Source organism: Peromyscus eremicus, chromosome 3 (assembly GCF_949786415.1).
Source record: "Peromyscus eremicus chromosome 3, PerEre_H2_v1, whole genome shotgun sequence".
Taxonomy (NCBI): Eukaryota; Metazoa; Chordata; class Mammalia; order Rodentia; family Cricetidae; genus Peromyscus; species Peromyscus eremicus.
The window spans coordinates 78,702,010-78,846,188 of NC_081418.1; the positions used below are offsets into that span (position 1 = coordinate 78,702,010).

Here is a 144,179-nt window from a genome sequence, read left to right on the forward strand (position 1 = left end):
GACAGAGACAAACAGCTGATGAGCACCCATGGGTACCGAGATGGATGCCTAGCATAAAATGGAGCTTCTTTAGCTGTAACACATATTCATTTTTCTATTATTAGGCTAAGTGATTTTCCCATTACCATACATCTTGAGCTGGAATTAGAATATGGATCTCCTTCTATAGGTTGACAAATAGGCTGCATGGCTACTGAGTTGCCCAGTGCAATCTAGCCACAGACCAAGTTCCTCCTTTTTTTAAAAGGAGGAGGAAATGCTTTGAAAATGATTTGAAAGTTCAATGAGGATGTAGTGGCTCCACACCACAGGCAGAATGATTGCAGGAGTTCAAGGCCAGTGTGATTTACATAGCAAATTCGAGGCCAGCATAGCTGCGGGTCTACATAGGAAAACACAATTCAGAACTTGATGTTTCCTGGCCCTCTCACAGGAATACAGAAATGTGCCTCAAAAAGCCAGGTCTTTCATCTTAGAGTATTCATGCTCATGATTAGCTGTGTGATTAGGAACTAGAATTCAGGCACAATGGAGAGCTGTTGGTGACTCACCATGCATAGGTTTTAGGTGGCTCTTTGCCTGTGGCAGTCCAGGCCTGTAATGGCAAATCATCACAGGAATGATGATTTTCTCCCTCCCGGTTGAAATCCTCTATCAAATGGATAAGTACATTTAAGTAGTCCAATACTGTAAACGTAGAAGTTGGTTTATGATATTAATGTACCTTTTCCCAGAATTTTCACTGAAGGCTTATATTTAAGCAGTTTTATTTTGATCACTAGTTTGCCCCTATATAACAATTCCAAACTGTAACTCCAAATCGAAGGTGTTCATATACTAGATCACTTATATCTTTCCTAATTTTTTGTTTGTTTGTTTGTTTGTTTGTTTTGGTTTTGGTTTTTTCGAGACAGGGTTTCTCTGTGTAGCTTTGGAGCCTGTCCTGGATCTCACTGTGTAGACCAGGCTACACTGGAACTCACAAAGATTCGCCTGGCTCTGCCTCCTGAGTGCTGAGATTAAAGGGGTGTGCCACCACCGCCCGGCTCCTAATTGTTTCATATTTGTCTAGTTTATGATTGATGAGCTCCAGTCTGAACTCAAGTTACATGCTTAGGGTCTCTGAGGAGTAACATCTATAAGCATGGATCATATGTGATGAGAATGGTTTGTTTTTTTGTTTTTGTTTTTGGCTTTTCGAGACAGGGTTTCTCTGTGTGTAGCTTTGCGCCTTTCCTGGAACTCACTTGGTAGTCCAGGCTGGCCTTGAACTCACAGAGATCCGCCTGGCTCTGCCTCCCAGTGCTGGGATTAAAGGCCTGTGCCACCACCGCCGCGAGAATGGTTTGTTATCATTGCGTTTTCATTTGCAGTGCTGGAGATTAAACTCTCAACCTTGCACATGCTAAGTAACTGCTCTACCACTTAAGATGTACCCTAGCCCTTGGCAGTTCACATAACCCCAAAAACCTCCTTCCTGATCACCCTTTAGATTGCCATTATGGACCATCACTGTGGGATAACAACACTTCACCTAGAAATACCACATGCTCTAAGAACACTGAAAATGATTAAAATAAATCATCAAATTCTTCACTAGTGGACTGGGATCACGAGAAGGTAAGGAACATCTTGTTTGGCATGTCAATATCATATGCAGGGTTCACTGCTGGGTAAGACCACAGATGACTTTTCTCCCTGAGTGTGCTACACAGTACCATTTGTGGAATATACAAGGGTAACAGTTATACTTTTTTTAGTCTTTTCTTTCTTTCTTTTTTTATTTATATTATTCTTCCTTTGGTTTGATTGAGACAGAGTGCCACATTATAGTTCAGACTGTCCTAAAATTTACTATATAGCCAGGACTAGCTTTGAACTCATGGTGATCCCCAGCCTCATTTTTCCCAAGTGCTGGAATTACAGGTGTAAACTGCTGTAGTATAGTGATTTCCTCTAGCTGACATATTAAGCAAGAAGGCACTTGAAACTCAGAAAGTAAACAGCTTACAAGTTTCAAGAAGTTGCTGGAACTAACAGGATCCACAGGGCCCCTCCTCAAGGTTATGGAAGCAGTAAATTGCTGGAGTGATGGAGCAGCTCTGTTAGCCAAGCTGCCTGGAGGAGACTCTGACCTCTGGGGCTGCTGGCTAGTCTCGCAGAGAGCTCCAGGGATGCAGCTTTCACAAGACATTGTCCATGCTGGGATGGGCTTTTCGGGGATGTGGCTGCCTTTGAGTCACCCCTGCAAATGCAGAACCACTCACCCACACTCCTGTAAGCAATCTGGACTTTGCTGTAATCAGTGCTTTGGTTCATCGCCAGTCCCCTATCTTCGGTGAATAGATGTTTATTTATTTCTCCCAAGGAGAAAGTCTCACACAACAGCAAGCCTCCACACCAAGTTCATCTGCGTATTTGCTGGTGCTTAGCTTAGATCCTTCTGCCTAGTCCATGCCAGCAAGCACTCTAACCCTGCGCTGCATCCCAGCCCTATTTACTCCCCCTACACACACACACTGGAGCTGAGGACCTAACCCAGGGCCTTGCGCTTGCTAGGCAAGCAGTCTACCACTGAGCTAAATCCCCAACCCCAGTCCTATTTACTTATTTAATTATTTGTGGTTTTTGTAGGGGCTTTGTTGAGAAACTTGAGAAGTATTAAATATTCTTGTTTGCTATTTTATATAAACCACACTAAAACGTGTTTCCATAAATAAAAGTCAGGCGCATCAGTCACTGGGGATTGTGACTAAATTGGCATGGTCAAGAACAGTACAGGTTGTTGCTTCTTTATGTTTTTTAATAATATATTTGTATTGATTATTTGGAAATTTCACATAATGTACCCTGATCACATTTTCTTCCCAGTTCTCCCAGGTCCATTCCCCACCCTTGTGACCTCCCCCAAAACAAAAGGAGAAAAAGAAAAAAAATATACCAAATCCAATTTGTGTTGCCCATATACTCACTGGAGCATGGTCAAACTCCCAGTGGGCAGCTCCTTAAAGAAAACTGAGTCTTTCCCCACCCACCCCCACCAGAATCCATCAACTGTGAAAAGCTTCAGCATCCCTATCACAAATTTTAAGAATTCTTTTCAATGGCTTCCTGGCTAGACTCTTTGTTTTGGGGGGTGGGGGAGGGGGTGGGGGAGAGAGGTTGTCACGGAGGCCTCTGTGTCTTCCTTCTCAACTGTGAGTCATGGATACCACTGCAAAAGAAGCTTCCTTGACCTTCAGAGTCAATGGCAGCACAGACCACGGACTTCCACATGCTTCCTTATTTTTTTAAAAATAACTTATTTATTTTATGTACATTGGTGTTTCAGCACCCTAGAACTGGTGTTACAGACAGTTGTGAGCTGCCGTGTGAGTGCTGAGAATTGAACCTGGGTCCTCTGGAAGAACAGTCAGTGCACTTAACCAATGAGCCATCTCTCCATCCCCATGCTTCCTTATTTTTAACTACTCCCTGTAACAGGATAGTGAACACAAGTTGAAACACAAGCTTGACTTGCTTAGTTCTGAGACAAGAGACCTAAGCATAGTCTTTAAACATATTCATGTTACTGTAATGTAAATATAAGTATAAACCCAATGTTCAACAGGTCTGGAGGCAGCATTCCCCACTGCTGTACAAAGCTGTAAAGTCATTTCTTTAGAAAGAAACAGTAATCGTGTGAAGGCAATACAGACTCCATCTTAGGGGAGGGCCGCCATCTTAGACCACCTGCTGTACTCAGTTCCAGGAAGGACCTCAGGAATGTGCCATGACAACTTGAACAGATACAGGGCAGTATGCCTGTGGACATTCTGTCTGCAGTTTATGGCCCTTGAAGCTATCTAGATAATCCTGCTGAGCAGTCCAGAAAATCCTGTTCAGTGGGTTGTGGTTTCCCGCCAAAAGTACAATCCAATAGTTTCAAATGTGGCTTTACATTTAAAGTGTAACTAAACAAAAGTCTAGACTATTGTTTCAAAAAAGAATAGTTTCAAAAAATAGTTTCTGTGTGTAGCTTTGGAGCCTGTCCTGGAACTCACTCTGTAGACCAGGCTGGTCTCGAACTCACAGAGATCTGCCTGCCACTGCCTCCCGAGTACTGGGATTAAAGGCGTGTGACAGCACCACCTGGCTGGAGTTGTGGTTTTTAAAAAGGATCATACTACCTATGGGAGGCCTGTCCCTTTCTGAACAGAAACAGAGGAGGAGTGTATGGGGGAGGGGAAATGGAGGGAGGAGGGAGGAGAGGAGGGAAAGGAAACTGCAGTCAGGATGTAAAATAAATAATAAATTTTAAAAAGGATCCTATTTACTTCACTATAAGCCAGTTTTACTGCTAAACCAAAAGCATTCTGTTGGCCATTCACGATCTGAACTCTGGTGTGTGGACTAAACTTTAGTGTGCATTGAAAGCCATCTGACATTTCTGAGTTACACTAAACAGTAACTGTCCTATTTACTCATTAAGATATCTGTCGTTTCCTCTTCCTCCCTTCTTCCCAATGCTATTGAAGATGACTTTTCTCACAAGGATGCCCTTTTGAGGATTCTCCAGGTCCTCCATCAGAGAGCCCCCTCCCTAGTGGTACTGTATTCTTGTTAGCACGGGTATGAGGGAACCCAGCAGCAGCCTGACCTATCTTCACTCAGACCACAGAGATGTCATCAAGGCTCTTCTTGTACCTCCTGTAATCCCAGTACTGGGAAGGCTAGACAGGAGAATCAGAAAGATTTTGTTTGGCTTTCTCTGTAGTCTAGCTACTGGCCACTGTATCAAACAACACTCACTATGTAGCCCAGGCTGACCTAACAATTTGCATTTACAGGAGGATAATTTTTAAGTAAGATAATTTTTTGCGCAATATGTTTACTGTGAGTCTGACTCTTAGGTAAGATAAATAAAATTTCACTCCAAAATATGTAATTATTTACTTTTTCAATTTTTATTACCTTTTTAAAAATTTTATTTGATTTTATTTTTTAAATTGCACTCATGATATTGATTAATTACACTCATGATATTAATTACATTTGTGGTATTCATTGATTACATTCACAGTATTTATTCAATAATTGTATTTATGATATTCATTAAAAAAAAAAAAAAAGCTTCTGTTTGTTCCACAACCAAGATACTGACAGTGTGCATGTGAAAACACGAGTGGGGGCGGGGTGGAGGGGGAGTGGCGTGGGCTTTTGAAACCTCAAAGTCCACTCCCAGTGACACACCTTCTCCAACAATGCCACACCTCCTAATTCTTCTGCAAACTGTTGCACCAATGGAGGACCAAGTATTTAAATATATGGGCCAATGGGGATCATTCTCATTTAAACAACCACACTATGCCACTCATTTTAGTTCTCTACTTTGATGACTTGGCTAATATATCTAGCCATCATTACAATCAGTCTACTTTTGCAGTGTAGAGTGTGTTAAGTAGAAGCTCAAAGACTGAACTTTGAGTGATCAGCTTCAGGGTCAAGATTTAGAGACATAACTATCAGCCTCAAATTCTCTATCATTCTAGAAGGTTTTTTTTTTTTTTTTTTTTTTTTTTTTTTTTCTCCTGGTTTTTCGAGACAGGGTTTCACTGTGTAGCTTTGAGCCTTTCCTAGAACTTGCTTTTGAGACCAGGCTGGCCTCGAACTCACAGAGATCCGCCTGCCTCTGCCTCCCGAATGCTGGGATTAAAGGCGTGCGCCACCACCGCCGGCTCATTCCAGAAGATTTTATGGAGAGAATTTCACAGAATTCTCCTTTCTTCCTGCTCATTATTAGTTGCTCTCATAATATCTGTATGTTGAGTCCAGAGTCCCAGTTAATTCAGAATGTGACCACATTTGGAGATAGGGTCTTTAGAGAGGTAATTAAGTTAAAACGAAGTAACTAGCATGGGCCCTTGTCTAGTACAAGTCATATTCTCATTAGAAGAAGAAATATGGTCTAGGGTAGAGGTAAGGCGTAGCCACATGGAGATGGCATCTGCAAGCCCAGAAAAGAGGCTTGGAATAGATCTGCTCCATGAATATTTTCACAGTGTACTAAAGATCTGTGAGAAAATGTTTCCTCTTGTTTAGGCCACCTGGAATGTGCTATTATTTTACCGCAACTGCCCTTGTTTGGGTATGGTTTGTGTGTGTCACCCAAAGGGTGATATACACAGTAGACGGAAGTTCCTAGTATAGTAGGATAGTAGGGTAGAGGTGAGGAAACCTTACAGGGTGGGTTCCGGTGATGGGGCTACGATCATGTGGAAGCCAGAGGACACCTTTTGCAACTGGTTCTCTCCTTTCACAATACGGGTCTAGGGGATCGAACTCAGGTTCATCAAGCTTAGTAGCAAGTGCATTTCCGGGTTTAGCCATCTCGCTAGCCGGGCCTCGGCTTTTATTTTGTAAAACTATCTTGTAATGGAGGGTACACAGCTAAAACACTGTCAGGTCCAAAACGGAAAACACAATTGTAGTGAAAAATTACATTGCATATCTGACATTGTGGAACGTAGCATACAAACTACATGTTAATTATACATCACGACGCCATTTGTTATCATTGTGTTGCCATTGTTCTGCTGGCGCTGTAGCTAGCGTGGGGAAATGGAACCAAGGAACAATCACACGCCTAGAACCTCGCCGAGGTAGATACGAGTCACCATGACAACAGCGCGCTCAGACATTTTTCTGACCACGCCGCGCTCGGAAGCCCAAGGCCTGGGCTGCGTGTTGCGTCATCACTGCGCGCTCGGTGGCTTGCTCCGCGCTGGCTTGGAAGGTCCCGGCCGGGCTACCGTCGCCTCCCGCCAGGAATTATTTTGTTCTTTTCCACCTTTGTTACAACGCGGAGCTTGTGAGGCTGTAAGTGCGGGCGGGCGGGCGGCCGGGCAGGCGGGCGGCCGGGCTCCCCTCGGCGGCGGCGGCGGCGGCGGCGCGCCGGCCTGTGGGCTTCCTCCTAGCCGGGGCCTCGCCGCGTCTACTTCCGGGCGCAGCGCCGCTCCCCGCTCGGCCCTTTGTGTCCCCGCGGCGGAGGCGCGGGCCTGGCGGGCTGTGAGGAGGCGGCGAGCGCTGGGTTCGGGCGACGCGGCGGGAAGGCGGGCGCGCGCCTCTGCGGCCCGGGTGAGGACCGCGAGGGTCGGGGCGACGACGCGGGGGCGCGACGGGCATTCGGCGGGGACGCCGGTCCGCCGCCTCCGTATGGCCTAACAAAGCGCAGCCGGAACCGGGCCCCGGCATCTGTGCGGTCCCCCTTTCTCTCGGAGCCAAGTGTGGTGGCTTTGTGTGGTTTCTTGTTTTCACCGCCTCATTCCTCCCCCCCCCCCCCTTTTTTTTGTTCCCTCCCTGCAGCTAGTTCATTGAAAGCTGCCAGCCCCCTCAGGGAGGTGGTTTCTATCAATATGAATCTTTTCAACTTGGACCGTTTTCGCTTTGAGAAAAGGAATAAGATTGAGGAAGCTCCCGAAGCATCCCCTCAGCCCTCCCAGCCTGGTCCTTCATCACCAATTTCTCTTAGTGCTGAAGAGGAGAATGCTGAAGGGGAAGTTAGCAGGGCAAACACGCCAGACTCAGATGTAACTGAAAAAACAGGTGAGTTACCATGTTGCAAACTGATACAGCATCCAGAGGTGACAGGCAAGAGGAATTCGTAATATGACACAGGTTGATACGTTGTCTCTGATTTTTTGCCCTTTGAAGTACAGCCAGCCTTGGTACTGCCATAGACACCGACACCTGCCAACCGAGCATATACCTCCATTGTTGTATCATCACTTGTAGGAGTTCTTGGAATACAGCGTAGTGATGGACGCGGAAAGCCTAGGGTTAGGTCAGGATGGCTACTCAGAGAGCAATGGAGTCAGTCCTGTCGTGTGGTCGACCTTGAGGCTGTTAATTTGATTACAGGTTTTCATTCATTCTAATATTCTTTTAGATTGTTTTTTTTTCCCCTGCCTTTTTTTGTTTGAGACAGGATCTGATTGTGTAGCTTTGAGCTGCTGTGAAACTCACGATGTAGACTGGGTGGCTTTGAACTTGTGATCCTCCCGCCTCTGCCTCCCGAGTGCTGGGATCACAGCCACGTGTCACCACATCTGGCATCTTTTCCTGGCTTTTTGAAACTGGGTTCTTGCTGTGCATTCCAGTGCTGCTTGCTACTCATTCTGTAGACCTATATGGCAGTGAACTTAAAGCAGTACCCATGCCTCACCCCCTCCAGTGCTGGGATTGCAGCCATGGTTACAAGGTTGACCCACCTCTGATGACCTCTCTGAACTAGAGCATCAGATGCTTAAAGATAATGTCTATGTCCAACTAAAGATTAAGTACTGCTTCCAACTGACTTCTTGGAACTATCTAGAATTCACTTGAGTAGTATTTGTTACTACTCTTGGTGAATAACCATTTTAAGCCAATTGTCGCAGATGGTTGTGGACAAGCAACTGAGGAGAGTAAGTCCAAAATGAAGATTTTTGGAACAAAGATATAACTCACATAGCATGTTGTGGAGGTCAGAGGACAATTTGAGAAGTTGGTTTTCTCTGCATCGTGGTTCTCTGGGTGGAACTCAGGTTGCCAGGTTTATAGGGCAAGCACTTTTATTTGCCGACCCAGCTCACTTGGCATCAAAATATTCTGGACAGGGTTTCTCTGTGTAGCAGCTTTGCGCCTTTCCTGGAACTCACTCTGTAGCCCAGGCTGGCCCCAACTCACAGAGATCTGCCTGCCTCTACCTCCCGAGTGCTGGGATTAAAGGCGTGCGTCACCACCGCCCAGCGGCATCTGAACACTAGTTTTTTAGGTATAGTGGTGAATGCTTCTCATTATGTCACTTAATCCTATAAGGTAAATAGTCACATTTTTGGAAAGGAGACTCATGGAGGTTAAGAGACTTAGTAGAATCTATTACAAATTCAGACATTCTTGTTTCTGAGAATAAACCACTAATCATACTAGACAGTTCCTTCCTTGCTTCCCTCCTTCCCTTCTTTTTTGTGTTTTTGGTTTTTCGAGACAGGGTTTCTCTGTGTAGCTTTGCGCCTTCCTGGAACTCACTTGGTAGCCCAGGCTGGCCTCGAACTCACAGAGATCCACCTGGCTCTGCCTCCCGAGTGCTGGGATTAAAGGCGTGCGCCACCACCCGCCCGGCTCTTTTTTGTGTTTTTTGAGATAGACCTCTCTGTGTAGCCCTGGCTGTTCTTGGAACATGCTCTGTAGACCATGCTGTCCTGGAACTCAGAGATCTGCCTGCTTCTGCCTCCCAAGGCAAGTGCCACCATCACCTGGTTATATTAGTTTCTTATGAATGTGATGGTAATGTTAGGAGCTTTAGTTTCTGTTTCAAAAACTTACTTCTAATGGCAAACAGTATTTCAAAAGGTTTTAAATTAGTGTGGCCACAAAGATTGAGAGCATTTATTTTCGCCCATTGTACTGGATAGTTTTATGTCAACTAGACACAAGCTAAAGTCATGTGAGAGGAAAGAACCTCAGTTAAGAAAATGCTGTAGACCAGGCTGTAGGCAAGATTTTTTTTTTTAATTTAGTGATTAATGGAGGAAAGCCCAGCCATTGTGTGAACTGATAGGGCTGATAGTCCTAAATTCTATAAGAAAGCAGGTTGACCTGGGCAGTGGTGGCACACGCCCTTAATCCCAGCACTTGGGAGGCAGAGGCAGGCGGATCTCTGAGTTCCCAGACAGCTTGTCTACAGAGCTAGTTCCAGGACAGCTAGGGCTGTTACACAGAGAAACCCTGTCCTGAAAAACTAAAAAAAAAAAAGAAAGCAGGTGAGCAAGCCATGAGGAGCAACCCAGTAAGCAGCACCCTTCCATGGCTCCTGCAGCAACTCCTACCTCCAGTTCCCTGCCCTGTTGGAGTTCTTGTCCTGGCTTCCTTTATAAAGGAACAGCTATGTGGAGATATAAGCCAAATAAACCCTGTCCTCCCCAACTTGCTTTTTGGTCATGGTCTTTCATCACAGCAATCAAACCCTAAGTAAGACATCCCTGTATCTTTTTATCTTTTTATTTGCTACTCTTACCAGAATGTAACATTGGCTGGTTATTTACAGTTATCCTTAAAATAACCTTTTATTTTATTTTATTTTATTTTATTTTATTTTTTTTAGACAGGGTCTTACGAAGCCCAGGTTGGCCTTGAATTGATAGGTAGTGGAACCTGGCCTTTCACTGCTTCAGCCTCCCATGTGCTGGGATTACAAATGTGCTGGGCAACACTCCTAGTAAGCAGGATAACGTTTTTAAAAGACTTTGATGTAATTGAAACTTGATAGATTAAGAGTCAGATTTCCAAAGGCTTTGATTAACTGGAAAGATTTTAAGCATAGAACTGACATTTTTGTTCACTATTTTATATTTTGAATTGCATGAAAATGTTGTATGTACATATGTAGTTAATGTCTGGTATCCTGGTAGTTTTCCAGTAGTTATTACCCCCCCCCCCTTTTTTTTCTTTTTTTTTTTAAAGATTTATTTACTTATTATGTATACAGTGTTCTGTCTGCATGTATGCCTGCCCACCAGAAGAGGGCGCCAGATCTCATTACGGATGGTTGTTGAGCCACCATGTGGTTGCTGGGAATTGAACTCCGGTCCTCTGGAAGAACAGCCAGTGCTCTTAACCTCTGAGTCATCTCTCCAGCCCCTTTTTTTGGTTTTTCTAGACAGAGTTTCTCTGTGTAGCCCTGACTGTCCTGGAGCCCAGAGATCCCACTGACTCTGCCTCCCCAGTGCTGGGATTAAAGGCCTGCACAACCACACCCCGCTGATAATACTCAATTTTTTAAGATAGCCCAGGCTGGCTTTGCACTTGTTATTGAGACAGGTTTAAGACAGGCCTTGGGCTGGCCTGAAACTCACTGTGTAGACCAAGCTGGCCTCACAGGTCATACATAGATCTGCCTGCCTCTACTGGGATTAAAGGTGTGTGCTATCCCATCCTGCTGTTTATTATTTATTTTTGGGACAGCATCTTTTGTGTAGCTGAGGCTGAGCTTGTACATGTAGTGTTCCTGCCTCTGACATACATGCTTCCTGGTTTCTCAGAGCAGAGCTATGGGCTCCCACACCAAGCTTCAGGTTTCAGGCTTCATTGGGTTGAGAAAGAATTGGATGTATAGGTAGATCATTTTGTGTGCATAGAAGCCTCCTCTTCATTTTAATTCAGTAGGCATTGGGTGAGACTTTTTAAGTCTCATCTCTGAAAGTAAAAACACTTTGTAAACCAGATTTCAGTGCGATGTTTTATTTATCAGTGCTGCTAATATGTATGTATCTTGTTCTTTTTTTTTTTTCAAACTTAAAAAAAACTATTGTTGGGGGCTGTATGAGCATGTGTTTGGATGTCAGAGTACAGTTTGCTGGGGTTGGCTCTCTTCTTCCATGTGGGTCCTGAGATTTAAATTTGCTTCTTCATCTGCTAAGCTATCTCACCACCCTCTTTAAAAGGGTTTGTTTTTATTTTTTATGTTTTGCCTGCATATATGTATGTGCATCATGGGTATGCCTAATGTCTACAGAAGCCAGAAGAGGGCATTGGATCATCTGGAGCTGGAGTTTATGTGCATATTAGCCTCATGTGGGGGGTGGGAACTGAAAAAACAGTAAGTCCTTTTAACCTCTCAGCTATTTCCCCATTTCCCTCCTTTTTTAATATATGAAAAATTTAATTGCTTCTTCCAGGGCTGAGGATGAAGCTCACTGTTAGCATACTTGCCTAGCATGCATGGGCTTTGGTCCCCAGCACTGTCAAAAATGAAGCAAAACAAAAGGATTGGGTTGAATTGCCTTTTTTAATCAGAATGTGGTTTTGCTTAACTTTTTTTAAAGAATCATTATCATCATCATCATCTGTGTCTGTGTGTGTGTGTGTGTGTGTGTGTGTGTGTGTGTGTGAGAGAGAGAGAGAGAGAGAGAGAGAGAGAGAGAGATGTGCGTGTGAGAGAGAGAGCGAGTTAGCAGGTACGTGCAGAGGCCAGAGGTATCAGATCCCCCAAGAACTAGAATGGTAGGTGCTTGTGAGCTGCCTGATATACTTGCTGAGACTTGAACTTGGATCTTCTTGGAGAACAGTGTGTGCTTTTAACCATTGATCTATCTCTGTAGCTCCAATCTTATTGATTTTTTTTTTTTCTTATCCTTTGTTTTTGTTTGAGACAGGATCTATATATAGTCCTGGCTGCCCTGGAATTGTAGACCAGGCTGGCCTTGAGTTCAAGTTAAGAATGACCTTGAATTTCTCAATCATCCTGCCTACACCTCCCAAGTGCTGGGATTATAGACCTTTTAACATTCCTTATCTTTTTTCTAAACATTTATATATTTATTTACTTATTTGTGTGTATAGGCATGTTTTCTTCCTCTCTCCCTTCCCCCCTCCACCTCTTTCTTCTGTCCCTTCCTCCCCATGGCCTTATGTTTGATACACAAGCACTTAACACTGAGCTACATAGATGGCCTCATAAGCATTCTTTAGCATTCTTAGCTTTTGGATTTGAAGGTGTTCAGTTAATTAGTAGGTCTTGATTGATTTATTTAATTTATTATGCAGAATGAACCCAGAACTTTAGAAATGCTAGGCAAATGCTCTGCCAAAGGCATGTGCCACTACACCCGAACGTCTTTACTGTTTTTTAGAAGTATAATTTAATTTAAGTACTGCCAGGTGGTGGTGGTATGTGCCTTTGATTTCAGTACTCAGAAGGCAGGGGCAGGTGGATCTCTGTGAGTTTGAGGCCAGCCTGGTGTACAGATCAAGTTCCAGGATAGCCAAGGCTACACAGAGAAACCTTGTCTCAAAAAACTACAGTAACAAAAAGTATAGTTTAGTGTTCACGACACATTTGGTCTAGTGCATTTGCATAATTTTGCAAACAATCTGTAGAAGTTTTCTCATCTTGAAACACTGGTAACTGCTCCCTGAAAACTACCCTCTACTCTCTTCTCTCTTAATTTTATTACACTGTGTACCTCATTAGAGTCATACATTGCTGGTCTTTTTGACTAGTTCATTTGATTAGCATAATGTCCTTATGGTTCATCCAAGTTATAGTATGTATCAGAATTTCATTTTTTAAATGATTTATTTTATGTGTATGGGTGCTTTGCTGGGATGTATGTCTGCACCATGTGCATGCTGTGACTGAGTAAGCCAGAAGAGGGCGTCATATAACATGGAACTGGAGTTAACAGACCGTTGTGAGCTGCAGGGTGGGTACTGGGACTCTAACTCTGATCCTTTGGAAGAGCATCCAGTGGTCTCAATTGCTGAGCCATCTCTCCAGCCCCAGAATTTCCTAGTTTTTATTGGCAAAATCATATTTCATTCTTTTTACATCTGTCAGTGGATAACTGGGTTGGTTTTCAAATTGTGACTCATGATGCTCTGAACATGGATATGTGCATATCTATTTCTTTGGTGTCTCTGCTTTCATTGCTTTTTGAAGAACTGCTCTACTATACCACAATGGCTATACCACTTAACATTCCTACAACCAGTACATGGATTCCAGTTTTTTCACTTCTATTTTTTTTTTAATTATAAAATTTTACTCAGTGTGTGTGTGTGTGTGTGTGTGTGTGTGTGTGTGTGTATATGTGTATGTGTATGTATGTGCATGCACACTAGGAATTGAATCCAGAGTTTATGTGGGTTGATTGTATACAGTACTACTGAGCTGCAACCTGAGTTATTTTCAATTCTGTTGCAGTTTGTTTGGGGGAAGAAAAATGATTTTAAGTTTTGTTTTTGGGAGCTTTGTAGTTTAGGCCGGGCTCATTACAATCTTCTTACCTCTGCCTTCTGCGTGTTGGAATTACAGGTGTGAGTCACAATATCTTGCTGATTTTGTATTTTTGATAATAGCCAACCTTCAGAGTATGAATTGGTATACATTGATTTTTAACTTTAAATCTCATCTCATCCTCAGCTCAGTATTTACCAGTTAGCAGCCACTTAATGTATTATTCTCATTTCTAAGGTCTTAGATGTTTGATTCTGAGGTCAATAGTCTGTTTTTCTAATCTATCAGTTCACTAGTTTATTTCAGTTCTTCTAATGTTTACACATACATATGTGTTTCTTTCTCTCTCTTTGACTTGAAAGTTGTTAAAAAGTGATTTCTATGGATTTTTTCTAGTTAAAATTTCCAAGTGTCTGAAATTGTGTTTGCATTTTAAAAATACTTGCTACAATTTAATTGTAGTTGATAAAACTGTATAAGTGGGGTTTGCTATAATATTTTCATATATGAATATATCATGTATTAATTGTGTCAGTCCACCAACCTTATTGAAATTCTCTTTAAGCCTTAAGATGTAATTAATTTGTACCAAGGCTGTAGGAGCTTGAGGAGAAGAAAATATTTAATTTTATGTCAACTAATTTGTACTACTTATTTTTTTACTTTTAACTTTAGAAAACCAAAACCTGAATATAATTTACAGCTGGTAAAATATTCACCAGCTATTTTCTTTCACAACACAGCAGTTAACATTAACATTGCTGTGTGGTTTATGGACAGAGGATGAAGATTAGATGTAGGTTACTCACTGCTTTGGAGTGAGGAGATCTAACACAAGGACGGACCTAGCAGTCTTTTTTTGTTTTTGGTTTTTGGTTTTTTTTGAGACAGGGTTTCTCCCTGTTGTTTTGATGCCTGTCCTGGATCTCGCTTTGGAGACCAGGCTAGCCTTGAACTCACAGATCTGCCTGGCTCTGCCTCCCGAGTGCTGGGATTAAAGGCATGCGCCACCACTGCCTGGCCATTAAGAAATAATTTTGTTTTTATATTTTATGTGCATTGGTGTTTTGCCATGGGTGTTGGGTCCCCTGGAACTGGAATTACAGACAGTTGAGAGCTGTCATTGTGGGTTCTGGGAATTGAACCTGGGTCCTCCGGAAGGACAGTCAGTGCTGTTAACTGCTGAGCCATCTCTCTAGCCCTATTTATTTATTTTGGTTTTTCGAGACAGGATTTCTCTGTGTAGATTTGTACCTTTCCTGGAACTCACTCTGTAGCCCAGGCTGTCCTCGAACTCACAGAGATCCGAATGCCTCTGCCTCCCACGTGCTGGGATTAAAGGCGTGCGCCACCACCATCCGGCCGACCCAGCATTCCTAACAGTGGAATTTTATGTACTCTGCTAAATAAAACAATGTACTCAAAACTGTTTGTCATTCTTTTTGTTTGCACTCACAGTGTGCACAACAGCACAGCAAGATGGCATATTTGATTTCAAGTCACAGTTTCATCCTCTTCTGACTTTTTCCCCCCTATTTTATGTACTAGGGATACAAAAGTTCAAGGGCTGAAGTGATGGCTCAGTGGTTTAGAGCATGTTACTCTCGGAGAGAACCTGGGTTCCGAGTACCTGAATGATAACCAGTTCCAAGGGATATTGTATACCCTCTTCTGGCCTCTTCGAGCACCAGATATACGCTATACATATGTACATACAGGCAAACACTCATACACATTAAAAATAAGAATGTCCAGGCCCATATGCATCCACTAAGCATTTTCTTTTCCATCCACAACACACACAAAAAAGAAAAAGAAAACCATTTTTTTAAATAATTAAAAATGATTGTATGTATATGGGTGTTTTGCCTATATGTGTGCCTTTGCACCACATGTGTGCCTGTGCTGTGGAGCCCAGAAGCAGAAATTGGATCCCCTTCAGTTGGAGTTGCAGTAGTGAGATGCTGGGAATTGAACCTTGGGCTGTAGTAGTATTTGCTCCTCCCATGACTTTGGGCTATACAGGCCGAAGTAGGCGGTACTTGCCGTTTGTATGTGACCTCTTAAAAGGAAAGGGAGAGAGGGTGGGTCCTGAGGCCCCTTCCCTTTTTCCTGCGGACTGCCAGGTGAATTCGATCCCGGCCAGATCAGAGGACAAATTCAGCTGTCTACTTAGTTCTGTATTCCTGAGTGTATTTCCTCAATTTATGTCCTAATAAATTCCCTAATACTCTATAAGCAGACTCCTGTGGATTTCTTGAATTACTTGGCCCTCTGTCAAGAGTAGCCAGTGCTTGTAACTGCTGAGCTGTCTTTACTTCCCCATAAGCCTTTATTTGACTATGTTTTTATTTTTCTTTGTAGATAGGGTCTTGCTATGTAGTTCTGGAACTCACTATGTAGACCAGGTAGGCCTCAAACTCAGAGATCCCCCCTGTTGCTACCTTGAGTGCTGGTATGAAAGGCCTTCACCATTACACCCAGCTTCAGAAGCCTTTTTTTTTTTTTTTTTTTTTTTGGTTTTTCGAGGCAGGGTTTCTCTGTAGCTTTGCGCCTTTCCTGGAACTCACTTGGTAGTCCAGGCTGGCCTCGAACTCACAGAGATCCGCCTGGCTCTGCCTCCCGAGTGCTGGGATTAAAGGCGTGCGCCACCACCGCCCGGCTTAGAAGCCATTTTTTAATGAGAAAAACAAGAGAAACTGGAACAGATTCAAGTTTCTCCATTAAAAACTTTAAAAAGCTGGGGTTATGGCTCAGGTTAGAAGTAGGAGGATCAGAGTTCAGGTCATTCTCAGTCACCTTGGGTTACATGAGGCATATTGTACATCTTGTACATTTGTATGCCAAGGGGTCCAAGACAACAGAGCTCTCCAGGGACAGCGCTTCAAAGCATATAGCTCCTTTGTCCCCTCATGTAGATTTGCTACCTCAAAGGAGCTCCGTTCTCCATTTTATTAATTCATAAGGGGTTTTCAAACTATGGATTACAAATATTTTTGTCATAAAATTAATATCTTGGTGTAACTTTTTGTTTGTTTGTTTCTCTGTATAGCCTTGGCTGTCCTGGAACTCTCTGACTCAAAATATCCATCTGCCTCTGCTTCCCAAGTGCTGGGATTAAAGGCATGTGCCACCACGGCCAATGTAACATTTCTGTTTTAAGATAGTGTTTGTAGGTCTTGAGCTTACAGTCAGTGTGTTAGCTTGACAATCTAAACTGCCTTACAGTGGGGTCCAGTCATAGACATTTTTAAGCCTGTTCTGTGTCTTAACTTATTTTGTGTTCTTTGCTTTCCTGAGACTTGAGGTGTTAACCTTTGTGCTTTTGACTGTCTTACATATACTGCAGTATTGGTGAATTTTGTTATTAGTATTGACTGAGATTTCCCAGTTACGTTTTTATTATTGATGACATTCTGTGATCAAGTTCCTCTCATAGGCTTAATGCTTTTCTTTTCCATGATGAGGATAGAACACAGGCTTCACACATGCTAGACAAGCACTTTACCATTTAGCTGTTTACCAGCCTTTTACTCATTTTTTTTTTCCTCCTTTGGCTTAAACCTAAAGTGATTCTTTATTCACATTTCATCTTGGAACATGGTATTAGAAATGGCTTTTCAATCCTGTATTTAGTGTATTCATCGATTTTTTTTTTCTAGAGCTTTCCCCAGAGAGAGAGCATGTAAGTTATCTACTAGAAATTATTGTAATAAAATGATTTTCCTATTTTTTTTTAAATATTCTTTTTGTTTGTTTTTCGAGGTAGGGTTTCTCTGTGTAGCTTTGGTGCCTTTTCTGGATCTCACTCTGTAGACTAGGCTGGCCTTGAACTCAAAAAGACCCGCCTGGCTCTGCCTCCCAAGTGCTGGGATTAAAGGCCACCACCTGGCATAAATGTTCTGTTTTTAATGATTTATTTTTTAATTTTTTGTGTGCACTAGTGTTTTGCCTGCATATATGTCTGAGGGTTTAGGATTCCTTAAAACTGGAATTACAGACAGTTGTGAGCTGTCAATTGGGTGCTGGGAATTGAACCCAGGTCCTCTGGAAGAGCAGCTAGTGTTCTTAACCACTGAGCCATCTCTCCAGCCCTGATTTTCCTATTATATCATTCAAATTAAGATGGTCTAGTTTTACAGTGGATCGTTTTTTACATTCTAGTTGTCCTTTTGTCTATTTTGGTATTTTGACAAGGCTTTACTTTATATACCAGCCTGGCCTTAAACTTAAGATCTTCCTGCGTCAACCTCTAATTGTGAGTGCTGGGGTTATTACTGCTGCGTGTTGAACTTTGTTCATTTTAGAAAAGTTATTAGAAAATTGTGTGTGTGTGTGTGTGTGTGTGTGTGTGTGTGTGTGTGTGTGTACACTGAAGTGTATGTACATGCACCATTTGCATGCAGGTGCCAGAAGAGGGCTTTGACAGTCTAGAGCTGTAGTTGGTTGTAAGCTGCCTGTGTGGGTGCTGTGAACTAAACCTAGGTCCTCTGCAGTGGCAACTACTTTTAACTGCTGAGCCATCTCTCTAGCTCTTTTGTTTGTTTGGTTTTTGACTTTTTGGTGCATGATTTTATGTTACTAAGGTTAGTTTCAAACACACGAAACAAGACTGTCCTTACATCTCTTGTATCTTTTCCCAAAGTTCTGATATTAAAAGCTTGTGTCGCCGTACTGGTGCATGTCTAACTTCTGTTTGTCTCCCCCCACATATGTATTATTTTATCTGTGTGTCTGTCTGTCTGTCTGTATCTATCTATCATCTGTATGGTGAGGAAATGTTGCACATGTGCACGTGTGCATATGTCAGTCAGAAGACAATTTTGTGGACTTATTTTTCTTTTACACTTTGATGTGGGTTCCACCTCATGTCACCAGGCTGGGACAGCAAATACTGTCCATCTAATGGGCCATCTCACCAGTCCTGTTTGTTCGTTTAGAAGGACAAATACATGGTTTAACTGATATTCCAGGAATTGTCTTGTAAATAAATTGTCATGTTAGAGCAATATCTATGATTATACATTGAGAATTTGCCAGCTTTCAGAAATCTACCTCATGGATGTAAAGATTCTTTTCCGTTCTATGTTGAGAGAAGCTTTGTTTTGGATTACCAGGGTAATTTAAATTAGCTCTGAATGTTTAATATTCCAGTAGTGATTTATTTGTTTTTGCCTGAGCCTTGGTGTTGGGCCACTTAAAAATACAAAAATCAAACTCAGCCTTTGGGAGGCTGTGGCAAGAGAATGTCAAGTTCTCAGACAGTTTGTGCTATACAGCCACATAACAAGACCCTGTCTCAACCTCCCTACTCTTCAACAAAAGAAAAGACCAACCTAATGCAGACATGAACCTTTTTTGAGACAGGGTCTCTTGTTTCTCTGGCTTGAGACAAACCCATTACATAGCTGATGATGACCTTGAACTCTCTAACCTCTTGTTTCCACCCCCCAAATGTTCTGATCCCCACCTTACCCTGTTTCACCTGAACTCTTAGAACTCTGGTTCATTATTCAGATATGAGAATCGGCATAATAGAGTTTAAAAGTTGGGTTTGCTTGTGCATACCGTTTGTGGAAAACTTATAAGCTAATGTTATTGCCTCCTATTACTTTTGGTAATGATATAGTCTGCTTTTAAAAAGCCATTTTACTTTTTTCTTTGGTAAAATAGCTTGTTTTCCCTCATTCATTTAGCATTTTGTTTAGTCCTCTTTTATTACATCTCTTGTAATTTGTGTATATGATTCCTGTGTCATTATTTTTCTTTAAGGGCAAGTTGAACAATAACTTGCCTTCTGCCCGGAACCTTTTGTATCCTCTATCTAATGATATGGTGCCTTGAACACAGAAGACACAAAAGGCATTCAGCTGTGAGTTAGTGCAAGGCTTCAAACTGTTTGTAAATACACAATTCACTTAAAATGTCTTTAAAGAAATAGCCGGGCGGTGGTGGCGCACGCCTTTAATCCCAGCACTCGGGAGGCAGAGCCAGGCGGATCTCTGTGAGTCGGAGGCCAGCCTGGTCTACAGAGCGAGATCCAGGAAAGGTGCAAAGCTACACAGAGAAACCTTGTCTGGGAAAACCAAAAAAGAAAAAAAAAAAGTTTCAGGTGTCTTTAAGGACAAACTGCACATTGATCTGCATTTTACATAAAAAAAAAATCCCCTTAAATCACAAGGAAAATAAAAAAAAAAAACAAAAAAGAGAGAGAGAGAAAGAGAAGAGCAGTGGGATATTTGTTTTCAGTTAATTGGTCACTTATTTGGCTTTTGGAGGCATGGTCTCACTTTGTAACCTTGGCTGGCCTGCTACTCATTGGCAGTCTGACTGACTGCCTACCGAATGTTGGAGAAACACATCTACCACAATGTCCAGCCACATTTTATTTGAAAGAATGATGGCTGACTAACTTATATAAACTTAGGTATTTGGCAGAGTTTCTCAGCATCATCAAAGTGATATCTAGCAAAACTACACAAGGCTTGTCAATATAGAGTATCTTACTTTCCAAAGGAAAGCTACACCTTTGGGTTGCTAATCTACTAGTATACACAGCTCTGAGTTTGATAGCATCCAAATACTTAGATTGAAATTACTGGAGATATTGATAATATTTTCTATATATATTTATTTATGTCTGTTATATCAGGTGTTGGGCTCATGTGGATCCCTGGAAAGAAGAAACAGAGACATTCTAGGATGAATTTTAGCCTTCTGTGGCCTAAGGGGAGTCAAGCCTATGGTGAATTGATTCCTATAGCTTAGCCAAGGGCTCCTTTATTCAATTTATACCTTTTAGCAAGTCAATTTCTTTTTTTTTTTCTTTTGTTTGTTTGTTTTTCAAGACAGGGTTTCTCTGTGTAGCTTTGTGCCTTTCCTGGGACTCACTTGGCAGCCCAGGCTGGCCTCGGACTCACAGAGATCCACCTGGCTCTGCCTCCCAAGTGCTGGGATTAAAGGCGTGCGCCACCACCGCCCGGCACAAGTCAATTTCTATACACTAAGATCTCTTATCTGAAGCTCCTAAAGAGACAAATGCCAAAGCAATTTCCAGGCACAGAACATCTCAATTTACTGAGTCCTCCTGTAACCAAATTTTGCATAGACTTTGAACCTTTAGGAAACTCTTAGATAAGATTTACATACTTCAAACAGAAGGTACTGGATACAAAAGGTAGGAGTCACAAAAGGCAAATCAAAGCCAGGTCCTAACATTCTGGAGTCAAACCTGTAGTTGCATATTTTTCTCCTGCCCGCCAGTTCAAATAACCATTCAGAGGCTTAATATTACTTATAAATGCTCAGCCAATAGCTCAGGCATCTTTCTAGCTAACTCTTTTACTTACATTAATCCATATTTCTGATCTGTGCTTCGCCATATGAATCGTGGCTTATTATCTCAATTTCTATACATCTTCCTTCCTCGGCAGCTGGCTAGCTTCTCCCTCTGACTCTGCCTTCTTCATCCCAGTATCCTCAGTTTGATTGTTCTGCGTAACTTTGTTCTGCCTTTCTATAGGTCAGTCAGCTTCTTTATTAAGCAATGAGAGTAATACATATTCACAGTGTACAGAAGGATTATTCCATAACATTTCTCACTTTTTGTCTAATTAAAATGGAAGGTTTTTACCTTAACATAGTAAAACTGTATATAGCAAAATAGTTAAGTAAAAATTACAGTTACAATTTCTAGTTTATTTGTATTTGGCAAAATTAAATACTCATATCATCTAACTTTGTGAGTCCAAAGTTTTGTATCTAATTTACCTTTTATCATAACTAAGGAAAACTATTACTATTTAGTCTTCAACTCCATCAGAGACCCTAGAAAAGTGAAATGTTACCTAATGACAGGGACATCTTGCTGCCTGGACAGTCAACCAAAGTTCCTCTGTAACTTTGGGGTATCCAACTCTGGCCCACAGGCCTAGCTTACCTGACAGACTTTGTTGTGAAGCAGGAAATTCTGAAGAACTAACTGTCCTACCTTGTCTTGGCAAAGTTTGGCAGTTGCCTTCCTTGCATCCTGGTGGTGCAATTTGGACAAAATATTGTCAGCAATTGAGGCAAGGGCAGTTTCTTGTCCTAATGGCTCATTCCACAAAGAAAGCAAAGTCCATATGGAGTTTCTTCGATGCCCATCATCTCCTCTGGAGTAGATTGGTGCTGCCAGGAGCAGACATGTCTCACTGTCATGAAAAGCCTTAGGTTATTAAACATATTAAATGCCACTATAAGTCTTTGAAGTGTTTGAAGATCTTCTATCTAAATATATTTGTGTATGACCTTGAAAACATACCTAACACGACTATAAGTTTGACTATATAGATGACTATTAATCTGTATTTCTTATACACACACACACACACACACACACACACACACACATATATATATTTGGTTTTTCAAGACAGGGTTTCTCTGTGTAGTTTTTGGTGCCTGTCCTGGATCTCGAGCTGTAGACCAGGCTGGCCTCGAACTCGCAGAGATCTGCCTGGCTCTGCCTCCTGAGTGCTGGTATTAAAGGCGTGTGTCACTGCTGCCCAGCTTAATTATACATTTTTAAATGAGCTACATAAGCACAATACCCTGAACAAGAGTCGAAATATATATATATATATATATATATATATATATATATATATATATATATACATACACACACACACACATATATATACACACACAGTATAACAAAATTAACTTTAAATTTGTATTAATAAACCAAAATCCATGCCAATGTAAAAATTTTAAGTTTAATAATTGTTTTTTGGGTTAGAATAGATTTAGTAATCTACCCTTTTATCCTGTCATTTCTGAATTTCCCTCTTTTCTTTTCTTTTTTTTTTTTTTTAAAGATTTATTTATTTATTCTGTCTATAGTGTTCTGCCTGCATGTGTGCCTGCAGGCCAGAAGAGGGCACCAGATCTCATTATAGATGGTTGTGAGCCATCATGTGGTTGCTGGGAATTGAACTCAGGACCTCTGGAAGAGCAGCCAGTGCTCTTAACCTCTGAGCCATCTCTCCAATCCCCCCTCTTTTCGTTTTAGAATGAAATCCCTGAATCTAATCTCTCTTGTTCAGTTTTTTTTTTCTGACCATGTCCATTAACAACTTGTAAACAATCCCCTTAAATGATAATAAATATTCATAACCCATTTTTTAGGAATATGGATGTAGTTTTCAAGACTACTACCTGTTGATTGGGGCCTCTGGTAATTTTTGGAGGAACCTTGAGAAAATCAGGATAGGTGTTAGGTCTTAGATGTAGTATTCTGTGAGGCTGAATCATCTCAGTCAGCATCCTAGAAGCTGTTTTGGATGCTGGATCACTGGGCCATCCATTTTCATTGATGTCTGGTCTCCTTACTCTGAAACTTTTAAAGGTAACGTACATATCTGCACTAGTACAAGTATAGATTGGGCATTATACACAAGTCAAAGGTGATTTTTTTGGTTTTATGTGTTTGAGCAGGTTATCACATGTCTTGTAATTCTTTTAGGTTTATTTCTATTTTTGTAGACAGGATTTTCAGTGTGTCTTCTTTGATCAAACCTGATCATCTTTAACTGTGAATGAATCTACAGCCTTTCATTTCCTATGGAAATAAAAGTAAAACCTCTGCCCCAAAGTAGCACACATTTTGACCTAAATTTTGAAGTCAAGATATTTTTAAAATATATAGGTTGGTTGAATCTAGCAGTTTTCATAATGCATTGTCTCTTAGCAACCAAAAAAAAAAAAAAAAAAAAAAAAAACAGAGACAACACAGTAACATACAGGATCCAAACTCTCTGTGTATTTCCCATCTTTACATGATATTTTTCTTGGACCTTATTATTTTAAAACTATATTTTTTAATCTATGACTGTATATGTTTTTTCTCTTCTCTCTCCGAAGCCCATGATTATTTTTAAACACACTGTGAATCATTCAGAGGTTTTTTTTTTTTTTCCTCGTCTGAATCTGTCTTTACTGCATATCTTTATCTTTTTCTGACTATATGAGCTTTTAAACTGCTAAGTAGTCTGGCTAGAAGCAAAGCAGCTGCTTTGGCAGCTGGCTGTGCCTGGCTCGGCTTCTTGAGAGCCTAGCTTCATGGTCGAAGTACCAGGGAGAGTCATGTTTACTGCCCCAATTCTGGGAAGCTGTTGGGTAAATGCTGCCACCAAGTAGCATGCTGTCCACTGCTGATAAACACCATATAAGTGTTTGGTAGTAGGACCTCTTAAAAGAGCTCTCCATTTTTGCCACTAGTATCATGCCAGAAAGCCGTTTCTTAGAGGAGTCGTGCCTCTGCTCGCTGCCAGCAAAAAGAGCCCAACCGAGAAAATGCTGCTACCAAGAAGCTGTGCTTGACTCCATTTTTGTGTGTCTAGAATCCCTTTTTAAGCTTTGGTCAGGTTTTACATGGAAATTCTGGCCCCACTGGGTGGGAACACCCTATGTAGTCAGAAGTTTGCTACTGCCCTCCAAATCCCAAATAACTACTCAGAGGCTTAATATGACCTATAAATGCTTGGCCAATAATAGCTTAGGTTTGTTACTTGCTATCTCTTAACTTAAATTAACCCGTATTTCTTATTTGTGTTTCGCCTCGTGACTCTTGGCTTGTTACCTCATTTTCTACACATTCTGTTTTCTCAGTGGCTGGCTGGTGTCTCTGTCTGACTCCACCCTTCTTCATCCTGGTATCCTAAGTTTGATTGTCCTGCCTAACTTTTATCCTGCCTTGCTATACGTCAGTCAGTTTCTTTATTAACCAATGAGAGTAATACATATTCACAGTGTACTGAAGGATTATTCCACAGCAAAAACTAGCTGCAGAACTTTGCAGGAACTCCTGTAACATGTTCACATTTGGAAGATGTACATTAATCAGCTGGTATTTTCTAAATGACCAAGCCATATGTTACAGAATAATACATGGATTAAATGAGGCATTAAAATGCAGAATGGGCCAGTGGTTTTAATGTAACATAATGCATTGTTTTTGTCAGATAGTTTCAGATTCCATAAAGCATCTGACCTTTTAGATGAGACCACCTGTTGAGCCATTGACGATAGCTCATAAGGTTAAGGTCAAGACTGACCTGGGTTCACCAGGACCCGCATGATAGGAGGAGAAAAAGACTCCCATGTTTTCCACTGACCTCCAAATGTATGCTATAATAAATCTGAGAAACAATTAAGTTTGGATTTAATATCAAGTACTACTCAAAGAAATCAAAGGTTGGAAAAATACTCTTATCTCTTCCTGTACAACCGAAGCATGACTTTTTCCACAGAAGTATTTGGCTAACTTGATTTACATATATTATTCATGTGCCTTATGATTGCTGGGGCTAAGATAGGGCTCTGAGGCAGTTTTCCTGTGTGAGGCACTGTGTTCACCCCTACCATTGCATGGAGAATAAAGGAATGAGTATAACGATGGTTACTATGGTTCTGGAGTTTCAGACTATGCTCATTTAGACTTCCTGATGGGGGTTAGAGCTGTTCCTTTCTTAGCATGTACCAGGAGATGCTCTTTTATTCTTCACTTTAGTTTCATTTACAAAATAGTGAATTGCTGTGTGTCCTACAGGGTTATTGTTTATTATGGTTGAAGGCTTGATAATGACTTAGGAAGTAGTTAATCCAATTGCTATTACTTAAATTTTTAAAAAATTCATTTTTTTATTTGACAGTTTTATTCATGTATATAATATATTCTAATTATTCTCTCCCATCTTCTCATCTACCTCTCAACCTTATCAACCACTACCCACTCATCCCTACCAACCTTTTCTCAGACTCTTGACTGTTGGTTGTGTTCTGTCACCCATTTAGTTCAGCCAGGACCATCTGTGTGACCATTTGTTTAGAACTCTCCATTGGAGGCGAGTGGGGTCATATGGTGGTTATCTCTCTTCCTGAGTCTATCAGTAGTGAGGGGTACCAGTTATTACTTTTTATTTATTTATTTTTTGTTTTATTTGAGATTTAAACATTTTTTTTCTTTTTTTTTTTTTCTTTTTTTTTCCAGAGCTGAGGACTGAACCCAGGGCCTTGTGCTTGCTAGACAAGCACTCTACCACTGAGCTAAATCCCCAACCCCTAAAAATTATTTTTAATTATGTGTATGTATATGTATGTGTGTCTCTGGGAGTATGTGCACATGAGTGCAAAGGTCAGCGGTACCTGATCCCATGGAACTGGAGTTACAGGAAGGAGGGTGTAAGCCACCTGATTTGGATGTTGAAATCAAACTGTTTCTCTGCAATAATAGTATATGCTCTTAATTGCTGAGCCTTCTTTCTACCTCTAAGATTTTCTTTCAAATGTTTAGATCAGCTTTATTAATAACACTCAAAGCCAGAATCACCACGATGTTTAACTGGAGAAACAATGAATATGAAACAAAACTGTTTTGGGAATTCTTTGGAGTTCTTGCTAACCTCTGAGGCACAGTCATTTCATACTAGCCCTAATTGACTAGTAATTCTTTTTTTTCTTTGAATGGTGACAAGAGAGCCTCACTACTCTGAGAGCATATTATGCAGTTAATGGTTGCTGGGAGAGGGGTGACAGTTTCTTCTGTGGAGTAGCCTCTAATAAGGTACCTGTGCTTGGTGTAAACAGATCCTCCTGCCACTCTCCTATAGGTATTGAAAATCAGTCTTCAAAAACATACATGACAATAGAAATATGTCTGGCAAGAAAGAGGAAAGGCATCGATCAGTGGGAGTGGAATGGTAAGGGAGGGATAGTACTGGTGGATATAGTTGAAAATGTGCATGCGTGAAAACATAATGAAGCTATATTACGTCTGATTAACACATGATATTAATAAAGTTATAGGAAAGACAGGCATATTGGCTTATGCCTTGTAATCCCAGTACTTAGGTAGCTAAAGCATGTGGTTGCAGGGAGATTTTGAGTTTAGGAAGGCCTTTTCTCAAAGAAAAATAGTGTCAGCAGTGGTGGAGGCAGAGGCACAGGTCCAGGCTGTCACTCCTAGCAGCCTGAGGAGTTCCTGTAATGTTTTTTTGTTTGTTTTTTGGTTTTTCGAGACAGGGTTTCTCTGTGTAGCTTTGCGCCTTTCCTGGGACTCACTTGGTAGTCCAGGCTGGCCTCGAACTCACAGAGATCCGCCTGGCTCTGCCTCCCGAGTGCTGGGATTAAAGGCATGCGCCACCACCGCCCGGCATGTTTTGATACCTTGACTCAGGTAAAGCTGCATTCTTTTCTTCCTGCAGAGAATAATCCCAGGATGAACCTGGGTACAGCAGATTGAGGTTTATTAAAAGACACTTTTAAATATATATATATATATTAAATATGTATATATATTAAATATATAAATAAAGAGAATTGTTTGGATAGAAACTAAATACCCCAGAACATGATGGTGGGTTAGAAGTAAGATTTTGGAAGTTTTGGGAGTTCCCTTGGTCTCTGGGTTTCTGAGGTACCATTCCCTCCTCTCTTTATTCCTCTTTGATAATTGAGATTATCACATGGCTGTATTTGTGGTGGGATTATAGTCAGATAAGATAAAACTAAGCCACTAAATTTGCACAAAGGAATTGAAGCTTTTACTGTAAATCTCTTGTGAGATTTGTAGAAAACTTCAGGTTTACAATTGGGAAGAGAGAAAGACCTCAAGCAAATGTTGGTTGTATTGTAAAAAAACTTCGGGGTGGGGGCTCTTTTCATATTGCCATAGTTTTTCTTGTCCTGTTCTTCATCAATGGAAAACTTTTTTTTTGGTTTTAAAACAGAAGCAATGTATAGAATTGGTGATTTTTATAATAGCACATGAATATAATTAATAAAAATTTCCCTTGGAATTGCTCAGAATGTCATCTTTTTTCTTTTGCAGAAGATTCTAGTGTTCCAGAACCTCCAGACAATGAAAGAAAAGGAAGTTTATCATGTTTCCAAAGTCAAAGAGGAATACAGTATATTGATTTGTCTTCTGATAGTGAAGATGCTTCCCCAAATTGTTCCAGTACAGTTCAAGAGAAAAAATTCAACAAAGACACAGTCATTATAGTGTAAGCCACTTAACAGTCAACTATGTTTGCACCTGTTAAGAGTTTTCAGAAATGATAAGTAATTTGAAATATTTGTGTGATTATTTTTGTCTTTATTTGTGTGCATCTTTATTGGTTTTTTTTTTTTTTTTCTATCTTCTGTTTTCTAGAAAATGATTTTTTTCTTTTTTCTTTTTTTGGTTTTTCGATACAGGATTTCTCTGTGTAGCTTTGGAGCCTGTCCTGGAACTCACTCTGTAGCCCAGGCTGGCCTCGAACTCACAGAGATCCACCTGCCTCTGCTTCCTGAGTGCTGGGATTAAAGGCGTGCGCCACCATCCCCTGGCCTATTTCTTTCTTTCTTTCTTTTCTTTTCTTTTTTTTTTTTTTCTTTCTCTTTTTTGGATTTTGGAGACAGGGTTTCTCTGTGTAATTTTGGTGCCTGTCCTGGATCTCACTCTGTAGGCCAGGCTGGCCTCGAACTCACAGAGATCCACCTGCCTCTGCCTCGCGAGTGCTGGGATTAAAGGCGTGCGCTGCCACCACCAACCGGCTAATATGCGTTTTTAAAGAACAGATGGAAAAGGTTCATTGAGAACATGGTGCTGAGCAAACACCCGAGGGAATGACATATTTAGTGGCCCTGAGGTGGTAATTGCATAGTGTTTGTAAGGAAAGCTGGAGGCAAGTTATGAGGTGAAGATTTCAATGTAAAGAATATGGTAGAGGTGGCTTTTTTTATGTTAGGATCATAGTCTTTTGGCTTCTATTGCTTTTGTTTGTGTTTTGTTTTGACATGGTCTCATACTGTGTCTAGGTTGGTTTGTGTAGTAGAGGCTAGTTTCTAACTTGCAGAGCTCTTCCTGCTTCATTCTGGAGTATAGCCATATACCACCAATCCTGGCTTGATTTTTCATTGTAGATGAGATGAAAAATCTACAGAGAATATTGAGCAGAGGTACAGTGATCTTGGATGTTTAAAAGATTTTGGTAATTCTGGGGACATGGTTGAACCATAGATGTTATTGTTATTGTTATTGGGATTAAATTATTCAGTAAAAAATACTAGAGATTCAAATGCATTCAGTAATTGTGCAAGTGAAAAGTAGTTAAATTCTAGACATTCTTTGAAAGTAGAACAAAAAGAATTTGATCATTGATTTCTCGTGGGTTGGAGAGAAAGGAGTCACCCCATCACTTTTGGCTGAGCAAGTGACAGGATGAAATTACCCTTTACCGAGAAAAAAAGACTTTGTTATGATCAGGGAATGACTTTAGAGTGAAAGTCAGCAATTAAGTCTTACCTGAATAGTGTCAAGAAAACTCTTGAACATCTGTAGAGATGATAGTGAGGATATTGAAGATCTGAGAAGTCTAGGTTGGTATCCAAATTCTAGGGTCTAGAGTATTATTACTCTGCCTACCTACTTACCTACCTATCGCATCTTTATCTCTCTTTATTTGGTGTTGGGGATCAAACTCAGGACCATGCTCATGTTAGGCAAGTTTTCTGTCAAATTCCAAGCTCTTTTTTTGTCCATGTAGCTCCAGTTGCCTTCGACTCATGACTTCCTATCCCTGACTTCTGAGTGACTGGACTGTTAAAGCCACGTTATCATATGAGGTCATTAAAGGATACAAGTATAACTGAAGAAGACAGAGCCTCTAGATTAAAATACTTAAGCCAGAGGGGCTCTGGTTATTAGGGAGGTGAAATGATATCTAGAGAAGGCTCTTCAGAAGGATCAATCAGAGTGGCACACACCTTTAATCCCAGCACTCAGGAGGCGGAGGCAAGTGGATCTCTATGAGTTCAAGGCCAGCCTGGTCTACAGAGTGAATTCCAGGACAGCCAGGGCCATTATGCTGTTTTTTTTATATATATATATATACACACACACCCTGGCCTGAAAAACAAGAAAACCAAACAAACAGTTGAGCTTACAGCCAACCAGTTATGTGATCTCAGGGTTGGAGAGATGCTTCAGTGGTTAAGAGCACTGACTGCTCTTGCAGAGAGGACCCAGGTTCTATTCTCAGCACCTATATGGCGGCACTCAAATTCCAAGAGATCTGAGGTCCTCTTCTGCTCTCCATGGGCACTGGTCAAGCATGTAGTGCATGTTCATACGTGTAGGCAAAATACTCAGTACACATAAAAATAAATCTTAGGGGGAAAAAAGGTTATATGATCCTTTAGAATCCTAGCAAAGAAAGTGTTTCAAGAGGGAACAAAAGGTCAGATTGATTTCCTGCTGACAGTTAGATGAGGACTTACCTTAAACTGAACAAAGCCATAGTAACATCTTTTACTGTAACATCTGAATAGAAAACCTCGAAGCAGCTTAATGTGTAGTCCTGACAAAAATGAATGCTTTGGTTTTCCTAGTCCCCACTTTTTATTTTAGAAAAGCTTTAAGTTTATGGAAAAGTTGCAAAAACAATATATCCAACTTCCCTGTAAGAAGAGTCACTGATGATTTCATATTTCCTTTATCCTTTAATAAGCAATTTAATAAGCAATAATACTAGTAAACACAGTATGGTATAGCTATTCAAAATGCTGACTTGTAAATAAGAAAGATTTTCAGCAAGAAAATCTTTGGGAAAAAAAAATCAGCCCAACTAAGCATTGTCCTTAATAACATAGTTTTTTTTTTTTTTTTTTTTTTTTGGTTTTTCGAGACAGGGTTTCTCTGTGTAGCTTTGCGCCTTTCCTGGAACTCGCTTTCAAGACCAGGCTGGTCTCGAACTCACAGAGATCCGCCTGGCTCTGCCTCCCGAGTGCTGGGATTAAAGGTGTGCGCCACCACCGCCCGGCTAGTTTTGTTTTTTTTTTTAATCAAACGTAAGTTGCTTATGTTGTATTGACATGTTAAGCAGTTGGGAGTGCTAGCAGTCAGCTCTTGGACCATGAATTGAGTAGGATTTTATAGTCATTTTTTCCCCCCAGAATCATACAGTGGATTGATTTATTATTATTGTTAATATTTTGAGACAGGGTCTCACTCTGTTGTAGCTCATGCTAGCCTGGAACTAACTTTGTATCCCAGGCTGGCTCCCAACACCTAGCAATTCTGCCTTATCCTTATGTTTGTTTGTCATATCTCTTTAATTTCATTTGCTATGAACTGTTTCTCAGCATGTTTTTTCATTATAACTACTTTTAAAGGTGACAGGTCATCTTTTCTTAGAATATCTCTAAATTTGAATTTTCCTGCTCTTTCTTTATCATTAAATGTAAATCTAGTGGGAAGAACACTACAGAAATGATCTTGTGCCCTCATCATATTGTAGGAAGTGAATGGTATCCATTTGTCCCAGTCTTTGCTATTGTTTTTTTCTGGCCTGAGCTGAATTTCCCTAAGGAGTTACCATTTTTTTCCTTTTATTTTTTGAGACAGGGTTTTTCTGTATAACAGTCCTAGTTGTCCTGGAACTCACTTTGTAGACCAGGCTGGCCTCGAACTCACAGAGATCTGCCTGCCTCTGCCTCCCAAGTACTGGGATTAAAGGCGTGTGCCACCACCGCTCCCTTTTTTTCCTTTGTAATGATTAAACAGTCTTTGGAGAGAGTCTTCAAGATAGGGTAACACTCATTTCCATTTTTTTTTGTTGTTCAATTTTTTTTTTAAACTTTTTTATTTTATGTGCATTGGTGTTTTGCCATGGGTGTCAGGTCCCCTGGAACTGGAGTTACAGACAGTTGTGAGCTGTCATGTGGGTGTTGAGAATTGAACCCAGGTCCTCTGGAAGAGCAGGTGGTGCTCTTAACCACTGAGCCATCTCTCCAGCCCCCATTTCCATTTTTATCCTATAATTCTTGCCTCCATTGGCAATGCTAATTATAAAATGGGGTATTTTGACTTTTATTCTAGAACTTAAACTTTTCATTAGTTTTCTACTATGTAGAAATTTCACCCCTCTAATTTATTCATTTATATAGAGTATACCAAATGTCAATATAGAATCTTAGATGTTTATTTATTCAATGGCTTATAATCATTACTCATCTTGATGAGCGTAATTGTTTAGTTAGATGATGACCCTTTCAAATTAGTGCTGTATCTGGTAAGAATATTATTTTAGGTGTCATTTTCTTCTGGCATAAGAGAAAAATAAAAAGTAAAGGTGAAGGAGAGACACAGAGTGCATGTGTGTGTTCTAGTCTTAGAAAACCAATAGTTGACAATGAGTTTCGCTTGGGGGTAAGTGAGGTAAGTTTGCTCTAGATGTCGAGTATAACAGAGTGGAACAGGATTAAAACTGGTTGTCATAGAATAAACCCCCTTGTGTAATAAATCCTTTGTTTGCTGAGATGTTTTGTTCCTGATAGCCAGTGGTATCTCTTTGATTTTATCACTACAATCCTGCTAACCTAGCTACTTACAGAATTTTTTTTTTTTTTTTTTTTGGTTTTTTGAGACAGGGTTTCTTTGTGTAGCTTTGCGCCTCTCCTGGAACTCACTTGGTAGCCCAGGCTGGCCTTAAACTCACAGAGATCCGCCTGGCTCTGCCTCCCGAGTGCTGGGATTAAAGGCGTGCGCCACCACCGCCCAGCATACAGAAATATTTTATCTTTGTGTGAATGTAGGTTTCATACTGCCCCACGAGCAGATACTTAGCATCATCCAGCATGCTGAACATTGACAGAAGTTTAGGAAGGAGAAGGTGGGAAATTGGTAAATGTGTATAGATATATCAGTGAGAGACAGGGAGTTTTCTTTCTGAGAACTTTTTCAATGTGTTCTTGTACTTATAATATAGATTGTATACCTGACAATGTTAAGATGATAAAAGTTATTTTCTTTTGGCAAATACTGATTACATTTAATATTCTTATAAATGTTCTTTTATGTCATGTGTTTGCATATAGACAGCATGATAGCATTAGTGGGATACATTAAGAGTCTTTTCCTGTGTGATAATATTTGTAGTTCAGAGCCATCTGAAGACGAAGAGTCCCATGACCTTCCTTCTGTTACACAAAGAAATGACATTTCAGAACTGGAAGACCTTTCAGAATTGGAAGATCTTAAAGATGCTAAGCTTCAGACGTTGAAGGAACTTTTTCCACAAAGAAGTGACAATGATCTCCTAAAGGTTATTTATACTTTTTTAAAAAATCGTACATCGTTTTAGTTATATTTTAAAGACTTTTTTTTCAATTTATGTGTATGCATGCTTGCTTGCATGTGTGCATGTACACTGCTTATGTGCCTGGTACTAGTGGAGACCAGAAGAGGGTGCCAGATCCCACTGAACTGGATTCACAGACCATTGTGAGCTGTCATGTGAGTGTTGGGAATTGAACCTGAGTACTCTGCAAAAGTAGCAGCTGTGCTCTCAACCACTGCTCTTAACCGCTGTGTATGGTGCATGTGACACACACACGCATACGCATAACACACACGCCACTGCATACCTGTACAGGTCAGAGCACAAGTTGTCTGAGTCATTTCTCCCCTTGGGATCTGTGGAGCCAACTCAGGTCATACAGTTTGTGTGGCAAATGGTGTGCCTGTGCCCACTGATCTATTTAGTTTACTCAGGTTTATATCTTTTATAGCAGTTATTTGCTGCTGTAATGATTTAAAAAAAATAAATAAATAAAACCTCTCCTGAATTCGATACTGTATTTATAATACATAGACATTTATCTTGGCACCTGTTGAGGCCTACTGGGAACAGGACCTCTAAAAGGCAAATAGTCTGGAAGGCGGTGCTGCAAGGCCATTTTGCTGGCTATCAGTGAGGTCCTCAGAACCAAAGAGAACAAACAGCTCTTCTCAAAATGGAAGGTGGTTGTGCTGGAGATGAAACTGAATTCTACTTAGGCAAGAGATGTGCTTAATGTGTGTAAAGCAAAGAGAACATGGTGACTCCTGGAGGTAAACCAGTGGCACAGTTCATGCCGTATTCCTAAGCAGCCTTCCCCTAGAGGCTGGTGGGTACAGAGTCTGTGACGTTATACCCCTCATGGGTTACATGATAATGAAAAGTAAATAGATAGGAATGGATTTGTGCTTTTTTTTTTTTTTTTTTAAGATATCTTATGTTTGAATTTTCAGTAATAAGTGTAAGCCCTCAAAATGAAAATTTACCATAGGGCTTAAGACACTGATCAATGTCCCTACCTAGATGATGTTTCCTATATTTGTTCTATTTGTTTGATACTGAGATCTTTGTGAAATAGTTCTTTTAGGGGTTCATTTTTAAACATTTGTCTTTTCTCCTTGTTAGTTGATTGAATCAACAAGCACTATGGATGGAGCCATTGCTGCTGCCTTGCTGATGTTTGGTGATGCAGGTATGCTTTCTTTAGCCTTAAGTTATCACAGATACCATCTCTTAATGCTTGCTTAACATTTACCACCAACTTTGAGTTATCAGTAGCTTCAGTTTCTGGTAGAAGAAACCAGCTTAGGAAGGTTAGATAAAGTGATGGATATCACACAGCTATTTGGTGATTTTGCTTGTTTTCTGCAGATTCAATTCTATTAATTCAAACTTTTGAAAATAATGTTTACTCAACTCTCTTTTCTGATTGCATGGTGATTTTGTTTATAGGTCTATAAACTTGAGTCAGTAAGATCAGTAATGTCTTTTGAAAAACTCTAACTGGTAATCAGCATTCTTTCATTGTGTAAATATTTTTGCTGTTTCAGGCTTCTGATAGAAAACCAAATGGATTTGAAGGAGCTTACCACAGAAAACATCTTCAGTTGTTTAACAGTTTTGATTTTCCTTTAATTTATACATATCTATCATCTATCTATCTGTGTATATAGCTATGTATCTATCTACAGAGTACCTGTAAACTTACAAAAAAGCATATAAATTGATAAAAGTAAACTCTTATACTCTTTAACCACTGTTAAATTTTACTTCTGTGAGTAATTGTGTTTTGAGATAAGACTTTACTTTGTTCCCTAGGTTAGCTTTGAACTTTCAGTCTTCTGCCTCAGCTTCCAAAGTACTAAAATTACAGGTGTATCTTCCCCACCCCACACAAAACACATTAGATTACAAAACGTAAATCTATTAGCTTACATTTATATAACATGATTTTCTTTATCACATATAGCATATCGGTTCATCTGGGTTTTTCTAATTTTACAAAGGACTTTGTGGTACTACTTTGTGATTCCTTATAGGATTTCCTGTAGGCATTATATCCATTACTTATTATACTAATAAAGTAAATCTCTTACATAAATCTTAGGTTATTCCTCTAGGCTAAATTTCTCACTTTGTTGCTTAATCAAAATGTATGCACAGTTATGTGCACTTCTATATTACTTTTACTAAAATTTATACAAGTTTATGATTTCAACAATGAATGCTCATTTTCCTGAGTGGATTTTTCTATTAAAAAATTTAAAAATTTTTAAACTCAAAGTACATACCAAAAAAGGCCCCGAAAAGAACATAGTATGTTCCCATGGACCCTGTCATCACTTTCAGCAGGTTGTCTACCTCATTTTCTGTCCCCTCACTGGATTGGCTGGAGAGGATTCCAAGTATGATGCCGTTTCCTCCCCATTAAAAACTTATTTCCTCCAGTTTTGACAGGGTAACAATATTACGTGTGTGCCATGTGCATAGAATATTGAGGATATTTTTGTAACCCCTTCTTAGGTGGCCTGGGGCAGTCCTGCCCAACTCTTCTGAGTCTTGTACTCCTTTGCAGTGAAGGGTATAAATACTAGTGTCAAACTCATTGGTTGTGAAGAAGTGATGAAGCAGATGCTATGTCACTGTGATGACTGGTCCATGTTACAGCTCTTAGTGCCATCTAGATAGAGAAACGCTGCAGGAGCGTTAATGTTAGTTAATGAAGATTGACTGTCTTCATTATTATTTCAGAAGTTCCCAAAATGCATGAGTTGCATGATGACTTTGGAAATTTTAGACATTTTCTTTTTTGCTTTTAGATTGTTCTTTAATCTTTCTACTGAACAGTAGAATAACCATTCAGTTGTAAACACATCTTTTTCTTTTTGTCTTAAATAACATCTCAATTGATGTATTAATTTAACAAGTATTATTATCATTACTATTCAACTAATAGGTAGCACCTGCTATTTTAGGTACTGCAGATTTATAAAAAAAAACGAGATACCCACCCCTGCTTGGTGAAGTGAACCTTAACCATCTGGGTTTATTCCTTCTATCTTTGCCTGCTGCTGCTGCTGCTGCTGCTGCTGCTGCTGCTGCTGCTGCTTTTTAAGATTTATTTATTCATTATGTAATACAGTGTTCTGCCTGCATGTATGCCTGCAGGCCAGAAGAGGGCACCAGATCTCATTACAGATGGTTGTGAGCCACCATGTGGGTGCTGGGAATTGAACTCAGGACCTTTGGAAGAGTAGCCAGTGCTCTTAACCTCTGAGCCATCTCTCCAGCCCTGCCTGCTTCTTATATGTCACTTAAGTACTAAGTGGCAAATTATAAGGAAACAGAAATTAGGACTTTCTTGTTCTTTAACTAACGTTCTTTTCTAATTCTTGGGATTAACAAGGCAGTCATATTAGACATCTTCATTTTTAGTAGAATGCACTTTGAGGTACTGTGTAGAATGACAGCTTTTCTAAGCTAAAGATGAGCTGATCTTCACTATACCACCTGTCGTTAAGACACAACATTATTTTGGATATTTTGAGATATTTTTCTAACAAAAGGCTTTTCAAATACCTGTGAGTAATCTTAGATAATTATACCAATCATGACTTTGAACAGCCTACCCATAGTATCACCCTTGGGTAATAAACAAGGAGGTGGTTTTTAAGTTTGATTTAGGTTTTTGTTTTTTTTTTTTTCCGAGACAGGGTTTCTCTGCGTAACTTTGCGCCTTTCCTGGAACTCACTTGGTAGCCCAGGTTGGCCTCGAACTCACAGAGATCCGCCTGGCTCTGCCTCCCGAGTGCTGGGATTAAAGGCGAGCGCCACCACCGCCCGGCTGATTTAGTTTTTATGTATGAGTATTTTGCTTGCATGTATGTCTGTGTACCACTTGTGTACCTGGTGCCCAGGAGCCAGAAGAGGGCACTGGGTACCCTGGAACTGGAGTTACAGGTGCTGTGAGCCATCTTGTGGGTGATGGGAGTTAAAGACAGGCCCTCTAAAGAGTAGCAGTGATCTTAACCACTGAAAGATATCTCTAGCCTCGACATACTGAATTTAAAAGAATGTTTATACCTCTACTTTCAACTTTATGAGACTAAAAAATAAAATTTTATTGATGTTATCAGAGAGAAGACTTGAGTTATGTCTCTATTTAGGTAAAAAGTAAGCATATGTATGTTACATAACAGAAACTGTCTATATTGAAGCTTTTTTTTTTATTCTTTTGGTTTTTTTCGAGACAGGGTTTCTCTGTGTAGTTTTGGTACCTGTCCTGGAACTTACTCTGTAGACCAGGCTGGCCTCAAACCCACAGAGATCCACCTGGCTCTGCCTCTCAGTGCACCTCCCAGCTTGAAGCTTTTTTATGAGTAAAATATTACTGGCAGTGCTTACATAAATCCACCAACTATGTGTGATGATGAGGGGGATTTACTTTTTCCTTTTAAAGGAGATGCTAAAGTCAGTTGTGTGTACAGAAGGGATATATTATGAAATGAACCAGGAGGACACATTAAGTATTCATACTAACCTGATTGTTAGTCTATAGAAAACCATGATTCAGTTTTCTGTTGGAGCCATCATATTGGGAAGTTTTCAACTTAGAACTCCAAAGCTGCTGTGTATGTACTCTATTTGAGTAAGTGTATTTGACTGTAGGTTAAAAACATGTGTCTTTATTCCTTTTGGTTTATGAAATAAAAATATGACCCTTTTGTATGTTTGTTATGGAAAGTTAGTGAAAGATCGTTTATCCAAGGCCTTGCCATACCCTAATATGCAGTAGGTACGTATTTGCTGGTATCACTGATGCTGTTCTGATAGCTTAAGTTTGATGAGCAACCCTTTTCACTTCTAGAACCCATAGTCTCAATATTATTTTGTAGAATTACTTGTTGGACAAAAGAAAGAAACTTTTTAGCACCAGTAATGTAATATTTTATAAATGAAGTGTAGCAATGACTTCCCTTTGAAAAGATTGCAGAGAGTCTTTACTTTTCCTTTAATCTACTCATGTAACTGTAGAAGAATCATAGTCCCTCTGTCAAGACAGCTATATTGATATAATACTTTTTGGTTTGAATTGATTCTTGTTATTTCTGTTTAAAATCTGAGTGTGTTTCTCTTTTAAAAGGTGGTGGACCCAGAAAAAGAAAATTATCTTCTTCTTCTGAGGCATATGAGGAGGATGATGATGATCAGTCTTTAAAAAAGCCACGAGTGGATCGTGTAAGTTGCATTTGAATTGTTGTATGAGAATTAGAGTATGTTGAGTGTAGGGCTAGTGAGGTGGCTCAGTAGTTAGGAACACAGGCTGCTTTGCCAGAGGACCTGGATTCAGTTCTAAACATGGGGTTCACAGCCCTCTGTAACTCCAGTCTCAGGGAGCCCAACGCCCTCTTCTGGCCTTCGTAGGCACTGTAACTGCATGCACGTGATGCTTACATGCAGGTGAAAAAACTCACCATTCACATCAAATAAAAATAAATAAATAAATAAAAGGACTATGCTGAGTGTGTGGGTATCAGACCTGAAAGTCTACCTAAGTAAATCAGTCTTTTTTGGGGTTTGTGGTTTTTTTTGTTTTTGTTTTTGTTTTTTTGTTTTTTAAGACAGGGTTTTTCTGTGTGTAGTCCTGGCTGACCTGGAACTCGCTCTGTAACCCAGGCTAGCCTTAAACTCATAGAGATCCACCTGCTTCTGCCTCCTGTGTGCTGGGATTAAAGGCATGCGCCACCACTGCTCGGCTGTCAGTCTTCTCTTTTGCAGAATCTGTGTCATAGTACTTTTTGCCATGCTACTAGATGGTTCTAGTAATCAAGCCAATGTTCTTAAACCATGTTTAAAGTTTTTTGTTTCCTTTATGTGGTCATAAACTACTACACATAGTGCTGTAAATACTGGTTGAAGAACTGCTATGTGTGTTGTTAGCGTTAGAGCATGGATCTGGGCAACCCTAAGAGTCTAAACTCAGTCCTATCCTCAGTAGGCCAACTGACTAAATAAAGACAGTAGAAACCTAAAAACATGGCTTGTAAAGCATTTGCCTAATTATTAGAACCATCCAGTGGTAAACACCTGCTATACAATAGCCCCGAAGAAGACTGTTGCAGTTGGGGTTGTAGAATTGTTAGAGTGCTTGCCCACCAGCATGAAACACTTGAGTTTGATCCCTACGACTACATAAAACTAGATGTGGAGACATAGGCCAGTAATTCCAGTACTCAGAAGGTAGAGGCAGGATGACAGAAGTTCAAGGTCATCGTCATCTACATATTGAGTTCAGTACTGACTTGGACTGTGTGAGACTCCGTCTGCAAATAAAAGGCATTGCTACATATTTAGTTCAATACTAACTTGGACTATGTGAGACTCCATCTAAAAATAAATAAAAGGCATTGCCAGAGAAAAATGTCAGGACAAGGCATAATAAATGAAACTGAGACCATAGCTCAGTTGTACAATGTTTACTACCCTGCTCATGGCCCTGAGTTCAGGTCCTCATACCACCAAATTACATAGCTAGAGCACACACTTACCAGCAGCAGAAAGCATACATAAGTCCTGTGAGTCATGAAGTATAGGACCACTGTGTAGTTTTAAAAAAAGTGCTGTGTATAGAAGAAAGTGTCTGTAATCCCAGTACTTCGGAGGCTAAGACAAGTTTCAGTTAAAACCTCAAATTTGGAATAGTAGCTGCAATTGGAATCATCATCTGATTTATTTATGTTGCTCTGAGCAAATTCTCCAAAACCCATCCAGTTTTGCGGTGAGCCAAGGAAGTGTATTACATTGGGCTGAGATGATCATTTTGTTTTCTGCAGTTCCCTCAGGAACGTGATTGTGATTATTGTTTGAGTGAGAAGGGCAATTCTTGGCACTTTAATTTGGTATTTCCTTATAGTGGTCCATATTTTGGTCTACATGGCCTAATGTGTAATTTCTGCCATTGGTAAGTATGTGTTCTAGCTATGTATTCTGGTGCTGGAACCCTAGGATTAAATCATAACCTCTAGTCCCACTGAGACAGATTTGGGTTCAGACTCCACGTACGGCTTCTGTGTACCAGTGTAACCACTGAACCTTGGGTACTTTTCAACAAACAGTGACTACTATAGCTGAGAGAAGAATGGGATCCTAAAGGAATAAAAAATGATAGGCACAGCAGCCCCTGAATGCTGAGTGTTTCATTTGTGCTATCATATATTTCATTCGAAAAACTATTTTCCAGATACCTGGTTTTGGAGGTGCTTTCATGGCTCTTACTTGGTCTTGGAGTTATGATCGAAGCCTTGCACGTGTTAAGCTTGCATTCACTCCAGCTCCATATTTTGTTGAAGAGAAATTGACATAACATAAAATTACCATTTTAGCATGAGCAGTTTAGTACATTTAGGACATTCCCAGTGGTGGGCATTGTGACCATGCTTGTCTAGTTCCAAGTGTTTCATCATTCCATGATGGCAGGCTGCACACAAAATGAGAATCTCCTTGTTTTCTTCATTTTCCTGGTCCATGGCAATCATCAGTCTGCCTTTTTCCCCTCTAGATTTACATATTCTTTGTATGTCTTTTATAAATATAATAATACAACCATTATATCCTCTTTGAAGGTTTATCCAAGCTGTAGCATATATTTTTTGTTTGTTTATTTCTTGAAAGTCTTGAAAGACACTGTAGTCAGTCTAGGCTCACCTTGAACTCATGATAATCCTTCTGCCTCAGCCTTCTTATTGCTGGAATTAAATTTTCTATTTGATGGGTATGTCACCCCACCCCCCCATAGTTTGCTTTTCCATTCTTCGTTGATAGGCATTTGAAATATTTTTAAGACAAAACAGGAATAAACAGAATTGTGGCAGCTAGAGCCTCTATTCCCATAGCATTTGGGAGGTAGAGACAGGATAGTCAGGAGTTCAAGATCATCCTGGCTGTATAGCAAGTCCAAGGCCAACCTATGCTACACAAAACCCTGTCTCAAGAGGTGGTTTAGTGGTTTATAGCACATGCTGCTATAAACTTCTGTAATCTTTTAGAGAACCCAAGTTTGGTTCCTAGCATCCATGTTGGGTGACTCTCAACTGCCTTTATTTCCAGTTCCTAAGGATCTGCCACCTTTTTCCTGACTTCTACAGGCAATCACACACATGTAGCAGACACACTACACACAAATAAATAAAAGTAATACAATTTATTTGTTTTTGGTTTTCATAGATAGGGTTTTTCTATGTAGCCCTGACTGTCCAGGACTCCCTCCAGGACTCCCTCCAGGCTGGCCTTGGACTCACAGATCTGACTGTGTCTTCCTTCCAAGTGCTAGGATTAAAGGCATTGTGCCACCATGCCTGATATAATGGCAAGTCTTTTTAAACAGATGTACAAAGAGGGTCTGAGAAAATGACTAAGTTGGTACAGCACTAATGCTTACCCCGAAAGCATGGAACCTGACTTTTGATCCCTAGCAGCCACATACAAAGCTGTGTGCAGTGGTGTGTCTGTATAAGCCCAGTAGCAGGGATCAGAAAGGGGCTAATCTTTGGAGTTTGGTGTCCAGCCAGTCAAGCCAATTGGTGAGTTCCAGGTTCACTGGGAGTACCTGTGTGAGCAAAAGCGTAGGGTGCCTAAGAACACTGTTGTCAACCCATGGCCTCCACATGCACAAGAACATTGCACCTACACACACTTGTACCCACCTGAACACATACCCTCTGGGATGACTGAGGTTTCAGAATGTGTTGTGGAAAACACCTGTTTATTTTGCCCTGTCTGTTGGCTGTTTATGTCTCATCTGTAATTTTTAAAGTGCTTAGAGATTTCAGCGTCTTCACTGAATGCAGTCTTTCCGTTCTTTAATGTTTCATCAACTTTGTTTTGTTTCTCAGGTAATATGAGTATGTTCAGGGTCACTAATGCCAAGTGAAGCTGTTTAATTTCTGAGGATCTTGGAATATTTCCTCCAAATACTATTGTTCCCCTGCTCAAAATCCTATTCTTCTGATGCTTCTGAGTAGAGACTTGTAGCCTGTGAAGCTCACTATATTCCGCCCCACTGCACCACTTCGTTATGAAATGCATGCAGTTTTATTCTTTCTATTGCCGGTTTGCTTACAGTTTGTTTTTACATTGTTGGCGACCCAACCCTGGCCTTGTGCGGGTGAGGTATGAACATTCCCACAGATTTTATGCCCCCACATAGGACTTGACTTACACCTGTCTTTATAGAGTGTCATCTTGTCCCTCTGTGCCAGGGAGTAACAATCACAATTAGTTATTTTTTCCTTTGGCTATTGAAAGAGAACTGTAACAGCACAACTGCTAAATAATACAGATAAAGGGGAGAGGGGAAGACTTGATCTTGTCTGTTTTCCTTTCCCCCCACCACTTACCCCATAGGGAGAAGAATCAAATGAGTCTGCAGAAGCTAGCAGCAGCTGGGAGAAGCAGGAAAGTATTGTATTGAAATTGCAAAAGGAATTTCCAAACTTTGATAAACAGGTAAGAAGGGTAGAAGTGTTCAAAAATTTAATGTGTGCTACATGTTTGTATTATAAAATAGTGTTTGAGTTAAACTATGTCTAAATTCTGATTAGTATTATATAAATATTTTAAACTACCTGCTAAGTACCTTAATTATTTATTGTGTTTACTAACTGTGGTGTCAACATTATAAATGAAATCATAATAAACATACCTGTAGTAAAATTGTGAATCCTTAAGTTTAAGGGCTGTCCTAACTGCTCCCATGATGTTCTCACTCTTGAACTTTTTCATAAGATTTTTTTAAATTGTTGTACTGATTTCAGTGTCTTCATGTTCCATAAAGGTCCTTCTCCTCCCTAGTTAATATGAAAATGTTCAGTGTCACTCATGTCTCATGTCAAGCATGCTAGTGCTTTAAAGAGGCCTCTGCACTATCTCATTACTACATATTGAAGCACATACTCGTTTAACATTTGGAAAATCTATAGTGGTGTGGATGAGTTCCATTTTGTGCTCAGGCAATTCATCTGAATTCTGGTGAACTGAATATAGTCTTGATACGCTTGTTCTTTACGTGTATTTTCCAACTGGGGATATAACACAGATGGTAGAGCACACTTGCCATACATACACAGAGACTAGGCTCCATCCCCAGAAACATACTGTGTATACTGATGCATGCTTGTTATCCAAGCACTAGGGAGGTGAGGTAGAAGAATCTGAAGTTCAAGGACATCTTTGGCTACATAGCATGTTGGAGGCCAGCCTAGACTACATGAGATCCTGTCTTACAGAAAAAAAAAAAAAAGAATTACTTATTTTTTACCAGTGTAGTAGTGAAATAATTTATAATCTAGTAGGCAGGAAGATCAGGAGTTCAAGGGCATTTCTGGCTACATAATCCCCGTCCCAAAGAAACAACAAAACCTAGCAAAAACAAAGGTTGAAGTTGGCAGTTTATAAATGCCTAGCTGTAGAATGAAATACCTGTTGTAGTTACTTAAATGGATTTTGGTTCTCTAGTGTTTAAAATACTTTAAAGAGAGCTAGAAATTAGAAAAAAATCAAATTACACTTCCATCCCTGTTAAAGTGTATTTCTGAAAGTGAAATTAGACAGAAAGAATTTATAGAGTAGCACTAAAACAATGACAGTGCTGGGCGAGGTGTTGCACACCTTTAATCCCAACACTCGGGAGGCAGAAGCTGATAATGGATCTCAGTGAGTTCAAGGCCAGCCTGATCTACATAGAGAGTTCCAGGACAGCCATTGCTACATAGTGAGGCCCTGTCTCAAAAAGACAAAAAATAATAAACAAAAAAGATAGTGATAGTGATATGAATTCTTTATTTTTTTCAGTGATTGCATTTTAAAAGAGCATAAACATTTTTCTATATTGCTAATTTCACATTTTTAACAGAAAAATACATAACTTAATTTCAGGAACTAAGAGAAGTGCTCAAGGAGCATGAGTGGATGTACACAGAAGCCTTGGAGTCTCTCAAAGTGTTTGCAGAAGATCAAGGTAATCATAATGGGCAGTGTGCATACCTCCCTCAGCCCTGTGTCTTACTGTGGAAGAGCCTGTCAGCTACTGACTTGCAAGTGATGCTGGGAGTAATGATGTTCACCATAATAAAAGTCAAAACAATACATGACTCCTTATATAATCTTTCCTGATTCTTAAGGCAGCCTTTAAGTTGTGTTGAGTTGTTTACATTTTGACATCTGTCAGGATGGATTTTGCATGAATTTGAAAAGCACTGGCCTTAAGAACTCAAGAGTATTATCACTCTGGAGGAACAGTCTCTTAATCCATGTGGAGCTGTGAACTGCAGAACGTGGTGGAGGAGACAGGTGGTGACACAAAGTTAGGTTGTACGTATTTAGTGATGTTTCTACCCAAGAATCAAACCAAGTCACCATTTCATAATTGTAAAGATGACTTCTAAAGTCTAGCACAGGGACCTTGATTTTTGTTTTAATTCATTTAATTATTTATTTATTTATTTTTTAAATATTTATTTATTATGTATATGGAAGAGGGCACCAGATCTCATTACAGATGGTTGTGAGCCACCATGTGGGTGCTGGGAATTGAACTCAGGACCTCTGGAAGAGCAGTCGGTGCTCTTAACCTCTGAGCCATCTCTCCAGCCCCCTATTTTTTTTTTTTTTTAAGATTTATTTATTATGTATACAGTGTTCAGCCTACATGTATGCTTGCAGGCCAGAAGAAGGCACCAGATCTCATTACAGATGGTTGTGAGCCACCATGTGGTTGCTGGGAATTGAACTCAGGACCTCAGGAAGAACAGCCAGTGATCTTAACCGCTGAGCCATCTCTCCAGCTCTGTTAATTTTGTTTTTACATGAACAAAAGCATGAACATATAATAACAAACGCCGGAAGCTCTTTGAATAAATAGACAATAAAAATTCTAAATAACCACCTCTTATTATCTGTGGGGTTTGTTCAGGACCTATACTGATACCAGAAATCAACCGGCACTCAGACATTCAATTCTCTTATGTGAAGTAGCATAATGTTTACATCTGACCTATGCATTTTTCCATATGCTTCAAATCATCTTAAGATTATTTACAACACCTGATATGATATAAATGCTGTGCAAGTTATTTTTATCTTATGTACAGAATAATGATGAAAAATTTATGCGTGTTCAAAGTAGTTTCAATTTTTTTTTCTAATGTATTTTTATATGACTTGTTGGATCCATAAATTTGGAACCCAGAGATACAGAAGGCCAGGGCAAATGGTGTGTGTTTACAGATTCATTAGTGCCTATTTTCTTATGAAACTATTGTAAGAAAAACTGTACTTAAATCATTACCATCAAGCTTAGAATTCAGGGAAATACAGAGTTGTGGCACTTTGAAGTAATATATTTAAATAGTGTTTAAATGATGGTAAACTTGAATTAATAGGCATAGAGACACTGTTCTGCTTCCTCAGGGTGCAGTGAGGCCTGGCCTCCTGGGTGCTATTGGGGCAGTTGTGCACATGCAGCAGCTGTCATCTGTATCCTAAGACCTTAGATAGAAAGCAGATTGATGTTTAAAAGGGAGTTATCACCTACTTTTGAAATAAGTCATTCTAGCTTATTGGTGACTCCACATTCTGTTTTATATTGCTTCCAATATATATGTCAAGATTTGAGAGTAAGTTGTGGTTGAATTCTTCAGTGTTCACAAGGAAAATGTAATGTAACCTTATTTGAAGTCTTATGCTTTATATTTTATTTATATATTTATAAGTTAGTTACAATTTTTATGTTTTGTACAGATATGCAGTCTGCTTCACAAAGTGAGGTTACAAATGGAAAAGAAGTTGCAAAGAATCAAAATTATTCTAAAAATACAGCTAAAACAAAAATGAAACAGAAAATTTCTATGAAACCACAAAATGGCTTTAACAAGAAACGTAAGAAAAATGCATTTAATCCTAAGAAAGCCGCAGAAGACTCTGAGTACGATTCAGGTTCTGATGTCGGGAGCTCACTAGATGAGGACTACAGCAGTGGTGAAGAAGTGATGGAGGATGGCTATAAAGGCAAAATTCTCCACTTCCTTCAAGATGCTTCAATTGCTGAACTGACTTTAATTCCTCAGTGTTCTCAGAAAAAGGCTCAGAGGATAACAGAACTCCGGCCCTTTAATAGTTGGGAAGCTCTGGTAAGGCGTGTGTGTGTGTGTGTGTGTGTGTGTGTGTGTGTGTGTGTGTGTGTAATTTACAGTACCGTTTATAGTCAGATTGTCTTCAGCTCAGGGAAGCATAGATGGGTGGCCTTATCCTGTGGAGAGTCAAACATTACTTTCATTGTAAGCCAATAGTATTTCAAATAGTGTCATATGACCTAATTTTGAATGAATTAAGGGGTGATTTTCCTGAAAAAACCCAAGCTGATTGGCTGGGAATGCTGTCACTCATCCTTTTGCATAGAAACTTGGTTCATTTCACTGCAGAAGAAAAAATTAGAGCTTACATTCAGGAAGGAGTTGTTTGCTAGCCAGTTCTGATCTCTTACTGCTGAGACACCAACCATGCAGAAGGCAAGAATGTGGCAGACTTTGACTACAACGCGTGAAGAGCAGTAGCAGCGGCCAGAGGCGTTCCATGGCCCACATGCCGGCCTAAGTGCTTTGTGCTTCCCACAGAGAAGCAGTTGTTTATTTTCCTTTTTTTCTGAATGTGACAGCTCAGTTTCTAACGTGTTTCTTCTGGTTAAACAACGTGGCCTTTTGATGGAGTATAACAGGCTACAGCATTTTTAATTGGAAAAATAGCAAAGTTGTGGAAGCATAGAATTCAAGTGTAGGTGAAAGAAGGGCATGAGTTCTGGTGAGTACACTTTGCGTGATCATTTTGTCGCGTTTGACTTCCTGTGAACGAGTTTTATCTAAAATACCTGTTATTTGAGTTTTATGAATCTCAACAGTTCTCAAATCTTATTCCTATACTCTTTTGTGTTTTAGATTTTACTTCAACTTTTATGAAAATGTGGGGCTTTATTCGTGAGTTTATATAGGCCCTCCAAGCAAAGCAATATGGACGGTTGTTTATGACTGTGAGAGATGAGGCTGCTTTGTGGAGGTTTCAGAGTTGTAGTCCTTGTGCTGTGGAGTGGAGATGCATGCGTTTGTGACTAATGTGTACCTGTAACAATTCTAAATGAGCATGAGTGAACTCGGCCTTGAAAGAAATGCTGATCAGGGAGGTTTCTGCACAGCAGTTTTAAAAAAAGCCTTTTGTTTTTTAAATTAAAGTATTTCAGCATATAGAAAAATATTAGTCCAGTACAACTTTAAACACACACACACACACACACACACACACACACACACAACCAGACAACCCTTTCTTTTTGCCCCAAGTGTTTGCTTTTACAGAGAACATCTGTCAAAGCAGATCCCTTTCAAAACTTGTTTGGCTTTGCCTGAGTGATTATTGAAGTATTTGCTGAAGGGCTTTCTCGTTCTTCTTTTCTCCCTTTTTATTTTTCTTTTAATCTTTAATGGTCTCCTGTGTTGTTATGGGGTTGAATTGCTCAGGCTTGTTAGGATTCTAATTTATTTAATAAGGGATGCAGTTATCTGTAATAGTTTGTGTAGTCACTGTAACTACTTGCCCAGATAGCTTATAATAAAAGCAGATTATACAGTTTTACCAAAGTATATGTGCCAGATGCTTAAAAAAAAATTAGCAATTTAACATGGAAAAGACATATTTCCTTAATTAATTGGCAGAGTTTATATCAGTCTTGACATGAATTTGGAGATTATGCACTACTTACTTAAGTCTCTTGACTTCTTTTACCTTCAAGAAATGGAACATAAAGACTATATTGTTTGTTCTAGCCAACCCATCTTAATGTTGAACCTTTTATGAAATAGTGAAAAAGTAACTGAAAAGTAGACAGTGTACTTCAGTTCACTCAGTACAGTGTTTTGTTATCCTGAACAAAGTATACACTTAAGCTTTTGCAAATTAGTAATTAGATAAGTAAATGTCTAAGCCTAAATTCTTAATTGCCTTAGAGCTTTTAGCTTCTACTTTCCAGGACCAGCATTTTGAATGTGACTATAAAGTAATTTATTATATTAGTAATATTATCAATGAAAAAGTTAATATTATGCACATTTCTATAGAAGCTATGTAATTTACTCTATCCCTTTTTTTGGTAATATGTGATAATATATCCAGTGTTAAACAATAGCAAAAATGCTTATCCCCCCCCCCAACCTTTTTTTTTGATATTTGCTGTACTCAGAAATTACTATGGCAGTTAAAGTTTTAATTGTGTTACACAGAACTTACTGAATTTACAAGATATTACAAATTTAGAATAATCTTAAACCCTTCAATCCATAAAATGATTGTTGAAGTTTAGTCTTAAAGATTATACGGCTGTTTAACAGTGTTTGGGTAAACTGTAAGTTAATAAATCTTTCAATGATGCAAACTTGTCAAAAATGCAACTTGAATGTGAAAACTTTAAACCAAACTTTGAAAAGTCCTAGAGCATGGGTTTTCCTTAAAGCCTTATGTATTTAATGTAATGTAAATCTAATTCACATAATACATAATGTATTTTCTTTAGCATTTAATAATATATCAGAATAATTCCAAGTCCTGTAGTTTTCTGTATTACTCTAGTTTTCTTTCCAGAGGATTTTTATCCCTCCTTTCTTTCCCTCCTTAAGTTAAAATGTTTTCGATTTTTCTAATCGCCTTCATTTTATTTGAGAAAAAAAAAAGGTTACTTAAAAGATGTGAATTGAGAGTATTTATATTTGTAACTTTGTTCATTCCTTTCTTTTTTCTTGTATTGTGATTTCAATAATGTTAGATTTCCTTTATGGTTTCCCTCTTTTACTCAGTCTTGTTTTAGAATAGCAATACTTTACATGCTCATATATGGAAACTAAAGCATTAAGTCTAGCAGCCTTTGAAATGTAGCAAGTAAAAAATGGCATTAGTTAAATAAAAGTCAGTATTGTTAAAGTGATAAAAATGGAGTTTTTTATTGGCAGAGTTCACATTTGATGCCATCAGTTCACCAATTACTTGCTTAATTTTAGTTTTTCTAGCCTAGTATAAAATAGATTAAGGATACTATTATGTCCATATTGTATTTTTAATTGCACTCTTTTTTTTTCCTTTTCGGAGCTGAGGACCAAACCCAGGGCCTTAGGCAAGGGCTCTACCACTGAGCTAAAATTCCCAACTCCTTTATTTGCACTCTTATATGCAAATTAGAATATGTATTTATGGGGGCTGGAGATATAACTCAATTGTCATAGGCTTGCCTGGCACACATAAAGCCCAGGGTTCGATCCACAGCACCAAATAAATCAGACATGGTTGCATACACCTATAAACATAGCACCTGGGGTCTAGAAACAGGAGAATCAGAAGTTCAAGGTTCTCCTTGGCCATGGAACAAATTTTAGGCCATATTGGGATCTAGGAGACCCTGTCTCTCAAAATGAATATACTTTGTTCAGAATGCATGTGTGTTTATGAATAGCTTGCTTCATGAATGTTGACCTACTATCTTCAGATCTGTATCTCCGTTATGAATGCTGTGTTCAGTGTAGATGTGATTGAACATTGCCTGAGCAGGCTCAGCTCCTGGCCAGTGCTTTGTTCTGCCAGTGCTGCTTTGTCTCCTAGTGAGTCACAGACCCCGTGCCTGGCTTTCTTTCCCTGGTGTGACTCTATAAAATGCCTGTCTGCATGTCACTTCAAGCCCTGACATGGTTATTTCTTCTTTGAGAGAGAGTGGCTTCATTATTCTAAGATTACTCTCCTGGGGCTTTGTTTTAATATGTACAGGTTTGATAAACTTCTACTCAAATTACAAATGCATTTTGAGTAGTCTGTAGGCTGCTGCCAGATATATGTAATAATGAGTAAGACTGTGCTCAAGCTGCTTCTTAAGTAGGAATTAAGTAACTTTAGAAATTTGCCTTTAAACAATTTTCCTACTCTTAGAAAAATTCAAAAGTATTTGTTTTGCAAGAGTGACACACTGTGGCAGGAGAGAGGTACTTCAGGTCCAGGGTCTACCATTCTCTTCTCTTCTCAGTCCTAGGCCTCAAACTCAGTGCAGAGGTCCGCACCCCCAGACTCTGCCTTTCAAAGACAGAAGTTCTTGGGATGCTCTTTGAGGTTTTAATGAGATGCTGATCAGTGTCATGCTGATGGGGTTTTTTTTTTTTTTTTTTTGCATGTAACTATCCAGTAAGTAGGAATTATTTTCTTTATTCTCCCTGAATGAATGTTGCTTTTGAAGATGATTTTATTTGTGTAAAGTTATAACACTGTAGGAATGAAAAATGTACTTTATTCAGAATTCTACCAAAGAGACCCACCACTTAAGATAGTTTCAGTGTCATTTTTTCATTGATATCTTTCATGCCATGTAAACAAGATTCTATTTTCTATGCTTAATTGTGACCTAGGTTTACTAAAAATTCTGTTTATAGGGTGACTTTGTCCTGCTTAAGTTTGTATTTAAAATCTCCAGTAGTGTTTTAACTGTTGGCTTTTGCTCTTTTGTTCAACTTTTCTGCATTATAAATACCATGTTATTATGTTTTTTATTTCTTTATACTCAGGACTAGAGTTAAACACTTTACACCAAGAATTACAATCACCTTTCTAGTACATAGAATTTGTAATAACATAGTAATATTCCTTTTTTAAAAAAAAAAAAAATAACGGATATTTATTTGAATTAAACTTTTTTTTTTTTTTTTGCTTAATTCTGTTATGTGTATGGGTGTTTTGCCTGCATGTATGTTTGTGCACCATATGTGTGCCTGGTGCCCATGGAGGCCAGAAGAGAGGGTGTTGGATTCCAATTGTGACCTGCCAACTCTCTCCCGTGGGTGCTGGGAATTAAACCTAGGTCCTTTGGAAGAATAGCCAGGGAATGCTCGTAACTGGTGAGCCGTCTCATGAGTTCCTTTTATTTTAATTTTTTATTTTTTTTAAACAAGGCTGTGTGGCCTAGCTTGACATCAAATTCTTGATCCTTTTGCTTTGGCCTTCTGACTGCTGGATTGAAAGTATGTATAGGGTCTCATGTAGTCCATGCTGACTTCAGCTCAATGTGTAGTTGAAACTGGCCTTACACACTTGATCTTTCTGTCTCTATCTCCCAAGTGCTGGATTTACATGCATGTGCCACAAGACTTTGAATTCAGTAACTTTTGTTAAAACTAAGAAACTTATCAGGCTTAATGCTTCTTGTGGTCAAGCTTTCACAGTGTTCTTTTAAAATAAGAAATCTTAACCTTTTTTTTTTTTTTTAAGATTTATTTATTTATATATACAGTGTAATGTCTGCATGTATCCATGCACTCCAGAAGAGGGCACCAGATCTCATTACAGATGGTTGTGAGCCACCATGTGGTTGCTGGGAATTGAACTCAGGACCTCTGGAAAAACAGCCAGTGTTCTTAACCGCTGAGCCATCTCTCCAGCCCGAAATCTTAACCTTTTGACTTAAAAATTTTCAATTGCTTTACAGTGTTCATCAGAGTGGTCCTTCTGTCCTTTCCCACTTGCTTGTTGAAAATAATCTTGTGCTCTTCTAGGTTCTGACATGTTGATCTTGTGGTTAAAACAGTTCTTTATTGCATCTGGGCTTACTGTACCGAAAGGACTTTCTAGATTTTAGTAGTCTGCTTTGTGATACAGGCCTGTGAAATTTATCCTTTATTTTTAACATTTAGATTGTCTTTCCTAATAAACCATATGAGGGAGGAACTGTTTCTGTATAGCAGGTACTTTTCACAGTTAGTCATATTCACTAAAGAACAAAACAAACAAACCTCCATATATTTATATAATAAATAGTAGTTGGCTATAGAAAAGAATATCGATTTACAGAAGTAATATCACTTTACTAAAAAGAATATTACTTATTTTGAGCTTTAAAAAAATTTACCTTTTCTCTATGTGCATGCATTTATGTCTGTGTTTGTATGTACATGTGTATGGTTGTCTGCAGAGGTCAGAAGAGGGTGTTGGATACTCTGGAGCTGGAGTTATAAACCTGATACGGGTGCTGAGAACGAAACTTGGGTCCTCTACAAAGTAACAAGTACTCTTAACTCTGAGCTGTCTCTCCAGCTCTTGGCTTCAGGTCTTAAAGTTATTTGAGGGAAGATTTGTTTATGTTGAAAAAAAGCACAGAGTTTGGATTTTTATGCAGCTTTATGACATTATAAATTTTATGGATCAGAATCGTTGGTTGAATGAGTTATTGAATAAAATGCACCTTCTATTTTTTGCACACAGTCGATGTTCCTTCTTGATTTCTAGTTCGTTTTGGAGGTTTTCTCTCCTAAGCAACTTACAACAAGCTGCACAGTAGACATGAGGATTTTTGCTAACCTTTTTACTCATTTTACACACCAACCACAGATCCCCTCTCATCACTCTATTTTTTTAATGATTTTATTATTTTTTTTCTTTCTACATCCCACTGCAATTTCCCCTCCCTCCTGTCCTCCCAGTCTTCCTCTCCTACCTCCCATCATCATTCCACTCCTCTGTTTCTATTCAGAAAAGCGCAGGCCCCTATGGATATCAACTAAATATGGCATATCAAGTTGCTATAAGACTAGGCACCTCCCCTTGTATTAAGGCTGGGCAAGGCAACCCAGTATTAGGAATAGGGTCCCAAAAGCTAGCAAAAGAGTCAGAGACAAGCCCCTGCTCCCACTGTTAGGAGTCCCACAAGAAGACCAAGCCACACAACTATAACATATATGCAGAGGGCCTAGGTCAGTCTCATGCAGTGTTTTTCTCTATAACTTTTTATTCCATTTAAAATTTCACATTTTAATGAAGAATTCTTATAGAAACTCTTCTACTGATTATGGATAATTTCTCATTGAATAAACCAAGAGGGGAAAGGGTCACCTAGTGATTCTGAATATTGTCCCTGTAGAAGTGTGATATACAAACATCAGTATTTGGGGCATTGGAGAGACATCTCAATGTTTAAGAACACTCACTGCTCTTCTAGAAGATCCATTTTGATTCCCAGCATTCATATGGAAGCTCACAACTGTCTGTAACTCCAGTCCCAAGTTATATGATGCCATCTTGTGCTCTCTGTGGGCACTGTATACATGCAGGGCACATACATGAAGGCCAAACACTCATACACATAAAATAACATATTTTGAAAAATAAAGGACATGGGAGCCAGAGATAGACTGATCTCTATTAAAGGTCACAAGGTCTATATAGTGAGTTCTAGGCTGGCCAGCTATACATCGTGAGACTTGTCTTAACAACAAAAATCCTGTAGAATAGATTAGAGAACTTGTCGCCTACCAACTTACTCTAATATAGAAATGAAAATGTATTTTGTAGCCGGGTAGTGGTGGCGCACGCCTTTAATCCCAGCACTCAGAAGGCAGAGGCAGGAGGATCTTTGTGAGTTCAAGGCCAGCCTGGTCTCCAAAGCGAGTTTCAGGAAAGGTGCAAAGCTATACAGAGAAACCCTGTCTCGAAAAACCAAAAAAAAAAAAAAAAAAAAAAAAAAAAAAGTATTTTGTTACAAATTGCGTTTTTCTTTAACAAAAATAGTAGCATATTTCAGAACTGAATATCTGTTGTGTGGGTTTCTCATTACATTTATAAACACTAACCACAAGGATGACTTATTGTAACTTGGAAGTTTATGGTAAGGTGATAGGAATCAAAATGATCTGTTTTTAATCTAGCAGATGGTGTATGTGAGCTTTCTCTTTTCAGCTCTGGACTGGGGTTTTTTCTTGCTTCTCAGCAGGCTGTCAAGTGGCTTCTGAGCTTTTTCATCCTCTCGTAAGATAATTCAGCTTTGTTCTTCTGGGTGTAGATTTTTAGCAATCTGTATGAAAAATTCAACTCAGGGTTTCCTTGTGAAGACATTCTTTAAAATTTCACACAAAATCATTTACACAGGTGCTATATTATAATTGGTTTTAAAGAGTTTTATGTAATTACTAAATTGGTCATAATTAGCTTGTGTATGTGCTGCTTGTGATCAAGCCCAGGGTCTTTCACATGTTGACAAATGCTCTACCACTGAGGAGGCATACACTTAGACCCTAAAATTATCTTTTGCTTTGTGATACTTTTCTAATTAGTCATCTCAATTTAAATGTAAGATAATAGCCTGTGTCATGATATATGCCTTTAATGCTATTCACTAAGGAGACAGAGGCAGGCAGATCTCTATGAGTTCCAAGCCAAGGCAATATGAGAGCCTGCCTCAAAAATTAATTAATGAATTAAACAAATAAATAGTTTGATATGTTGAATGATAAATAATTGTTTTTGAAACTTGTGGGTTGTACTTTGCTAGAAATGTCTTAAGGCTAATCATAATATTCACAGAAAGTGATGGACATGGAAGTGAGTTTAGACCCATAGTACATTTTGCTGTTATCTTTACCCATAGGGATGAAGCTGTGCTTTGGGGGAAAAATTAGCTGATAGGAAACAGTTGCTGTCAGTATCAGAGTGATAAATTGGAGACTGTATATTTTGTGTGGAAAGAGACCTACTGTGTTAGAAGTGGCAGGATATCAGAGTGAAGCACATAGGAATTGTGATGTGGATATGAAAAGCCAGTTCACTCAGCACTTCAGTAATAAGGCTTTACAAGCTTTTCTCCCCTCCAAGAAAGAACTTGGCTGCCCGACGTGGTTGTGCACTTCTGTCACCCAGTGTTTGGGAGGTAGAGCGAGCAGGTTGCAGTCTTGAGGCTAGTCTGAGTCATAGCGTGAAACCTTCAATAAATTAATTAGGTAAGTAGAGAAGAAATGGAATTCCGCTACTGGATTTGAACTGTTAAACTCTTTTTCTTTTTATGTCATAGTTTACAAAGATGTCCAAAATCAATGGCCTATCTGAAGATTTGATATGGAATTGTAAAACGCTAATTCAAGAAAGGGATGTAGTTATAAGACTTATGAACAAATGTGAAGACATTTCAAATAAATTGACCAAACAAGTTACCATGCTCACCGGAAATGGAGGCGGATGGAACATAGAGCAGCCCTCCATTCTAAACCAAAGGTATCATTAATTGAACACAGTTATTTTGATCTTGTATAAAGTATCTGAACATTTATTTGCCTTGTGGCTAGGGAAGTTAAATGTGATTCAGCAACTAAGGTTAGAAGAAAACTCCCTAAGTTTTCTCAGTGGCATATAGTGGTATATAAGTATATTTTCATTGGTTGTCCCTTCCCCAGCAGGATATTTTATTCTGTTGCATCATAATGTAGTCTTATGTATCCTTTGTCTTCCTTAAATGCTAATAGATAGTTTTATGTGTATTCACAGAAGTTATAAGGATGATTTTAGCCATGCTTCTGTAAACTGAGTGTTTTCCTCTTTGTGTTTCTTTTCTTTTTTTTTTTTTTTTTTTTTGGTTTTTCGAGACAGGGATTTTCTGTGTAACAGCCCTAACTGTCCTGGAACCAGCTCTGTAGACCAGGCTGGCCTCAGACTCACAGACATCCACCTACCTCTGCCTCCCAAGTGTTTGGATTAAAGGCATGTACTACCACTGCCTGTTTTCTCTTTGTGTTTCTTAAGTAGTTTGAAAAGCTCTGATTTTTAGTCTCCTTGGGGATAGAAACACCTTAGAGAGGACATGGCAGATAGTAACTGTCTTCCAGATGCTACTCAATAAAATTATAATACCTTGCCAGAGCACTGGCAAAAGCTAAACCTGCAGAACCATCCAACCATCAGTAAATACTCAAGTGGCATTTTGTCATTGTGAACTGCTTATGTGGTGGTATTGGAGGATTTCTTCTAATAATTTGCTTAATTTTAAGTAGTTTGGAAATGTAGAGCTGTTCAGAATAATTCCTTTTAGGAAATATCTGCAGTTGCTTATTTTGATGTTTTCTTGTTTTTTTTTTTTTTATTTTGTTTTTGAGATAGGCTTACTATACATAGCCTTAGCTGGCTTAGTGCTCACTCTGAAGTCTAGTCTGGTCTCACATTCATGGCAATCCTCACTCACCTACTCAGTGCCGAGTTTATAGTTGTACTCCACCCACACCACTGTACTTGGCTTATTATACTTTTTGTGGTGGCAAAACTATGAAAATAGCCCAAGTTCCTAAAACCAGGGAATAGTTAAAATAGATTATGGTTGATCTACACTATGCAGTGTTGCACAGCTTTAAAAGCATCCCTGGAATACCAGCAGGGAGACCGAGATAGGAGGATCATCATGAGTTTGAGGACAGTGTTTGTTGGCTCCATTGTGAGTTCTAGGCCAGCTTGGGCCATGGGGGGAAACAACCAGAGAGAGAGAGAGAGAGAGGTTATTTACGGTGTTTGTACTTTTATGGTTGTGGAAAATGTTTCTACATTTGTTTTTGTTTTTAGCACTAGGGTTTTGGCAAAATGATGACCTTAGTTGTTTTTAGTTACACCTGTATTTTTCTAATTCAGTGATCAAAGCATGTTTGCTAATGATCATTGGTTAATAGTTCAAAATCATAGTATGAAGCAAACAGAAAGAGATGTGGTTATTGGCCTTTAATAGTAAGCTCGAATCTTTTCTGTGCCCTTCTAGGGTGCTATGTGGTGGTGTAGGGAAACGTGATGCAGCTCCCACAAAAGAAGCCCTTTGTGTGTTTCGTAGACAGAACTATGTCAGCAAAGTCATCTCCTAAGTGTAGTTGGAGCTGCTGCTGCTGCTTGTTCTTCAGCGTGGACGTGGGGAGTTCTTCACTCTGCCAGACTTTCCCAGTTGAGTCCACTTTATCATAACTTGGAGTTGAACATTGAGTACTTTACTGCATCACGTAAAAACTCTCAACCCACATTCACCAATTCCTCTTCTAAATAGTGTGGTCAGGTAATACTCTCCTTGCCCTTAGACTAAGGTTTTTAAGCCATAGTTTAATTATAAATAGTGATGGGTTTCTTTATGACATTTTTGTTTTTAATGAAATGCTTCATAGATGAGAAATTAATTTTTAAGTTCTCCTTGGATCAAAGTCTGAGTTGTACCCCCAGTTTTTACTTGGACTGGCCAGCCTTTGCAGCTGCAGTGGAGAAACATTTGCAGTTGGTCCTTGCCTTACAAAGGTAAACAATGTCCAGTCACCAACTACCACACCTACATCTTTATTTAGTTTTGATGGTGCCAGAGATAGAACCCCAGGCGTTCCCTCATTTTTTTACAGTGCTGCATTACATCCCCAGCCCTAGGATCTTTCTCTTAACAAAGTAGACGCTTTATGGCGAAGTATACATGGAAGCAATGCTAGTGCTAAGAATTGAGTTTTCCATTGGAAATTGGTGTGAATTGTAAGAGGAGAAAATTTGCCTTTGGAGGTACAGACATTTCAGAATTCATGTTCTAAGTGGTATCAGGGCTGTAGAGATGGCTGAAGTGTTAAGAGTGCTTGCTGCTCCTTCTGAGGACTTGAGTTCAGTTCCCAGCACCCACATCAGGCAGCTCACAAATGCCTGTAAATCCATCTCACTCCAGAGGTTTGACGCCTTCTTCTGGCCTCTGTGGGCACTCACATACCCCTCTCCTCCCATACACATAAATAATAAAAACAAATCATTAAAAAAATAAAATCCTGTAGAGAAAAGTAAAATTTGTCATGTGTACTTTAAAACCATTATTCATACTCATTATTTCACAATGTTAAATTTGTTTAAAGTTAAAAGGTAATGATGTAAGGAACAGTGGCATCAATTTTCAGCTTAATTAGTTCACATGTTTAGAATAAGCATGTTGGATATTGTTTGGTGGTTTTTTTTCTTACTAAAGCTTCAGTAGTTGATACAGAATTGATCAGTTTTAAATTCTCACTGAAAAGATTTCTAACTTTTTTGGCATATAGTATTTTGCCTGTCTTTTCCAAGCTAAATCTATCAAAGCCCTTATCTTGTTTGAAAGGATAGGCTTTCTGTCCTATTTTTAAACAGGAGCTGGGACCTTTGACAATAATATTTTTTTAAAAAAGGCCATGATATGGTGTCAATGCAAATAGTTTAACTTGAATAGTTCTATTGGAATAACTAATATAGTAATGTTTTTAGGAGCCGTGACATGCTTAGAAGACACGAGCTTTGGTTGGATGGCAGATCTCATCTTTGTGTGGAGCATTGTTCAGACAAGCTTCTCCAGCTCCACATTTTTGAATTTCACACTAATTATATGCAGTCCTGGCATCTCTGCTCTGTCCTTTCACTCCTTGGAAAGTCATGTTGAAACTAGCTTTTCTCACAGCAAATGTAGACCTTATTTCATTTCACACTGAAGAAATCAGAATGATCGGGAGGATTCTTTTTTCCCTATAGCAGAAAAGCCACTTCAAAATAATCCATTTCTTCATTTTCTTTTGTAATCACAGGAGACCTTAAAGTAGTAGCATTTCCCTCCATGGCAGGCAAGAGAATCTCCAGCCTAGAGATATTTGTCAGATTATACATGTAGAGTTTTGAATACTTCCTACATTCTTACCAGTAAATAAGTGGTTGGTGTTCACATGTAGTCATTCAGTTCTTAGGAAATTGTCAAAATAAGCGAGAGGGAGGTTTGATTACATAATCTAGATAATAGGGCCTGCTGGAGAAAGAATATAGCCTACCTATTTCAATAATTTGCCATGTTAATTAGAGTGCCCCCCCCCTTTTTTTTTTAAAGTGGTACTGGGGATCTGACCCAGAGGCTCATCCATGCTAGGTAAGCACTCTTTAACAATTGAGCCGTATCTCCATCCAGTAAATGTAGTTTAAATTTTCTTTTTTAAAATCTACCTATGTCTTCATTGATCCTTTCATGTTGGTCCATTGGTGTTCTGGAGAAAGGATCTGTATCAGGCAGCAATTATGTCATACTAAGCAACACAGTCATGTGATTTAGACAAAAGTAGCCAAAGAGCATATGCATGATTATTTTATATATATATGCACACTTATGTGTGAGTATGTATTTTTGAAACAAATACTCCAATTTAATAAAGCTATTTAGTCAAATGCTAATCCAGGTACCTTAGACTTCCTTGTGATTGTAAATAAGTCAATATTCCTTGAATGGGCATTTCTGTGTAGTTGATGCTTTTCACTTACCACATTTAAAAATTGGTATATAAGCATTTTGACGGACCTTTTAAACCTATATTAGTGACGAAAACTTGTAATTTTGGTTGAAGACTATTCTTTGTTTTTTTCTGATAGGTTGTGTGTTGGAGTGTTATGGTAGCCCTCAGTTATATTTCTAAATGTTATAATTCTCCTCCCTTACGAAAATTTTTTTCCATGAAATGTCAACTTTGTATGTATATGATGACTGAGGAAAGCATCAGTAAGGACTCAGACATAATAGAGAATTAGGTATTGACTTGACCATAGGATCGGTCAGCAAAAGCTTTTGGGTTTTGTTATTTCGTAGTTAAAGGGTGGGCTTTGGGGCTAGAGAAGTGCCTCAGCACTTAAGAGCACATGCTGCTTTTGCAGAAGACCTGTGTTCAGTTTCCAGCACATTGAACAACTTACAAACCACCTACAACTTGAGTTCTGGTCTCCAGGCACCAGAAGTTCATGTGGTGCAAAGGCATACACAAACACCTGTACACATAAAAAAGTAAGTTATTAAGAAAGGTGAGCTTTAGATTAGGTCTGATTGAATCCTAGGGCCTCGGGAAAGTCTTGTCACACTTCTCAAGGCAATGGTGCTGCATGGGTAGGCTCATTGCCTCTGTAGGAGCACAGAGTAACATTGGTATGTTTTTTTTATAAGGCGGGCAAATAACTATGATGACTTTAGAAATGCTGATAATGTTTTTATGTATTGCAAGCCCCAAGGCTGAGACATAGATTCACGTTTAAGGTGGAGGACTTTGAACCTTACTTCACTTGAATAAAAGATGTTTGGTTTCCGACTTTAACCCCATAGCCGCTTACATGCCACAGCTTATGTCTAGACCTCTTTTCTATATGTAGACAGAATGTATGTAGGAGAAACTAAGGAGGCAGAGTAAAAGCTGGGGATTTTTTTTTTTTTACAGGCTTTCACATTGATGTGTGGTGAGTGCTGTCCTCCTGTGTATGAGAGTAGGCTTGGGATTGAGTATGACTTCCCAAATTAAAATCTGAGACTTTACATTTGTAGCTACTTTATAGCATTCTTAAAAAGTTAATAAAGTGACATCTGAAAAATGACATGTGTTCATTACATAGTAGATTTTCAGTAAAATGACTATTAACAATTTTAGTTTAATATTTTAAACGTTTAGGAAAGTGTTGTTTTCATCCATTATTGCTCTCTAAACAAAATTATTCTTAGGGATTAATTTGTTGATGCATTTCCAAGTTAAAAACACTTGCATATTACTTCAGTATTCATCAATGCTTAACAAATTTATATATGTAAATATATGTATATGTGCATAATGTTACTCTGGAACTACACAAAGCCATTATTAAGCAACCTGGCAAAAGAACAAATTTTGTTTCTGCCTTTAGTTCCAAAACTTTTAAGTTCTTTAGTTTTCTAAAAGTCCAGTCATTATAATGTAATCTACTTTTCTAGAACATGTATGACTTTTATAATGTGTTATCATAGTTAATATTCTGATCATTTATGGAATTCAGTAACTTGGTGGTATTATGATTTGACCAAATATAAAAATGTTTTATGTAATTTGTACTGCCAAAAGAAATAAATGTCAAACTTTAGTACATTTTTATGAGATTTTAAAATTATTGTAGATTATGTTTTAGATTTGCTTTCTTAAAATGTACATAGCTTGTAAGAATAAGGCTAAAAGGTAAGGCTCATTTAGATCTGGGTATTTTTTGTGTGTATATTCATTATAACTCAAATGTCAGAAAATTTTACAGTATAGAAAATTTCTACATTAATCTAGAAAATTAATAAAAGTATAAATCTGTAATATTTGTTTTTTCTTATCAGTTTGTCCCTCAAGCCCTATCAGAAGGTTGGTTTGAATTGGCTGGCACTGGTACATAAACAAGGTCTCAATGGCATTTTGGCAGATGAAATGGTAAGTATATATCATTAGTAGAATTTGTGATTCAACATGTCATTAAAAATATGTTGGCATTTAAAACATGGCATCTTCTCTTGCTGTTGTTTTGCTTTCTTATGGTTTTTATTGTTCTTTGGTTGTCCGGTTGTTTTTGTGGAGCTATGAGACCCAGGGCATGTTAGGCAAGCATCCTACCACTGAGCCAGATCCTAGCCCTCCATTGGCATTATAGTTTTCACTGCTCTCATTTCGGGATCTTACACTCTCTTACCTTTCTTTGTTTTTATTGCTGTAGTTTTAGCCTCACTCCTCCACAATCGAGAGAAGCTTGTCTTTCTGGTTATGATTATATATCAAAGTAAACATTACATGACAATATCAGCAAAATCATTTCAGGGTCCTTGTAATTTTATTAAATGTCTTTCCAAGTTATTTTCCCCCAAATTACAATTGCTTTGAGCTAAACTCATAAAATTTGTTACAACCACTAGTTCAGTTATTGTCATATATGACCTTAACTGTTAGTTTGATATGACCGCCACCTTCCTTCAGCTGTACTTGTAAAAAGTATTTATTGTACATGAGTTATATGCTGGCTGTGTTGCCTGCAGCACTTGGGAGACAAAGGCTGGAGGATTTCAAGTTTGAGGCCAGCATGGGCTACGTGCAAACCCTATCACAAAAAAGGCAAGCAAACAAAGAAAAGGTTGTGTCCGGTGAATAAACACTGAGTACATTAAATCATGTCGTGCATTGGAGTCTCAAAAATGAATAAATGTAGTAATGCATATTCTCACTATCACTTTTTTTGAGGGGGGGTTGGGGGTGAGACAGGGTTTCTCTGTGTAACTTTGGAGCCTGTCCTGGAACTCGCTCTGTAGACCAGACTGGCCTCGAACTCACAGAGATTCACCTGCCCCTGCCTCTCGAGTGTTGGGATTAAAGACATGTACCACCACCGCCCAGCCTCACACTGTCACTTTATACTTACTAAAGTAATGTTTGAGGCATTTCAAAATGCTTACAAACATCAATTGTAAAGAGCCCGACAGTTGTATAAATGAACTTTGGAATCAGACCTGGGCATTGAATGTCAGCCTTGCCTTCCACGGGCTATCGAGTTCTTACCAGATGACATAATCTTTCAGAACTAATAGTAATAAAAATATTTCATTTCTATATTCAGATTATATTTGGTATCAAAAAATATATGATGTGAAGTTTTATCTATAAAGCACAAATGTGTAAGTTGTCTGATATTTAAGTTTGTCAAAACAAAAATACCATGATCATACCATACAAGTTTGTTTTCCACAGCTCTGGAGTCTAGAAACTAACATGAAGGTGCTAGCATCTTTTAAGGGCTCTCTTCTTTTTTTCTTTTTTCTTTTTTTTTTTTTTTGGTTTTTTGAGACAGGGTTTCTCTGTGTAGCTTTGTGCCTTTCCTGGGACTCACTTGGTAGCCCAGGCTGGTCTTGAACTCACAGAGATCCGCCTGGCTCTGCCTCCCAGTGCTGGGATTAAAGGCGTGCGCCACCACCGCCCGGCAAGGCCTCTCTTCTTATCTTGCAAGCATTGACATTGTTTCTGTGTCTTCAGATGTCCTTGCCCCTTTGTGCCATCCTTGGTTTCTTTCTTCTTAAAAGAACATCATTTTGAGTGGATTAGGACACCACCTTCAAGACTGCATTTACCTTAAACCTCTTCCTACGGCCAGTCCTCTGAATATTGTATCCTTGAGTGTTAGGACTCCAACAGTTGGTTGGTGCTACTTAGCTCTCTTGAAGTGCTAGTTCAGTGACCTTTTATGTTGTGCCTTATTTTTGTTTTGAAGTAGGGTTTAACACTATTTCCCAAGCCAGCCTGGAACTTTTTGTATTATAGCCCAAGCTGTTTGTTCTTAAATTGACGTAGATCATCTTGCCTCAGCCTCCCAGTTGGCTGGGATTACAGATGTGATCCACCAAGCCCAGCTCTATGCCTCAGTTCTGAAACCTGTCACTAGAGGCTGACCTCAGGCTACACTGTACAGTCATTCTGTCTGGCTCATTCAGTACAACATGATGCTGCTGGGGTTCATCTGCTACCATTATGTCAGAGTTTGTTTTCTTTTTAACTGCCATGTAACATGGTCTTCTTATCTATCCTTAAGAGTGCAGTTGCAGAGCAATAGAGTTAAGTATATGTTTTGCTTTATTTAGGAAATAGCTCAGTCTATCTAGGCCACAGTCCTGGGCCCATAATAATCAGAAATTAATCTCCTAATACAATGCAAAATTCTTTCCTATTAAATGTGTGTCATGTATAAACCAACTGTTAAGATCCATCATTTGTAGTATATGTATAGTATCATTTGTAGGTTCTACTCAACTCATTTGAGGACTAAGAACTTTGTAGAAATTCTCAGATGTGGATTATGGTAAATGGAAAAATCAACCCTGCCCAGAAATACTACTTTTGCTTTTGTTCTTTCAATTATTTATTTTCATTCACTCTAAATTTTTATATATTGTCTTTTAAACTTTTAATTTTAGGGCCTAGGAAAAACTATTCAAGCCATTGCATTCCTGGCATACCTCTTTCAGGAGGGTAATAAAGGGCCTCATTTGATTGTTGTTCCAGCCTCCACCATAGGTTTGTAAATACGGGGACAACTCTTTGTTTCATGATGGTTTATATTAGTGTGTATATGTGGTGATTATGGTGATGAATATACTTCCTCCTTTTTATACATGTATATGTGTGTGTGTGTGTGTGTGTGTGTGTGTGTGAGAGAGAGAGAGAGAGAGAGAGAGAGAGAGAGAGAGAGAGAGAGAGAGAGAGAGAGAGAGAGGTGGGGGAGAAGGAGGGAGGAAAGATTGGGTTCATTAACAATATTTTCAAAGAACTTGACATGATCATTTATTTTGGTTTCATAATACTTATAAATTACTTTTTAGTGTCAGAGGAGTGGGGTATGGTGGCACACACCTGTAATCTTAAGTACTTGGAAATAGAGTTAGAAATATTGGGGTTCAAGGTCATCTTCATATGTGTAGTGAGTTTGAGGTCAGCCTTGGCTACACAAGGTCTGTGTGGGGAACAAAAAATAGCCAAATGCAAAAAATAAAAGAGCATGATACAATTTTAGGGGATGGGGGTTGAAAGGAACTCTTATTATGTTGTCTATCCATGCTTCCATGAACTCTTGGACTAGGGTGATCCTTCTGGCTTAGCTCCTGAGTAGCTGGCATTACTACCCTGCCCAACTTTTAAAAAAATATTTGAATCTAGAAGTATGTAATTTAATTCCTGCTTAAGTAATTAATCTATTCTTTCACAATTAATTGAATGTACAAGTTGAGGTGAGAGTGTTTTGTGCATATAAGTATAAAGTAAAGACCATCTCTCCCTGAGTTGGAATTATCACTTCACTGAAGTTGTTTTCTGCTCCTTCCCCTGACCTTGGTGCCGCTTCAGAATCTCTCATTTTAGTCCTGAGGGGTAATATTCATAGTGCTGTTGTCAAAGCAAAATTGACTTCATAAATAGAAATCCTATAATAGCAGATTCAAATCATCTCTTGTGTTTTATAGATAACTGGCTAAGAGAAGTTAACTTATGGTGTCCTACTTTAAATGTGCTCTGTTACTATGGTAAGTCATTTGGTTTTCATCTTAAAATTCTTCAAAATTAAAATATATAATTAAACACAAATACAATCAAAGTATGCTTCCTTTTAAAATTCTAGGTTCTCAAGAAGAACGTAAACAAATTAGATTCAACATCCATAATAAATATGAAGATTACAATGTAATTGTTACAACGTGAGTAATTGTTACGAAGAAAATTTGGGGAGGTGGAGAGAATTTGTATAGTCCTCTTTTTTTTTTTTTTTTTTTTTTTTTTTTTTTTTTTTTTTAAAGGCAGGGTCTCCTTATGCAGTCCTGGCTAGCCTGGAATTTTATGTAGATTAAGCTGAATTCCAACTTGCCTGCCTCTGCCTCCCAAGTACTGGGATTAAAGGCATGTACCACCATGCTCAGCTAGAAAAATACCTTGTAGTAGTAATGTGTAAGTTAGTTTATGCTGGGACTGTGCAACAGAAGTGATAGAGTGATTTATGCTAACAATGAAGGCACTTCCTTTTAAATTTATTGTGTAAGGCTTTTTGTTTGAGTTTGTTTGGTTTTGCTAGCTCACTAAAAAAAAAATGGGGGTAAAATTTTTGTTCATTTAATTGAGAGCATAACAAAACTCTGTTAAGCTTAAGATAAAATTCGAGATCCCATACCAGTAATTTATATTTGTAACTTGCAAATAAGTGTAGATAATAAATATAATGAAATCTCCTACTCTAAATGAAAAATCTGAATTTGGGCAGAATAAGGAATACAAAGAAACTAATTCCTTTTGTTTGTGTCTTTCACCTTTTTGAGTTGGGTAGTCTCATTTAGGTGGGCTGGTCTTCAGTTCATGTAGCTGAGCACATCCTTGAACTCTTGATCCTTTTGCCTCCTGCCTTCCCCCAGGTGCTGAGATGTCAGGCTGGCACCACAGCCAGTTTTAGCATATCTAAATAGTCACTATGTGCTTAGAACTATGAGTGTAAATATGTGGTGGAAAGCTTAATATTTTTATAGGGCATTTAAATTTTTATTACTGCCATCTTCTACAGGAGTCCATTGTTGAATTTGTCCAAAATGTCCTTTTTCCTTTTTAAGGATTTAAGGTATTTCATGTATGAGCATATGTGCCTAAGTGTGTGTATATGCACCACTTGCCTCCAGTTGTCAGCAGAGACCAAAAGAGGGGTTCCAATCCCCTGGATCTGTATTTACATGCAGCTATGAGCTGCCAGTGCAAGTGTTAGGAACTGAACCCAGGTCCTCTGTTCAAGAGCAAGAAGTGCTCTTAACTGCTGAGCTGTCTATGCAACCCACCCCCTTGGAAGAGATTTATCCTTTTTTTCTTAAGTCAAAAGACCCTATATCTAGTCTTGAACTCTTGGGTGTTGACTGGTAGTTCTTTGACCCTCTTCTATTTCACCTTTGTGTTCTACTCTGCTTCTTGGAAAAGTTTTTGGGGCAAAGTATACAGCAGTGCTAGATTATTTCTAAATTATTCACAAATTTGCTGCTTCCCAAGTGTGTCAGAGTTGTCTAATATTGTGACATTTCAATTTCCTTTTTGGTTAATACTGCATAATTTGGGTTACACATATGTAAATATTCAGTAAAAATACATTGGTATTTGAGAGCTGACTGTTTATTGCTATCTTGTTAGAACTATTCAAAATGTCAAAAGAAAATAATTTAGAGGCCAGTGAGATGGTTTAGTAGGTAAGACAATTGTCCGTGGACCTTACAATGTGAGGAAGGAAAGAACATGATGTCTACACCTATGCCTTTGGTGTCAAAAATGTAATTACATAACCAACAATAAATAAATGTAATTAAAATACATTTTTAAGAAAAATGTTTTTAAAACTGACATTACATTGTATCCTAATAAACTCTAAGCGTCTAAATGGTATAATCTGAAACAACTCATTTTCTTTGCCCCAGGTATAATTGTGCAATCAGCAGTTCTGATGATCGCAGTCTCTTTCGACGGCTGAAACTGAATTACGCAATTTTTGATGAAGGCCATATGCTGAAGAATATGGGCTCTATCCGATACCAGCACCTAATGACAATTAATGTGAGAATGTGCTTTATAAATGGTTGTGATAAAATTTACCTTTCCTAACGTCGTGCGCACGCACATGCTAGCGCGCGCCCACACACAATTTTATATCAAGGAACCAGCATGCTTTGTCTTTAAGGGTCTTCTTGTTTGGTGGGCCTTGTGGCCACTGTCATGCACTTGTTTTCTGTTTCTTTTTCTTCAGTAATTCTTTAAAAATGTAAAGAAAACCAAAACCAAAAACCAAAAACTGACAAAACCTCTTAGTACTGTGTTGCACATGAGCTTCAGTTTGTACAACAGGCTCTACATATCAAGTATGGTTTATCTTTCACCACCTCATAGACATTGCTCCATTCCAAACGTGACCAGCAGTTTCACATTCTGCCTGAAGTACAGTTAGTAACTGACATCAGTATCTCAGCTCTCGTCTACATGGAACGTAAAACTGCTAGTGATTATAATTTTCTTGTGTTCTCTGCTGGACAAGGTAGACAAGAAGGGAGGGAGAGATGCTTAAAGAACACTAATCGGAGTTTTGTCTTCACTCTCAGGCCAGTAACCGTTTACTGCTCACGGGTACACCTGTGCAGAATAATCTGCTAGAGCTCATGTCATTGCTGAATTTTGTTATGCCACACATGTTTAGTAGCAGCACCAGTGAAATCCGAAGAATGTTTTCTTCAAAAACGGTGAGCATGCATGTTTGTTTTCCCCAACTGTGGAGGTGGTGTTCTAGACTCTTGACTCTCGTCTTTTACTCTTGTTTCCATGGCACACGTGCTATCACGTGAGCTGAAGTACTTGGTATACCTCTGTATAAATATATCCACCACAGTGTGGAGGAAAATAATGATCAATTCTATGACCAGTATTCAGGAGTTTTGAGTTTTCAGTATCTCCTAACAAACTGAGTAAATACGTCTTTTTTTTTTTCCTTGTATATCCTTTATTCGGCTTCTACTAATTCCCCCCCGCCTCCCGGCAGGGTTTCTCTGTGTAGCTTTCTGCCTTTCCCGCAACTCACTCTGTAGCCCAGGCTGGCCTTGAACTCACAGAGATCCTCCTGGCTCTGCCTCCCAAGTGCTGGGATTAAAAGCGTGTGCCACCACCGCCCGGCTCGGCTTCTACGAATTTTAATATCTTATACAGTTATCATTATCAAAATACCATTTTTTTTTTCAGTGTGCCACCACTGCCCGGCTCGGCTTCTACGAATTTTAATATCTTATACAGTTATTATTATCAAAATACCATTATTTTTTTTTCAAAATACCATTATTAAGACAAAAAAAACTTGTATAATACTATCAACTAAAAGACAAAGATTGAAATCTAGTACTTAATACCTAAACCAGAGAGGTCCTCCATCTTGGAGAGGGTGACTGGCCTTTCCAAAGCTAGAGCTAGGGTCTTAGAGTTTAGGATTTTCAGATACCCAGATATCTTGTCTGCCTAGGTACTGTTTTGGGAAGCCAGAGGCTTCTGGGGGGTAGAGCCTAGAGGTCTTACCCAGAAGCCTGATACTAACCAAGTGACTTCCTAACATCCCTTTAGATCTATAAGTCTACCATGTATAGTCTGATGAGAGGGAAAATAGTGTGTTCTCAGACTTAGATGCATTTCATAAGAATCTCTTGTGGTCCATGACTACAGAAACTATCATTATTAAATTGTTAGATTTTAATAGAGAGTACGAGCATGTGAAGATGCCCAGTGCTTTGTGCAGCAAGCTCCATTTTACTGCTTCATTCCGTGGCTCTTCTTCTCCACCTGCTGCAGAGCTAAGAGAGTTAACTGGAGTCAGGGGGTTCCAGTTCTTTGCTTTGAGCTGAGTGAGTGACCTTATCTAAGCAGCTTCATTCTTGAGCATCTTGCTTGAAGCTTGAGAGAACACCCCACCCCTAAGATCCTTAAGATGGCCTTCTTTGACTTTTCTGTTTGTGCATGTGCATGTTCAAGCCATAGGTTGACATGAGTTATCTTCCTCTGTTGTTCTCCACCTTATTGTTTTACTATTATTAATTTATTCTTTAATAATTTCATAAATTATTATTCAAAATAATGTTTATAATGCATTCTCGTCATATTCATCCCCCAGCTCTCTCTTAACCCCTTACCTCCATCTGCTACCCTCTTGTCACCAAGTGCTAATCCCACTTTCATATCTACTGTTTTTACTTGGCAACCCACTGGGCTTAACCAAATCTCTATCTACTGGAGCATAGATAACTCACCAGTGTCTATAGCATGAATGCAGTGACTTTGATTTCCCCAGCAGCTCTGACTACTATTAGCTCCTCTGGACCAGGCCTAATGACCCCTGCTCCCATCTGTGACTAAATATTTAGGGGCTCTGTCTCATGCAGGCCCCTAGGCAGTGTGTCTCCATTGCTGTGAGTTCATGAGTGCCATGGCCATGCTCTGCCCATAGGACAGCATTTCATGGCCCTCATTCCCATCATCTGACTCTTACACTCTTTTTATTCCTCCTTCCAGGATGGCCTGTCAGCTTTGCAGGGGGTGATGTGAGTGTCTTGTTCAAAGCTGTGCACTTGTTAGGCTGAGGGCCACACTAATCTTTCCACTGCAATGTGCACTAACCATTGCTACGTGTCCAGGGCTCTATGAGCTAGTTAGTCTGTTCCTATAAACCTGGCTTATCTCTGGACCACTGGTCCTAGTGCCCACCAGCACTTGGTACCTCTCCACGGAGCTGGAGCACCATTTCTGCTAGACTCCAGATCTGTATTTTTTTTTTTATAAGATCGTTTCTATGGAATGTTCTACTGCATATCATCTATCTGTTTGATGTTTACTGATTAATTGCTCCCATTTGATGTGCAACTGTAGAAATAGACTGGAAGATTTTATGAACTACTCTTCCAGCTCTAAGTTATGAGTCTAGAGGACCCTCCACATAAAGCTTTACTGCGTAATTTTTTTTCCCCCGAGACAGGGTTTCTCTGTGTAGTTTTGTTTCCTGTCCTGGATCTTGCTCTGTAGACCAGGCTGACCTCGAACTCACAGAGATCCGCCTGGCTCTGCCTACCGAGTGCTGGGATTAAAGGCGTGCGCCACCACCGCCTGGCTACTGTGTAATTCTTTAAAAGCACCAGCTTTAACTGGGTACTGTCCCTGTTTTTAATTCCTGTGATTTGCATCACATTATATTGACTTTGGGAAAGACTTTTTTTTTCCTTTTTTGCAAAGACATGGGTTTGTTGTCTCCTCCCCCTCCCCCTTCTTCTCCCTCTTTAAACGTGTACACTCATCTGATTTATTCAGTCAGTGACTGAATTGAATGATTGGGTCTAAATATCAACTAGTCTGGTTCAGATTTATTACTTCAGTAAAATACATGATAATATACCATGAAACCTCCAAATATATATGGAGCTTTAAATAGATTACAACTCAGAATTTAAAAGTGACTTTCTGGGCCCAGACAATAGCTCAGTGTAAAGCACCTGCCTGTCTTATCCAAGGCCATGAGTTTGACCCATACCACTACATGGGGGAGAAGCCCAGACAGTCAAATGTGCATTCCCATCTGTGATTCGAGGGTCTGCAGATTATGCATATTGTAATATGGGATTGTTGTGATGATTTAAAGGATGTTTTTGTTTTGCTTAGAAACCAGTAGATGAGCAGAGCATCTACGAGAAGGAGAGAATAGCACACGCAAAGCAAATCATAAAGCCCTTTATTCTCAGAAGAGTGAAGGAGGAGGTAATTCTTCATCTTGGTGTTTTGGGGATGTAATTATTTTCTTAAGAATTCTGTTTTCTTAGAAAAGTCATGAAGTGATTTTCCTTTCCCAGGTTCTCAAGCAGCTGCCTCCTAAGAAGGATCAGATTGAGCTGTGTGCAATGTCAGAAAAGCAGGAGCAGCTCTACTGGGGCCTTTTCAATAGACTGAAGAAGTCCATCAACAACCTAGGTACATCTGACTTCCACAACGTATGGGAAAGTGACCTTAGACTAGGGCCTGTGGTAATTAGGGTTATCTTCTTAAAAAGTCAACTGGGATTTGAAGACGTTTTCTTTTCGTTTTCAAGACAGGGTAGCCCTGGCTGTCCTAGAACTAGCTCTGTACACCAGGCTGGCCACAGACACAGAGATCTGCCTGCCTCTGCCTCCTGAGTGCTGGGTGTCTACTACCATTGCCTAGCTTAAAGAAATACTGAGGTAGACTTTAGTAATAGTTCTTTATCACTTTGATTTCTTTTTTTTAATGTGTATTCTTTGGATCACAGAAAAAAACACAGAAATGTGCAACGTCATGATGCAATTGAGGAAAATGGCCAATCACCCTTTATTACATCGTCAGTATTATACACCTGAGAAGCTGAAGGAGATGTCTCAGCTAATGCTGAAGGTAAGGAAGGGCTTATGCTATACTCTCACTGAGCTTTGCTGACAACACTGGGAAATGTTTAGGATGGTCTTGTGCTGAGAGTCAGGCTACTGAAACATTGGGCATATTCACCTTTGAACCATTGCAGGACTCGCACATGCTACCCAAGCTCTTCATCATCCATACTATAGCCCTATCCTTTAATACATTTTATAGGCAAAGATAATTTGAGGGACAAAAGAGAAAGGGCATACATTAGGCCTAGAGTCAGCAAACTGGGCCAATAACTCTTCTTGTTAAAACACAAGCATGCCCATTTATCTGTGTTGTTCTCTTAGGGTTTCTCACTGTAGGGGCAGAATAGTATTCCTACCAAGCCCAGAATACTTAGTATTTACCAGTTGACCCCTGGCCCTTTATGAGAAAAGTTTGCTAATTTCTCAGCTAGGCTTTCATAAAACACATTTTTAAGTTTTATAAAAGAGAACTAAACCAAACTAAAAGATCCCTCAGATATGTGTCCTGGTTAATGGGACAGTTTCCCCATTTACTTTCTCCACTGTTATTCCTTTGTTGTGTTTTTCTTCTTGTCAGTTTAGTCTTTATTTTAGACTCATTCTTTCTTAACCCCTTATTCTTTTTGGAGACAAATCTGTGTTGAATGCAACGAGTTGTCTTTTAATTATTTTGATATTTTAAACTTACGGAACATTTTAAACACAAAAAATACGAAAAATTCCTATAATGGACTCTCTGCCTGTGTTACTTTGACTCATTTTTAGTTAGCATTCATCATGATACTATTCTTGTTTCCTGTAAACCTCTAGATAACTTTACCAGGGTTATTTTGAATTTTTTTATTCAATTTTAAATTCCAAATTGTGGAATAATTATTTATATAGTAAGAGCAAAGGGTGTTTTTATATGTTAGTAATGTTTTGGTTTTTTGAGACAGGATTTCTCCATGTAGTTTGCTGGATCTCACTCTGTCGACCAGGCTGGCCTCGAACTCTCAGAGATCTGCCTAGCTCTGTCTCCCAAGTGCTGAGATTAAAGGCATGCACCACTACTGTGTGGCAGTAATGGTTAGCTTAATAAGAAATATTCAGACAAATACAAGGAAAAATTTTTTTCCTCTGTGTTTGAACATACTATCTCTAGAAAAGTTATGAATGATACCCCAAATTAATACTCATTTCTTATTCTTAATCTGTTGTACTAAAACGTTGTCTGGTTTGGGTATTTTTTCAAATGTGGAATGTTCCTACTAAATTATTCTCATCATATTATAAATTATGTATTATGTTTTGTTGTGTTTCATTTTAAAAAGGAACCTACACATTGTGAGGCTAACCCTGACCTGATCTTTGAAGACATGGAAGTTATGACAGACTTTGAACTACATGTACTTTGTAAACAGTATCGACACATTAATAATTACCAGTTAGACATGGATTTGATCTTAGATTCTGGGAAATTCCGAGCCTTAGGATGCATCTTGTCTGAGTTGAAACAGAAGGTATTTAAAAGGATGACTGTCTGTGTATCTGCCCAGCTGAAGTTTTGAAGCAGAGAGCATTAGAAAGAATGACTCTCCTTTGTTGTTGTCCCAGGCAGTTTAGTGTTTAGAATATTTGCTTTACATATCTTTCTTTCTGTAGAACTTCAAAGAGAATATAAAAGTCAGATTAAATCACATATGTGTTAATTTTTTAAATATTAATTATCATTTCAAAGGTAACTGATTTCTTCAAATGATACTGCAATTTGTATGAAATAGCTTAAATTTTCAGTGTTAATGTCCAAATAGTGATTATGTAGCTGGGCTCGTTGAATGATGCTGTTTCATTATAAAAAGGAGATAATAATCAAGCCTTCAACTTAAAACCTGACAGTTAAATTTCAGTTACTGAAGTTCAGAAGTAATGTGAATTTATCCATATACAAGGAAAAAATACAATTATCCTTGGTATCATTATTTGATTTTTATTTTAAAAAAATTAATGAACACTAAATAATTTTATCATGAAGAATTTTCTGCAAAGTTGCCAAAAGGCTCTTTAAAGAACTCCTTATTTTGTAGACCTCAAGGCTTTGGGTAGTGTAATGGTTTTACTTTCCTGTTTCTAATCCATAAATGTATTTCCACAGGGTGATAGAGTTGTATTATTCAGCCAGTTCACCATGATGCTGGATATATTAGAGGTTCTCTTAAAGCATCATCAACATCGGTACCTCCGATTAGATGGAAAGACTCAGATTTCAGAAAGGTTGGTATTACTGTCTGACACCACATTTGTGCACCTGCTAGCATTTTTAATGGAGAGAGCATCATAGAAATTTCTCATTATAAGTTAGTTTCAGGCTGTGTTATTTCATATTGTTACGGGGTATGTGTGTGTGTGTCTTGTTTTCCTTTAATTTTTTTTTTTTTTCCAGAATTGTATACAAGTATATTCTGGAAAACTGTGAGAATTGTGTGCTTTTCATAATTTCCCCTTTTATGTATTTTTATTTTTCCAGTGTTAGGGATTAAACCCAGGGCATTTCACATGCTAGGCAAACACTCTGTAACCAAGCCATGGCCTCAGCCCTGAATTTTTCCCCTGTAAAAACTATTCATGTTTAAGGCATCTTACTGTTTAATCAACATTATTTTAAGCTCAGATTTTTCATATTTTGAAGGTTTATTAAACTTTTAAAAATAAAAGTTCTTGTTTGGCAGGAGGATCTAACATTTGAGGCCAGCCTAGCTCCTGTGCCCACTCTCAACCCCTCCTAATCCCCCAAAAAACAAACAAACCCCAAACCAATTTTTACAGGTTTTTTAAAAAATGAGGAAAGTAGAATAATTTTTCTAGTCTGTTTAAGTGGCATTTGTATCTTGGTTTATTTTTATCAGCTAGGGTGAATTTTTCCCCCCGTATTAGTGTTAACAGTCAAAGTCATGGCAAACAAATCCTGGGATGCCATTAGATCATGCAGTTCTTGGTTCATCTGGTGTATTGCTGTCTACTGGTAGCTGTCAGACTGCTGAGAAAGTTAGACTGGATGAGTATTCTTTAGCCAAATCCAAAGTACCCAAAAAATAAAATAGGATTTCAATCAATCAAATGGAATGGTTGAACTGAAATGAGAGGGTCCTTCAGACATAGGACAGAAGAAAGTAGATGTAATGGGAAGAAAATGTATGTATGGCCCCTAGGTTTGCTTTCCATGTGAAGTGATTGTTTTCAGTTCTACATATTTACCATTTAGTGAAATTGAACCTAATCCATTTGTCTTATAGGATTCATCTAATTGATGAGTTTAATACAGATATGGATATCTTTGTATTTCTCTTGTCAACCAAAGCTGGTGGATTAGGAATAAATCTGACTTCAGCAAATGTTGTCATACTTCATGACATTGATTGTAATCCATACAATGACAAACAAGCAGAAGACAGGTGCCATAGAGTTGGGCAGACTAAGTAAGTATTGTCAGTTAAAATTTGGTCTTCATCAAATGCTGGCTTGATTAGTACAGAATAATTAGTACAGAATGTGTGCTGGATACTTTAGGTTTTGTTTTTTAATCAACATACATTGATGCTATCCATTATGTAAAGTACTGTGTACTCACTCATTTTCTAGTAATTAAATCAGCCTCCTACCTCCATCCCAATTAGTTCTACAGTTTACGAGACATATATTATCAGTAGTGGTAGCCTATAAGTGCATCACTTGAGAGGCTAAATCAGATTGCTACAAGGTTCAGGCCAGCCACCCTGACCCTACAGAGCAAGTTCATGGTGAGCTTGGGCTCCATAGAGACCTGAGCTAAAAATAAACCAGAAAAATATAATAAGGCAATCATGCTTGTCTAGCAAATGCTCCATCACCAGACTATCTCCAGTTCCATTGTAATGAGGTTTTATCAATAATTCTCAAAGCACACATATTTTTCTGTTCTCTTGGATCAGTAGGAAAGGATGGATGTCTGGATGTTTTAATACTTCTAAATGCCAGTCTCAAGTAGTTTGAATAAAAGAAGTTAATTATGGGTCTTTCTTATTCACTGTCCTATTGCTGTGAGGAAACACCATGACCAAGGGAACTCTTATAAAAGAAAGCATTTAATTAGGGTCTTGCTTACAGTTTTAGAGGCTTGATCAATTGTTGTGATGGTGGGGAGCATGGCGGCAGGCATGGTAGATGTGGGTGCTGGAGTGGTACTGGAAAGTTCTACATCCTGGTCCACAGGCAGAGAGACACTGGGCCTGGTATGGGCTTTTGAAACTTCAAACCTACCCCTGTAACACACTTCCTCCAAAGCTACACCTCTTAGGCCTACTAGTCCTTTTAAATAGTACCGCTCCCTGGTTGTGACTCAGCATTCAAATGTATGAACGTATGGGGGGGTGTTCTTATTCTAACCATCAGAGTCGTTTACTTACTGTTCTTATTATTTCTTGTTGAACTGTTAGAAATATTTATCTAAATAACTTTAGTGACCTATGGACATGTCATGTGTTTATTTATTTTTAGAGAAGTATTAGTTATTAAATTAATAAGCCAAGGAACCATTGAAGAGTCCATGCTAAAAATTAACCAACAGAAGTTGAAACTAGAACAAGATATGACCACAATAGATGAAGGTAAGCTCTTTGTAAGCAGAAATGCTGATATTTATTAAGGTATAGATTACCAGAGATCTTAACTAGTTTGTATGATTTGGAGGACAAAATAGGAAAAGATGTGCATACTTATGTCAAATACAACAGTAACTAAGATTTCTTTTGCCAGAATTGATAAAAAACACCTTGATTTTGAAAACGTCTGTCTCTTCCATCCGTATGATGGACACCATAATATCCTCAAAATAAAATCAAGTTTGATCTATAGCTTCATTCACAATTTTATGATTTGTCCACTAAATGAGTAACAGTATCAACTCAAAAGGTTAAAAACATATTTTATAGTGTAAGTAACTTTAAGAGCCCTAATACTTAGATCATTTTATTTTTACTAGTAAATATTTATCAAAATAGAGTACAATAAAATACACTTAAAATTTTTAATGTCATTTTTCAGATTGAATTACTTGGGCCTTAGAAACCTCAAGTAAATGACTCCTTTCTATGCCACTGTTAAAAAAGATAATTTTAAGTTTTTTAAGTTTAAATGTTTTATTCTTGTGTATAATTTTTAGTGAGTAGTATAGTCACATAACTTAAAACTGAAGAGATAGAAATGTGCAAATGGGGCTGGAAAGGTGGCTCAGTTGTTGAGAGTCCTTCTTAAGCTCATGAGTTCATCCAAGCCCATTGGGGAGCTCACAGTCCTCCTCCCCTGTGTGTTTCCTTTGTTCTGTGAAAGGTGTTTACCTGTTTGTTGTTGTTTGCAGGAGATGCTTTATTTCTTGCCCATAAAGCTAAGGATACAATGTTATCCTTTTTACTTTCAACTGTAATAATTGTGTTTTTAGCTGTGGCCTGCTTTCATTTTTATAAAAACGTGCTGACGCTGGGCCTAGAGTATGTGTATTCCTTCCTTCCTCTCACACCGAGTTCTTTTGCCCTGTGAATGAAGTCATAATTGTAGATGAGTGTGTGTATTGACAGCATGGTTAAAGCATGATTCCTCTTAGTCTGTTTCTCTACAGCTGGTCTTGGGCTCAGATTCTGCAGTTACATGTATTACCTGAGCACCTGCCAGTTTGAAATGGAGATTTCCAAATTCTCTATTGCACTTACCTGCTTAGGAACTGTGGTGATGGTACTCTGTCGTCTAATTCAACAAGCCTTCTAGTTGTATTAAGTGGAGAACCTTTGCTTTATGATAAAAATTGTGGGATTCTTTCTTAAAGCAACTGGTTAATTACACTTTTGAACTTTTAATACAGAAATTTTGATATAAAAATGCTGGAAAGATGGTATGAAGAAAAGCTCACTGACTGACAGCTTTGATGGGTGCAGTCTGTGCTTACTCCCTCTCCTCCAGCACTCAGGATTTTAGACAAACACTTTCTGAGTTGTTGCAAACAAGTGATTTTCAGATATAATCACATTTCCTACTGAGATTTCTCTCAGTTGCCTTTTTAATATATTTTTTAATGAGATTTATTTACTTTGTTATGAGTGTGTGTGTGTGTGTTGCCTGCATGTATGTTGTACACTGCTTTTGTGCAGTTTACACTGAGGCCAGAAGAGGGTGTCAGATCCTCTGGAACTGGAGTTGTAAGCCAGCATATGGGTGCTTGGAATTGAACCCAGGTCCTTTGGAAGAGCAGCCAGTGCTCTTAAATGCTGAACCATCTCTTGCCAGCACCCTTATAATATTTTTATAGTTACTTTCTTTTGAAACCAGGGTCCTACTAAAGTTTACCCTTTAGATGTTACTTTGGTTCTGTCTGTAGTATCTTTACCCTGAAAAGACACGCTTTGCTCTCCTTGCATTTCTTTAGGGTGGTACCAGTTAGTTTAGGACAAGTATTAAAACTTGGTGCCATGGACTGTCTTCAGGTCTGTTGAATAAGCTTGGGGGGAAGGGGATCCAGGAACTCCTGAAGGGTGTGTCTAGTGTTCTGTTCCCCACACTTTTGTGTCTTTTACCAGAGAATACTGCAGGTGAAAGTACTCTTGTAGTTTTGTGAGAGAAGTGATTCATTGTGCTTCATTTCAGCTGTGTAACTCAAAGTCATTTGTAGTTTATGGCTGCTGCACACATCAGAAATATTTGTGACTTCATTCACAGCTATGCCGTTACCAGTAATTAGGAAATGAATAACTCAGTTGCATGGTTAGGGCAAGTTGGTTTTTTTTTTGTTTTTTGTTTTTTTTTTGTTTTTTTTTTTTTTTTGAGCTGGACCGAACCCAGAGCCTTGTGCTTGCTAGGCAAGCGCTCTACCACTGAGCTAAATCCCCAACCCCTAAGGGCAGGTTTTTAATGAGATGGCACTGAAACAAATTGGGAATGAGTTTTTTTGTTTTCACAAAAAAAAAAAAGAAAGAAAGTATGTCTTAGAAGCCTGGATATTTCTGTGTAACGTTTCACATCATTTTCTGACCTGCAGCTGATGAAGGGAATATGCCAGCAGATATAGCCACATTACTAAAAACGTCGATGGGCCTGTGAAGGGAGAACTCAGAAGTCCCGATTGATGAGGAAATATCAACTTGGTGCACTCAAGGACATTCACATCACAGTGACCATGGGGTTTATGAGCATTTGTAACTTTTTATAATTTCATGTTGCATTTCTCATAGTATGGACAGCTTTTTGCCACTAACTGGATTCTCCAGATATTCACATCCTGAAGATGTTGAATCATCATTTTACAAAGCAGTTTTCTGAATGGGGATTAGTTGGTGATTGTTTGTAACAAATATGCTAATGCTTTAGAAATGTCAGTATTTTTGTAATTATTTCTACCTCCAAATATATATATATATATTGTCTTTCACTGGATAATGTGTGTAGATTTACATGTGCCTTATTTGACAATGCTTACGTCTTGTTTTTGCCTGTCTCATTTGAAGTTTTTATTATGTTAAAGAATGAAGCAGTATAGGTTGTTTAGCCTTCATTTTATTGCTATTTGAAGCAGATGTTCACCAATGTCAGTAAGAACTTAGCCTGAATTGAAAGGTGGCATTCCATCTATTAACATCCCCAGGTCCTCTTCCTACTTGTGTTAAGACACATTTGTTTGCCTAGGCACTAAGTTGTTTTCCAGTGGGTAGTAACTGAAGCCTTTCTCCTTCCTGCGCTGTGGCTCATTCCTCCTCTCGCTTTCTTTCTGCACGTGTGTGCTCACTAACCGCCTGCTCTGGTGTGTGCTGCCATCTCTTTCCTTTCCCGCTTTTGCTTCTCTTGCTGTTGCTCAGTCACTTCTGCTGCAGTTGTCCACATACTTCCTGCTCCCACACACAGACCGGCAAGTGCTGGGGACGCTCTTCTAGGCCAGCAGAACAGGTTAATTTCAAGTTCCTCACTTCAAAGGAGACTGCACGTGACTTCACACGAAGGCAGCACTAGGTACTGTGTAGAAATAGGTCATTATAAATTCTTACCAAAATATAATTTCCCAGTTCCCAGGATTTCCAATACAAGACCACTGAAGAGAAGCCATTGTTCAATTCTGGATCAGTGTGGGTGACAAGATGAAATTTAGGAGTAAAACTGTCTGTATGATATTTCAGGCTTTATTAACTGTTCCTTTACATTTTGCCTGTCAGTCTATATTGCTGTTTTTATTATACACCAGATTCTTTGTACAACTTGTGAGTTTTATGTGTTTTGTTTTTATTATGTAAATATCATTATAAATAAACTTATTTATAAATGAGAGATTTCTTAATTATTGGAGCTCATACTTTTCAAGACGTCCTGACTGCTAAGGTGCTAGGTAAGCTGTTAGAAGGTTGATAGGCTTCTACAGTGCTTTTTTTTAGGTACCCAAGACTCGGAACTCCTGACTTAGTAGATATAGTTTTGATGCTGTATGAATATATCAGATATATCAGCACTACAGGGCTACCAGGAATCCGCAGGTGTCCGTGCTACCTCCTGATCACAGTACCCAGATCACTTAGCAAGTTGTTGGGAAACATACCTCTTAAAGCCACGGTGAATTTCTTAACTTTTCTGTATGAATGTATCTCCCACAGTAGACTCTTTTGTTGTGTTATAGTCATATTTCTTCTAATGAAATGTAGTTGGAGTCTCCCTGTAATATTCTGTTATTATGTCTCGGGCTTAATAAAAATATTTGTGATCATTGTTGTATTTCACAACCTTTGTAAAGTTTCTAACCTTCTTTCAATCCTTCCCCATAGAAGTATATAATATTGAGCAGAAATGGGATCGTCTTGTGTTGAAGATATTGCTTGGCAATAAATTGGGATTTGTTACTTAGAATGAATCCTTAGATGTTGCTTCATTGGGCTGGTGCCATTAAATATCACAGCCCATTATTTACAGAGAGCATACGAAAGCCACAAGGTCTTAATATCATCACCAACTGAGGTAGGCATTTTATTGGCTTGTTTTTGGTTTTTCTAGACAGGATTTCTCTGTGTAGCCCTGGCTGTCCCTGAAACTCACTCTGTAGATCAGGCTGGCTTTGACCTCAGGGATCCATCAGCCTCTGCCTCTAGAGTGCTGGGATTAAAGGCATGTGCCACCAATGCCCAGCATGAAGTAGATTTTATTTTATTTTATTAGTACAAGTCACACATGGATAGTAAGTGTGTCTTATGTGTCTTGGACAGGTAACTTTGGCCAACAGGAGTTATAGAGTGAAGGTGTGGATGGATCAGAAGATTGAATTTGCATTTGCACAACACTTAAGCAGTCCATAAAGGAGAAATCTACCCTCAGTGGCTTCCTGACATTTAAAATTATGTTAAATATTGCCCTATAAAACATGCTGTGGTTACATTTTTACACTTGAACTATGAATCATAGAAATATGTAAGACTATCTTATTTTGAGTTTCTATTTTTGCTAAGTATTATATTCATTACTTTCCCTAAATTATATTTCCATTAAAGACTATCTTTAATGGAATGGTATGTGGAGGGAAATGCTTATATATAATAGGCATTATCATCTCCCTTCAAAGCATTGTTTGAATATTTCTTTAAAGATTTTTTTCTGTAGATACTTTAAATCACATGCTGTCTACCTATGCAATGAGATTCTTTTTTATTAGCAGCACCAATAACAAAATTTTATCCAAAAGATCAAGGTCCTTAGAAAATGCATTTTGTGTTTGTGTATAGTGTATAGTAACATGCAAATCCTCTGTGGGACTGGACTAGGCTGTCTGCATAAGTGAGACAGTTGTGCAGCTTTGGTCTATTTAAGGGGCCTCTGGCAGTGGGATCAGGATCTATCCCTGGTGTAAGAGCTGACTTTTTGGAGTCTATTACCTATGGTCAGACACTTTGCCCAGCCTTGATGCTGAAGGGAGGGGCTTGACCTGTCTCAGCTGAATGTAGCAGGCTTTCTCATGGGGAGACCTTACTTTTTCAGAGGAAGGGATGGGGGGATAAGGTGGGGTGGAAGGCTAGGAGGGCAGTAGGAGGAGAGATGAGAGGAGGATCTGTGGTTGGTATGTAAAAATGAATAAAAATTTCTTAATAATTGGATTTTACTTAATAATAAATGTATTTTGTATGTGAGCGCACATGCCACAGTGCTTAAGGGGAGGTCAGAGGACACATAGGTAGACGTTAGTCTTTTGCTTCCATTACGTAGGTGCCATGGATTGTTTTCAGGTCTTCAGGCTGGCCTCAAGTACCTTTATCCGTGGAGCCATCTCACTGGCCCACAGAGGATTGTGTGTGTCTCTCTGATTCCCAGCCACCATAATGTAAGTAAACAGTCATTTTGCCACACACTGCCCACCGTGACATTTTGCTTCTCCACAGATCCAACCCAATGGAGCCAGCTAGTCATTGGGCTGAAGTCTATGAGATGGAGCCACATAGATCTTTTCCTGTAAGCCATTTGTGTCACAGTTTGTCAGTGATTAAAAAGCTAACTAACACAGATTTTGTTTTTTTTTTTTTCTCAAAGAAGTCTCGTGTTCATGGTAACACTAAGGAGCAGTCTGATATTTTGATATACTCCTGTCCCTGCACCTACAGCCTCCCAGTTAGCAACATCTGGTCTCCCGTAAGCTACAGTTTGCTTTACAGAGGACTTTTGGTGTTCTGCATTCTGAGTCAGTTTACAAATGTGAGGACACATGCCTGTCACTACAGACAGCATCCCCCAGAATAGTTTGACTACCCCAGATCTGCCACCAATCCTGCCCATGTCACCGCTGACCTGGGCAACTTCTCATTCTCTTCATTGTCCTTTTTCCATCGTTATATGTAGTTGGATCCTTTTTGTACAGGCTCCTTTCATTTGGCCCTGAGTAACCATACCTGATCTGTATGTACCAAAGTTTATTTCTCTTATTTCCTGCTGAAAAGTTTTGAGGTTTTGACAGCTGTATGTAAAGCAGTACCCAACACACACGTTCAAGCTTAATGTGGACTTGCTTTCAGCTCATTTGGGTGAATCCCACGGTGTGACACTACTGGTCCTGGTGGTCAGAGGACATTTTGTTTTATGAAACTAGGTCTTATAGTGCCACCTTTTATATTTGGCCATCAGTCCTAGTTCCCATTACATCACTGCCTCGCCAGTGTTTGTCTGATGCCAGAGATTTTTACCATTCCAAATGCACAGCTATTTTTTTTGGGGGGGGGGGGGTTTCGAGACAGGGTTTCTCTGTGTAGCTTTGCGCCTTTCCTGGGACTCACTTGGTAGCCCAGGCTGGCCTCGAACTCACAGAAATCCGCCTGCCTCTGCCTCCCGAGTGCTGGGATTAAAGGTGTGCACCACCACTGCCCGGCTCCAAATGCACAGCTATTGTAATTCCTGAAGCCATTGTGTTGACACCCCTTCATGCTCGTGGACACCTGTATATCTTCTTAAATGTCAGCTACTCTGCTGACATTTTAATCAGGATGTTTATTTCCTTACTATTAACTTTTCGCAATTCTTTATATATTTTCCATAACAGTTCTTTACCAGGTGAATGTTGTGCACACACTTTCTCCTAGTTTATGGATTGCCTTCTCATTCCACTGATTTCTGGTTTTTGCTGCGAAGGTTTGTTTTTTTTTTTTTTTTTTTTTTTTGGTTTTTCGAGACAGTTTCTCTGTGTAGTTTTGTGCCTTTCCTGGAACTCGCTTTATAGACCAGGCTGGCCTCGAACTCACAGAGATCCACCTGGCTCTGCCTCCCGAGTGCTGGGATTAAAGGCATGCGCCACCACCGCCCGGCTGCAAAGGTCTGTTGTAACCCACTGTCCTTTGTCTCTGGGCACCTAACTTTCTTTGTCACACCCCCTTTCTTTGTCAGTGAGCTGATGAAGCCCCTTTGTCTACAGCCTCCTAAATTGTGGCAGTGCTGAATTCACAGTCAGCTTTTTCTGTAACTCCGCTTCTGTTGGGTTTGAATTAAGCTCCAACACCACTTTCCTTGGCTGTACTTTGATCTTTATGAGTTCCCTCTTTTTAGTACTCAGTTTATGATATGCCAGACAAATGCGTATTTTTGGGAAACAAACACTTTGGTGTATACCTGAATAACATGTACAATAGTGGTCAGTGACATGGTTAGCCACTGAGCATCATAGGCATTGTTTTTTAGTGTAGCAATTTGTTGATTGAAGATCTACTTGCAAAATCTGTATTTCACATGATTTCTTAGCTAAAATGCTGTGGTAATTGACACATTAGCCAGGAAACTAGTATTTTAACTAAAGCATCCATGCATGTTGATAGTCAACGCAAAGCAATATGTATTGTGAACTGTTACAATTATAAAAACTGTAAAGTCCCGGAAAAAGAAAATGCTGTAAACTAAATGCCTACAGAAACGACAAAAAGAATCATAGCAAGCAGAATACAACAGAGTTTAGTGGTAGTAAGAAGTGTGTGGATCATCTGGCAGGCTGATGTTGCTCTCATCTGGTGCTGTGCCTGCATCAGAATTTGGTCTGTGGCCTCTTCTGTACCCAGGCAGCAATGGCAGGGAGAGCTTGGACTTTCTTCCGCAATGACACCAGCCTGGGGTGGATGTCCAACAAGTCAGGCTTTAAGACCAAAAGTGTGGTGCTGCAGATATCCCAGTAGAAGTCTGCCCAGGTGACCTGCTTAAAAGAAAACAAAGACTTGCTATTAAATATAAAAAAAAGCTATCAGCATTCCAAAAGTGAACTTCATAGTATCAAGAAACATTTCCTTTCAGTTTCAAAACAACTCTTTGTTAGTACGAAAGCTGACTGTGTGTGATAAAATTAGAAAGTGACAAGCAATGCAGTGCCCGGGGGACACTGAGGGGTACTGTCTGTGACGTGGTATAGGTGCCTGAGACAGGCACTCACGGCATGCAGTCCAGTGCTACACTGTTCGGAAGCCATGTCCCATCTCCACCAGTCTGACAATACATTTTCACCTGATCTAACTCATAGATTTCCACCTGTTCCCAGAGTCCTGTGTAGGACAAAGCAGGCTCAGTCCAGGTGTGCACGTGCCCAGTGTACATACCTTAACTCTTGTAATAGAGAAGAGTGTGCTTTTTTTTGTATGTCACCACTGACAATTCCACACCTGCAAATAATCCTGTTTGGGGATCTGTGGTTATTCCACTCTGTTGTCTACCTTGTTTCTTTGTGTTTTAAGATATAAGGGAATAAATAGTGTACGGGTTATCCCTTCAGGGTCTATAATTCCAAGGAAAAGATGTGGGTAAAGTCCATTATCTTTGCATCACATAAGACAAGTAACTGCATGGCTATCTGGCCCTTAATGGAATACTGAAGCTGGCAAAGGTGAAGGGTACAGCCTGCCTTAGGCCTCGGTCAGCTGAGTGGTCTCCATTGTTGAGCTTTGTCTGTGGAGTGGCCCATGGGTTCCAGAATCACATTAGCAGAGTGAAATTTGCTTTGTTCACTTTTTAGCTTTTGTTGTTGGGAGACAGTCTGACACTGTAGCGTGTTTTACAGGAACTCCCTCTGGAGACCTGGCTGCCTGGTATTGTAGCATGTTTCCCCAAGCCCAGCTACAGAGTGGAATTTAAATGTGGACTAAACTTGCTTGTGTGTCCATAGTTTACTAGAGCTGGTTGCTGGTATTTCACAAGTGTGCAGTCATCTAAGAGAAATTGCTGCTCAGAGGATTTACAGTTCAGCTAAGAAATATTTAAGTACCTACTGTGTGTCATACCCACATCTAGGTGTTGGGGATGGCAGAGAACAAGCTGGGATGCAATGCTCTCCTCTAATGCAGACTTATTTGTTTGTAGTGCTGTGGGTCAAATCCAGAGCCTTCAAACACTGCTAACCCTCATCCCTAGTCTGGGATTTTGTTTTAGAAGAAAGCACTCAGACACACAGTGGAACAGGTGATGAAGGAAAAGTGGAGTGACTAACACGGGCGGGGACCCTCTAAGAGGTGATGTATATTTAAGCCAAGCGTCCAGACGAGCCAAGCTTAGCAGCCATTATTTACCTGGGAGTGTGACGTGTCTAGTTCAGAAGAACAGAGAATGGGGATGGAGGTGGTTGACAAGGGGATTGTAATAGGAATAAAAAAAAAAAATCAGTTCCTAGAAATACCCAGGAAATAGGGAAGGGAGCGTCTAGAAAAGGCAAGTGGGAGGAAGGGAGGGGCTGTGCAGTGTGATGGAGGCTGAGGAGATGTAGGAACAAGGTAGACTGCTCAGAGCCACCCAAGCCCCAGACAGCACCCTTTTTCTTATCTTTCATACACACTAGCCCCAAAGGCTGGGAAACCCCACCCACCACTGCACTGAGGTCAGTTAGATTTGCTTTGGGTGGAGTATGTTCCTGCTCCGAAAGCCCGCCTGTAGCATCTGGCCATCATCTCTCTGTGATATGGGTGGCTTCTGGTGGCCACTGGCTAGGCCCATTGCTTCTTCAGGGTTGGAAAGTGATGATGTCGAGTCTAATCCTCTCTTTATGACTAGGGTACTTTCCTGATGAGAAACGTGTACTGCCTTCATAGGAAAGGTAGGAAACAAGCCTCTTACATTAGTGTCTGTTCTTGGGAGTTTTCATGGTGGGTTCTGTCTCTACAGCAAGCAAGGAGCTTGGTTGGGGGTTGTGTCATATGTTTGGGTATGGCTGAGGTGATCATAAGTTCCTCTGTTTGTTTTGACTTGTTTGAATTTGCTGCTGTTAATGAATATTTAAACCTGCATTGCTCCATCTCTAGTCATTCTCAGGCTGCCTTAAGAATCCTTTTGATACAAACAATTACAAATGGTAATTCATTTGCTTCTAGTAGGAAAAAGTACTCATTAAATATTTCTTTTCTCAAATTGAGAATAAGTCATTTGTCCACAAATCCCCAGTTCCTTTCAATATTTAGGAGACCAGAATCTGGGTATGGGGAATACTCATGGTGACTGGATTATCTTTGTCTCCTTCTCTCCTACACCAAAGATCCTGCTTCTTAGTAACATCAGTGTGATTTCTGATTACTGCACTTCAGTGTACAAATCATAATATCATTAAGACAATACCAACAGTGCCCAGAACTGCTGATAGTTCTGTCACTGTTGGAGCCAGGCCAGGAGCTCAGCAGGAATGCAGCCACATAGTTCTACTGAAAATAGTGTGTGCGCTTGCTTTTCTGAGATTCCTAGCATGAGTCAGATTACAGTGCCTTGCGTTAAAGGTAGTTCTCAGTCAGGGGCTGAGCAGATAGTTCAGTTGGTAAAGCGTTTGCTGTGCCAGCGCTGTGAGGAACCGAGTTTGAGCCCTCGAATCCATGTACAAAAGCTGGGTGTGGTGTCGAAGGCTTGTGATCCCAGCACTGGGGAGACCAAAACAAGAACAGCCCTGAGGCTCACAGGCCAGCTGGCCTCTCCTGACTGGTAGGCTCCAGGCCAGTAAGGGATCCTGTCTCAGACAACAAGGTGGACAGTGTCTGAGCAACAATGTCTGAAGTCAACCTCTGGCCCCCACATCATACACACACAGATCCCCACACAAATGTGCACATGTGCACACACGTGCATAAAATAATGAAATAAGTGGCATTTATGTACTCTGATGCATGTGATATAGATTTATTCCCTTTTGATTCTTAGGATAACTTTTAAAAATTATTGAATATAACTATATAAAGTACTTCATGACTCCAGATCAGCTCTGTGTACAAAATTAGTTTAGAGAAGTTTAATATTTTTTTTCTTTCTCTCTACTGTAGTTATCTGCCACCCCATTCTTCTTTCCTTTTTGAGACAAGGGCTTATGTAGCCCAGGCTAGCCTTAAACTTGCTATGTAGCCTCCCATGTGCTGGGATGCCAGGTATGCACTATCATCCCTTGTCGGGAGCTGTGCAGCCTGGTCTCGGAGCAGCATATGACTACGTGAATAGTGGGTTTCCTCTGGGCAAGGCACCCGTGGAAACGGACTCTCACTTGGCAAGTTCTAGTAGTCCACAGGACAGCGAAATAGCATTAGGAATTTATGATATTCATGCAGCTTGCAGGTTTTTTTCTCTCTCTCTCTCATTATATTGGTGATTATTTGGGCTGTTTTTAGTTTTACTTTGTCAGTCACACATGCAATAGCGGTAATTTTCCCTGGAAATTCTGCTCTTTCTCAAATATTTCCCCTAAGAATTTAACAGGGGGCTAGTGCTTCTCAAATTTCTTATCTGGAGTTACTAACTACAACTTCCAATCCTGGGAATTTTTCTGACTCAACAGAGACAGTTAGGTACATGTGAGAAAACAACACTTGGAACATTAACCATGTCTCACAGTTCTGGAAAGGAGAGCAGGGCATGCATACAGAGACAGGGAAAAAGCCTCAGGAATACATATATAGTGCCAACTGTTGAGAGTAAGTTCCCTGGACAGCAAGCATAGAATCTTTGGTAGGATCTGGTATGCTACAAGAGGAAAAAAAAATGCAAAATGTGAGATGGATAGATCCATCTTTTTCATCTATATTGGTGGAAGAAGTATGGTACAGTGAGGTGGGAAAAGAGTGCTTTAGCGAAGTCTGCCTTTCACAGAGAGATTGAGACATGGGACCCTCTTGTAGAAAAGGTAGCTGTATAAAAGCATATCTTGCAGACATGAAAGAATTGTTTGGAATTAAATATTATTGTCCTTAAAGCATTGTGCCCATGTCCATTACTTTTTTTTTTTTTTTTTTTAGATTTATTTATTTATTATGTACACAGTGTTCTGTCTGCCCGTATCTCTGCAGGCCAGAAGAGGGCACCAGATCTCATTACAGATCATAAGTCACCATGTGGTTGCTGGGAATTGAACTCAGGACCTTTGGAAGAGCAAGCAGTGCTCTTAACCTCTGAGCCATCTCTCCAGCCCCTACTTTTTAACTTTGTAACCTCAGTAGCTGCCAGCTGACATAAGTGCTGTGAGAGCAGGATGTGTCTGGCTCGATATTTAGTTAAGATTGCAAAAATGCTGAACTCTATGTCTAGAATAAGGCTATGCAGGGGATGGGAAGGCGTGTTTGGGGAAGCATAAAGGGGAACAACGGGGACTTTCATAATGATCACAACGTACTCCTTAGGTTGTGATGTATTCCTTAATGTAAAAAATAGAAGCCAATAATAAAGCTGTTCAGGTAGCCCTGGTAAGAAAAACTCTGTTTAAATATAACTAAAAATGGCCTCAGCTATTCTGGGCCACTTGAGTGCAATCCACTTGGTCAGAAGTTTTCCTTGCACCGACAACCCTTCCCCATCTCAGGACCTGAACTTGAGCTGAGACTGGCAATGCCTGGCTAGAATAACGTTTTGCTCAGTAAGTTTTTAGTTTATCATCTTATCTAAATATAATTGCTGATATTTTAATGATAAAATGTACTCACATAATTACCAATAAACCACTCCTTGTCCCCTAAGTATGTATCCAAATCTTTCAGAAGAAGAGGTGCATGACATGTGAGCAACTCCTTGAACGTCCGCTCCTAGAAGAGAGCAGACATCCTTGTGACTGGTGAGGAAAACAAGTATAATTGGAACAGCAAGGTAGAAGGAATGAAAATGCTATCTATGCATTTGTTTCTTCGTAGTTATGATCTGATAGGGACCCAGGCCTGACTCAGTCATTTATTACTCAAGTTTTAAAATTACACGTGTGTGTGTGTGTGTGTGTGTGTGTGTGTGTGTGTATGTGTGTGTGTGTGTGTGTGTGTGTGGTTGTGTGCATACATGTGCCACAGAGCCTGTATGGAAACCAGAAGACAACTTTCAGGAGTCAGTTCCCTCTTTCTACCATGGGAGTCCCAAGGATCAAACCCAGGTCCTCCGGCATAGCAGCAGTCTGAGCCATCTCACCAATCCTATTACTCGTTTAAAAATATTTTTGTCACCAGTTTCATTATGTATTTTCATTGCCTGTGGTATTATGTTTCACAGGAAATTTTCATACAAACATTTTATATACATGTATTTATCTGCACACACACACACACACACACCACATTTTCTGCATTCATTCCAGTGTTTTAGACAGGTAGTTTCTATCGTTTGTCTAATGCGAACAGTGCCACCATAAACAATGATGAGCAAGTGTCTCTGTGGGGTGTTGATGTGGTGGCCTTTAGTAAATACTCCAAGAGGTACGTAGGCAAGTCATGGTAAATGGGGTTTTGGTTTTATGATAAAGCCCCATGAGTTTTCATCTTAGTTTATTGTAATGCAAGATAATTGTATTTTGAGATTCCTGAAGTCCACTTTTTTTTTTTCAAATAAAAGAAAAAAAATCATCTGGTATATTTTTAAGTTCTGTCTTCTGAAGAAAAGAAGACAGTGGAAATATATATGTCCATATATAAAATAAAACACACAAAGCCAGGTGTGGTTTTTTTTTTTTTAATCCCAGCATGAAGGCAGAGGCAGAAGGCTCTCTGTGAGTTCCAGGCCACCCGGGGTTGCATAGTGAAAGCCCTCTATGGAACTTCTGTCGTCCTCTCTTCTCTCTGGCCATGCCGTTCTCCTGAAGTCCACTTTTAACACAGGACCCTTAAAGCTATGTATCTTAACTGAAGGGAAGTAGGTGTGCTGCATTCTGTGAGGCTGGACACTCAATTTGTGTTTCTCCCTTCATTATCACACCTAATGGGTATAATAGGCCATGATGAGTCACAACACCCATGGCGCCTTAGCATGAGCATTGTGTGCCATGCACATCATATATAGGACACACCAACCCTGTCCTTTTGATAAGTAAAGTGCTATAAGCAAATACTATCCTGAGAAAGGAAGAGAAATGGGTGGCACCTGTAAAACAGATGCCTCCTTTATTACATATTTGTTTTATTGAGTCTGAAGACCAAGTAATTTATTCATAGCCTCTTTCTTGCTGAGAAGTGTGTGTGCTTTCTGGACCTGGTGGTGCCACCTGTGAACTCATCTCCCTGGGAGGCTGAGGACTGTAAGTTCTGGGCAACATACCAAGGCTTGGTCTCACAAAATAAAACGAACATTAACAACAACAAAGAGCTGCTCTGGAATAACACTTTCGGGGTTAATTTGTGTCCGATATGAACATTAATTAGTCAAGGCTAGCCTGGATCTTCTAGACAAGTGCACACAGTAGGGAGCTTCTAGGCAGGATCTGGCTGCCAGAAAGCTTTGTGAAGGCCATGTGTACTTTCCAATGGTCACATCCACACTGTTGGGTTCAAATAAAAATTTATAATACCCGAATCAGTGATCACTCCTTTAGCTCAGATTTTCTTTATAATTTGTTGGATTATTTCCAACTAATAAAATTTAAATTACTACAGGTAGCGTAATCACTTCTTAAGGTTTGTTTTCAAATAATAGAAAGAAGAAATTTAACAATTGCATCCTTTCTTTTTAGGGATGTGTGTGTGTGTGTGTGTGTGTGTGTGTGTGTGTGTGTGTGTAGCCCCGTAAGTTTCCTGTTCATTCTAGGTGGCCACTCTTGGACTTGAAGGAATAAATTTCTGGTCTTCCTTCAGGAAAGTTGTGAGCTAGGTTTTGTGCTTGAGAAGAATGTTAAAGGTTGTCTGTTTCTCACTATCCATGCCATTTGGTGTTGAAATCGGAATACAACCTCTGTTCTGTGTATCTCCCACCTCCACACTGCTTTTCAGGCAAGGAAACAACTGTAGACACATTGGGTCACCAAATGATAAATACTCGTAAATAATTCAAGGGCAGTCCTAGTGACGAATGTTCAGAGATACAGTGTTTCATTTAATCCTTTAAAATTGGAAGTGGGCTTTTAGCACAAATACAGAAATATTAGCAGTTGTTGTACCTCTTGCATTTCTTCGAGCACATATAATGACGATATTTTCAGTGATACTTGTGTGGCGGCCCACACCTGTAATCCCAGCACTGTGCAGGCAGGGGCTGGCTGGAGGGCTGCAAGGCCAGTCTGGGCTGCATGGCAAGACCCCGTCTCACCAAAAAGAATGTTTGTACTGCCTACCGTCTCACCGCAGTTATTTTGAGTTTGAAATTACCACTTCACCACAAGGTGGCAGCAACGGACCCTGCTGCCCAAACCACGCAAAACGGAAACTTTTTGTTGATGGCGTCGTCCGTACCTATTATCAGTGCCTGGGCAACTTTTTCTTTTGCATAATTTGTTCCTGAACCTGAGTTTCTATGTCTTCTGAACCCGGTTTGAGATATGTAAGAGCATTGACCACTGTGTTACTCACAAAGCTGGAGTATTTTTATCACCAATGGCCAGAGATACTCTCCTCTGGGATGTGCCCTGAGTCATGGATCCTTAGCCACAGAAAGACAGAAAATAGAAAAAGACAAGCCAAGATGGTGGCAGACTGCCTAGCAGTGAGGTCTTTGGTACACTGGACAAAAATCTTTATACACTTTCTTTTTATATTGGGGAGCATGATGTATTTGTCTGTGTATAACGATACATAAAATAGATGTCACGCCTGACAAATATAAGAGCAAATTAACACTCTATAGCATCTTAATAATAGCTGACGTTTAGTAAGCACTTTCCACCTTGTCATATCTATATACACTGTCACCGAATGCTCTCAACATGCTCCGAAGGAGAGTCCCATATATCTGTACTTCACTCTCAAAGAGTTCGAACCGTGAAAAGGGAATTGTTGGTGGTAAGAAGGCAATCTGATTCAAACCATCACCAAACTCCAGAGCCTAAATATGTTATGTGAAAAAGTCTTTTTACCTTTATGTCATCAAAGCTGAGCTTTTCAATACTTTGTGCTCTTCTCTCTCTCTCCCTCCCTCTCTCCCTCTCTCCCTCTCTCCCTCTCTCCCTCCCTCCCTCCCTCCCTCTCTCCCTCTCTCTCCTTTCTGCTAATATCCCTAATTTATATAAAATATGTCCAAATATCTCCAATCAAGATCCTAACTGTGTAAATAGTATTTAGAATGCAGGTGTTTGAGTAAAAGGATGAGAGTCACATTGGTTGTTCTGGGCTGTGTCTTTTTAAACTTGGGGCTGTCCCTTTAATTTATAATTCATATTTGTACCCAGTGTTGAGGGCAGCTGCTGTACTGTGACATCACACCCCGGAGTTAAGACCATGCAGTCTGAGAGTGACCACGGTTTGCATTCCTTTCGCAGTACTTTCCATCTAAACACCTGAACCCAAGGTGTTTACACACCTGAGGCTTTCTGTTCTCACCTGGGAAACAAGCCCTGTGGCAGTTCCACAGACTTACTCCTGCTGTAGCAGTCACGCTCTGTGTGATCAGACCATGGGTTCCGGAGTTTTACCAGGTGGTCTCAGGTCACATTCTTACACTTATCTGACTCTGAGCACCTCCCAAACTACTCTGGCTGCTTCTTCATCTCAAAAGATAGCGATAGCATGACAAGGAAATAAATGCCTTTCTCTCCAGGGGAGATAACGTCAAGGGGATGAGAGCGGCCCCTGGCGGTAGGATCTGATAATGCAGGGTCCTGTCAATAATTCAGTGAACAGTTTTTGCCAGTAGAGGGCACTGCGTCAGTTGGTTAAAGTCCGTTATTGTCATGGTGACACTTCCTGTTGAAGTAGTCATGTGACAACTGCATTTTAAGATGAGATTGTGGCAAGTATCCCAAAGGAAGAAAGTAGAGGACTGGGAGAAAGAAATTGGATAAAGGTGATGGGTGTGACATTTATACATAAGCTTATTTCCATCCCAGTTCAATAATAGTGTACATGCTTTACAAGATGAAACCTATATGGAGGTAAAAAAGAGGAGAAGGGATGAGAGCAAAAGAGTTTGAAGCTGTAATGGCGAGTGGGTGAACTAGCACGGGAAAGCCAGAAACTGACCCTATGTTTAGTCAGGCCACGGCATGGAACTGAGGGGGAAGGACGCTGAGACTGGTGGAACCGAGAACTGGTAGGGAACAGTTTCAAGAGCTTTCGCCTTCATTTCGGGCTAATGGACATGATCCTATCCTTCTCTACAGGAGGCTCGAGCGGCTAAAATAGCTTCCTGGACAGAGAGTACCGTGAAAAATGTATTAAGAATAAAAGAATGGCATGAGTATATTCACACTGAGCAGTAAAATCTGAAGCCACCGTGTGTCTCTTCCCACTGTCTCTAGATCACAGTTTTCCCTGGGCACCCTTCCTATCACAACAGCAGACACTGGGAGCCAGAGACGTTGGAAGAACCCAAAATAGTAAAGTAACATTCAAAATCAATAAACTATCTGCACATGTACAGCTTCACAGGAACCACAGTCCTGATTTCAGAGGATGACCTAACCCCTGAGACGGACTTTAGCAACCTGGAAGTGAAGCAGCTTTGCACAGACGAGCACTGGGTGGGCAGATGACATTATATCCATAAAATAAAAATGAAATCCCCACATGAGTAAAACAAAGCACTACACTAAACGAATCTAGAGTTGTGTCAGGCAGTGTCCAGTGGAGTGGGAGGCATCAGACATGGTCAAGATACGTTGCATACTTGTATGAAATTGTCAAGAAATAAAAGATGTTCTATTTAAAAGGTGAAAATGTAGAACTCTGGTTGAGGATGTCCTTCTGAAAGCAAAAAAGCAGAAAATGGGAGGTAGAAAAGATCACAGCCTCTCAACCACAAGGGTTCTGTGTGACAAAAATAAATAAACAAATACATAAATAAAATGGGGAGAGGATAGTGAAGGAATTTTAAAAGAATTCAAGGATATTTCTTAACTTTTTCAAACCGAGTCTCAGGCTGAATGGGTCCAAACAAAACAATGTTAGGCTGGGAGGATTGATAAGATGCTTGCTGCTGAAGCATGGGAACTTGAGCTTGGGTTCTGTCTTCATTAGGGTTTCTATTGCTGTGGAAAGACACTATGACCATGGCATCTCTTTTTTGTTGTTGTTTTTTGTTTTTTGAGACAGGGTTTCTCTGTGTAGTTTTGGTGCCTGTCATGGATCTTACTCTGTAGATCAGGCTGGCCTTGAACTCACAGAGATCCACCTGGCTCTGCCTCCCGAGTGCTGGGATTAAAGGTGTGCACCATCACTGCCCAGCGATGGCATCTCTTATAAAGGAAAACATTTAACAGAGGCTGGCTTACAGTTGTTATTTTGTCATGGCAAGAAGCATGGCAATATGCAGGCACACGTGATGCTGGAGAGTGAGTTGATCCACAGGCAGCAAAGGAGCCTGTGTGTCACACTGGACATAGCTTGAGCATATGAGACCTCAGAGCCCACCCCACAGTGATACACTTCCTCCAACAAGGCTACACTTCTAATAGCGCCACTCCCTATTGACCAAGTATGCAAACACAAGAGGCTGTGAGGGCCATTCCTATTCAAACCACTACAGGTCCCTAATGCCCACGGAGAAACCAGGCTCTCTAACACACAGCTGTAGCCCCAGCACTGCGGAGCAGAAATGGGAGGGTATGTGGGCTTGTTGGCCTATCAGTCAGGCTGGATTAGTGAGCTCCAGATTCAGTGAGCATCTCTGTCTCAATAAGTAAGCTGGGGAAAGATTGTGGAAGCAACTGGACATGGATTAACCTCTGGCTCACACCAGCATGTGAGCACATATGTGTACTTAGACACACACAAGAAAGAAACAAGTTGGTGCCCCAACTCACCATTCTATTTCTTTCTTTTCTATTTCTATATTTATCTCTCTCTGTACTTATTTATTTTGTGAGCTAGGCTCTCAATATGTAGTCTTGGCAGGTCCAGAGCTTCCTGTGTAGACCAGGCTGACCTGCTTCTGCCTCCAGAGTGCTGGGATTAAAGGTGTGTGCCACTATATACAGCAAAACTCATCTTTCTAAGGATTTAGAACTCTAGAGAAAATAATTAGATTGGCTTAAACTTGTCACCAGCTAAGAGGCTGTAGTGTCTTCAAATGCTAGTGAAATATTGCTTGCAACATAGAATTCCTTATTCAACTCTCTTAGGGGTTCCGTTGCTGTGGTAAACACTATGACCAAAAACAACGTAGAGAGGACAGGGCTTACCTTACAACTCTCAGGTTATGCTCTGCCACTGAGGGAAGTCAGGACAGGAAGTCAAGGCAGGAATTTGATAGCAGGAACTAAAGCAGAAACTGAAATAGTGGAGGACTTCTGCTTACTAGCTTACTCCTATGGTTTCCTCAGCCTGATTTCATACAGAACCCAGGACCACCTACTCAGGGATAGCCCACCCACAACCAGTCTGACCCTTCCCATCAGTCACTAGTTAAGAAAATGCCCACAGCATTGCCTAAAATCCAATCTTTTTTTTTTTTTTTTTTTTTTGGTTTTTCGAGACAAGGTTTCTCTGTGTAGCTTTGCGCCTTTCCTGGAACTCACTTGGTAGCCCAGGCTGGCCTCGAACTCACAGAGATCCGCCTGGCTCTGCCTCCTGAGTGCTGGGATTAAAGGCGTGCACCACCACTGCCCGGCCAATCCAATCTTATGAAGGCCTTTTCTTAATTGTGGTTCCTTCCTCTCAGATGATTCTAACTTGAGTCAGGTTGACAAACCCCAGACAAAAAACTAACCAAAACATCAACCCAACTATGGAACCAGATGAAAATTAAATGGAAAAAGTTGCAAACCAATAAAGCATCAAGCTTTTGACTTCCTGTGATCAGTAAAGCTATTGGTGGACTGGTTTCACAAACACAAGAGCACGAAACAAGAGGCTGAACCAGGAAAGGGTCAAAGAAACATTCAGGATGTTAATCAAAGCCTCAGGATGGTAAGTGTGTGCCGTGTGTGGGGAAACCAAGCCTGACGGAAGCAGTGACACACGGTGAAGTCCTGTTACCATTGCACCTTCTCTTAGTGATTGTAATCTTTGAAGTCCCAGAGGACATGCTATAAAAAAAAATACAGTGACGTATATAAGAAAGTGGGCATCACCCTGGAAACAAGAGCCAACCCTAGAAGAAAGGACCTGGCTGGGACAGTGGTAGCAGGAAGGCCTGAGACAATAGCTCTGTAGAAATCCCCAGAGCTGCAGGGCAGGGGAGGCCTCCAGGCCAGAGAGCTCAGCAAAGTGCCAGAGAGGCAACCGCACCCAGAAACACTGGAAAGAGAAGGCAGGCTGATGTCATTGATTTTGAGGGAAATTCTACCAGTGTGGAAAGTTTCTAGAAAAAAAAAAAAAGTAAAATGCATTAGGCAAAAGTAAAAACACAGTTACTGATTTTGAGGAGAAAAAATAAGAAAGGAAGCATTACTGAAATGCACTACCATGTACAGTTTGTATTTGTGTATGCAAAGCTACATAATCATGGAATGTTAGTTTAGCTCAAAGATCTTGATATCACCGTGTTTCAAGCTTAGGGGAAAAGAGGCAGAGAAGATGACACAGGAAGAGAGAAATTCTGAGCTAGATGTGGTGGTGCTCTCCTGTAATTCCAGCACTGGGGAGGACCAGGAGTTGGAGGTCATCCTCAGCTACACAGAGGATGAGTTAGAGGCTAGCCTCACCTGCAAAAAAACTGTCCAATAAAAAGAGGGAGAAAGAGAAAAATTCTTACAGATTCTATAAGAGGTCTATAAGAATTGTCTAAAACTGCTAAATCAAACTATATTTTTCTATGCTACAGAAATATGATAGTACATATTCTGTAGTCTACACAATGAGACACTGTTTCTAAGGGACAGAGAGAGAGACAGAGAGAGAGAGAGAGAGACAGAGAGAGAGAGAGAGAGAGACACAGAGAGAGAGAGAGACAGAGAGAGAGAGAGAGAGAGGGAGAGAGAGAGAGAGAGCTCCTTGGTGAGATGGTTTAGTAGGTAAAAATGCTTGCCACCAAACATGCTGATGTGAGTTCAAGCCCGGGGACCTACATGGTAGAAGGAGACAGCTGACTCCTGCGGGCTGTCCTCTGACCCCACAGCCATGCTATGCCTTGCGTGGCTATATACACAGTAAACACGCGCACGCAAAATAAACTTTTAAGAAGAAAAAAGAAAAGGAAGAATGGAAGAAAGGAAGGTGAAGGTGTGTTTGTTCCCAGAAAAGAGCAGAAAGCATTATAAACTGGATCTGTTGGGCCTGAGGGATGGTTCTGTGGGTAAAAGCACTTACTGCTCCTGCAGAGAACCTGGGTTTGGTTCCTAATACCCACATGACAGCTCTCAACCATCTGGAACTCTGATTCCAGGGAATCCAAACCCTCTTCTGGCCTCTGCAGGATCCCACATGTACATGGCACACATACATTCTCAAAGGTTCACATGCACAGACACTTTTAAAAAGTATTTGAGGCAGGGTTAGCACAAAGTATGGCAGGAAATCATTGACCTGGTCTTATAGTTTAGTATAACTTCATTTTCTAAAGTACATATTATATATATTACATATTACATAGATTAAAAATAACTTTTTAAAGCCCTGTAATGCAATGTCTGGGGGTGATCCAGGGTTAACCATATAACTATGATAACCATATGATAGTAAGATTATCACATTACTTTTACATCTTGATTTTTCTCTGCCCATGGAAAAAGAGACATGAAGTCGTCCAGTGTGTCCACAACTGCATCAGCTTGACATTGCTCCAACTCTGTCTTGCCAGCCAAATCTATGGGATAGAAAGAGGCCATTTTGTATCTAACAACATGCTCAATTTAATTCACTATTAATGTGTCAATTAGGCAACATATTCATACTTTAGAAAATCCAAACAGTGTAAAACAGTTGTGAGGCAGAAGACAGGTTGGTGGTAGAGCTGGGAGAAAACTCTAGAAGTTTATGCCCTATTCTTCTTTGCATAGCTTTAAAAAGTCTGGGGAAAATCTGGCCCCAGTTTTCACCATAAAGTTTCAACTTTAAAAATGATAGAATGTCTTAACCCTGGGACAACAAAATGCTAGGACTGAGAGCCAGGCAAGGCTGAGTCACGGTACTGACTTACAAGCATCTCACCGCGAAGCTAGCTAGGAGGTAATGATGGCAACTGTAGCTGAATCCTGGGAGCTCCTGCTCTTGATGGTCGGATGCCCATGGTGCTTAAACCATCTGAGGCTGAGATACATTGTCTCTGTTTGTTGCAAGGCATGTTCTTCCTAGAAGCAACATTCTCTTCGAATTGAAACATTTCTTTTCAGAGGCCAGCCAAGGCTCAAGAGCCTCCGGAGTTTAACAAAAAAGAAATTAGGAATAAAAATGAAAAAAAGGAAAAAAACCCTTACAAAACCCTTCAAGATTCTTAAGACAATTTTTTAATTTTAATTTTTATGTGCACGGGTGTTTTGCCTGCTTGTATGCACCATACGCCAGCAGTTTGGAAGAGGGCATTGGCTCTCCTGGAACTAGAGGTACAGACAGTTGTGAGCTGCCTTTATGGGTGCTGGGAAGCCAGCCTGGGTTTTCTGGAAGAGCAGCCAGTGCTCTTAATTGCTGAGCCATCTCTCCAGCCCCAGTTTACAAGATATTCAAAGCTTTCAGTAGAAAAAAGAGTAAACAGTGGCTGGTGATTTTTGTCCTTACATTTTTTCACTCATTTGTTAATCTTTTTTTTTCTAGTAATTTCTAAATATTTTTCTTCTAAGTCATTGATCTTTCTCAACTTTCCTTCACTAGTGTCAATTTGAAATGATTCAGTATAGAAGTCTTGTAAAACAGACTGCTTTTGTGTAACTGTATTAAATTACTAAGCCTAAGGAACTTCAGGCTGATGATGCATGGCTAATATAAACAAAGCCTTAGTGAAGCTGTTCAGGGTGAAGGAACTTGCTTGCTTCATGTACTTGTAACTTCACGTGTGATTTCCACGGATTGACTTTCCTCACTAACCTGAAAAAGCTTGTCACAGGTCCCTCCCTCTCCCCCAGCCCTGGTTTGACTTCTATGTTCCAGGCTTTAGCTGTTACTTTGGGGCAGTTAATGCCTCTGTGGACATCCCTCCTTCCAAACAACAGACATCTCTCAGGCCCCTTTGCAAATATTTGGAGCTGTTTTTCCTCCTGAACTTCCGGCATCAAATTACTAGACACCACACCTCAAACGGACTGTTCTTTTTTCATTCCAGGAGGGCCTGGCTCCTACTGTGAGTCGTCCCAGGGGAGCTCCAGTGCATTGAAAGAGACTCCTTGCATTGCTGCCTCCTAGGCTGGTAAACCTGATACGGTAAGGGGTACTGCAGACTGAGGAAGGTCTTTACGTAGAACAGAGAGGGAGAAGACTGGAGTGGTAGTGGGTGTCTTAGTGCTCTGAGAATAACAAAGTCTGCCCATTGGGTTCTCTTGCCCTTTCTTGTGGCACAGCCCTACAAAGGTTCTGTATGCATTCTCAGGTTCTCCACACTCCTCTTTTTGGTGCCATCTGGACTATTTCAAAATCCTTTAATGTGTGTCCTGCAGTCAGGCCAGTCAAGGACAAACGAACCCCCGAATAACTGTCCTACAGTCACGCCTCTGTGGGCTGCCCTTTTGGGTAACGACCTACAACTGTTAGGGAAGTCCATACCCTGGATTTTCTAATCATGCCCAGTGTATTTTGCTAAGTAACCCTCCTCTAATCTGCAAATATGAAGGTTTTGGTTTTGTTTGTTTTTCTTGGGCCTTTTCCTCTCTACTTGTAACGCTGTACATCTGGTGAGTCTAAGTGAGGTCCCTCTGTCAACAACACCATCGGGGAATTTTTAATTTTAATTTTAATTTAAAACTTTGCAGGGTCCTCCTCCAGCCTCCTGAATCAAGTCTGGAAACAAGGAAGAGTGTATGTGCTCCGAATGCTCCGAAGCCCTGAGGAAACCTTGATACACTTATGAGTGCAGGACCAGGGACCCAAGGTATCCTCTGAGGCTTGATTCAAATACCCCTTTTCTCTTCTAAGCCCAACTTCCATAGACATATTCCATCTCCTTTGCCCTCATGTAAGTATGTTTTCATGTGTGAGCCTGGTGCCCACAGAGGTCAGAAGTCATTATACCCTAGAACTGGAGTTACAGATAGTTGTGAGCCACCTTGTGGATGTGGGAACCAAAACCAGGTCCTCTGCAAGAGCAACAAGTACTCTTTTAATGCTGAGCTAAGTCTCCAGTCTTGTTTATGTGTTTAAAATAAACATCTTTGTTCCTAAAATGGGAACTTAATAATTATGGGTCACTTGGGTGCTCAGCATGCTTGGATCATAAGGTGGTAGCAGTGTAGTGGTGGTGGGGGGAGATGAAAAGGGTGGAAGTGGAAAATAGTGATTCTAGCATGTTAATTAAAAACAAAAAGGCTTTAAGAAACCCAAAGTTGCTTTTTTACTAATAAATAAATTAATTAATTAAAGTGGGAAGAGAAGGAGAGGGGAATGTGGGAAACCCACTGCCACATTTTCCCCTAGGGTACTCTTGAGGAGTGCGGGATAAGAGATTTAGATAGAAGGATAGAGGGGAGAGAAACAGAAACATAGGAGAGCCTTGGGAGGGCCTGGATCCTAATCCACCAGCCCCTTCTGTCTCTTCTAAAAGGCTGTTTATAGGAATGCCAAGGGGTGGAGAAAAAGACCTCCCCTCAGCACAGCCAAGTGCAGACCCATTCCAATCACCTGGAAACCATGCACACCGTCAAGCCATCCTCTAATGCAGCTCTTCTGGATAAAGCAAGCTCAGACCTCACTAGGAAACCTTTGTGAGACTCCACAGGGGAAGTAGGAAGAGGAGCATGATGAGAGGAAGGCAGGGACCATCTCTGTTACCTCCACTCACTCCCGGTGTACCAGCTAAGGAGGCCTCAGATGACAGCCAGTGGAGGCGAGGATGCCACCTTCCTATTCTTCTGAGCATGATCAGAATGAAAAACACTGAATCATGACTCCAACAGTCCAACAAGTTCCAGTCTTCATGTGCTGTATGTATTTCTGGCTTTTTTTTTTTTTTTTGTCTAAATCATAATACTCAACACTAGCATGACATGCCAATCCAATTTTCCAGCTAGATTCTAGAAACAGCATGATGGCAATATGGTGTGATACAGGAGGGGGAGGACACTATATAAAGTGAGACTATGTGGCCTGCTGTGACAGCACATGCCTTTCATCTAAGCATGGGGTAGGCTGTCACAGAAGGATCAAGGGTTTAAGCCACTGTGGGTTATATAGCAAATAGTAGGCAAACCAAGAATATGTAGTAAGACCCTGTATATAAAAGCATAAAATGGCAAAATAAAACAGCTGTCTAAAGCATTTGGAGAAAGTTCTACTGATGTAGATGGTACATTTATAATGTTCTAATCTCCGGAGCCATTGCTAATTGCACTATAGTTAAATAATACAGTTATTAAGCAATTATCAAAGAAACATCATGATTTTTTTTCAGTTATCCAAAGCCTTAACTACAAATATGTATATTACCTGTGTTTTTAGTCAAATATCTTGCTATTGCGAGACTCTGGTGAAGGGTAAGTCCTCCCACTTCCAAAACAGGGATTTTGCCAAATGGAAGAGCTAAAACAGACCAAATGTAGAGTCAACTTCAGAGCTGAACCAAGAATGGTGAGAGAAGCCAGAACAGTTGAAACAAGGTATCCTATAAAGTCATGAAAGTCTTAAATACAGAGTATATATACATATATATTTATAAACTTAAAAATATGCTTACTTTAAGAAGCACTATACTGTTACCCTAAATCATGGAGATTGTGTGGTTATCGTTCCACAGGACCAGTCCCTCCACGCTCTCCAGCAGGTCATAGATGGGGTAGATGTTAGGGTGAGCATACTGGGTGGTTTTGTATGTCAACTTGACACAAGCTATAGAGTCATCAGAGGAAGAAGCCTCAGCTGAGGAAATTCCTCCTTGAGATCAGCTGTAAGGCATTTTATCATGTAGTGATCAGTGGGGGACGGCCCAGCCCATGGTGGGTGGTACCATTCCTGGGCTGGTGGTCCTGATTTCTATAAGAAGGTGGCTGAGCAAGTCAGGGGAAGCTAGCCAGTACGCAGATCCCCTCCATGGCCTTTGCATCAGCTTCTGCCTCCAGGATTCTGCTCTGTTTAAGTTCCTGTCCTGACTTTCTTCAGTGATGAACAGAAGTGATGAAGTGTAAGACGAATAAACTCTTTCCTCCCCAACTTGCTTTTTGGTCATGATGTTTTTGTCACAGCAATAGAAACCCTAGGGCTGAAGAGATGGCTCAGAGGTTAACAGCACTGGCTGCTCTTCCAGAGGTCCTGAGTTCAATTCCCAGCAACAGCATGGTGGCTTATAACCATCTGTAATGAAATCTGGTGCCCTCTTTTGGCGGGCAGGCATACTCACCAGCAGAACACTGTATGACTGTATGCATAATAAATAATAAAAAAAAAGAATATCCTTTTTAAAAAAAGAAAGAAAAAGAAACCCTAACTAAGACAGTGGGCCAACCCAAGGCCTAGGATGTGGGTCTGGATGGTAGCTGAACTGGTCAGTCCAGGCCACTGGGACTGCCTCCCTCAGGTGAGGGACAGAACCAGCTCTCCCAAGCCAATGGTGAGGAGTTGGGCCATCTTTCCCCAGTGCAAGGGCCGGCTCTTCTGTGTGTGTGTGTGTGTGTGTGTGTGTGTGTGTGTGTGTGTGTGTGTGTTGTCGGGGTCGGGGATCAGCTCTCCTGCTGCAGTGTCCATCGAGGGGCAGGGCTATCTATTCCAGGGCCAGTGAAGGGCAGGGCCGGCTCAGCAGGGTCCTTGGATTTCAACCACAGGATCTCCATGACTGGGGCAACAGCAGGGTATGGGGAGTTTTGGTGAGGATCTGGTGATGACAGTGTGCCAGACACCTTGAACCAGACCGAAGACTCCTTGCAATGAACACTTGTGGTTGGGGCTGATTGTACAAAAGGGTATTCTGTGTGACAGACTGCAGCTCCCGATGCCACTCGGATGGATGAAGAGGTGTTGGAAAGACAGAGGAACGAGGTGGCTTTTTGTTTGTTTTGTTTTGTTTTGAATTAATTTCTTGGAGGTGGTTCTTTTGGGAAGTATGCTGCAGGGATGAGGGGCAGGTATGCAGGGCCTGGGGTGCATGATGTGAAATTCCCAAAGAATCAATAAAGAATTATTTAAAAACAAAAAGCACTATACCGTTTGAGCTCTATCTAAACCCCTCAAAACATTTCTTCTTAAAAGAGACAATTCCACATTCTCTACTGCAGTCTTCACAGTTTGGTAGATTTGAAAATTGAATATAAAATCAGTTAAAAAACTGGTTGTAAAAATCATGTGTATGCAGGGAGCATGGAGCTCAGTTGGTAGAGTGCCTGCTAATATGTACCAGGCTCCACACAAGCCTTTGGGTTTGATCCCCAACACTGCATAAACTGGGTGTGCTGGATTATGCCTGTAACCTTAGCACTTGTGAGGTAGGTGGATCATGAGTTCCAGATCATTTTAGACACCGAGTTTGGATAACGTCTCAATTGAAAAACAAACAATAACAAAATGTTTACAGGGATACTACACATTACACTCCCTCATTGTCTCATATTAGATTGATTTATAAATTTACTGCTCTTTAAAAGGCTTACTTAATTTTAGTTTTTGTGTTATGAGTGTCTTGCCTGCATGTATGTAAGTACGCTGTAGTGGGTAGCCATTCCAGCTTTGTTCTGGAAGTTCCAATCCCCATTGAGGCTTCGGTAACTGTCACGCCTACAAGGCAGAGCCAAGGGAGGACCCTGAAGACCTGAGATCTGGATGCGCGGCTCTCTTGGTTCCTGGACCCTGGACACTGGAGGTAGACCAAGCAGCGTTCTCCAGAGAACACCGCTGGACTGTGCCACACCTTTCCCAGACCCTGTAAACTATTCCTTCACTTGCAAGTTACCCCACAAAATAAACCTCCCTTTTAACTACATGGAGTGGTCTTAATAATTTCACCAATAGTGCGCCATGTTTGTGCAGTGCCTTTGGAGGCCAGAAGAGGGAATCAGATCCCTTGGAACTGAAGTTACAAATGGTAACTACGCGGCTGCTGGAAACTGAACCTCAGTCCTGCAAGCGCAGCAACTCCTCTTGACTGGTGAGCCATCCATCTCTTCACCCACATACTTGACTTTTATAAAAATCCGTGTTTTCAAGCTTCATTAATTTTATAGTCTCAAAATAGATCACATGAGTTACTTTAGAAAATATTCCAACAATTAAAGAGTTTGACTTATACATGAGCTAAGGAAGTAAGGAAGTGGTTTTTGTTGTTGTTGTTTTTTTTTTTTTTTCCCAAGACAGGGTTTCTCTGTGTAGTTTTGGTGCCTTTCCTGGAACTCACTTGGTAGTCCAGGCTGGCCTCGAACTCACAGAGATCCGTCTGGCTCTGCCTCCTGAGTGCTGGGATTAAAGGCGTGCACCACCACTGCCCGGTGAGCTAAGGAAGTTTTATCCTAGTCTTATTTTGATGAAGAGCATTGTGGATTATATAACAAAAGATGGAAGCATTTTGTACAAACATAAAACAGTCACAACAGGTAGCACTAATGATATATGAGTAACTTCCACTTCTTTGTTGAACATTTTACTTCTGTGAGAAAGCAATATACTTTTTATTATAGAAAATTCATAAAACTTAAACAAGAATGTTTCTACCAGGTAGTTACAGTGATTGTAGTATTCTAATTAATTTTCCATATTGTGTTAGTTAACCTTGTCAACTTGATTAGATTGAGAGATGCCTGCATTGGCACTCACACCTTGATTAGCTTGAGAGATGTCTACATTAGCACTCACACCTTGATTAGCTTGAGAGATACCTACGTTAGCTAGCACTCATGCCTTGATTAGCTTGAGAGATGCCTACATTAGCACTCAACACCTATCTATGAGGGTCTTTTCTCAGACATCAGATCATGAGTCGCTGATCCAGTGAACAGTTTATTCTACGGACTAATTTGAGTTTTGGATGCATGCCATAAGGTGGACGTGTGGGAGGTAGGGCCTTGCTGGGGGAAGTGGGCTGCTGGAGACTTGGACCTGTGGGAGGTAGGGCCTTGCTGGGGGAAGTAGGCTGCTGGGGACTTGTAACTTTGTAACCTCCCCTTGCTTTCTCCCTGCTCCCAACTCTCACATGATGAGCAGCTCTGTTCCATCACACCCTGCCAACCGTGATGTTTCTTTCCTGAGGCCTCAAGCAGTGAGCAGACTGCACTGAAACCTCTGAATACATCCTTCCTTCTCTACGTTCCTCCCCCATTTCTGTCACAGCCATGAGAAACTAACAAATAATACTAAAAAAATAACGTGATATTATTATACAAAGTCCCCTTTCTCACTTGATGCTATCTTTGAAACCTTTCTGAATCAATGGATCACCATTGTTTCAATGATCTTGAGGTGCTACAACTTCCCAAACAATATTTTAGGTTGGGCACACAATTATTTTGGTAAGAAGACAAAAAATGAAGTGTAGATGGCAAGTCATGTACCTCACACAGGGACTGGGACCAAACCTCTGTACATACATGGGTGAGTACAAAGTCAACTTCTTTCACCCGAGGGAAAAAGCACAGCTTTGATTCCTGACCCAGTGAGTAAACCAAGTGCTGTTCAAGGCCCTGAAGTGCTGTGAGCAAGACAGAGTTCCAAATAAAATGGATATGAACTGATGGCTTCATTTGAAGCCCAAGTATAAACATGTGAGAGGTGGCATGCAGAGCCTGAAAGAGAACACAGGACTGAAAATGTGACATGCTCACCTGGCTGCAAGCACTTAACCCTGAGCCATAGGTGTTAACTAAGGTCTCATTTTATAAACAAGGAAACGGATGTTGGGGGAAGTTTATGTAAATTATGCTGGGCGAAGCTTATGTAAATTAGCAGGACCTACTCTTGGCAGAGGTAATATTCAACCTGAGGTAGGTCAGTTGCCCAGCTGGTTCTATAGTTCTGAGTCATATATTGAGAAAGAAGATAAAAAACAGAGCAAGCCCAGAGAACAGTATGCATCTGTTTAGTTTACCTGAACTGTTTCTCGATGTGAAGCTCTGTAGGATCAGGCTTGCATTTCCCAGAGGAAGGATGAAAACCCCTGAAATACATTCTTCCTGCATAATCTGCATGATTTATGCTACTTACTTGGTTTGATTTTGGGCCAGTCAGCTTGTTCTATTCTGTGATCTTCATACTTTATGTCCAAATAAGCAAATATATAACGAATAATTTCTGCTCTCCCCCTCATATTAAAATAAATCAGTTTGTAGTTTGGCATGGTGCAATTCTGGAAAGAGAAAAAAGGGAAGTAGCATTTTTTTTTTGTCAATTTTTAATCCTCTGATAGTTTCATACATGTGTGTATATATAATGAATTTTAGTCATTTTCTGCCGGTTACTCTCTTTCATCCCTTCTCCCTCTCCCTCTTCCCCTGAAACTGTTCTTCCCAACAAAACTTGAAATCACTGATTGCTGGTGCCCAGGGGCCAGCCCCAGCAGTGAACTGGTTCCAGAAAGGATGTAGGGATCAGGTGAGGGAAAGGCTGAGTCAGACACATAGACGGGAAGACTTTGAAAATCTGACTGACTAGCAATCAGAAAATTTCTTTTTTTATACAGATTTTAAAGACACTCATGATTTCTCAAGAGACACAGATCACATCATTTTGTCCTGGGCATACTTCTCTACTATGCCCAGAGTTATAGGTTAAGTCCAGAAAGAATATATTTTATTATCAGCCCCATATCTCTATTCCTAGAATTCTACAGATCACTTCAGCTCAAGCAAGCATAATATAGCATCCTGTTTTCAGGCTGGCAGCAGTTTGTGGTTTCAAAATGTTTTAGATGATATCTGAGTCAGTCCAGGTGAATCATCATGCTTTGGGCAGTATATCATTAACTTTTGATGATCAATCATATTACTTACAAATTAGACTAAACCTGAGAACTTTCTCAGGCTTAGGAACTGTTGTAGCTACTATTCAATTCTTTTTTTTTTTTTTTTTTTTTTTTTTTTTTTTTTTTTTGGTTTTTCGAGACAAGGTTTCTCTGTGTAGCTTTGGTGCCTTTCCTGGAACTCACTCTGTAGCCCAGGCTGGCCTTGAACACACAGAGATCCGCCTGGCTCTACCTCCCAAGTGTTGAGATTAAAGGTGTGCACCACCACTGCCCGGCGTATTTATAATCTTATAAGAATTTATTAAATAAAAGAGTTCTTTTGTTTCTAAGTTAGGTAATATCACAGCAACCTGATATAAATCAATCTTTTTAGGAATGACAAATCCTAATACCTTACTTGTCTTATATTCTTCTATGTCTTCTTACACCACCTGTACATGCTGTTATGTTATCCTAGTCATTCTCTAATTGCTGAATTCTTTTTAGAGGCTAATGTCTATGTAGGCTTCTCTCTTGTAGGGTATGTTTCTACGAAATTGTAAGTATACTGTAAAGGAGTTCCATGCTCTGATCTGCTGCCAGTTCTTCTGTCCTGCTAAACCTTTTCAGCCTCTTCTGAATTCATAGGGTTCTAACTATTTTGTTCTTGAGTTTACATAGGGGCAGATAACAACCTCCAAGCACAGAGAAGACCCCTAAGTAGAGTCAACTAAGGTTAAGTCCCTGAATGCAGAGGGTAGTGTGTTCAGGACTTCTTCAGGGGTACACAGAAACAATTTTCTCAGAAAAGACATGGATAAATCATCACGCTAATAGCCCCCCCCCCCCCACCAAGAGTGTAACACACAGAGATTCAAACTGAGAGTGAAGAGCACCAGGTCAACAATTGTAGCATGTGGCTCAGCTTTGCTGGAACTTTCTCAAGCAGCTATGCTGGCTCTATGACTTTTCACTGTTCCCCTAGGGGATGGCTGTGCCATTTTGTAAACACTCAAGGTGAGACTACAAGAAACTCATAAAATTTTAGTGACTTACATTCAACAAATATAGCTGTGGAATGCATGCGATGATATAATGACTGAGCAACTGACAGACGTTTTCACTTGAAATTGACTTCTACTCAGGTACTCTGTGTCTTTGGGCTAGTTTATAGAGGTTCCCTGAATTTCAAAGTCTACTTAAAAATATAGGTATTGATATAGATTTGGACGGTAAGAATTGTATAGATAAAATTCTTCGTATAATACTAAACTGTTACTAGTATTAATAATTACCTTAATCTCTCATATTGTAGACAAGAACAATCATTGGCTACCACATTCTGATGCAATAATTGTAGCAGGTACATGAAAATTGTTTATTTAAAGTGGTGAATTACAGTGAGGGTCCAGTGATGATGGTGTGCCAGAGGCTTTGAACCAGACCAATCAGAATTTTGTGGGTGGGGCTGATTGGACAAAAGAGTATACTGCATCACACAGTGCAGCTTCCAATGCCACAAAGATGAATGAAGAGCTTTTGGAAAGATGGAGGTGAGGTAGTTTTTTTGTCTGTTTGTTTTTTGTTTTGTCTTGAATTAACCTTTTTGCGGGGGGGGGGATATGGAGGGGCTGGGAGGTGATCAGAATTGGGGTGCATGATAAAGAATCAATAAAGAACTATGTTATAAAATAGTTAAAGTGGTGAATTAAAATGGTTTATTTTCTGGGCTGGAGAAATGACTCAGTGGGTAAATGCATGTGCTGTGTAGACCTGATGACCTGAGTTTAATACATGGAACCCATGTAAAAAAGTCAGATATGGCGGCTCATGTCTGTAATCCTAGCTCCAGCACTGCTATGGTCAAGTGTGGGCAGAGACAGGAGAATGGGCCTAAAGCTTAGTGAATGCAACACAGTGGAAGAAATAACAAGAGAGACCCTGCCTCAGAAACAAGATGGAGAGAGAGATAATTCCCCCCAAAGCCAGTAAGCTTGCTTGCCTTCTAAGCCTGGTCACCTGAGTTCTGTTTCCAGAACAGTCATAAATGTGAAAGGAGGGAACTGACTCCATAATGACCAGTTCTTCCACACATGCACCATGGCACACACGCATTATGTGTACACACACACACACACACACACACACACACACACACACACACACGCACACGTGCACACTAATTAAAAATGTAAAGTAATAAAGATCTTTTAGAAATATACATTATGAAATTACAATTTTTACTAGAAAATGAAAACAAATTTGTTATAATTCCTTGATGTATTTATTTTAAATATGAAAAAAGCAAAATAACCCTTACTGTGAAACTGTTATTCCTAGTTGTAGTTTTGCATTGAAGAGCTTTTTATCATATATAACAAATTTGGTTATCATGTATCAGTCTCTACATCACAAAAAACAATTATTTATCCTTCTATACATTGTATATATGTGAGACACATATATCCGTTGCATTAAAAATTAAATACGTAACTTTTTTCAGTCAAATGTCCACAAATGTCAGTGACCACCTTGTTCATTCTGCACAAAGGGATTGTTTTATTATTGGTATGTGGTTATGCTACTTTATATTGTAGCTCACTCAAAGGACACTGTTAAATTCTCTAGCTGTCTATATTTCTCTGGAGACATATTATTCAGTATGAGATTTGGAGATACAAGCATGTCTGACAAAAGCTTATCTTTTCCTCTGGAACATTCTTTCAACAGTTGTGACATTGAAGAAGCTGTGCTTACACATCACATTCCTCAGTTCTTGTGTAATTTCATTCTGCTACAAGGAAAAGTTTTTTGTTCTACAGGTGCAAAATTCCCAACTTGTAGGCTTGCCCTTTTAGGTTAGATATATGTATTTTTGCAACATTAAAAAAACAGGTCAAGATAAATGCCGTTGGAAACAATTACTGACTCTAAAATATTTAATATATTTAATACGGCTTTGCACAAAAATAAGGAATTCCAAGCAAATATGTCTACGAGCAACAAAATATTGAAAGAAATTTCACAATAAACACTAAGAGAAGTTTTAGTGCCCAATCTAGACTTTTTCTTTTTCTTTTTTTCTTTTTTTTTCTTTTTTTTTCTTTTTTTTTCTTTTTTTTTTTTTTTGGCGTCTCTTCACTAAGCAGTTCATCTCTGTGGCCATAATCCCATTCCAAGGTCAAAGGTAGGATGTGTCTGACCAGATGCACCGAGGTGCAAGGCCAGTTGTGAGAGAGCAGGAGACAGTGGGGGAGTTACCCCTGCCATGTACGATCTCAGTGACCTTGGGCTCTTCTCTCTTTCTGGCTTCAGTTTCTTTACCTATAGAATTATGTAGAAAACATTACCTAAAAGCCCCCATGCAATGGAACTCAAGGAGTCCAGTCCCTCCTAGAGTTCACAGTTGCTGTAGGGACAGTCATTGTCTTCCGTGGTGTAGTATTGGGTTCCAGTAGCTAGCTCCACATCCTTGTCCATGGGACACCCAGATGGAGGTCAGTGAGTCACAGAACAAGGACAAAGTGACACAAAGACACAGGAGAGTGGAGGCTTGTTCCCAGGAAGGGGCTTGCTGAGAAAGAGGTGGGGTGAGTGTGACTTGAAGCTATTACAGACATGGATGAAATTGTCAAAGAGTAAATTAATTGAACCAGAAGTCCCCATACAGTATGAGCTCTGAAGACATGAACATGAGGGAGGGGGAACCACAGAGTTCTTTCCCATAGTGAAGGGCATGACCCAAATTTAGATGATTTCACTGGGCTCAGGTCCTCAAGATCATGTCATTTGAGAAATCATCCTGCTGCCAGCACAAAGAAATGAAAAATTGAAATATAAAAAGAAAAGTTAAAAAAAAAGATCAAGCTCAAAAACAAAATGACAAACTATAGCAAAAAAATATTGCCAACAGAAGGGTCATACTAGCAGTAACATAATTTAAAAGCCTCAAGCTAACACTACAGTCCAACACTTCAAGGGAAAACTTCAGAACTGGGTAAGGTAACTAACCAAATTTAAAAAAAAAAAGTAGAAATGAATACTGACTTGGCAATTAGTTACTGTCGTGGCTTCACAGGTAAAGTTTCCTGACTCACAAAGGCAAAGGCAGTCCTTATCTTCCAGGAACTTTAGAGAAGAGAAAATTGGGGAAAAGGCAGCAATTTAGAAGAAAATTCCAGATCATTTCATTAGCACACATTTCAACATCATACATATTAGTTACTGAAAGTTGGTAGACTATGAATAGACAGAAATTCTGTGACAAATGGATTGACAGCCACATCACAATGTTCTAGTTAGATGTCCTTTCGTGGGACAGACTGCTCAGACAGGCCAAAGCAAGCCACACTGTAACCTCAGCCAAGGCTAAACGTGATGGATGGCTCTGGGCCATATTGCTCGTGCAGAGGACCCAGGTTCAGTTACCCTCATCTACACCATGTGACTCACAATTTCAGCTCCAGAGGATCTGATGCCTTTTGACATTTGAGGGCACCTGCAATCACGTGCACATACCCACACACATACACATAACTACAAATAATAAAAATAAATCCTTTTAAAAGACATTAAACATTACCATTCCGTCGTGATCAAAACTCTGAAGAAGAAAAAAATTAAAAACTCCTTAACATACCAGGAATTGGGAAAAAGTTCCAGGACCCCATGAAGAGTCTTGTCTGAAAATTTAGAGCAAATTCCACATGAATGTGAACCAATAGACTCAGTTTCTTTTCTTTTCTTTCTTTTACTTTTTTTTTTTTGCTGTTTTATTCTAGAATTTTTTCCAACCTAATATTTTTATTGATTATTGGGGAATTTCATAAAATGTACCCCAATCATATCCACTTCCCAGTCCTCCCAGGTCTGTCCCCTACCCTTGTGACCTGTCCCACACCAAAAGAAGAAGAAGAAAGAGGAGGAGGAGGAGAAGGAGGAGGAGGAGTAGGAGTAGGAGGAGGAGGAGGAGGAGGAGGAGGAGGAGGAGGAGGAGGAGAAGAAGAAGAAGAAGAAGAAGAAGAAGAAGAAGAAGAAGAAGAAAAAGAAGAGAAACATAAAACAAAAGCAACAATAACCAAACCCAAAGAAACCCAGTTTTTCTATTGTCAACAACAGCCATACTTATTACATTCCCAACCCTGAGCAGACCAGTTAACTTAGTAAAATAAGATGGCAATAAATAATGTGAGGAAGATCAAGGAAAAGATGACTGCTATCTTCATTCAAAAGTTGCTTCCGGCTACAAAAAAAATATATGAAGTAAGAATTCAGCTGATTATGACAAAGTTATACCCAGAAGAGTTAAGAACTCTTCCAGAGGATAAAGCCAAGCCTCAAGGAGTCTTGGTGATACTAGCTTTTGAATATTAGCCGTTTCTTGCTATGAATTTCACATGTGCTATTGTAGCTTTTCCATCATTCATAGGGCACAATTTCCCCTATACAATTAAATTATTTGTGTAACTTTCTCCAACTGTGCTCCAACAGACACAGTCAAAATCCCTAATTTCAGTTCTTTCTGTAATTATCGCCATTAGCAGCATCTGGCCAGGTCCATCCCTGGATGGAGGAAAATATCTTATCTGAGATATCTCACAGACTCTCTAAGAACAGACTTGAGCATCCAGACTAGCTGCTTGAGGGGGCCTCGTAGATGTGCTAATTAAGCTTAACCTCCCCCTTTCCAAAGTTTTATCTCTAGTTTTAGATCTACTTTTAACAATGAACTCAGAACTAAAGGGTTTCTACTTACAGGTACATCAAGCTGTGACTCAGGCTGCCTAGTCACCAAGTGCACTCCCCCACCCTGCCAGAAAACAGCAGCAGCCAAGATAGCTTGGACAGATAAGGGACCAAAGGGAAAGAAGGCAGTTTTATTTTCACTCGTCACTGATAGACTCCTAACACTTTAACTAACCACTTCCAAGAATAGAGTTTGAGCACATAAATTTCCTTTTCTTAGATATTAACTGAATTTAACCCTTTGTTGATTCATTTCCCCATTAGTCACTTCCAGATGATGGCTGACATTTACTACTCTTTTGTGTGGATCTTATTGCCCCTCCTTTTGACCCTGAGGAATTTCAAGCCTGGTGACCTTGCCTTAGCCAGAGCATTGCTACTGCATGGGTATATAACTGTAAACCTCAGAGACGTGAGGAGAACTAGATTGGAGGACTAGAAGAGAGTACTAGAGGAATGAGATGGAAGATGAGGAAGAACCAGATGGGGAAGAACAAGGTGCGGAAGAATAAGATGAGAAAGAGGGAGATGGGAGAGGAGCTAGATGGCAAAGAACTAGATGGATGAGAACCTACATGGGGCAGAACTAGATGAAGGAATTAAGATAGCACTTACAGGGAACAGCATATAATTGCAGAGAGAAATTAGGCAAGAAAGGAGCTAAGTAAGAGAGCAAAATAGAAGCCATGTAGAGAGAGAACTGACTCAAAAGAATAAAGTGAATGAACTAAAGAGTTTTGTGTACGAAAATTTATTAGAGAATCCTTCAGATTAATCCGCTGCTGGTAGTGTCTCTTCTGGAACTCTGGGAGAAGGCTATCTAGGGGCTGGACCCCATCAAGACAGATCTGTAGGTAAACTTGGTTGTAAACTTCAAATGTCAAGGTCCTCTGTTAAGGACCAAAGTAGCTAAAAGTAAAAGAGCTGGGGAGAACCTCACCTTGCAGGCAGTGGGGCTTGTGGAAAATGCCTTGTAAATAAGGTGATGTGGTGTTTGTCCAAGTCTAAAGATAGAATGCCTCAAAAGGAAACTGCTCATATACGAACATCACATTTCAATGGAGACATAAAGGGGCAAGACCAAAGAAATACATATAATTAAACTCTAATTTGCCTCACACAAGAAATGCCACCTAGCTGGGTGTGGTGGCACATACCTTTAATCTCAACAGTCAGTAGGCAAAGGCAAACAGATATTTATTTATTTATTTTATGTCATTTATTTTTTTTATCATGGCCAAGCTTATAATCTTTTACTTTATTTTTTATTAAGAAATGTTTTATTCATTTTACATGCCAATCACAGATCCCCTTTTCTCCTCTCCTCCTACCTCCCCCCAGCCTTCTCCCCCACAAACCCCCCCCCATTCCCTCCTCTGAAAAGGTAAGGCCTCCCATGGGGAGTCAGCAAAGCCTGGTATATTCAGTTGAAGCAGATCCAAGCCCCTCCCCCTGCATCAAGGCTGTGCAAGGTGTCCCACCATAGGTAGTGGGTTCCAAAAAGCTAGCTCATGCACCAGGGATGGATCTTGATCTTACTGCCAGGGGGCCCCTTAAGCAGATCAAGCTACGCAACTGGGCAGACAGATTTTTAATCTCAACCCTCAGTAAGCAGAAGCAGACAGATTTCTGTGAGTTCTAGGCCAACATGATCTACATAAGTTCTAGAAGAGCCAGGACTACATAGAGAGACTTTACCCCAACAAACTAAACAAACAAACCAAAACGCCGCTCAGGTTATTTGGCTGTGATTTGGTTAAACCTGATTTGGACAGAGCCTGAGACCTCTGGCATTGTGCTGGGCTTGTTTTTCCTGGTGGGTTCATTTCTGAACTTTCTGATCCCATGCTGCTGTAAGTACTTCACATAGGGAAAATGGCATTAACTCTCTGAAGAGAAGAGAAAGTAAGAAGAAGTTTATCTACTTTCTTAACACTCCAAGGGAAGCCATGTAAAGTTCCTGATTGAGTAGATAGGTATTTGGAAAACAACATGCACATTTCCTCAGCACATGACTGAGAAGTAGAGGCCCTGGGTAAAGCTTCCAGTTACAAACTTACATGGATTTCTAGTCAATGTAAAGGTTAAATTCTTAGTATTTGCTAAACTTGTTAGGAAACAATATTTCATATGGTTAATAGAATTTTTAGAAGCACTCCGTCTTGTATACTTCCATTCTATTAGGTTCATAGCTATTTTTACTTTATGATCCTGATATTTTTAGCTGATTGTAAGAAAAATACAGAAGCAGTCAAGACAGTGGTGGTTTTAATGTGATTATTCATAGAATGTGAATTATGGTAAAATCATTTCAACTTGAATAGGTGGGTGTCTTACTTTGACTAAAAGAATACAGTTAAAATATAGTATAATATATTTAATCTGTATGCCAGAAAGATAATAGAAATCCAAAGTCCACTATCAGGCAGAAAGAGGTTAATATTAAACTGCTACTTTAAACATCTTAATAAAGGTTTCATCATATAAAAAGGGGAGGACACTTTTGGAATTGTTTTAAAGGGTAGAAAACTTACAAATCAGAGCATTAATAATTTTGTATTTTTTTTCCAGTCTCCCTTTTTCTGCCCAGCCTCCTGGCTTTCTGAAGCAGGCAATGAGACAGCACTTGCCACAGGAATGTCTGTCAAAGTGGTGGCCATGGCAACTCCAGGCCAGCATTCAGCTCTCGACATAGGTGATGATCTCGTCATTTTTTATCACATTCTAGTACTTCATGACAATCAGCTTAACCTGCTTTCTCTTACTCTTGCTCTTCTTGGGAGTGGTGTGAGACTTCCTCCATGTCTTAACACGGCCAGAAGTCTCAACACAAGATGAAGGGTGGACTGTTTTTGAATGTTGTAGTCAGACAAAGTCCCACCATCTTCCATCTGGTTACAAGAGCTTTTGCTGATTGGGAGGAATGCCTTCCTTATCCTGGATCTTGGCCTTTACACCTTCTATGGTTCTGTCTTCAGCATGATAGTCTTCTCCATTGGGATCTTTACAAAATTCTGCGTCTTGGCCATGATTCCACCACAGATGGTCAATTGCAAAGGCAATTTTAGAATTTGTTTAACAACAAGGGCCTAACTGAGCTCTCACATTTCAATAAAAGACATTTGGAACTCAAAGACACTTGGGGCTTCCTGCCAAGTTCTTTACACATGTCCAGCAATTCTACAATAACGTGAGTCTGAAGTGCACAACTGAAAGCATCCATGGTCTTTCCAATAGTCCCTTTGTAGTGTGTTTTAACCCCACCACCAACCCATCCAGTGCAGTGGACACAGCCCAGTGTTTGCACCTCGCTCGTGTAAACTCTGGTATTTTACAATGCAGAAGCTGGGTGCAGAGAGCCACTGAGGGGCTACTGTCCACAGGAGACAAACTTCTTGTAATGTTGGCATCCAGCTATTTCCCCCTAACAACAGGGGATGGAGAGTACACTGACTTCCCTCATTTCATAGAGCTCGGCGGGGGCGGGGTGGGGGGGTGGGGGGGGAAGGGGGGCTGCTTTTTAGTTCAGATCTGGGAAATTTATGAGATTAGACCGAAAAGTTTAGATCAAGAGAGAAATAGAAGAAGCCTTATTAACTAAGTTGCCGATTTCAAACACTGGATGTTTAATTTTGAGCCAGTAAGTTGGTATTTCTATTTTTTTAAAATAAAAAAAAAAACACTAAATACTATTTTAGAGGCTTGTCTTCCATTAACATCTGTGCATGAGGGTTAACTAAACTGCTCTTTAGGAGCTTTTAGCTCAAATTTCTGAACTGAGGCAAATCCCTTAAGCTTTTTTTTTTTTTTCTCCTTAAAGTATTTTTAAAGCCAAACGGTGAGAGAAGATAATTCTTAGATGAGCATGAACACATTTCAACAAACTATGCCGTAAAGAAATAGAATGTGATACAAATCAAACCCCTGAATTTAAAAAAAAAAAAGGACCATAAATGAAATTTTATATTGCTTTATACACTAAGGAAAATCACCCGGGAGAGTTCTGAAGAAGTTAGAACTCTGATCAAGATAGGGTATTTTTTCCTCCAACTGTGATAATATTTTAGGAATTTTAAAAACCTCCTTACAGATTGTCATTTGGTTTCCATATGATCATGAACGTAAACAAGCTCAGGGTGAGCTGATGCTATAAGATGGAGCAGACAGAGCACACAACAGTCCCAAGTGGGGAAGACAGGGGAAGATTCAAACCAAAAGAATGCAGAATTCTCACCACTTACCTATGAAGACAATGGTGTCACTTTCTTGTACCCTGTCTCTGTCTCGGCTTGTGTCTGCACTGTGGTTTCTATGATGAGTAAGTGATAGTCACAAGACAGCAAGAGGCTACTTCCTCCGCCCCAAGCCTCCCTTCATTTCTCACATGAAATGCACGTGTCCAACAGATTGGCCTGGAAAGGCTTCTGTGTGGCTTTTACCTTAATTTCATGAGCTCCCTGTGAATAAATCCAACATATTTGTATAGAGAGTAATGTCACAGGTGCTTGTGTGTACAGATTGCTACACGCTCTTTATTCTTAGTCTTACAGCACAGGCTTCTGGGGAATTCGGGAACAAGTCCAGTCACATTCGCTTACGTGTCTTCCTTCTTCAGTTCCCAGTCTCCCTGGAGAATCCTTTGTTCTGTGCCTCTCGCCAGTGCCCACCTCCAGCACGCTCGCCCTTTGCTCAATTGTACGTTCTTCCTCGTGGTTTCTGACAGAGAGGTGCATTTTGTTTGTTTGCCCACTCCCTCCATAAAAGTAGTGTCTGTAGCATTCAGTGCCTTGCTCTTCCCTCTTCTGCTGTCTCCCGTTTCTCCAGGACTGTTGGGCATGTCATAGACACTCATCTCTATGGGATGACTGAGTGCTCTTAATGTGTGTTTCTGCACATGTCACACTGTCCCAGGGACTGCATTTGCATAGCTGCTTGAGTTCTGTTTACACTGGTTTCCGGGAAGAGGTCCATTGTTTGAAAGAATCCCGGTGTGCAAGATGCAAACACTCTGTGAAGAGTGCCTGTGTCTGCCAGTTAACACATACCTATTGGCTTTAAAATTTAACACAAATTTAATTTCACTGATGATGTTAGCACAGTTCAGTGAGAATGTTCAATAAAAGATCTGCCTGTGCATTATGGAGTCTACAAATTATCCATGAAACATGGTAATGACAACCCGTTTTTCACTTTCCAGAAAAATCATATCCAGAGGCAACTTATCAACCAGGTAGTAAGGTCCATTTCCAAAGAGCGCCTTTTACTTTGAGGAAAAACAAAAACAACAACAAAACTGTAGTGGTAAATAAATGAGAATAATATAAATATTAACTTGTAAAAAGGTTAAGAAGACACAAGTACAGCTCCTTTCCCACCCGTGAAAAGAAGCTAAAGGACACTGTCTGGGGCGAGGCTAATGGACACTGGGATAAAGGCTCCCACTGAAAAAGATGTAAAATCAGCTGCAAAGTGAATGACGGTGGGGTTGTGGCCAGATAAGATCAACAATGTTTTGTGGGGGTTGTGTTTTACTGAGTAGGATTTAAAATCAGCCCACACATCAGTTCCCCTTTATTTTGATAAAGAGGAAGTGTTTAAATCCACCTGTTCCTCCATTTGTGGTTAATGAGTTGCTAGGAAGGGAAGTTCATGACGCTTCCTTAACCAGCCTGGGTACCTTTTATTTAGATTCTTATCATAATCAGTTACTTAGGAAACTGAAGATCTGCCTAACGAAGTATTTAAACTGGGGTTGGAGTGGGCAGCAAAGCCAACTGTGTTTGTCTATGTTTCTAAACTATCTGAGTGGCCAAATGCATGGAAAAAGACTTAGTGTTTATTTTTCCAGATTTCCAGGAGTGATAACGCTATTTTCTTGCCTGTCTTTTCAGACACTGCAAAGAATGATATAATTAAGAATTGTTGAGACCAAGGTTGGATAAAGCACAGGGACAAACAGCCAAACGAATGGAAACACATGAACTATGAACCAATGGCTGAGGGGCCCCCAACTGGATCAGGCCCTCTGAATGGGTGAGACAGTTGATTGGCTTGATCTGTTTGGGAGGCACCCAGGCAGTGGGACCAGGTCTTGTGCTCATTGCATGAGTTGGCTGTTTGAAACCTGGGGCTTATGCAGGGTTGCTTGGCTCGGCCTGGGAGGAGGGGACTGGACCTGCCTGGACTGAGTCTACCAGGTTGATCTCAATCCTCGGGGGAAGGCTTTGCCCCGGAGGAGATGGGAATGGGGGGTGAGCTGGGGGGAAGGTGAGGGGTGCGGGAGGGGGGAGAACAAGGGAATCCGTGGCTGATATGTAGAACTGAATTGTATTGTAAAATAAAATTAAATTAAATTAAAAAAAAAAACAGTGTAACTGCTTTGTTCCCCAACCTTTCGGCTGAAAGAGGATTTTCAAATGTCTGCAAATAAAAGTTCTATAAATTTGCTGAAATATTATTGAGTGCACCCTGTGGGCCAGAGACTGAACACAGTCCTGGCCTGTGTTAGCCCATCATCTCCCTAGAGCCTCGCGCACATCCTTTGAGTAAGGTACACAACTGACCAGAGCTTGTTAAAGTATCATTTATGGGATGCAGAATTACCCAGATGCCTCATTCTAACTTACACGATTTATTTCATGTTGATTCTTTTTTTTTTTTTTTTTTTTTTTTAAGAATAGGAAACTATAAATACTGAGGTAGAATGAGCTAACTTATTTTTCAAGATTGTACCAGGATCAGCTCATGTCACTTCTATATCACTTCCTCATGCTCTGTGGAAGGAAAGACTAGACAATGAGTATAATCTCTGGCTTAACCCTGTCCTGGGCCCCTCAAAGAGATGAGTCTGAAAATCGAAGGCTTGGCCTATGGACGTGGGTGTCACTGGCTGCTGTCCTACTCAGACAGTTTCCAGAAAACACCAACCCTTCTCCTCCAAGACAGTGACTGAAAACCAAGGTAAAGAGACACCGGTTCCGGAGACCGAGAGGACAGGCCCTCAGGCTGTCTTTAGCCTAAAGTTAAGTGGCCAGACAAAATACTTAAATCAATAGATGAATATTCACTCACCTTGATAATCCCCAGCATAGTATCCATTTATCATTTACAGGTACAGTGGTTCTTTAGATAGAAATTTAAAGTGGATTTTGGAAAGCTTCAATTATCTTCCCAGAATTTATTTTAAAGTAAATTTTTATTAGTTCTTTGACAATTTCATACACTATATTTTGAACCTATTCACCTGTCCCTCAGCTCCTCCCAGATCCACTTTGCATTACATACCCACTGAGCTCTGTGTCCTGGTTTGTTTTGAAACCCATCCAGGCTGGAGAGCGGTGACGCACGCCGTTAATCCCAGCACTCGGGAGGCAGAGCCAGGCGGATCTCTGTGAGTCGGAGGCCAGCCTGGTCTACAGAGCGAGATCCAGGACAGGCGCCAAAACTACATGGAGAAACTCTATCTCGAAAAACAAAAAACAAAAAACAAAAACAAAACAATAACAACAACAACAAAAAACCCATCCAGTTCAGTTAGTGCTACCCATATATCCTTGGCTGTGTGACCGTTCACTGGAGCACGTTTATTCACCAGGAGCCTCCCCCTTGAAGAAACTGACTCTTTCTAGCAGCTATCAGTTACCAATAGCTCCCCAGCCAGGAGCAGAACTTTGTGACTACCTCTCCCTTCGATTCTAGGATGTTAATCTGGTCTGAGCTTAGGCAGATCTTTTTTTTTTTTTTTAAAGCAACTTTATTGAAGTATAATTTACATGCCAAATTATACAACCACAATTGTATGTTACCTTGCCAGCCCCAACTCATAATTTTCTTATTTATAGGTTTGAATTTTTTTGGCCATTTTTCTCTTTTTTTTTCAAGTTTTTTTCTTCTTTTTTAATATTTTTTAAATTTTTATTTATTTATTTATTTTTCTATTACCAGCTTGATGCAGTACAAATTCTTATCCTAATAGTGAAATGTTTCACTGAGGCTTGCCCAGTGATTGAGTAAAACCAAAACTTATTATAAGCCACAGTCATCCTAGGGTCCCCCCTGCTATGTAGCCTCCCTGGTTCTGTGGGTTGCAGTCTGATTGTTCTTTGCTTTATATCTAGTATCCACTTGTGAGTGAGTGCATACCATGTTTGTCCTTCTGGGTTTGGTTACCTCACTCAGGTATGCTTTCACAGTCACTGTGAGTACATATGTGCAAGTGTCCTTTTATGTCCAGAAAACACTGCTAAAGTCAATCACCACCTCTGGCTCTCAGATCTTTCTGCCCCTTCTCCCTTGAACCTTGGGAGAGGCAGTGTGATACACCTATCCTGTTCAGGGTTGAGTACTCCACAGTTTCTTATGCTCTCCACCTTGACTAGTTGTGGGTCTCTGTGTTAGTCATTACTACTGCAAAAAGAAGCTTCTCTGATGGGGTCAGAGAGATGCACTAATCTGTGGCTATAACAATAAGTCCTTAGGAGTTGCTTTAATGCTATGTCCCTTTAGCAGAGTGATAGAAACAGGTTCCCCACTAGGGCCAATGACCCATCTAGCTACAGATTCCTTAATAACGGTGCCGGTTATGGGTGCGGTAGGCCAGTCAGAAAAGTGGTTGGTTACTCTCATGACACTTGCACTGCTATTGTGCCAGTGGGTAGATATTACCAGTTATCATACCTCACAAGGTCTGTAGCTGGATAAAATTTATAATTGTTTTCTCTTCTGATAGTATACATAGCACCTTCCAGTACCATGAAGCTAGCCAGTAAGGATGAAGCCTCAAGGTCAGTTCCAGCTTGGTTTCTCCATGTCCTGTGACTCAAGTATGTGATGTCTTCGGCAGCAGAGTCTTCCCTTCAAGTTCTGGAAGTAACCAGGAGAAAAGGCAATAGTCTATAATATTTGGGCGTCTGTGGAACCTCACTGGCCATTTATTAAAATAGAAGCCACTCATTCCTGGCACTGGGCTTTCTATTTATTAGCTGAAGGTGTCTAGTAGGGGCATTGCTGTCCAGGCACAGAGTAACCCTATGGAAATGTCGTTTGTATGTTTATGTTCTAGGATACCTGCAGTAGTAGTATATCATACGACTTTCATCAGAAGGGCTTTATTGTTAGCTATCCTTCCCCATACTCTCACCTACATTTTTTCCTTCCATCTCTCCACCCCATCTAATGCTTTCTGTTCCATCGTTTCTCTGTTCCTCTTTATATCACTGTGTTGTATCTCTCTTCCTGGGAAAGGCCCCCTACCTGGACCCTTTATAATTTCCTGACCTCTATGGATATTCCAAATGAAAAATCTAAAGATTCAAAGCTAACATCCTTATATAAGAGAAAACATGTGATTTTTATCTTTTTGGATCTGGATTACTTCACTCAGAATAACTATTTCTAACTCTACCTGTGAATTTTAGTAGTTTTTTTTTTTTTTTTTTTTTTTTAGACAGGGTTTCTCTGTGTAGCTTTGCACCTTTATGGAACTCACTTGGTAGCCCAGGCTGGCCTCAAACTCACAGAGATCCGCCTGCCTCTGCCTCCTGAGTGCTGGAATTAAAGGCGTGCGCCACCACCGCCTGGCTCCACTGTGTAAATGTACCAAACATTTATTATTCATCCATCCATTGGTGGATATCTAGGCTGTTTCCATTTCCTGGCTATTGTGAATACAGTAGCATTGAACATGGATGAGAAAGTATTTCTGTAGTAGAATACACTCTGGGTATACGCCCAAGAATAACATAACTGGCTCCTGTTGTAGAGCTATTGCTAGCTGTTTGAAGCAATGGCATACTGATTTTCATAATGCCTGCACCAGTTTACATCCGCCAGCAGTGAAGAAATGTTTCCCCTTCCCCACATTGCTACAGCACTTGTCATCCTCTTTTTTTCCTTAGCCATTCTGACAGAATTAAGATGAACTCTCAAAGTAGTTTTGATTTGCATTCCCCTGATGGCTAAAGATACTGAACACTTTAAAAATATTTTTCAGCCATCTGTGTCTCAACTTTTGAGCATTCGCTGCTCATTTTCATTTCCCATTTTTTTTAAACTTTCTTTTATTTTTTTCTTTGTGTCTTCTCATCGTGCATCTCGATCCCATTCATTTCCTCGTCCCTTCATATTCACCACATCTTCCCTTGCAAGGCCCCCTCACAAAATAAAATTTAAAAGAAAAAAAGAATAATAGAGGAAACAATCTCATTATGGAAGCTGTAGTGTGACACAGTGAATCACGCAGTAAACCTTTTTATCTATATATCTTTACTTTCAAGAGTTTATTGCAAAGAGTCATTGGTCTGGTTCGAGGTTTCTGCTATGCCATTGATACTGGGCCCTCACTGGGACTCCTCTTGGATATTCTAATGCTGCCCTGTGTCTTGGAGATTCTGAAGCTTTGTATCTTCAGGACTGATCCCTTCATGTGTTCCAGCAGATCACAGATGGGGTGGAAGTTGTGGTGGGGCCAACTCATAACCCTGGTTTTGGGCCTAGGTAAACTGCTGACCAGCTCTCCCTTGTCCTCACCACCAGGGTGAGCTCTCCATCATTGCCCTGACTAGTTCACCCCTTGCAGTGACGAGCAAGGGGTGGAGCCTGTTCCTCTGCTTTCATGCCCCCAGGGTCAGCTCTCCCACATCTACACCATCTGGGCCAGCTCTACTGCTGTTGCCCAGGAGAGGTGCAGGGGCCACTCTCTAGAGTGCTGCAGCTGATAAGGAGCAGCTCACCAACTCTTATGATCTCAAGGACAGATCTCCTGCTCTTATGACCTCAGGGACAGCTCTTTCACCTGCAGCTGGCAAGGGGGAGGGTCAGCGCCCTTGTTTACCATAGGTGGCAGGGGCGAGGGAGGAGAGCATCTTAATATCGTCCTCACTACCACATGGCAGACAAAGGGTATGTAGCCAACTATCCCACTGTCCCACCCTCAGGGCCAGCTCACCCACACCTCCGCCAACATGGTCAGCACTACTGTGCTGCCCAGCCAAGGAGCAGGGCCCACTTTCCTGAGTGTTGCAGCTAGTAAGGGGGTGGGTCAGCTCCGCTGTCTGTTGAAGGTAGTGAGGGATGAGGGGTAAGAGGGGGTGGCGGGGGGGAGACATATCCTTCCCCTCCCACTTATGCCACTGAATGACGGAAGGGTAGTGGGGACAACTCTCCCACACTCACAACTTCAGGGCTGGCTCACTCACACCCCTGCTAACAGGCTAGGCTCTACTGCACTGCCCAGGTGAGGTGCAGGGCCTGCTCTCCTGAACGCTTCATCTGGTGAGGGGCAGGGACAGCTCTCTCTCTCACTCTTATGAACTCAGGGCCAGCTCTCCCAACTGTCACAGACAGCGAGGGGTGGGGGCAGGGGGCATCTTTCCTCCTTCACACATGCCACCATGTGGCAGATGAAGGCGTACCCCATTTTTAATTGATCTTTTTTTTCTTGATGTTTAGTTTTTGAGTTTATTGTATATTCTAGAAATTAACTCTCTTTCAGATGTGTAGCTGGTAAAGATTTTTCCCATTCTGTAGGTGGCTTCCTCACTTGAATGATGGTGTCCTTTGCTGTACAAAAAGATTTTTAATTTCATGAGATCCCGTTTGTAAGATGTAAATCAGAGGACAAGAAAAGAATAGACTTGGTTTGATCTCAAAATTGTAAGAGGAGATTTTTATTTGTCTGAGAGGTTGGCTTCCCCAAACTCCATGGCTCAACATCTGAGAAATATAGCTGTATATATGTGCACACTCACACATATTGTATTCTGTCTGGTTACTTCCTGCTTGCAGAGGGGCTGTTGTTTGGAAATTTTTGTGTCTGGAGTGACTTCATCCTTTGAGGTAGACCAAGTGATGGTAGTGATTTGATCCAGGAGGGACTTCTGTAAACAGTTTAAAAGACAGAGTAAAAACTTAAGAGTGAGGATAAGAAGTAAGAAAGGGGTGTGTGAGGGGAGGAGCCAGGATGGGAGGGAAACAAAAGTCCACCCTGAGAAAGAGGCTTATTGCTGAATTTTCTGGTCTCTAAATCTGTGGGCCCTGTCTTGAACCAGTTTGGATTTTCTGATGTAGAAGCAGCACTGTTCCTGGAAAGGGCACAATGCTTCCCACTGGCAGCTACCAGGAGGCCTGGTCTTCTTTGATTTCAGGGAACCACAGCAGTCAAAGAATTAAGTGGTCCTGAAGGATGCCAAGATGACTTGAAATTTCTTTAATGTTTCAGAGAGCTGGCAAGACAGGGCCGTTACTTGATGCAAATAAACCCCCAGCTGCTGTGTCTGTTCTGAGAGCTGAAAGAATGCCCTGAGTGTCAAGAAGAGGGATGAGTTGGGTGGTCTATTAGCTAGACAAAATGTACTGTAGTCAAGAAACACTGGTGAGGTGAGGGGAATTTTAGGAGCAGACAGGCAGCAGCAGAGTTAGGCTTGAATAAGGAGAGGCAGAAAAGTAATTTGCTTAGAACAGGGGAGTTCTGGCCCCAGCAACATTGAGAAGCAGAAGTGGACTCAAAGATTGAAAGTGTGAAGGCCAGTGAGGTGGATAATTCTGGAAGAGGGCAAAGGTGGTGATGCTGAGGTTTTATTGGTAAGGTTGGAAGGAAGTGATGGGAACAGACACAGGGAAGTAGGGTCTAAGAACACGTAAGACTGGCTTGTGAAGTAGGCTTTTTCAGGACTGGTAAGGTTCCCTGAGAAGACATTGGGAAGAACATGCTTTATGAGTTTTATGAAAGCTGAGAGGTATAGCCTGTTTAGCAAAGTCCTTCCCACCATTTCTAATATCCCTCAGTATCATACTGGTGATGTAAAAGTGGTGGAATAGGGGCTGGGGATTGAGGTAAGCCAGACTAGGAGCTGAGCAGGGAATGCTTGCTTAGCAATTTGAGACAAGTGAAGACACACCCATCAGGAGGACAGAGAAAAAGACCCCATATAAAGTAGAGGGGGACTTTGGGAGCCTGGAAAGAAATCCACGTTCTCCTAGAGGACTGATGGTTTTGCTTGTTTGTTTCTAGAAGGGCTTTTCCCCCCAACCCCCATTTTAGGGTTGGTCAGTTTTGTAGCAGGAGATCCTGCAGAGCATTGCATCTGGCTTAAATTCTGCAGTGTTAGCACCTAGGCTTTGAACTACCTTTCCTGATGCTACCTTTTGTTACTGGTACCTTTTGTTTGAAGTGTTTGATGATTATCTGAGTTCTTCCTGAAGGATTAAAAGTTTTGCAAAACTTGATTGTTGTTGTTTGGTTTTTCTATTCTTTTTGGGGCCCACCACCCAGCTCCCACATAAATACACAGAGCCTTTTTTTTAACTTATGAATGCTTAACCTTAGTGTGGCTTGCTGGTAGCCAACTTTTCTTAACTTTAAATTAACTCATCTACCTTTTGCCTCTCGGCTTTTCCTATTCTCTTACTACTGCAAATCTTACTCTTACTCTGTGGCTGACTGTGTAGCTGGGTGGCTGGCCCCTGAAATCCTCCTTTTTCTCTGGCTTTTTTTCTTTTTTAGCTACTTCTTCCTCTTCTCCCAGATTTCTCTTTCTATATATTCTCTTTGCCTGCTAGCCCCGCCTATCCTTTCTTCTGCCTTGCTATTGGCTGTTCAGTTTTTTATTAAACCATCAGGTGTTTTAGACAGGCACAGTAACACAGCTTCACAGAGTTAAACAAATACAACATAAACAGAAGTAACACATCTTATAATTATATTCTACAACACTTGGTTATGTAGGTACTTGGAAAACCAAGAAGTCTTGTGACTGAGAATTGCTCAGGCATTTGGTTCCTTCAAAGGAGTTCAGATAAGAGTTTCGGTATGCTGAAATTGACTTGCTAGGGTGTAAATTGCATAACAGTAATAATAATAGTAATAATAATAATAATAATAATAATAATAATAATAATAGCCTTTTGGGAAGCAATAGGCAGTTAGTTCACCAGAAACTGGTTTGTTTACTGCTCTGCTAAGCCAAAATTCATCCTGGAGTGATCTTAATTTTTCCAGGGACTGGCTGGACACAGTTTGAACATGGATAGATATCTGCTTGGCCCACAGCCTTTGCTTTCTGAGAAAACCCCACACGACCTTCTTTTTTAGGATGTTAGGCTTTTGTCTCAGGTAAGGAAGAAGCTAGCTGTCTTGGAAGTTTGCCATCTTTATTACCTAGTCATGGCTCCTCCCTGCATGTGTCTGCCTGTCAGGGATCTGACTAACTCTTAGTTTCCCTTTCTAAGAAGGTCATCCTTACTGCTTTTGGGGGGTACAGACCACTCTAGTTGCTTCTGAAGTGGCCAAAAGAGTGATATAGAAGGGTAATAGTTGAATGCCGTAGAGGAGTGTTTGTGTGAGGGGCTGCAATACAACTTAGCAGATGGCAAAGAACTAGAACATCAGAGATCTGTGTAATGAGCACGCACATCCTTAGAGAGGGTTACGTGAATGAGGGAGCATGAGTAACAAAGAGTGAGACTGTTAGTGCTCCTGTAGTTCCTGCTGAGGCATAGGAAGAGAGTTGGGACAGTTTGGCCCTTGTTGGAGAGAGAAGACAGGCTTTGCTTTGCCATTGTCATTAGAAAGATGGATGCTTTTCTGGTACCAGAGCCCCATAGAAGCTAACTGTGTAATTGGCTGATCAGCTCTTGGTTACATGGGACTCCTGCAGAAGGAGTGAGTGCCTGGAAGCTTTGTAAGGGAAGCCAGTTAAAGTAAACATCTATATGACAATTTTAAAGAGACGGAGTCCCATGTGGTCTGCTTGCCTTTCCTTGTCTTGCCTTTCCTCTCCTTCTTTCTTTTTTCCTTTCTCTCTTCTGCTCCTCTAAATATGATTGTCTAGCAACGCTGCAAGAACATCACTCAGGTCTCCTGAATAATTTCCCCAAACCTGTGAATTTGATGACAGGGTAATCTGATAGCCTCCTTTACTTAGGCAACATGGTTGATTTGGCTTGTTATTTTCAGTTGCAGGTAGGCTTTGCAGTGTTGATCTGAGAGGAGGTCATGTCCTATATATGGGTAGATTTTTTTTTTTTAAATCAAGGCGAGAATCATTAGTGAGAAATGGTTGTCCAAATAATATCCCCTGTGGTTAAGTATAATGTCTAGGGACCGTTAAAGAAACACACTGATTTTTTTTTTCTGCCAGAAAGCTGGCTGCTTTCTGGAGTTTCATGGGTGGCAGGTTTTACTGCTCTGGTTTTGGGGTGGGAGGTTTCTTTATCATTTGTAAATTATTGGTCATAATGTTTGCAATGCTAGGGTCCTGTTCAGAAAGTCCTTTCATGTGCCAGTCAATTCCAGGATAGCCAAAAAAAAAAAAAAAAAACAAAAACAAACCCAAAACCAAAACCAAAAACCCAAACAATATAAAACAAAACAAACCAACCAACTAACCAAACAAACAAAACCCCCAAACTAACCAACCAAAGAACCTGCTGGAGGTATCACCAACCCAGATTTCAAGTTCACTACAGAACTATAGTAATAAAAGCTGTATGATATTTGAATAAAAACAGCACATTGACTAGGGGATTAGAGGACCCACATGTAGGTCTCCCCCCTCCCCCACATTCCTACAGTCAAGAGTTCAACAATACACAGTGGAGGAAAAACAGCATCGTCAACAAATGGTGCTGACTCAACTGGATGGCTAGGTGTAGAAGAACAAAACCCAGGCCCTTTTCTCTCACTCTGTGAAAAACCTAACTTCAGCCAAACTGAGGACCTCAACAGAAGACCTGAAACACTGAACCTGGTAGAGGAGGAAGAAGGAAATATGTTTCCCCAAATTCTTTAAGCATCAGGCAAGTGGACTGCTATGTAGCTTGGTAATAGAGTGTCTGTGAGATCTGGGATTTGAGGACCTGAAAGAGTAGGGTGGACTCTAATGCTGCAGACAACTTTACTTCATTTTTAGTGGACTTTCATACATGAGTGTAACAAAGAAAGCAATGATCCAAGGAAGGTTGTTTGTGTTCAGAAAACTTTGGTTAGGAAAACATGTAAATAAATGCCAGTAAGCACATACTAAATATTAATAGAGCAGCCCTTTGACAGAACTTACTCCGAATAGACCAATTTAAATACAATTGCTTGGCATGTACTATAGATTATATCTGAGAAAGCATGAAAGCAAGGCAGAAGGCCATATCCAGATTCAGTGCACACTGATCAGATTGGGTTCTACGGCTATGTTCTGATACCCAACAGGAGTAAACATGTCTCATAGATTGAATGTAAATGTTTGTCACAGGAGGCACAAAATCATGTCCAGGAACAACAATCCAGAGAACAAAATGCACTCGAGGTAAAAGGCCCTCTGCCTTTTTTCCCCGGAGCCTCTCTCACGGTTCTCCAAGGCATTATTCACCGTGGGCGATTCTTTTGATCATGTTCTGACATTAGAGGTCTTGCATAGCATGCATGAGGCTGAGGCCCTGGGTTTGACTGTCTCCCTGGTACCACAAAGAAAAAGGAAGAAAGGAAGAACGAAAAGAGAAACAAAAAGGAAAATGTGTTAAAATGACTTGGATGTTTATGTATTTCCACATATTTTGAAAACAGAGTCACCTGAAGAGGTGTGTTTTCCTCATGAAATATAGAAAATGGGGCAATTATGGAGCATAAGAATTTGTGTGAGGTTTCCAGGACTTCGCACGGAACAAAGGACAGGAAGTACTGATGCTGTGTTTTTTGTATGCCTGGCACCCACTTTCTATTTCAGTTTGCCAAGGTCTGATGGGCAGCCAGCAGCAGATGAAGTGCTGGACCAGCTAGGCAGCCTTCAGGGTCCTCGCTATTATTATTGCATCCATGTACCTGGAAAATGTACATCAGGCAAGCACAGGGATAGCACCAGGCTACTTTCATTTGCTGAAGTGTTTCTTAGGATTACCCAGTATATTGGGCATATCTCAAATCTAAATTCTTTCTCTTAAGCAGATTTTTTTCTGCCCACCCTTTTACCCCAGAAACTGATTTTTTTTTTTTTACACTACCACATCAAATACACAAGACTTTGAAGAACTACTTTCAGAATGGCGGGGTGCACAGAGAGGAAGCTTGTTGGGAAAAGAGACACAAGGATATCCTGATTTCTGCCCACACAGCAGCATCTGCTGCACTGGGTCTAGTGAGAACAGACTTTTCCAGCAGAAGAAGTCTAAAGCAGAAGATGAAATTTCAACCCCTGGTAAACAAACTTAGACAAGAGTATGGACCTGTATAGCTTATGTAAGAAGAGGCAGTACTACAGCCAAAGGCCCAGGGCTTGACCCCAAACACAGGGAGAGAGAGAGAGAGAGAGAGAGAGAGAGAGAGAGAGAGAGAGAGAGAGAGAGAGAATGAAAAAGGAGGACATTAAAAGTGAAAGTATTTTTATTTTTGCGAAGTAACAAAAGGGACAGAAAGCAATGGACAAAGCCATCCTAGAAATACTCCCCTGGCCTCAAGACACAGTTTTGCTTTGAGTTCTTTGGTTCTTCCCAGTCCTGAGCCACACAGAGAGAAAAGTTAGGCTGTTTATAAAACATGGAGACTCAGTCCATGGAGTCTACAAAAGGCCTGATTTCTGGCAGTCTTCCCGTTTAGCCAGTGGACATGTTTTAAATACTCACTGGAAGCTGTTGGCGTCGTTTCTAATTCCCACCAAAATTTAGAGATCCCACTCAGAGCTGCCAGGAGGCCGGGCAGTGGAGGACTTTATATAAATGGCTGAAGTTTGTCCTTTGCAGACAGCACCTGCTGGACAAGGCCGTGAGATTCTGATGCCAAGTGTTTCCTAGTAGAGCACGGGGCTCACGATCCCAGTGACAAGCTCCACTTCATAGTGCTGAGACCTCAGCACCTCTTGATTATCTATTGCCAGGGTGAGTTTGCCCACCCCTTTCCCTCAGCCCAGTCTGCTCACTACCTACCACAGTTCTGTGCCATTTGCCTCACTAAAGAGCTGCTGTTCAATAAAGAAAGCCAGTGTGCAATTAATAGTCATACAAGCAACAAGCCCTGGACTCTGGAGCTAAAGCTGTAAATTGTTCCATGTAAATATTTTTATTTCTTAATTTAAATTAAAAAAATGTGTGCATCTTGACGGGCTACATTGTGGTAACTTAAATCAATGCTGACAACGTATAATGATTAGACGTGGTAATAAGCATTTACTATCTTCAGCCATTAATCATTTTTCTGCACTAGGGATTCTATCCTCTTCTAGTAATTTTGAAATATATCAAGGGTTGTTTTAACCAATGGTTACCGTACCATGCCAAAGAACCAGAAGTGAACCCCAACTCCCTGCCTCTGGAGTGCTACTGAATTTTTTGAACAATCTTTTTGTTCATGAGTGGGAAGAATCAATATTGTTAAAGTTATCATGCTACTTAAAGAAACTGTGTACTCTCGCTCTCCCTCTCTTTCACTCTGTGTGTGTGTGTGTGTGTGTGTGTGTGTTTGTGTGTATGTGTGTATTTTGTATGTGTTGTATATAATGTGTGTTGTATGTGAATGAGGTGGCATTCTATATGTGTAATGTGTGGGTGTGTGTGTGGAGTGTGTGAGATATATATGTGGTGTGTGTGTGTGTGTGTGTGTGTGTGTGTGTGTGATGTGTGTGGTGTGTGTGATGAGTTCTGCATGTGTGGTTTATGGTGTGTGTTGTGTATATATGTAGTATGTGTGTTGTATATATATATACACACATATATATATATATATACTATATATATGGTATGTGTGTGGTATATGTGGTGTATATTGTGTGTGTATATATATATGTGGTATATATGTGTGTGTGGTGTATGGTGTTTGTATGCTTGTGTGTTTGCAGATTTTTAATTCTCTTCTATAATCTGTTCAATATGCTTTCAGTTCAATATATAAGCCCTCAGATCCTATCGCCATACCCGCCACCTGCTGCCTTCACTCCCCGCCCCATTTCTTCCTCAGAAAGCTTGTTATTGGTACATAGGAAAATGCTGATTTTGTTGTTGATTTTGAATGGTTTTATTTCAGTGAAATTGTCCATCAAATCTAGAAATGTCCCGCTGTGGTCTTCAGGGTTTTTTACATGTAGAGAATAGGGACAATTAGAATTGTCCCCATTCCTTTCTCTTACCTAAATATTCCAGATAATATTTCAATACTATATTGAATAAGAGTGGCAGGAGTGGACACACATATTCTGTTCTGATTTTTCCTGTTCAGTATAATCTTGGCTATGTGTTTGTTACATGTCACGGCATGTGGGTTCACGGGGGTCCACTGAATGAAGACTCAGAGGCACTTAAGAATAAATCTAGCCTTTCACAACTGCAAGGGGATTCAGCCTCCAAGGACTGAAGCTTTTCCCTTAGCCCAGGGCATTTTTATTTTTCTCCATATTTACACTTAGCCAGTTGATTTTTCATATGCTCAAAACAACCTAAAATAAGCTTACAAAAATACAATGCCAAGGGCTAATTTCTTGATGCATCAGGTACCACAGTTCCTGGGTTTCCCAAAACAATTTTTTTGCATAGACCTTTGTATCCTTGAGAGACTCTGAGACAAGATTCACATAGGGGGACAAGAGAAACCAAGGGTATCTGCTAAACAAAGGATGGATTTGGGCTAGGTGCTACTCTTTGGAGCCAGACCAGGTGTAGCCCAGAGGGAATGCTGCCACAGGTACACATTGTCTTTTTATGTTGTGGTGTGATACCTCTGTTCCTAATTTGTTCAGGCTTTTTTTTTTTTTAATCATAAAAACATCTGAAATTTTTTTTTGTGTGTGTTTTTTTTTTTTTTTTTTTTTTTTTTTTTTTTTTTTTTTTTTTTTTTTTTCCGAGACAGGTTTCTCTGTGTAGTTTTGGTGCCTGTCCTGGATCTTGCTTTGTAGTCCAGGCTGACCTCGAACTCACAGAAATCCACCTGACTCTGCCTCCTGAGTGCTGGCATTAAAGGCATGTGCCACCACCGCCCAGCCAAGATCTGAATTTTGTTAAAGACTTTTTCTGCATTTACTGAAGTGATCATAGGATTTTTATCCTTTATTCTAATTTATATACTGTGTTATACTTATTGATTTATGTATACTGAACCATCTTTGTATTCCTTAGATAAAATAGATTATGGTTCATGATCTGTTATTGTGTTACCAGATTTAGTTTGCAAGTTGCATATCCACATGGAACATTCCATCAGACGCTACTCAAAGCTCTTTATTGGTTACATTTAGCTGCAGGTCCAGATGAGACAGAATATAAGGAAACATGGAAGATCTGCAGAGTCTTTAAAGTTCTGATCCTTTTTTTCTTTTGTTTTTCTTCAACTTTTTTTTTGTGGGTTTGTTACATTGGATCTTACACAGAGAAGGCTGGCCTCAAACCCACTACCTAGCTGAGGATGGTTTTTCTTGAGTTGTTGGTCTTTCTGCCCCCACATGCTGAAATTATAGATAGGCACTAACTGGTCAATTCATTATTTTCTGAGTAAAATATTTTACCAAAACCACTTCCAACAAAAAGACTTGCATATGCCTCATGATCAAAACAGTACAGATGAGAAGTATGATATTAAAGGAAAGATTGTTATAACAACCGAATAATTGATTTGAGAATATTGCAGTAAACTCAGACATTTGGTACACTTATTTATTAACAGTGGTATCTGTGAGGCGGTTTAAGGCACGATACAAATCCATACTGAAGACGAGTGTCCGAGATCAACTCTAAAGACGAGGGAAGACTTAGAGTGATTAAGCAGTATTCCAGGACCACAACTAGTGGTCCTGCCGATCACATCCCAGGCCTGTTCATTAAGCCTATCTCATCCCACATCACGAAGTTTGGTCAACAGCTCTGACCTGGAGGAGATTCCACAACGAAGAACCAGGAATCATGAAACATTCCCAAGATTAGAACTTCTAACGGTTTCATCTTCAAATTAACTTGAAATTTAAAGTCTGTGATGCCTTCAAGTAGTGCTTTTTTTTTCCCCTTAAAACTATAGATCAAATCCTTTGGAAGTACAAATGAGAAGGAACCATGAGGGCCAATTTTACCAAATATTTATCTTTCTTACCCAGTCATCATTTCTTCTGATGCTGTCTTTCTCAGTGCCTAAAGGATTTTGGATATATATATATATATATATATGGTTTTCTGGTTTTTCAAGACAGGGTTTCTCTGTAACAGCCCTGGCTGGCCTCAAACTCACTCTGTACACCAGGCTACCACTGAACTCAGAGATATCTGCCTACTTCTGCCTCCTGAGTGCTGGGATCAAAGGCGTGGGCCACCACCACTCAGCTGTGCCACCACCGCTCTGTGCCGTTTTCTTTCTTTTTTAAACGTTACTTTATCATTTTATGTGTACAGTGTTTGTCTATTATTTATATGTGCAGTAAATGCATGTCTGTGTGCCGTCTGTGCACCTGGTACCTATGGAGGTCAGAAGAGGCTGTCAGAGTCCTTGCAATCGGAGTTAAAGACAGTTTTGAGCTGCCATATGGGTGCTGGAAATGAAAGCCTCTTAGCCTCTGAGTCATCTCTCTAGCTGATAAAAGTTTTGACCTAACTGGTAGCTAGGCCAAGACAACTTAGTAAGATTTCTAGCCGTTACATTTTAGCTGGACATTTTTCTTATTCTTACCAAATGGTGATTTGGATATTTATAACACTGAATATAAGTTCCCACTTTCTCCACATGCAACAGCGGACCCTTCAGGATAACAGTGCTGAGATGGGAGGATTGGATAGGAAGTGAGAGGGATAAATATGTGGGAAATTCCGGAAAGAGAAGCCTTGTATCATGTGTTTCGGCTACATGCCATGCCTGCACTCTCAAGCAGGTTAAATGAAATGAAAAGCATGTAAAGATACATGGAAGAGGCTGGAGTGCCAGAGTACTTGCTTAGCATGTGTATAGGTCTGTGTTCCATCTCCTGCACTGCCACACACCAAAACCACCTTCAAAACAACAACAAAACGGAACACTAAACTGCTCTTTGAGAAGATGTTAAGCAGGAGAGAGGCAAGGCCCTTGGTTGGAGAGGGTCTGAAGTCCTCATGCACACAGATAGACTCGGGAAACTAAAAATGTTAAACACACAGGCTTTTCCATCAACAGAAGGGATTTATAAATGTTTCTGCCCAGAAAGCTGGGAATGAATGTAGTTAATAACTTGGTGATCTTTGTTATCTGTAGGGCCAGGCTTCATCCTAATCCACCAGACTATTATGTTTATCCCAGACTTCTGAGTATTGTTTCTCAATCCAAAGAACCCGTTCTTATGAAGGAGGCTCCACGTACTTTGCAAAGGAGTCTACTATTATGCTTATCCCAGACCCTTCCTTCCTAGACCCTTATCCTGAGCATTGCTTCTCAGTCAATAGAATCCATTTTTATGGAAGGGTCACAGGTACTTCACACACACAAAAAAATGTATTTTGCCAAGGAATTTTGATGTAGTCATGCCTTAAGGTTTATTGTGATAATTGTCGTGAGGAAACTTTTTTTCCCCCAAAGATGTACTATGCTTAAACATGTCAAAAATAGGCTGCTTGGGGTCAGACTCCAGAAGTTTGAACGAACACCAGCTAACTAAATAGTGTTGAACCAGGTTTCCTTCTGACCTCACACAGATCATTACTCTGTCAACTGTGGAGCTTGCAGAGACCTCCACACTTGGTCATCTCACCATGCCTTACAAAGGGGGGTAAGACCCTGAAGGTGCTTCAGCAGGAATAGCCTGCTACTACCAGTTCCTGTCACCCCACTGAGTGCCTGCTGAGCAGGGAAGATCCTTGGAGTTATGGGCCGGGCCTGAGCATTTCCCATTCACTAGTCCCTAAAGTACCCAGATCAGTGAAGATGTACGTTTCGGTATTCTACCCCACCCAGTTTTTATAAAATCTACTAAATGAGCTCTTGATGTAGATGAGGTGCTGAGATCTACAATCTGTCTAAAACAAGGTAGCACTTGAGTGGCCACAGTGAAATGCGCAAAGCATGTTAAAGACCATTGCCTGATAACATCTCTCTTCATTTTTTAACTGCTTCAGGCTTCCCTATCTCATTTTTTTCTTTCCTGCAGAGAATTTTTTTTATTTTTTCACAATAAAAGCACATTTTTCATGCTGAAAATAAGTTCCTTATGTTGGTGGTAAATGTATTACTTTATTGGTAAATTTAGTTTGCTGTATTACTATGTAAAACTTATGATTACATGCTACAGGTGAAATGATGGCTGAACTCTGAAGGCAAGATGACAGAATTACCCTCTGTTAGTTTGGCCATTTTTCCCTACAGAATTCATCACTGCATCTTAATCAGCACATCTAAATCATGGTGGGGGAAATCACTGAGTAACTCGTTATGTGCATTTTAAACATTACCCACCAAGAGTTTGATAGATCACTGTGGTATTCAGGCTTCTCTAGAGTAACAGAACTGATAGAATGAATATAGACCTACACAAATTATTAAATTAGCTTACTTTGAAACAGTTAACAACAGCTGGATCACTGTTGAGAGGCTTACCCTGTAGTTGGGGCTGGGTGCTCAGCAGATGGAGTAGGGCCACGGTGTCTGTCTCACACCAGAGGGGCTGACAATGCTGTAGTTGCTCAGTCCATGAAGCTGGGTGCCTCAGCCGTGCCAATCAATGCTGAAAACTCTTCCTGGAGAGTGGCTGGTCCTCAGTCAGTGACCAAAGCCTGGAAATGCTGGTTCAGACAGCAGTGAAGTAGTCAGTGGCTTTAACAATGGGATAAATTAACTTGGTGTCAAGAGGATGCTCAAGGGAGCAACAAGCAAATAATCTTCCCTCTGCTGTGGCCCCACATTTGGAGTGTGTCTTCCCACAACAATTAGGACAGTTCTTTCTGCCTTGCCTTCCACTTTTGGGGTGTGCTATGCACAGAAGTGTTGATGGACATCCAGTCTGATTCCATTTCCTTGATATTGTAAATAGAACAACAATAAGCATGGATATGCAATTGCCTCTGTGGTAGGATTTAGAAGCATTTTTTAAAAAGTATTTATTATGTTGTTTACATGAATGCTTTTTGTATGAGTGCATAGGTATGTTGGTGTCATGGTGCACATCTGGAGTTCAGAGGATAACTTATGAACTTTGGTTCTGTCATTTCCACCATATGCGTCTGGGAATGGTTAGACCATGAGTCTTAACCAACTGTGTGATCTTTCTCTCTTTGTGATAGGAGTCTCTTGGCAATGTACCCCGGCATGATATAGTTAAATCAAATGAGAGTTCTATTTTGAATTTTTTTCAGAAGCCTCCACACTGATTTTTATAAGGCTCTATCAGTCTAAACTTCAACCAGCAGTGAGTAAGGGCTCCTTTCTTCTGACAACACTTGTTATTTATTTTCTTGATGGCTCTGTTCTCACCAAGGTCAGATGGCATTTCAAAATAGTTTTGATTTGCATTCCCATGATGGTTAGGGATGAGAAACACTAAAAACAAACAAACAAATACATAAACGTATTGACTTATTTGCATTTCTTCTTTTGAAAACTATCTGACCAGTTCATTAATCCATTTATTTTTATTTCTAAATTTTTATTTATTTTTGTACATATGGGTGTTTTGCCTTCATGTATATCTGTGTACTGTGTGTGTGCCTGGTGTTCACAGAGGCCAGAAATGGGTGTTAGATCCCTTGGAACTGGAGTTACAGACAGTTGTGGACCACCATGAAGGTTCTGGGAATTGAACCTGGGTCCTCTGGAAGAGACTCAGTGCTCTTAGCCACTGAGCCATCTCTCCACACACTCATTAGTCCACTAAATTGATTGGGGGAGGTTTTATTTTGAGGGTTTATGTTTTGCAGGTCTTTATATAGTCTAGATATTGATCTCCTGTCTCAGTAAAACTGGGAAGATTTTTCTCCCATTCTGTAGGCTGTCTGTTTAGTTTGCTGATAGCTTTCTTTGTTTTGCAAAAGCTTAATATGATATAACCCCATTTTTCAATTCTTGATGTTATTTCTTGTGCTAGTAGAATCATAATTTGAACATTCTTTTTACGTATGTCTTGAGGTGTTTTCCTATATTTTTTCTTTAGCTAAATTTCAGTGTTTTGGATTTTGAATTAGGTGTGTGATCCATTTTGAACTTCTTTGCAGGGTGAGAGATTATGGAGAAACTGTCATTGTTTCACAGAGGGCTATTTAGTTTTTCCAGCACTATTTACTAAACAGCATGTTTTGACACAGTTGTGAAAAATTAGGTGGTAATAGCTGTGCTGGTCTATTTCTAGGTCCTTTAGAAACTGGTCTATGTGTTTGTTTTGCTCCAATATTCTACTGTCTTTGTCACTACAGCTCTGTATTATAACTAAAGGTCAGGAATTGGGAACCTCCAGCAGTGTTATTTTTCTTTAGAATTGCTTTGGCTATCGGTGGTCTTTGGTGTCGACAAATGAATTTTAATGCCGTTTGCTCCAATTTTGTGGAGAATATTATTGGAATATCGATGGAGGTTGCATTAAATTGGTCATATTACGGTCTGCAAATGAAACCTTAGCAAATGAAAAAATTGTCTTTGCACCTCATCAGACCACAGTGCAGTTAACTGGAAAATAACAGCAAGGGCAAGCACGGAAACTCCACTAACACTTGAAGACTGAACAGTAAGTGTTTTAATGAAAAGAAGGTCATTGAATAAATCAAAGCGGAATTTAAAAATTATTCTGGTCCAATGAGGCCACATAACATAAGGACAGTGAATGCTGGAAATCCTCACAATTATTAAAGTAATTTGTTTATTGCAAAGTACATAATGCATCCACAGAGCTGCACACAGTGACACATTTACAAAATACACAGAGGCAAGTTTTTTTTTTATTTTATTAAAAAAATCACATAACATAAAACTTATTTTATCATTTTAAATGTGAAGTTCAGGTAGGGTTAAACACATTCACTTTTATACATCTCATCTTCACATTTATATTATAAAACTGAAGCTATGTTTATTAAATGACCCTTTTCACTAGCATCTTCTCAGTGCCCTGTCAACTACAACTCTACTTTGTACTTATTTGACCACCCTAGATACATCTAACAAGTGAAATCAAGCACCGTTTATCATCTATGACAGCTTTATTTCAGCAAAATGTTCATAAAATTAATTCATGCTCGAGTGTATAATTGAATTTTCTTCCTCTTTTATTAATATTACTATAATTATCATTATTATTATTTTGTCTTTGATTTTTGAGACAAGGTTTCTCTGTGTAACAGAGTCTTGACTGTTCTGGAACTTGCTTTCTGAATCAGGCTGGCCTTGAACCCACAGAAATCCACCTGCCTCTGCCTCGTGAGTGCTGCGATTAAAGATGTGTGCCGCCGTGCCCAGCTAAATTTTCTTCCTCTTAATGTTGATAAAAGAAGTAGAATGGCTACATCTTGCAGAAATCATGTTTGATTTTTTTCTTTATTTGTTAGAAAGAGAATTATCCACAGGTGCTTTACCGGTCATGTTCTCATCAAGAATGTAGAAAAGTCAAATTACTCTCCATTTTTAACAAAAATTGCCTTTTTACTTATGTATTTATGTATTATTTACTATAGTAGTCATAATGATTGGTTGGATTTGATATATCATTGCGATTTTTATTCATATTTACTTAATTATTAATTAAAATTAGTAACTTGCTCTTGCACTTATCATCCATTTATGGGAAATCTTTGAAGAGAGTTCTAGTAGGGAATTTCCTTCTCATCCTCAAGAACTACATGGAGCTTTTTTTTTTTTTTATCATCGAGTGCTGTGGAACAATCCTTTTCTACACTATGAACATATATTACTCTCATTTGCTAATAAAAACTGATTGGCTAATATCTGGGCAGGAAAAGATTGAGCACAAGAGCCAGACTAGGAGAATTCTGGGAAGAGGAAGGGTGGAGTCAGAGAGTCACCAGCAAATGCAGAGAAGCAAAATGAGAATGCTGTACTGAGAAAAGGTACATGGATGAGCATAGATAAGAATTATGGGTTAATTTAAGTGTAAGAGTTAGCTAGTAACAGGCCTGACATATTGGCTGAGCATTTATAAGTAATATTCAGCCTCTGATTCAGACAGGACAGGAAATGTCTGTTTACAATTGAGCTGTAATATATAGATGTTATGGACCTATCACTGAAGGACTTAAGGATCCCAACAGAAATCATAGGTTTTTACCAAACATGTTTTACCAAAAAGTTTAGGCACAAGAATTAGTAATCTTTTATCAAATAGAAATGGAAAATAAGAAATTGAGCTTGAAGGAAGGGCTATGGAGATATGTCATCGGGCAAAGTGCTGGCTGTGAAATCATGAGAACCAAAGTTCGCTTTCTTAGCACTCACATAAAAAGCCAGGTGTGGCAGCACATGCCAGTAATCCCAATGTGGGGAGGTAGAGTCAGGAGGACCCAGCAGCTCACTGATCTGACAGTCTAGCTAATGCTGACTCCAGATTTAGTGAGAGACTCTGTTTTAAACATTTTACAGGTGAAAAGTGATCCAGGACAACATCCAACATCAATCTCTTGCCTTCACACTCGTAACTGGAAGCTTTTTTGTGTCCCGAAGCTTTTTGTGTCCCACTTCGCACCGCAGCGGCTTATAAGATAATTGCTCAGAGGCTTACTATTAATTATAAACTATTTGGTCTATGGCTCAGGCTTATTGCTAGCTAGATATTTCATCTTAAATTAACCCATTTCTATTAATCTATGTACTGCCAAGTGTTTCGTGGCTTTACCTGTGTTTTATTACATCTTCCTCCCCAGTGGCTCGCAGCATCTCCCCGACTCCGCCTTTCTTCTCCCTGTATCTCTTTTGGATTTTTCACCTAGCTATATCCTGTGTTGCCATAGGCCAAAACAGTTTCTTTATTAACCAATAGTAGCAACACATATTCACAGTGTACAGGAAGACCATCCCACAACACACACATATCCCCCACACGTACTTGAACATGCAACATGCCTGCCCATGTATGTACACACACAGATATACAACATATACAAACACAAAAGAAATTGAGCCTGATCTCTTGCAAGAGGTACAAGTTCCAGGAGCTGGTACTATAAACACTCTCAAAACTAACTCCTGCTATATTGTCTTTTTACTTATTTATTTTTTATACCTGTGATTTCTTGGGAAATTCCCAATGAATTTATAACGAAATAAGCAATCCCAAGGCCTCCTTTAAAGATGGCCTCATTCAGGAATGGTCTAGAAGATGCCTTCTACTGCCTCCTTCGGCAAAAAGAATTTTGATGGAGGCCATTGGTTTAAGTTCTTTTTATTCAACCATTCAATTTTTTCCAAGTGGCATCATAAAAAATGACCTGAGTTAGATTAGGGCATATGATGACTTAGGTCAGGCATGAAACATTAAATCTCATGTATGCAAGACTGATCTCATTTTTCTATTTTTGAAACTAGTACAATAAAACTCCTGAGAATTCAGTCTGGCAGAACACAACATTTGAAACTCAGTAATAGAATTTCTGATACCTGATTGGCTAATTTTCAGAAGCTAAGAAGATCAAAATATACTTGATAAAACATACATGAGGACTCACTTGGCAGAGGGCAGACAACCTATGACTTAGACTTATTCCAGTTCCCTCTCAGCCATCAATTATGGCAGTAAGACTATTCAAGTCTAAAAATTCTTGAGGAACTGACAATATATAGATTTTGTTGTTGTTTGTTTTGTTTTTTTTTTTTTTTTGAGACAGGGTCTCACTTTGTTATTCAGGCTGATCTTACTGAAACCATCCCTTGAATGAGAGGGTCTATCAGTTTTTGACCCATGGGACTTTTTCTCAAAGGATTCTTCACTAAGGAGTGGGGCAATGGGCTTTCCTGTGGTGATGCTGGAGCTGAGCTACCCTAGGAGCTTTTGGGTACACAAGTATGTGATAAGCTGGCTTGATGCCACTGGCCAATGACTGGGTATCTTAGTTAGGGTTTCTATTGCTGTGATGAAACACCATGACCAAAAAGCAAGTTGTGGAGGAAAGGGTTTATTTTGCTTACACTTTCATATTATTCTTCATTATTGAAGAACGTTAGGACATGGACTCAGAGCAGGAACCTGGAGGCAGGAGTTGATGTAGAGGCCATGGAGGGGTGCTACTTCTTGGTTTGTTCCTCATGGCTTGCTCAGCCTGCTTTCTTATAGAACCTACGACCACCAGCCCAGGTATGGCACCACCCACAATGGGCTGGGCCCTCACCCATCAATCATTACTTTAAAAAAGCCCTTATAGACCTGCCTACAATCTGATCTTATGGAGGCCTTTTCTTTTCTTTTCTTTTCTTTTCTTTTCTTTTCTTTTCTTTTCTTTTCTTTTCTTTTCTTTTCTTTTCTTTTCTTTTCTTTTCTTCTCTTTCCTTGGTTCTTTGTGAACCATCCCCTCACCTCCAATTTCTGCCTTTGCAACCACTCCCACAGTACAAAATTTAAAAGTAAAACCAAACCAGACCAACCAACCAAACAACCAGCCAACCAAACCAAACCCAATGAAACAAAACAAAATAAAAATCTCAGCCTGGAAGCTGCAGTATGATGCAATGAGTCACACAGTCTACCTTTAGTCCATATGTCTTTACTTGTAAGTGTTCACTGCAGTGAGTCATTGGTCTGGTTAGAGGTCTCTGGCTTCTGCTATACTATCGATGCTGGGCTCTCACTGGGATTCCTCTTGGAATCCTATTGTGTCGTGGAGAACCTGTAGCATTGGATCTGCAGATCTGGCTCCTTCACATGCTCCAGCAGTTCATAGATGAGGTGGGTGTTGGGGTGGGCTACCTGTAGTCCTGATTCTGGGCCTGAGTTGGTCAAGCCCACCAGCTTTCCTTCATTGTCACCACTCATCTGAGGTCTCCAGAATTGCCCCATCTAACTCTCCCAATGATGCAGACAGCAAGAAGCAGGGCCAATTTTCCTGCTCTCACACCCTCAGATCCTGCTCATCTACACTCATACTAGGGCCAACTCTATTGTTTTGCCCAGACAAGGTACAGGGCTCGCTCTCTGGATTACTGCACTTGGTGAAGGGTATGGTTAGCTCTTCTGTTCTCATGCCCCCCCCCCCCAGGCTGGCTCTCCCACTTGTCCAGGTGACAAGGGATGGGGGGAAGGGCACATTTCCCTTACTCTCGCCACCCCATGGCATATGAGGGAGGGGGCAGGGGCAGCTCTCTTGCTCTCATGCCCACAGGCCTGGCTCATCTGCATCCCCACAAATAGGGTCAGCTATAGTGTGGTACTCAGGTGAGGTGCTGTGCCCTCTCTCCCATGTGCTGCAGCTAGTGAGGGAAAGGACCAGCTCTCTCACTTTTGTGGCCTGGGGCCAGCTCCCTCACCTGCAGCAGGTGGCAAGGGGTGAGGAGAGGGAGTGCATTTTTTCTCATTCATTCCATCACATAGTAGACAGTGGGGTCAGTCCTCCTGGTTTCATATCCCCTCCCCTCACCAGCTCACCTGTACCCCTGCTAACAGGGTCAGTTCTAGTTTACTCCCTGGGCATGGTGCAGGGCCTGTTCTCCCGAGTGCTGCTGCCAGTGGGGGCAGTACCAATTATCCCACTTTTATGACCTCAGGGCCAGGTCAGCTCTTCCACCTGCCACAGGTGCCTGAGGGGCAGAGTATGGAAGGTGAAGGGTGGGGTCAGATCTGCCTTGCATTCCATGTTCCTGATCACTTGCTGACCTGGCTAGGTGCAGGACCCTCTCTGCTGAGTGCTGCAGCCGGTGAGAGGCAGAGTCAGCTTTCCCACTCTCATAACCCTGTGACTAGCTTTTCCTGCCTGCAGTAGGTGGCAAGGGGCAAAGGGGTAATGTCTTCCTTGCCCATGCCACCATGTGACAGGCTGTGAGGATAGCTCTTCCACTCTCAAATATACAGGAATGGCTCATCCACACCCCCAACAGCAAGGACATCTCTACTGTGTTAACCTGGGGAGGTGCAGGGTCTGCTCTCCCAATTGTTGCAATTGCTGAGGGTAAAGCCAGGTCTTCGTAGTGTTGCAGCCAGTGAGGGGTGGGACCAACTCTGTGTAGCCCTATTCTTACTGTTTTTGGTGGTAACAGGAGCCATGGACATCAACACAGACCTTGGCTGTGGTTAGACCATGGACCCAGATGGTCTCTGGCAGCAGCTCAAGCCCAGACATCACCATGGCCCCAAATGGTAGTGCAGGTCAATCAGATCAGCATGGACCTACCCAATGGTGGCATGGCCCTCAAACCCCTACATTGCCTCAGGTATGCCACAGGCCACGGACCTAGATATGGACCCTGGCAGCAGCCCAGGCCTGGATGACACCGTAGCCCCTGGTGGCAGCACAGGCTACTCAGACCTGCATGGCCCCAGCAGAGGCTCAGCCCTTGGACACTAACCTGGCCCTAGGTGGCAGCCCAGTCCCTTGATGTCCATGTGGTCCTTATTGGCACTACAGGCCATGGACATCAACCCAGACCCTGGCTGTGGTTGGATCATGGACCCAGACATGGTTCTTGGAAGCAGCCCAGGTCCAGATATCACCATGACCCTGGTTGGCAGTGTGGGTCAATTGGATCAGTATGGACTCAATGACAGTGTGGTCCTCTAACCCCCACATGGCCTGAGGTGTGGGCCTAGATCCCGGGCATCTGTACAACCTTTGA

The 144,179-nt window shown here is 40.3% G+C and overlaps 2 protein-coding genes across 7 annotated transcripts; one reads left to right on the forward strand and one right to left on the reverse strand.

Annotated features, from left to right (window-relative positions):
- The first annotated feature begins 6,736 nt into the window (after nucleotides 1–6,736).
- On the forward strand, nucleotides 6,737–79,324 carry Smarcad1 (SWI/SNF-related, matrix-associated actin-dependent regulator of chromatin, subfamily a, containing DEAD/H box 1). 3 transcript variants are annotated; one of them, XM_059257904.1, is made up of 24 exons: nucleotides 6,737–6,858; nucleotides 7,345–7,584; nucleotides 27,630–27,804; nucleotides 32,721–32,886; nucleotides 34,027–34,093; nucleotides 38,045–38,139; nucleotides 42,304–42,405; nucleotides 43,834–43,915; nucleotides 45,697–46,085; nucleotides 54,803–55,002; nucleotides 60,890–60,980; nucleotides 63,500–63,599; nucleotides 64,541–64,600; nucleotides 64,696–64,771; nucleotides 66,512–66,647; nucleotides 67,187–67,324; nucleotides 70,269–70,364; nucleotides 70,457–70,574; nucleotides 70,891–71,012; nucleotides 72,322–72,510; nucleotides 73,143–73,261; nucleotides 74,281–74,463; nucleotides 75,521–75,630; nucleotides 78,048–79,324. In XM_059257904.1, exons 2-24 carry the CDS (start codon nucleotides 7,395–7,397, stop codon nucleotides 78,107–78,109), a joined length of 3,066 nt encoding a protein of 1,021 aa, XP_059113887.1. In that variant the 5' UTR covers nucleotides 6,737–6,858; nucleotides 7,345–7,394; the 3' UTR covers nucleotides 78,110–79,324. The 3 variants fall into 3 exon arrangements, with proteins under 3 accessions (XP_059113887.1, XP_059113888.1, XP_059113889.1); XM_059257905.1 differs by lacking the exon at nucleotides 6,737–6,858 and having other exon boundaries at nucleotides 7,085–7,584; XM_059257906.1 differs by lacking the exons at nucleotides 6,737–6,858; nucleotides 7,345–7,584 and adding an exon at nucleotides 7,785–7,899.
- A 4,113-nt stretch (nucleotides 79,325–83,437) lies between these two features.
- Hpgds (hematopoietic prostaglandin D synthase) lies at nucleotides 83,438–117,410 on the reverse strand. 4 transcript variants are annotated; one of them, XM_059257911.1, is made up of 8 exons: nucleotides 117,112–117,410; nucleotides 116,755–116,822; nucleotides 110,816–110,896; nucleotides 106,033–106,174; nucleotides 101,344–101,436; nucleotides 97,473–97,582; nucleotides 88,423–88,521; nucleotides 83,438–83,693 (listed from the first exon to the last, which is right to left on the reverse strand). In XM_059257911.1, the coding sequence occupies exons 4-8, from the start codon at nucleotides 106,163–106,165 to the stop codon at nucleotides 83,529–83,531; spliced, it is 600 nt and encodes a 199-aa protein (XP_059113894.1). In that variant the 5' UTR covers nucleotides 106,166–106,174; nucleotides 110,816–110,896; nucleotides 116,755–116,822; nucleotides 117,112–117,410; the 3' UTR covers nucleotides 83,438–83,528. The 4 variants fall into 4 exon arrangements, with proteins under 4 accessions (XP_059113894.1, XP_059113891.1, XP_059113892.1 ...); XM_059257908.1 differs by lacking the exon at nucleotides 110,816–110,896; XM_059257909.1 differs by lacking the exon at nucleotides 117,112–117,410 and having other exon boundaries at nucleotides 116,755–117,071.
- Nucleotides 117,411–144,179: the final 26,769 nt, after the last annotated feature.

What these genes read in the sequence shown, in the direction of transcription:
- Smarcad1 (XM_059257904.1), top strand. Translation starts at nt 7,395, where the DNA reads ATGAATCTTTTCAACTTGGACCGTTTTCGCTTTGAGAAAAGGAATAAG. An exon ending in AAAGACACAGTCATTATAGT is followed by an intron (nt 27,805 to 32,720) that starts GTAAGCCACTTA and finishes TAATATTTGTAG; the next exon opens with TTCAGAGCCATCTGAAGACG. An exon ending in TTCCAAACTTTGATAAACAG is followed by an intron (nt 42,406 to 43,833) that starts GTAAGAAGGGTA and finishes ACTTAATTTCAG; the next exon opens with GAACTAAGAGAAGTGCTCAA.
- Hpgds (XM_059257908.1), bottom strand. Translation starts at nt 106,165, where the DNA reads ATGCCAAACTACAAACTGATTTATTTTAATATGAGGGGGAGAGCAGAA. An exon ending in ATATTTGACTAAAAACACAG is followed by an intron (nt 97,583 to 101,343) that starts GTAATATACATA and finishes TCTATCCCATAG; the next exon opens with ATTTGGCTGGCAAGACAGAG. An exon ending in AGTGGTTTATTGGTAATTAT is followed by an intron (nt 83,694 to 88,422) that starts GTGAGTACATTT and finishes TCTTTTAAGCAG; the next exon opens with GTCACCTGGGCAGACTTCTA.